The 144,179-nt window shown below is 44.8% G+C and overlaps 5 protein-coding genes across 10 annotated transcripts in view; 3 read left to right on the top strand and 2 right to left on the bottom strand.

Moving 5' to 3' along the window:
* The window catches only part of USP24 (ubiquitin specific peptidase 24), a 101,413-nt gene extending 47,144 nt beyond the window's left edge, over window positions 1-54,269 (top strand). The window contains exons 16-67 of one of the 3 annotated variants that reach the window (XM_075832678.1): window positions 398-505; window positions 3,113-3,262; window positions 5,237-5,368; window positions 7,712-7,823; window positions 8,672-8,748; window positions 9,870-10,010; window positions 10,089-10,142; window positions 12,898-13,013; window positions 15,509-15,575; window positions 16,370-16,480; window positions 18,267-18,365; window positions 18,934-19,101; window positions 19,315-19,400; window positions 19,511-19,604; window positions 19,718-19,864; window positions 21,147-21,244; window positions 21,711-21,806; window positions 21,889-22,117; window positions 22,211-22,373; window positions 23,727-23,882; window positions 27,000-27,070; window positions 27,165-27,325; window positions 29,778-29,839; window positions 30,233-30,424; window positions 30,512-30,629; window positions 34,601-34,745; window positions 35,070-35,189; window positions 36,337-36,462; window positions 37,597-37,695; window positions 38,307-38,389; window positions 38,648-38,789; window positions 40,511-40,630; window positions 40,737-40,954; window positions 41,334-41,458; window positions 41,593-41,734; window positions 42,064-42,211; window positions 42,585-42,680; window positions 42,799-42,902; window positions 43,236-43,349; window positions 45,094-45,190; window positions 45,271-45,387; window positions 46,079-46,171; window positions 46,283-46,385; window positions 49,104-49,219; window positions 49,309-49,422; window positions 49,808-49,873; window positions 49,969-50,032; window positions 50,778-50,856; window positions 51,910-51,985; window positions 52,432-52,518; window positions 52,693-52,803; window positions 53,752-54,269. In XM_075832678.1, the coding sequence (XP_075688793.1) occupies window positions 398-505; window positions 3,113-3,262; window positions 5,237-5,368; window positions 7,712-7,823; window positions 8,672-8,748; window positions 9,870-10,010; window positions 10,089-10,142; window positions 12,898-13,013; window positions 15,509-15,575; window positions 16,370-16,480; window positions 18,267-18,365; window positions 18,934-19,101; window positions 19,315-19,400; window positions 19,511-19,604; window positions 19,718-19,864; window positions 21,147-21,244; window positions 21,711-21,806; window positions 21,889-22,117; window positions 22,211-22,373; window positions 23,727-23,882; window positions 27,000-27,070; window positions 27,165-27,325; window positions 29,778-29,839; window positions 30,233-30,424; window positions 30,512-30,629; window positions 34,601-34,745; window positions 35,070-35,189; window positions 36,337-36,462; window positions 37,597-37,695; window positions 38,307-38,389; window positions 38,648-38,789; window positions 40,511-40,630; window positions 40,737-40,954; window positions 41,334-41,458; window positions 41,593-41,734; window positions 42,064-42,211; window positions 42,585-42,680; window positions 42,799-42,902; window positions 43,236-43,349; window positions 45,094-45,190; window positions 45,271-45,387; window positions 46,079-46,171; window positions 46,283-46,385; window positions 49,104-49,219; window positions 49,309-49,422; window positions 49,808-49,873; window positions 49,969-50,032; window positions 50,778-50,856; window positions 51,910-51,985; window positions 52,432-52,518; window positions 52,693-52,803; window positions 53,752-53,814 (5,976 nt within the window). In that variant the 3' untranslated portion in view covers window positions 53,815-54,269. Of the gene's footprint in view, window positions 1-397; window positions 506-3,112; window positions 3,263-5,236; window positions 5,369-7,711; window positions 7,824-8,671; window positions 8,749-9,869; window positions 10,011-10,088; window positions 10,143-12,897; window positions 13,014-15,508; window positions 15,576-16,369; window positions 16,481-18,266; window positions 18,366-18,933; window positions 19,102-19,314; window positions 19,401-19,510; window positions 19,605-19,714; window positions 19,865-21,146; window positions 21,245-21,710; window positions 21,807-21,888; window positions 22,118-22,210; window positions 22,374-23,726; window positions 23,883-26,999; window positions 27,071-27,164; window positions 27,326-29,777; window positions 29,840-30,232; window positions 30,425-30,511; window positions 30,630-34,600; window positions 34,746-35,069; window positions 35,190-36,336; window positions 36,463-37,596; window positions 37,696-38,306; window positions 38,390-38,647; window positions 38,790-40,510; window positions 40,631-40,736; window positions 40,955-41,333; window positions 41,459-41,592; window positions 41,735-42,063; window positions 42,212-42,584; window positions 42,681-42,798; window positions 42,903-43,235; window positions 43,350-45,093; window positions 45,191-45,270; window positions 45,388-46,078; window positions 46,172-46,282; window positions 46,386-49,103; window positions 49,220-49,308; window positions 49,423-49,807; window positions 49,874-49,968; window positions 50,033-50,777; window positions 50,857-51,909; window positions 51,986-52,431; window positions 52,519-52,692; window positions 52,804-53,751 lie in introns of all 3 variants that reach the window. The other 2 variants (XM_075832679.1, XM_075832677.1) reach the window with 2 other exon arrangements.
* Window positions 54,270-59,922: 5,653 nt separating this feature from the next.
* PIF1 (PIF1 5'-to-3' DNA helicase) lies at window positions 59,923-77,121 on the bottom strand. Of its 2 annotated transcripts, none has more exons than XM_075832074.1 (13): window positions 76,941-77,121; window positions 72,738-73,308; window positions 71,810-71,939; window positions 71,426-71,551; window positions 66,474-66,627; window positions 66,286-66,400; window positions 65,875-65,981; window positions 65,453-65,592; window positions 64,922-65,028; window positions 63,801-63,888; window positions 62,954-63,099; window positions 62,690-62,881; window positions 59,923-60,015 (listed from the first exon to the last, which is right to left on the bottom strand). In XM_075832074.1, the coding sequence occupies exons 2-13, from the start codon at window positions 73,302-73,304 to the stop codon at window positions 59,977-59,979; spliced, it is 1,911 nt and encodes a 636-aa protein (XP_075688189.1). In that variant the 5' UTR covers window positions 73,305-73,308; window positions 76,941-77,121; the 3' UTR covers window positions 59,923-59,976. The 2 variants fall into 2 exon arrangements, with proteins under 2 accessions (XP_075688189.1, XP_075688187.1); XM_075832072.1 differs by lacking the exon at window positions 76,941-77,121 and adding an exon at window positions 74,797-74,911.
* Window positions 77,122-77,214: 93 nt separating this feature from the next.
* Window positions 77,215-79,513, top strand: CFAP144 (cilia and flagella associated protein 144). Of its 2 annotated transcripts, none has more exons than XM_075832675.1 (4): window positions 77,215-77,455; window positions 77,929-77,988; window positions 79,072-79,175; window positions 79,252-79,513. In XM_075832675.1, the coding sequence occupies exons 1-4, from the start codon at window positions 77,317-77,319 to the stop codon at window positions 79,363-79,365; spliced, it is 417 nt and encodes a 138-aa protein (XP_075688790.1). In that variant the 5' UTR covers window positions 77,215-77,316; the 3' UTR covers window positions 79,366-79,513. The 2 variants fall into 2 exon arrangements, with proteins under 2 accessions (XP_075688790.1, XP_075688791.1); XM_075832676.1 differs by having other exon boundaries at window positions 77,215-77,495; window positions 79,252-79,345.
* Window positions 79,514-81,353: 1,840 nt separating this feature from the next.
* EBNA1BP2 (EBNA1 binding protein 2) lies at window positions 81,354-96,344 on the bottom strand. Of its 2 annotated transcripts, none has more exons than XM_075832673.1 (10): window positions 96,237-96,344; window positions 95,568-95,655; window positions 94,886-94,969; window positions 92,532-92,686; window positions 89,724-89,847; window positions 85,142-85,231; window positions 84,955-85,030; window positions 84,465-84,549; window positions 84,019-84,190; window positions 81,354-81,597 (listed from the first exon to the last, which is right to left on the bottom strand). In XM_075832673.1, exons 2-10 carry the CDS (start codon window positions 95,640-95,642, stop codon window positions 81,547-81,549), a joined length of 912 nt encoding a protein of 303 aa, XP_075688788.1. In that variant the 5' UTR covers window positions 95,643-95,655; window positions 96,237-96,344; the 3' UTR covers window positions 81,354-81,546. The 2 variants fall into 2 exon arrangements, with proteins under 2 accessions (XP_075688788.1, XP_075688789.1); XM_075832674.1 differs by having other exon boundaries at window positions 96,214-96,318.
* A 2-nt stretch (window positions 96,345-96,346) lies between these two features.
* CFAP57 (cilia and flagella associated protein 57) lies at window positions 96,347-125,992 on the top strand. The gene is made up of 23 exons (XM_075832672.1): window positions 96,347-96,480; window positions 98,414-98,594; window positions 99,397-99,713; window positions 102,848-103,140; window positions 103,369-103,528; window positions 103,645-103,797; window positions 105,094-105,233; window positions 107,142-107,307; window positions 108,634-108,747; window positions 109,005-109,217; window positions 109,899-110,069; window positions 110,778-110,939; window positions 112,948-113,103; window positions 115,575-115,668; window positions 116,455-116,645; window positions 117,355-117,528; window positions 119,055-119,213; window positions 119,565-119,708; window positions 120,504-120,620; window positions 121,738-121,872; window positions 123,207-123,350; window positions 124,512-124,647; window positions 125,757-125,992. Exons 2-23 carry the CDS (start codon window positions 98,438-98,440, stop codon window positions 125,939-125,941), a joined length of 3,681 nt encoding a protein of 1,226 aa, XP_075688787.1. The 5' UTR covers window positions 96,347-96,480; window positions 98,414-98,437; the 3' UTR covers window positions 125,942-125,992.
* The last annotated feature ends 18,187 nt before the right edge of the window (window positions 125,993-144,179 follow it).

Genomic DNA, 144,179 nt, shown 5'->3' with positions numbered 1-144,179 from the left:
TTTCCAACCTCTCATGCATGTGACCTCACTGACTATATAAGATGACTGTTTTACGGCGCTGCACACCTGGCCTGATGAAGACGCTGGTTCAGGGTTGAAACGCGTCGTCTTTTACAATAAATTATGTATTTTTGTATTTCAAAACACTGGAACTGCTTCTACCTTTTATTACCAGCTGCGCCGTTTATGGTCCACCAATTTTTTTTCTTCCTGCAAATAAATTTAAAATTGATATCAGCCGATTTCTGACAACCGCCTACATCTGTTACACCATAGGTGGAATATAGGCCGCCGAAAGCAGCCGTATGTACTTTGGCAATAGTGGGAATTCTCTATTGCTGTATTCTAAACTGGACAATCCCTTTAAACATTTACATTTTTCTATTTTCTGATACAGTCATCTCAGCACAATAACCCGCAGGTGGTGTGGGTGGTGCCCGCCTTACGTCAGCTCCACGAGATCACTCGATCATTTAACAAGCAAACCTATCAAAAGCAAGACAAGGTAAAGCCTTTATCCGACCTTTAGTTATGATACAAATATTATCTTCTGTTCCAAAACTGATGGTTGTCAAGTTCTTCTCATTTTTACATAGTTGATAAGGTTGAAATAACACACAAGTCCATCAAAGTCCAATCTATAATCCTACCTGTTAATCCAGAGGAAGTAAAAAAAAAATAATATATGACGTTGGAAGCCACTTACACCATATGAAGCGACTCCAAATCTGGCAATCAGGATAAATCCCTGGATCACATCCCGTCTCCAGAATACCCATAACTTGCAATATTATATTTTTCATCAAAGGCATCAAGGCCCTTCAATTTGCTCAAAGAATCAACCATCACAACATCCTGTGGCAGAGCGTTTCATAGTCTCACTGCTCTCACAGTAAAGAATCCCGTCTGATGATGGTGAAATACCCTCCTTGTTACAGGCCTAGGTGTAAAAAGATCATTGGAAAGATCTCTACTGTCCAGTTATATATTTGTACATTGTGATTAGATCGCCCCTAAGGAGTCTTTTCCAAACTGATTAGCCCCAAGTTTGAAAGCCGGTCTTGGTACTGCAAACCGCCTATTCCCTTAATTACCTTGGTTGCCCTATTCTGCACCCTCCCAAAATTTTACACCGCATTCCCTGTGTGGTCTGACTAGTGATTTGTACAGAGATAAAACTATGTTCTTGTCATGAGCATCTAGGCCTCTTTTATTGCATCCCATAAATTTATTTGCCTTGTAAGCAGCTGCTTGACACTGTTTGCTAAAGTTAAAGGGGTCTTCCGGAACCAATTAACTAACTTCTATTTCACTGCACATATAAAAATAATGTAATTTGTAATATACTTACGTTTTGATTTAGTCTTCTAACACCCGATTCCAGCGCCGGTCACGTGATACTCTCCAGTAGAAAAATCCCTAGCCCGTCCATGATCTCGGAGTTCCGTTTTCCAGCTGGCTCAATGTACGGGAACGTCATTCCTGGCGTCACTGTACTCGGAGGGAAGTGGTGGACCGGAGATATATGGACAGTGATGTTAGGGGGTTCCCCAGAGCATTGCGCTACTATCACGCTGACTGGGACTCAAGCTCTGCTCCTGACATCACGGACATAATTTCTTCTGATCGTTTCCGGTCCGCTGCTAGGGGAAAGAAAAAGACGTGCAGCACTGGGCATGCATGGTTTCTACACTAGCAGTGTTTACCACGCATGCCCCATCCTGCGCTATCATAGCGCCTGCGCATCGTTTTCTCTCCCCCTATCAGCGTACCGGAAACTATCAGAAGAAATTATGTCAGTAGCAGAGCTGGAGTCCCAGTCAGCGTGCTAGTAGCGCTCTGCTCAGGGGCTCAGGAGAACCCCCTGACATCACTGTCCATATATGGACAGTAATGTCAGGGGATTCCACAGAGTCCCGGAGGAGAGCCTATACTAGCGCCCTGCTCTGGGACTCGGGCATTGGGGAAATATACATTTTTGGGGTCAATTGAAGTATTATTTGCCATTTATGTAAGAGAGTGGCGTTTGGTACAGCCCTGATATGTTGCACGTTTATCTTTAGCTCTCACTGATCTAATGAGAGCAGTAAAATGGCAACGGAGATTAGAATATGTTTATAGCTGGGTGTAGTAGGCGTGATGAGTCCTTGCTGCCGGCGCATTGCATGCTGGGACAAAAGCGATGCATGCTGGGAACCGTATGACCGGAAAAGCAAGACGGCGAACACACAGAGGCAAAGAAAATGAAAAAATTAGGTAACGATATTCAGGGGGCAATAATAGATAAATTGGGAGGTGTTGAAATTATTTTAAAAAAAAATAAAGTATTGGAAAACCCCTTTAAGTTTACTCTCCACCGCTATCCCCTTTCAGGGGCCGTTTTACCCGGTGTTTTACCATTTAATACATAATTGTAGAATCCGTTTCCTCGGCCCAAGTGCGTAACCTTAGAATTATCCACACTTAACATTATTTGCCATTTCTACGCTCGCGCCTCCCCAAATCTTTCTGCAGCGTTACATTATCCTCTGCGCAGATTACAGAGCTTATTATCCTCTGCAAATGCTGCAATAATGTGCTGTAAGCCCCTACAAAATCATTAATAAAGATATTAAAAAGAAGAGGGCCAAATACCGACCCCTGTGGCCCCCCACTGGTAACACTGGTTCTCTTCAGTACTGACCCCTGTGGCCCCCCACTGGTAACACTGGTTCTCTTCAGTACTGACCCCTGTTGCCCCCCACTGGTAACACTGGTTCTCTTCAGTACTGACCCCTGTAGCCCCCCACTGGTAACACTGGTTCTCTTCAGTACTGACCCCTGTTGCCCCCCACTGGTAACACTGGTTCTCTTCAGTACTGACCCCTGTAGCCCCCCACTGGTAACACTGGTTCTCTTCAGTACAGACCCCTGTGGCCCCCCACTGGTAACACTGGTTCTCTTCAGTACTGACCCCTGTGGCCCCCCACTGGTAACACTGGTTCTCTTCAGTACTGACCCCTGTGGCCCCCCACTGGTAACACTGGTTCTCTTCAGTACTGACCCCTGTGGCCCCCCACTGGTAACACTGGTTCTCTTCAGTACTGACCCCTGTGGCTTTTCTGGTTTCTAGAGCATCATTCAGGACCTGAAGAAGAATTTTGAAATAGTCAAGTTGGTGACGGCGAGTTTGGTGGCGTGTCATCGACTGGCGGTGTCGACTGTTGGTCCCGGTGGGCTGGCTGGATCTTCGTTGGTTGACGGCAGATACACTTACCGGGAGGTATCTAAAATTTAACATCTTGCTGTAGGGAAAATGTATTGTTTAGAGACCTCTCCCCTGGGAGACCCTTTTATCCCATCGTCTTCTGTGTTTACGTTCAGACGTAGATTCAGACTTGTATCTTTTTTTCCAATGCTGGATGACCAGCACCGGCCCCCTCAGGGGATGTGACACTGCTTTTCTAGGGTCCTGGATTGCACAGCTGCCTAGAAGTCCGTCTGTATCAGAGCAGGGAAGCGTGTCACTGTGTAAGGCCCCATGCACACGACTGTGCCCGTAATCACGGTCCGTGATTGCGGGCACTGACGGCCATCCGCATGTCCTATTTTTTTTCCTGAATCTTCTACGGCACGGACTCTTTACTGTAAATCTACGGGAAGGTGTCCGTGTGCCATAGAAATGAATGGGTCAATACAAAGCCGCCGTATCTCAAAAAGTAAAATTTTTTTTTTAGAAAAACTAATTATAAAGTTGCACCAAACACACCTGACATTATTATTATAATTATTATTATTTAAAAAAAAATTGCTATGGAAGGTGTACATGGCCTTTAAAGAGTCTCTGTCACCACATTATAAGTGTCCTACATAAGGAGATCGGCGCTATAATGTAGGTGACCGCAGTGCTTTTTCTTTAGAAAAACGATCTATTTTTACCACGTTATGAGCGATTTTAGATTTGTTAATGAGTTTCTTGATGCCCAACTGGGCGTGTTTTTACTTTAGACCAGGTGGGCGTTGTAAAGAGAAGTGTATGACGCTGACCAATCAGCGTCCTACTCTTCTCTCCATTCATTTAGTCAGCGCATAGTGACACTGCGTTGTTCGGTATGTGCTGTCTTATACTGACACATTAACGTTACTGAAGTTTTTAGACAGTGAATAGACATTCCTTCCAGCCAGGACAGGATGTCTATTCACAATCCCGACACTTAGTTAATGTTTGTGTGGGACTTATAGCAGAGCAAGCGTAATCTCGCGACATCACGCTGTAAATGACAGGTTACAGGGAGATTATGCTTTCTCTGCTGTAAGTACCACAGAAACATTACCGAAGTGTCGGGATTGTGAATAGACATCCCGTCCTGGCTGGAGGTGATGTCTATTCACTGTCAAGACACTTCAGTAACGTTAATGTGTCAGTATAAGACAACACATAGTGATCTAGCAGGATCACTATGTGCTGAGTAAATGAATGGAGAGGAGTGCATGATGCTGATTGGTCAGCGTCATACACTTCTCTCCACAACGCCCACTTGGTCTAAAGTAAAAACACGCCCAGTTGGGCATTAAGAAACTAATTAGCATAAAGTTAAAATCGCTCATAACGTGGTGAAAATAGATCGTTTTTCTAAATAAAAAGCACTGCTGTCACCTTCATTACAGCGCCGATCTCCTTATATAGGAGACAGGGCACTTATAATGTGGTGACAGAGGCTCTTTAAAGTCGTGCTCTAGCCCAGGGCCAAATCTGACCATAATGACGGCCATTCAGCTTTCCCAGACACAGATAAAATATGTAAAGTGATGAATAAAATGTCTAAAGCTTGAAACATGAGGCTCTCTAGGCCCAGATAGTTATTTCCATTGCCAAATGACCTGGCCATGTCCAAATGATTATATCTTCAACTTAGGAACTATTTATGGATCATTCTTATTTTTGGAAATATTACAAATCCCTTGCTGCCCATCTATCTATAGTAGTAGTTTAGGCTCTGTTCACATTTGTGTTGTGGCTTCTGTTTGTAATAGCAGCGCCGGACATTGTCACACAACGAATATCACCAGCGCCCAACCGATACCATTGACTTATAATGCGGCATGACCGTGGTAATAGCGTTGCATGCAGCAAAAAATATTCCCATCAAATCTGATAGAATTTGCACCAGCCTCCAATGCGTGTGTGAACTGAGCCTTTACTCATTGATTTTGCATAGTCAGAAATAAATAATACCCTGACTGTTCATTATTTCAGTATTTGGAGGCACATCTGAAATTCCTGGCGTTTTTCCTTCAAGAAGCCACCCTGTACCTCGGCTGGAGTCGTGCCAAAGAGATCTGGGAATGTTTGGTGACCGGACACGACATCTGCGAACTGGACCGGGAAGTAAGTTATAAGGGCAGAGCGACCCCATATTGTATTCACACTACTTCTCATTGACGCCATGTTTCTGCTAGGGAGGGATCGGTATTATTTCACTTTAAAGGGCAACTGAACGTTTAACAAAATTCTGACATGTCAGACGTTTTTATTGGTGGGGGTCCGAGCACTGAGACCCCCACCAATCGCTAAGTCGAAGTGCTCAGCCGCTTCGTGTCTGTTCTGCTTTTTCCGTAAAGCAATGTATCGGAGTACGAGCTCAATAGAAAGTCTGAGTCCGTACTCCGATACGTCGGCTTTCCAGAAAAAGCCGATACAGACACGAAGCGGCTGAGCGCTCACACGAGTGCTTCAGCTGCTTAGTTTTAGCGATTGGTGGGGGTCTCGGTGCTCAGTCCCCCACCAATCAAAACTTCTGACATGTCACTATGACATGTCAGAAGTTTATCAAGCGTTTAGTTACCCTCTAAACCCTTCCCGACATTTGACGTAGCCATACGCCAAAGTCGGGTAGGGGATGTATGGTACGGGCTCACGGAGTGAATCCGCTCCATACGATGCCGGTGTCGGCTGTATGTTACAGCCGACACTTCAGAGTAACGAGCGGCATCACGCTCGAGCGCGATACCGCTCGTTTAACTCGTGTAATGCAGCAATCGATAGCGATCGCAGCATTTAAATCGTTAGAGGGGGTCGACCCCCTCTAACAGCTCATCGTGCTCCCCGCAACGCAATCGCGCGGGGGGGGGGGTGATGGCTGCCTGGGGGCCTAATGAAGGCCCGCAGGTCCGCCATCTTTGTGCAGCTATTAAGCCCTGCCTCCGGCCTGTCAGAATCACAATATACTGCAATAAATTAGTATTGCAGTATATCATGCAAGCGATCTAACGATCGCTGGTTGAAGTCCCCTAGGGGGACTAATAAAAAAAGTAAAAATGAGTTAAATAAAGTTGTTTTTTATGTAAAAAAAAAATAATTTAAGTTAAAAGTTAAAAAAACAACAAAACAACATTTTCCCCCTAGAGCATAGTAAAAATATATATATATATATAATTGGTATCGCCGCGTCCGTAAAAGTCTGAACTATTACAATATATCATTATTTAACCGACAGAATTTCTATGTTTTGGTCACCTCATCTCCCACAAAAAAATGAAATAAAAAGTGATCAAAACATGGCATGTACACCAAAATTGTATCATTTAAAAACGACAGCTTATGCTGCAAAAAATAAGCCCTCACACCACTTAATCAACGGAAAAATAAAAAACTTATGGCTCTTGGAATTTGGCGGAAACGAAATACATTTTATTTTTTACACTTAGGTTTTTATCTGTAAAAGAAGTAAAATCTAGAAAAATAATATATATTTGGTATCGCCGTAATCGTATTGACCCGCAGAAGAAAGTTAACATGTTGTTTTAATTGCACAGTGAATTCCGTAAAAACGACGTGCAAAAAACAATGGAGGAATCGCTGTTTTTTTTTCCATTTTCTACCCCACAAATAATTTTTTGCCAGTTTCCTAGTACATTATATGGCAAAATAAATGGTTCTACAAAAAACTACAACTCGTCCCGCAAAAATCAAGCCCTCATAGGACTATCGCCACGGAAAAATAAAGACGTTATGGCTTTTGGAATGAGGAAAAAATGAAAAGCTGAAAAAGGGCTGCGGCGGGAAGGGGTTAATCCTAGACAGGAATGATGCAAGTAAACACTCCTACAGTGATTGTCAGTCTGCAGGATTTTATACATTCTCCTGAAACAATGGGTGTGTCTTAGCAATCCTTGTGTCCTACTGCAGACAGGGCTGAGGGTGGAGGCTCCTTCTGCAGCCAGTTGTCTTAACAGCCAGACACAGGACAGTGAGCAGGGGGGGGGGGAGGGGGAATGGCTGATCTACTGGGGGACCAAGAATAATTATTTATATGCTAAAATACAAAGCAAATTCACCATGTGTGACTCCACCCTTAATGAGACACCCAGACACACTGCTTAGTCCGAACAATACACCCTCGTGCACTCTAAATACACTAACCCATAATGATTGTCAACGGCAAATTGCCTACTACTTGATGGTTCCCAGGTAACCGCAGATAAATATATTACATAGAGGCCAGACTTTACATTTGAGAAAGGTCTAAATTTATATTTTCCATCAGTCTGTCAGCGTGCATTGACCTGGAGCCCCCAATAAAGGCCTGTCATAGACCCTTCTACATCCGCCGTGACTGAACCCCTGTACACACCGGTATAGGGGGCCCCGCTCCTGTCATAGTTTTTTTTCTAGAATATATGTGGCCATTGTATTGTGCTATTTATTAATGCAGATGATACATTATTCCAGATCTGTTTTGAGTGGTTTACTAAAGGGCAGCACGACCTCGAGAGCGACGTCCAGCAGCAGCTTTTTAAGGAGAAGATTCTGAAGTTGGAGTCTTACGAAATCACAATGAATGGTATGAGAAATCAGAGGGTCACCAACCAGAACCAGTTGGCGGGTGGGGGGGGGGGGGTGATTCTAAGTGACCTGCCAGTCTTCGATACCTGACATGAGCCATTTTCTACTGGATTTACAGGAAAGAAAATGCCTGGAATTGGAGGATTGATTTTTTTTTTTTCTTTATCAGTTTTTGTCAATATTCTAGTGAAATTTCTTAATTCCGGCATCCAATAATCCAGAGATTTTTATAACCTTGAATTTCAGCAAGTCGACCAGAATTATAAGATTGAGTAGAGAGAACCAATAACAAGGAAAAATACAGCTTATTGCATTAGTATTTCATTTTGGGTTTGTTAAATTTTATATACTTTTCTAGAACCGTCCAGTAATACAGAATACCTAATAATCCGAACCCATTAATGCTGGATGGATGGAATTTTACTGTTAAGAGGTCGCCGCTCTGAACAAGGTCTACTTGTTAGAAGGGTCCCTTGACCGTAAGCTGATCACAAAGTGTCCAGCGATCAGCTGTGATCTGTGGGGAAACCTGGCAGAAAGTGTTTAATTTCCCTGCAGCACCACCACAGGAGAAATGAAGTATTACATAGTGTCCATTCATATCAATGTGTTGTCTGTGTAATACAGGACGGGTCCTCCAGAGAGAGAGACGTTCTATGTAACCGCTCTCCACTCTGACCAAGAGATGAGGACCCTGAACAGAGTCTCGCAATTCACTAACAGGGGGTCTGAAAATGTTTTTTCTAAGCTGAACACCCCCTTTAATATAAATAGAGATGCATTTTGCCTTTAACATCTAAAAGAATAATCTTCTAACCCACATCTTTCTCGGTTTGTGACTTGCAGGTTTCAATCTGTTTAAGACGTTCTTTGAGAATGTCAATCTTTGCGATCATCGGTTGAAGCGACAAGGCACGCAGCTGGTGAGCGCCCGTCAGATCTCCAGGAATATTCCACGTTGTATTCCACGTCACGTCTCTGCAGATTTCCTGTTTGCAACCGCTCACTGTTTATTTCAGCCACGACGATGACAGCCCTCACTACTGACTCACATACACATATTCAAGTCCGTGTTTTTTTAAGAGAGGAGAAAGATGAGTGGCTGTCAGGAACATCTGATGCCGCTTATCTCGTAGGAGACCAAAGGCACTGATACATTGAAATCCCAACCTGTGGCACCTTTGCTGTCCTTATGTGAAACGCTATGTCAAAATAGATATTTGATTGTTGGAAGGTCCCAATGAATTGACGGTATCAACTGGGGGGGGGGGTAAAGCAGAAGATTCTCTGACGCTCTTCGTAGCTGATTTGACAGTGTCAGAGCGCTGTCACGCCCCCCCCCCCCCTACCCTTTCTATGTCCAGGACCGCTCGACTGGCAGTACAGGGGTTAATTAACATATCAGGTGTTAATAATAACGGCACCGATATCTCCAGAACGGTGGAGGCTGGACAGGTAATTCATAGTGCCCCAGGGACTGTGCAGCGGCGCCTATAACATGGGTCTCTCCGCTTCTCAGGTCTGGGGCTGGGGTAGTGATAGGTTTTCTTTAACCCATTAGTGACAGCCAATACGTCTTTTCACGGCACTGCATCAGAATAAAGCTGTAGCTGAGAACTTGGGGCAGCGCTGCCCGAGCGGGCGGATCGAAATCCGCCTGTTTAACCCCTTAGATGCGCCGCTCAATAGCGAGCGCCACATGTAAGTGGTTTTGGAGGGAGCTCCCCCTCTCACCCCTCTGGCACATGCGATCGCAGGTTGCCGGCAGCTTCTATAGCAGCCGGGGGCCTAACAAAGGCCCCCAGGTTTGTCTGTAGTGGATGCATAGAGTGTCCATTCATATCAATGTGTTGTCTGTGTAATACAGGACGGGTCCTCCAGAGACCCTCTATCTAACCGTTTTCCACTCTGACCAAGAGATGAGGATCCTGAACAGCGGACCCCCCCTCTATTAACTCACAATTCACTAATAGGGGGTATGGAAAGGGGTTTTCTAAACTGGACAATCCCTTTAAACTCTGTCCTTTTCATGTTCTTTTGGCAGCACGTTGAGAAACTGGAATTGATCGGCATGGATTTTATCTGGAAAGTTGCGGTGGAATCTCCGGATGAAGAAATCGCCAATGAAGCGATACAGCTAATCATCAACTACAGCTACATGAATCTCAACCCCAGGCTGAAGAAAGTGCGTGTTGCTGGTGTGTGAGTGACTACAGTTGTATGTGGAACCCGTACGGTAACGCATTGTCGTTTTATTTTGCAGGATTCTGTTTCTTTGCACAAGAAATTCATAGCCGACTGCTACACACGATTAGAGGTAAGAATTATTTTTGTATTGATCGTATTTTGAAGTGAGTAGGTGAAAGGCTTTTGGACGGGCAGTGTCAATGGAGACGAGTGGAAGTTCACAGACTAAGAGTTACATAGTGGATGGAGCATAGTCAATCAGAAGCACAGAGTATTTCAGGAGGGCATTGTGGATATTGGAAGGGCAGTGACCTGTCCACGCGATTTTAGTGAGGACAGGGCTGTATGTGTGGAGGGGAATGGAGATAAGTGGAAGGGAGGTTACATAGTAGCAGGAGCCGGGTCCCCAGCAGCACAGAGTAGCTCAAGGAGAGAAGTGTGCTATTAACCCGTTAGTGACCGGCCCATCGTGTTTCTACGTCGGTCACTAACAGGCCTTATTCCGATGCCATAGACTTTTTACGTCGCGGCATCGGAATAAAGAGGCTCTGTCACCAGATTTTGCAACCCCTATCTGCTATTGCATGTGATAGGCGCTGCAATGTAGATTACAGTAACATTTTTATTTTTAAAAAACGAGCATTTTTGGCCAAGTTATGACCATTTTCGTATTTATGCAAATGAGGCTTGCAAAAGTACAACTGGGCGTGTTTAAAGTAAAAGTACAACTGGGCGTGTATTATGTGCGTACATCGGGGCGTTTTTACTACTATTACTAGCTGGGCGTTGTGTATAGAAGTATCATCCACTTCTCTTCACAACGCCCAGCTTCTGGCAGTGCAGCACTGTGACGTCACTCACAGGTCCTGCATCGTGTCAGACGAGCGAGGACACATCGGCACCAGAGGCTACAGATGATTCTGCAGCAGCATCGGCGTTTGCAGGTAAGTCGATGTAGCTACTTACCTGCAAATGCGGATGCTGCTGCAGAATCAACTGTAGCCTCTGGTGCCGACACGATGCAGGACCTGTGAGTGACGTCACAGCGTGATCTCTGGAGAACACGGCTGTGTCTGCACTGCCAGAAGCTGGGCGTTGTGAAGAGAAGTGGATGATACTTCTCATCAGAACGCCCAGCTAGTAAAAGTAGTAAACACGCCCCGATGTACGCACATAATACACGCCCACTTGGACTTTTACTTTAAACACGCCCAGTTGTACTTTTGCAAGCCTCATTTGCATAAATACGAAAATGGTCATAACTTGGCCAAAAATGCTCGTTTTTTAAAAATAAAAACGTTACTGTAATCTACATTGCAGCGCCGATCACATGCAATAGCAGATAGGGGTTGCACAATCTGGTGACAGAGCCTCTTAAGTTTACAGAGCAGGGAGCTGTCAGATCTCCCTGCTCTCAGCTGCTAGAGGCAGCTGAGGGCTGGGGGCGTCCCTGCTCTGCCGTGTGAGATCGATATTCGTATCGATCTCACACGTTTAACCCCTCAGATGCGGTGCTCAATAGCGAGCACCGCATCTGAGTGGTTTTGGAGAGAGGGAGGGAGCTCCCTCTCTCCCCCACCGACACCCGGCGATACGATCGCCGAGTGTCTGTGTGTCTAATGGCAGCCGGGGGTCTAATAAAGGCCCCCAGGTCTGCCTGGAGTGAATGCCTGCTAGATCATGCCGGAGGGATGACCTAGCAGATGCCGGTCCGTGTTAAACGGACAGGCAGTAATACACTGCAATACAAAAGTATTGCAGTGTATTATAAATGCGATCGCAGAATCGCATATTATAGTCCCCTAATGGGACTAGTAAAAAAGTGAAAAAAAAGTTTAATAAAGTTAATTTAAAAAAAAAATGAAAAACCCAGCTTTTCCCCTTACAAAATGCTTTACTATTAAAAAAACAAAATAAAGTTAAAAAGTTACATATATTTGGTATCGCCGCGTCCGTAACGACCCCGACTATAAATCTATTACATTATTTAACCCGCACGGTGAACGGCGTAAAAAATGTATTAAAAAAATTGCTGTTTTCTTTGAATACTGACTTTAAAAAAATGTGATAAAACGTGATCAAAAAGTTGCATCTACTCCAAAATGGTACCAATAAAAACTACAAGTCGCCCCGCAAAAAAAAATTACGTTACGGCTCTTCAAATACGGAGACACAAAAACAAATAATTTTGAAAAAAATGCGTTTTTACTGTAAAAGTAGTAAAACATACAAAAACGATACAAATTTGGTATCGCTGCAATCGTAACAACCCGCTGAATAAACTTATTGTGTTATTTCTACCACACAGTAAACGGCGTAGATTTAGGACGCAAAAAAGAGTGGTGACATTTCTGATTTTTTTTCTATTCCCCCCCCCCCCCAAAAAAAAAAGTTAAGAAAAGTTAATGAATAAATAATATGTACCTCAAAATGATGCAATTAAAAAACACAACTTGTCCCGCAAAAAACAAGACCTTACACAGCGATGTCGACGCAAAAATAAAAGTTATAGCTCTTGGAATGAGACGATGGAAAAACGTAAAAAATAGCTTGGTCATTAACGTCTAAAATAGGCTGGTCATTAAGGGGTTAAGGACAGTGCCCAGTCCACTGGAGATGAGTGAGGAGGGGAATGTTGGTAAAATAAGGCAAAAGTCACAGGTTTCTTGTTAGAGTCCAGATTATCAGACCGTTTTGTTCCGGGACAAGGGTCAATACTTTACATTTACTGGCGGATTTCATCAGAAGCGTGTTGGTTGTCATTGTGTCGCCTACCAGTAAATAAATTAAAGTGGCCGCCGGACGCGAATCTGTGATAGATTTTGTTTTTCCAGCGCGAGTTCAGCCGTATTGCCTAATAACTAAAAAATGTCTCTTGTCTTCAGGCAGCAAGTTCTGCGCTCGGGGGTCCCACACTAACCCATGCAGTCACCAGAGCTACAAAAATGCTGACGGCCACCGCTATGCCATCAGTGGCCACCTCTGTGCAGTCCCCATACAGGCGAGTGTCTGCAGATCAAGCGCAATCGTTTTGTTTTATTGTTATTTTAGCTCATGTAAATTTTAGGTAACTTTTTTTTTGTGTACTGTATGTACTTCTACTTTACATCAGAGTGAGCAATCCGTAACCTCTCCAGACCTCTTTAGATAACTTTCTGTTAAGTTTCCTTTAGGCTTTATTTACACGACCGAGTCCGGGTGTCGGCCGTCTGATTTCATTTGTCAATTTTTTTGGGTCCCAACTCACTGAAAACACCCACAGGAAAGTCACATGCTCGCCCGGTCACCATTTTCTTTTGCTTTCAGAATATACAGGGTGGGCCATTTATATGGATACACCTAAATAAAATGGGAATGGTTGGTGATATTAACTTCCTGTTTGTGGCACATTAGTATATGGGAGGGGGGAAACTTTTCAAGCTGGGAGTTGACCATGGCGGCCATTTTGAAGTCGGACATTTTGTATCCAACTTTAGTTTTTTCAATGGGAAGAGGGTCATGTGACACATCAAACTTATCGAGAATTTCACAAGAAAAACAATGGTGTGCTCGGTTTTAACGTTACTTTATTCTTTCATGAGTTATTTACAAGTTTCTGACCACTTATAAAATGTGTTCAAAGTGCTGCCCATTGTGTTGGATTGTCAATGCAACCCTCTTCTCCCACTCTTCACACACTGATAGCAACACCGCAGAAGAATTGCTAGCACAGGCTTCCAGTATCCGTAGTTTCAGTTGCTGCACATCTCGTATCTTCACAGCATAGACAATTGCCTTCAGATGACCCCAAAGATAAAAGTCTAAGGGGGTCAGATTGGGAGGCATTTCTTCTGCGGTGTTGCTATCAGTGTGTGAAGAGTGGGAGAAGAGGGTTGCATTGACAATCCAACACAATGGGCAACACTTTGAACACATTTCATAAGTGGTCAGAAACTTGTAAATAACTCATGAAAGAATAAAGTAACGTTAAAACCGAGCACACCATTGTTTTTCTTGTGAAATTCTCGATAAGTTTGATGTGTCACATGACCCTCTTCCCATTGAAAAAACTAAAGTTGGATACAAAATGTCTGACTTCAAAATGGCCGCCATGGTCAACACCCAGATTGAAAACTTTCCCCCCTCCCATATACTAATGTGCCACAAACAGTTAATATCACCAACCACTCCCATTTTATTTAGGTGTATCCATATAAATGGCCCACCCTGTAGAGCTTGGTCTGATCCCTCAGCGTCTTTGCATTGGTTTCTGGCTATTTCTAAAAAATTTTACTTGCTACCATGTTTTCAGAACCATTGAATCGTGTACTGCGGCTTTGGCTGATTTCTTGGCATTTGGGACCGCAATTGCAGCTGTTGATGCCCCCTGTAGATAGTGCCGCACAGCCCCCTTGTAGGAGTGGAATCCTTCTGGCTGGGAATTACACTTCAGGAGGTGTCCCTGATGTCTATGTCTATATATGGGTAGTGATGTCAGGGGCTCCCTCTAGAAGCGGGTTCCCCGGCCAGAAGGATTGTGCTCCTACAAGGAGCTACACTGGTGCTATTTAAAGCGGGGGGTGCTATCTAGAAGGGGGCTGTGACACTACCTACAGCAAAGAAATGTCCTCCTCACATGCACTTTGCACTAAGAGGAGGAGAGAATGAGCGGCAGAAAGCACGGCCGTCACTCGGATCACATCCAAGTGGCGGCCGTGTTTTACATGGCCCCATAGACTTCTATGGGGGCCCAAAATAGGGTGTGTTCCATTTTTTGTCAAAAAAAATTGTCCGTATGAATAGCCCCATTTGTGGTCTATTGTTTTTACTGCGGCCGTCTGACGGCTGTTAAATAAACGACCGTCACACGGCCGACTATCCCTGCCGTGTTTATAGGCCTTACTATGTATGGTCAGTGTGACAGCAGCTTATCTTGGCTCAGACAGTAGAATAGACTGTTAATTAACCCTATATCTGAAAGAGATAATGAGGTGATAACTATTTCACTGTAGGCTTCTGTATTGCTGATTACTCTTCATCTCTCTTCATGTCTGGATTCAAACTACAATCCAAAGGTTTAGAAACAAAAAATAAATACATTAATTTTTGTATTTTTCTCAAAACTTTCATTCATTCCTTCCTTCCTGATTCAGAAAGGAAGGGGCTTGGGCTGCTTTATCTCTAGCTGGGAGGTAGTAAAATAGTCATCGTCGTCCTGCTGTTGATGCCAAGCAGAACATAGCCACACCTCTTTGGTGAAGCCACACCCCCTTCTAATACTCTATCTAAAACATGGAGTAAACCGAGGTTCTGAGTGCTCGGGCGTCTGTCAGATTCCCACCAGACCGTGTGTTCCAGGAGCTCGCAGACGTCTCTGCAGACTTATAGATATGCAACGGTTTATTTTCTGTTGTTCGTTTTCTTTATTCATTTTAGGTTTGTGTCCCTTAAAATGCACTTTCTGTACCTTCTCCGGTCTTCACATTGTTAAAGACGTTATACATTTTTTCCTGGCAGGTCAACCAAATTGGTCATAATCGAAAGACTTCTTTTACTGGCGGAGCGCTACGTGATCACTATAGAGGTAATTATGTGTGTACTGTGTATACAAGACCCCCCGCCGTACGGGTTAGATGATGTTTATGGCTTCCCCAGTTTGAGAGCTTGGGCATTCATCACCGCGGGACGCTTAGTTAAAAGCGAATTGTCAACGGCACACCCGCCCCACCTATTTTACTCTTGTTAAAGGGGCTCCATGACCCCAACATTAAGTGTTCACTTTACCAAGCACTCGGCTGAATTTTTAAGAAAGGTCAATGACAAATTTGCTAAGATCTTACGTGCCGTATTAAAAGTGTGCATAATGCTTTACCGATCTCGCCCATAGAGCGGACTGCAACCCTGGTTAGGTAAAGATTTCATGTAACACAGAAAAATGTTGCCCATATATCCCATTCTAATTCCATCTCTGCTCACATGTGACCCAGGGATGGCACAACACACAGCAACCTGGGCTGGGAATCCCGACCGAGGATGTAGTAGGTTCAGCATCTCACCAGGAAGACTTCTTTTAAAGGGGTATTCCCATGTCGAACATTTAAGCCCAGGTTATGGCTCACCCCATTCACATGGGAGTTATGGAAACGGTGGTAAATTACCGCAGTATGTCCATATTAAGCTACTGTGAAAGGGATGTTATAAACCAGGCGTGTTTAACATTTAATACCATTATGTGATTTTTCTTGGGGGAGGAAAGGCTGCGTTTTCTTGCCGTCCTTGCTGCGTTATTCTGTGGTTTTGGTGCAGCTGCGTCTGGATTTAGTATAATGGCTGAATTGTCTGATCCTTAGTAGTGACTCGGTTTGTATTTTGCTGCAGGATGTCTACTCTGTTCCCAGAACAATTCTACCTCACGGCGCTTCTTTTCATGGACATCTCTTAACGCTGAACCTTACTTATGAATCTACCAAAGATACATTCACCATAGAGGTAAGTCGTTACCTGCAGGATAGCTTCAATTCTATGGAAGAGCTAAAAAATCACCTGTATACATTCTGTTTCTTGCACCCAACATTTTTTTTTTTCATATTCAAATTTTATTGATTTTCAATACACACAGATATAGAACACATTGGAGGGAAGACCTCCATACACTAAGGCTGGGTTCACACAAGCACATTAACGTCCGTAATGGACGGACGTATTTCGGCCGGAAGTCCCGGACCGAACACAGTGCAGGGAGCCGGGCTCCTAGCATCATAGTTATGTACGACGCTAGGAGTCCCTGCCTCGCTGCAGGACAATTGTCCCGTACTGTAATCATGTTTTCAGTAAGAGACAGTAGTTCCACGGAGAGGCAGGGACTCCTAGCGTCGTACATAACTATGATGCTAGGAGCCCGGCTCACTGCACTGTGTTCTGTCCGGGACTTGCGGCCGAAATACGTTCCTTCCTTTACGGACCGAACATGCTCGTGTGAACCCAGCCTAAAGGAAAACGACAAATAAGGGCAGAGCCCAAACAAAAAAGTGTGCATCACGTCCCAGTACAAAGGACATTATATATCAGCAGCATTAATGTACATAAAAAAAGAGGAGCACTGCATAAGGATGAAAGAGAAAAATAACAGCTCAGACTCAGATACAACATAAGGTACAACAAGGACCGATAAATGCAATCAGAGGAAGCGAGGCACATTCCCCTAGACAGGGGAAGAGAAAGAATAGAAAAAGTACAGAGAAGGGGAAAGGTAAGGTAAGGGGAGGAAGAAGACATGGGGAGCCCTGGATTCCAGTTCCGGATTATCACGAGTGAAAACAGAGCAAGAGCAGCAATACACACAGTAGGGGCATAGTCGGACTAGCAAAATCCCAGGAAACTGCAAGGAACCTCTCCTCATAATAAGCCACGTAGGTGAAAGGGGGGGGGGGGTTACTTCAGTAAAATAGATGGAAGAAGAAAGTAACGCAGTCCAGTGAGACCGTGTAGACGTGTATCTTATAGAAGCAGCCAGGGAATGGGCCACCAGGTGTTCCGCTCTCTGTCTCAAGGCAACCTCCTGAAACCACTCGTCTAACATTGGGGGAGCTGCCGTTTTCCTGCACCCAAGATTTTAAGCGAAATTGCAACGCTATCTGCTGCAATAGCGGCACAGAAAATCCATTTGGAGCCCTGGCCTTAACGCGGATGTCCAGTCCTAAGAAATTGATGGCTTATCCTCAGGATAGGTCATCAATATCTGATCGGTGAAGGTCCGACTCTAGGCACAAAGATGAGCTGTTTTGAAGGGGCCGCTGCTTCCCCTTCATTACTTATCTGCTCGTACTGTGAATCGCTGACACACTTGTGGTGAAGGGGAGAAGGCTGTGATACTGTGAACTGCGGCTACAAGTGTGTCGGCAATTCACAGTACGAGCAGATAAGGAATCAATGGAAAGCAGCGCTAATACAAGTGCGGGGGTGCCGAGAGTTAGACCCTCATCGAAATTATATTGATGCCCGATATATCCAATTTCCTATGGCTGGACAACCGTTTTAAAGGTGAAGTCCTATTTGTCCAAACCGCTGACGTATATGATTACAAGGGGGTATTGTAAACTATGGGTCATCCATATTGTTATAGAACAATTGATGCATATACAAACCTATGATGTATAGTAATACAAAGTATGTTATAGCTTCCCACCACCTAATGTATCACGTGTGACCGGATGTTTCTGCTTGATCTTGTGCCGCTGTGTGGACGGACAGATATGACTTGTCATTTATGTACTAGGCCCACAGCAATGAGACGATTGGAAGCATCCGCTGGAAGATAGCCAGACATCTGAATTGTCCTGTAGAAAATATGCAAATATTTGCTAACGAGTGTTTGGTGAGTAACGCGTCAGTATGTGCACAGAATAACGGGTCACTCTGCTAGCAAACGTATCATTATACACCAATGACATGTGTAAAGATGTTCCTTGACTTTACTTTTCAAAGCGTGCAGTAAACCTCTGTTAATCAGGCACCCGATGGTTTGGAAATCCCGATAATCCAGCATGTGACCAAGATATTTCACTGTCTGCTTAACAGAAAGTTACGTGACCGTCCGGCGCTTGAGATCATCCATTGGGATCTTCATTATGTTTGTGCAATGGTTCAGAATTACTAACTTGTGGGTCCCAATGATGGATTAATGAATTTTTACTGTATCTCATAACTTTTAACGTTTTGTTTTTTTGCCGTGTCCTGTACAATTCTGTCCTACGCTCCTTAGCGACAGACTACGAACTGCCACTTTTTAAATAAGTCTGTCGCTAAGGAGCGACTCATAAAATTTTAAATGACTCGCACCTAATCCTTTAACCAGACTCGCCATGTACTAAACTACATGTATCACCTAAAGGACGGTACTTGCCTTTTATGTCTTCAGTAACTTAGCGTCTGCTCTGCTGTAGTTGACAGTGAATAAAGACCAGAAGCTGCTCCATCAGTTGGGATTTTCAGAGGACCAGTCGCTCACCGTGAAGACGACGGGAAGTGGTACCCCATCCGGAAGCTCCGCAGAGACCTCCTCCGCCTCCAGCAGCAGTGCCGGCTTCAGCTCCTCATATGTGATGGAACAGGTAGATATGACACAAACCCGCATCCCATTAGAGTCCTGCAGTCTCAGGGAGGATAGTGCTTGTGGTGTTACTTGCTGATCGTCCATACGGGCCGCTCTAAGTATGAAAGACCCTCGTTGCTCTCTACAAAAATATCCGACATATACATAGAGCAACTTGTTAGAATCCCTTTAAAAAGGACATACGGTTTTAATGTCCATTTCTCCTTTTCAGGAAAAGTCCCTTCCGGGAGTGGTGATGGCATTAGTCTGCAATGTGTTTGACATGCTCTATCAACTAGCCAACCTGGAAGAGCCGAGGTAATTGTTTTGTATACGTCTGTCTTCCAGTAATACGCAAAGTACGGTCGTACAGTATATCGGGTTAGTACTTTTATTCTGGTCGCACTGACCAGCGTTTGTCTCTACAGAATTACCCTGAGGGTACGGAAGCTTCTTCTGTTGATTCCTACAGACCCAGCAGTGCAGGAAGCATTGGATCAGCTCGACTCTCTGGGCAGGAAGGTAAATTAATGATGTGTTCTCTTATGGTTATTGTGGACATTAACCCAACCCCCTCCCTTTCTGCATTTTTTATTTTTTTTCCCCATAATGATTGTAGTTTTTCCACTCAGAAGACGCTTCTGGCAGAATCGCAGCCCTCAAAATCTCCATCTCTGTCCTCTAAACACCACCATCAACCCAGCGCCAGCTCCATCCTGGAAAGTCTGTTCAGATCGTCTGCCCCTGGCATGTCCACCTTTCGTGTTCTATACAATCTAGAGGTAAACACATAAATCACAGATACACAGAAGCGTATAAGCAATATGTAGATATAGTCTACATAAAAAGTTAAATCCGTTTCTAAATGCATCACGTTACTTGTCCTGTACTGATCCTGAGTTACATCCTGTATTATACTCCAGAGCTGCACTCACTATTCTGCTGGTGGAGTCACTGTGTACATACATTACATTACTTATCCTGTACTGATCCTGAGTTACATCCTGTATTATACTCCAGAGCTGCACTCACTACTCTGCTGGTGGAGTCACTGTGTACATACATGACATTACTTATCCTGTACTGATCCTGAGTTACATCCTGTATTATACTCCAGAGCTGCACTCAATATTCTGCTGGTGGAGTCACTGTGTACATACATTACATTACTTATCCTGTACTGATCCTGAGTTACATCCTGTATTATACTCCAGAGCTGCACTCACTATTCTGCTGGTGGAGTCACTGTGTACATACATTACATTACTTATCCTGTACTGATCCTGAGTTACATCCTGTATTATACTCCAGAGCTGCACTCACTATTCTGCTGGTGGAGTCACTGTGTACATACATGACATTACTTATCCTGTACTGATCCTGAGTTACATCCTGTATTATACTCCAGAGCTGTACTCACTATTCTGCTGGTGAAGTCTCTGTACATACATACATTACTTATCCTGTACTGATCCTGAGTTACATCCTGTATTATATTCCAGAGCTGCACTCACTATTCTGCTGGTGGAGTCACTGTGTACATACATTACTTATCCTGTACTGATCCGGAGTTACATCCTGTATTATACTCCAGAGCTGCACTCACTATTCTGCTGGTGGAGTCACTGTGTCCATACATTACATTACTTATCCTGTACTGATCCTGAGTTATATCCTATATTATACTCCAGAGCTGCACTCACTATTCTGCTGGTGGAGACACTGTACATACATTACATTACTTATCCTGTACTGATCCTGAGTTACATCCTGTATTATACTCCAGAGCTGCACTCACTATTCTGCTGGTGGAGTCACTGTGTACATACATTACATTACTTATCCTGTACTGATCCTGAGTTACAGCCTGTATTATACTCCAGAGCTGCACTCACTATTCTGCTGGCGGTGTCACTATAAAATATTTATTAAGGAACAATCATGGAGAACTCCTAGCTGACTATGAACATATATATTCTTATAGCTCCATCTATGGAATAATGTAAGAAATTCATTTCTATATTTCTCACCAATCTTGTGACCACTTTTTTTCTATTACTATAGGTACTTAGTTCCAAATTGATGCCAACTGCCGATGATGAGATGGCAAGAAACTGCGCCAAGTCATTCTGTGAGAACTTCCTTAAAGCTGGAGGCCTGAGGTCGGTCATTGTTTCGTTCTCTGCAGTTCAGGATGATGACCGTATAAATTGTCTTTTGTCTAATATTTTTCAAAATGATGGGGGTTTTCTGTAAACAAAGTTTAATAATTGTATAAATAAAAACTTATTTAACTTTCGAATAGACCGCGTTTTAAATGACTATTTTCATGATCTATCCTTGCTGTCAGTGAATGGGGTTTTTCTCATTTACATCCAGAGGCTTAAAACCTGTACAGACCTAATACTACTTTTAGCTGAGTGTTTGCTATACTTGTATCCGGTCTGAATAATGTAAACCGCCCGCGCTCCAGGCTGATACGTTTTCTCCTCACTTTATAAGAAGATGTCAGAACTGGAGAGACATTTGTGCTGCTGATGTTTAGTTTTTACAAAAGGAAATAAACGCAGGTCATATAATATGTAGTTAATCGATTCCGTCACATTGTCCTGTTTTGCTTCCTTGCAGTCTGGTAGTAAATGTTATGCAGAGAGATTCCATCCCCTCTGAGGTGGACTATGAGACGCGACAAGGCGTCTACTCCATCTGTCTGCAGCTCGCCAGGTCCGTATATAACCAGCGCTCCGTAATGTAACCAATGAGACCAAACCCTCCTAAATTGTGACGTGAATTGTTTCTCTATTAGGTTTTTGCTGGTGGGACAGACCATGCCAGCCGCATTTGACGATGACGTGACCAAGGACGGAGTAGAGGGTCTGTCATCGAGGCCCTTCCGGAACGCAAGCCGACAGTCCGGTCGACAGATGTCCCTTTGCGGGACTCCAGAAAAATCCTCCTATCGACAGCTGTCCGTCTCAGATCGCTCGTCTATCAGGGTGGAGGAGATTATTCCCGCTGCTCGAGTCGCCATTCAGGTGATGTCTGATTTTCAGGATGTGTCCTCTGTTTCAGGGGTTTGTGTCATTACTTACTAAATAAATGTTTTCTTCCCCTTTGTATCTCCGCAGACCATGGAGGTCAATGATTTCACTCTCACTGTGGCCTGCTTCATGCGGCTATCCTGGGCTGCGGCGGCCGGGAGGTTGGACTTGGTTGGCAGCAACCAACCCATCAAAGAAAGTAACAATACTCTGCTTCCCGCCGGGCTCCGCGGCCGGCTAAGTAGCTCAGGTGAGAGGCAGCAATTTATTACATTGCCACTTACAATAAATCATTAACGTCCACATTAACCCCTACACGCACTAGGACGTCCCGTTGCAGGGGGAGAAGTATGGAGCGCTTACAGCTCTTCAATCTCCTCCCCCCGCAACGCGATCGGGGGCGCCGATGGTTGTCATGGCAGCCCAGGGGCCTAATGAGGACCCCCAGGTCTGCCTTCACGCTGTCTCTGTTAAGCCATGTCTGTGGCCGGGCTGAACAGAAGCCTGTAAAAATGACTATACAATACATTAGTATTGCAGTGTATTGTACCAGCGATCGCTGGTAAAAGTCCCCTAGGGGGACTAATAGGTTGTGTGTAAAAAAATAAAAAAAGTGAAAGTTTTTACTATTGGAAAAAAAAAAAAAAGTTACAAAAACCCCTTTATCCCATTATTTTTCTCTAAAATAAGGTAAACCAAATTGGTATCGCTGCGTCTGTAAAAGTTTCAACTATTACAATATAGACTTATTAAACGTGCGCAGTGAACGCCGTAAAAAATGAAACATTTAAAACACCGTTTTTTGGTTAAATTAGCTCTAAATAATTTTTTTAGCAAAAAATGGTACCGATAAAAACTACGGGTCGTCCCGCAAAAAATAAGCCCCCACACCGCTCAATCCACGGCAAAATGAAGTTCTGGCTTTCAGAATGTGGTGAAACAAAATAACTTTTTTTTTTTTTTTCGTAACAAAAAGTTGTTATTTAAAAAGTAGTAAAATATTTAAAAAAAACTATATAAATTTGGTATCACCGGAATTGTATTGTGCCACAGAATAAAGTTAAGTTGTCGTTTTTAACACACGGTGAATGCCGTAGAAACGACACAAAAACAATGGAGGAATCACCGTTTTTCTCAATTTCAGCCCGCAACAATTTCAGTTTCCCGGTACATTATATGGTACTTTAAATGCTACCAATAGAAACTACAACTCCTCCCGCAAAAGATGAGCCCTCACACCGCTCTGTTGACGGAAAAATAAGAGTTATGGCTCTTGGAAGGCGGGGAGTGAAAATACGAAAATTAAAAATCCAAAAATGGCCGTGTCATTAAAGGGTTAAAAAGTATTTAATAGATTTGTTAGAACAGGAGCCCAACATAGCAACATTAACACACAATCTGATGCTGTCACTTTGTCTCTTGGACTCGGAGGGACCTCCTCGTTGGGTCTCTCGCCTTATCATGGTCCTGTGAAATCTGCATTTCTGTGCTGCAAAAAAACAGGGACAAATTATCCGATTTTCTGGAAAAATGTTGAGGTAAATAACTGCTGTACTTCTGGGGTCTCCACATATTTACTGTAATGTAATGGTTGACTTTTCAGGAAGTAATTGCAGCTCCGGAAGTGAGGGAGAAGCCACGTCACTGCAGGCCTGGATCTGCGTCCGCCAACAGTTTGTGTCCACCAAAGATGCCATTATAGCTGGAGAGGCCTTATCTCTGCTGGTCACGTGTCTTCAGCTCCGCAGCCAGCTGCTGGGTACGTAGGAGCCGCCATTACATTCCTCATCGCTACAGAAACTTTAAAGGGTAACTAAACGGTTGACAAACTTCTGACGTGTCATAGTGATGTGTCAGAAGTTTGGATTGGTGGGGGTCCGAGCACTGAGACCCCCACCAATCGCTAAAACGAAGTGCTCATGTGAGCGCTCAGCCCCTTCGTGTCTGTTCGGCTTTTTCCGGAAATCAATGTATCAGAGTACGGGTTCATTGGTGGGGGTCTCACTATTCAAAACTTCTGACGTCACTATGACATGTCAGAAGTTTGTCAAACGTTTAGTTACCCTTTAAGGGGGAGTTCACACTGAGTTTTTTGACTCGGAAAACGCGGCCGAAAACCCCTCCCATTGATTTCAATGGGAGGCGGAGAAACGGCATGCCCTATCTTCGGACATTTACGCGTCTGACCTCCCATTGACATCAATGGAAGGCAGAGAAAGCGTTTTCTCGTGGCGTTTTTTGCCCGCGATGCTCAAGGGCCGCGGCCGAAAAACACCGCAAACGGCGCGCAGGCAGGTCAAAATCTGCCTCAAAATTCAAGACAGAATTTTGAGGCAGATTTTGATCTGCCTGAAAAAAAAACTCCATGTGAACAGGGCCTAGAGGGGAACTATTACTGCTTGGAAAACCTCATGAACTGATAGGTTTTATATTTTGGTCTCCTTTCTTAAATCTGTATCACGAGGTTAATTTCACCCTCTAATTTAGTGATAAAAGCTCTGGTCCTTAAAGAGCGGAGAACGTAAAGAAAACCTTTCACCTGCCCATGCACGTGCAGCATGTAATAGTCAGGGCTGCACAAACCCTGGGGCACTTTAAAGAAAAATCCTATCTTCCTCCGTTAATTACATATCGGTGCCATTATATATTTGGCGCCCGATATGTAAATTAGCCCCTGAATGGACAGTTTCAGGGCGGCATGTGCTGTGTTCCCTCCCGCGGGAATACACACAGACTGGTCGTTCTGCAGAGCGCGCGCTCTCTGTCTGTCTGTAGCTGATTGGACCGTGTCAGAGCGAAGACCTCATGCCCCCTTGCCATTTAGTTAGATAAAAACGCCCCATTGACCGTTCAGGGGCTTATTTACATATCGGGCGCCAAATATAACGGCACAGATACGTAAATAGCGGAGGAAGTTAGAAAATTATTTCAAGTGAGACAGTGTTTGTGAAGCCCTGACTATTACACGCTGCACATGTATGGGCAGGTGAAAGGTTCTCTTTAAGGGTATGTGCACACGTAGTGTTTTCAGGCGTATTTCAGGGTGTTTACGCCTTGAAAAACGCCTGTAAAAACGGAAGCGGTACACCGACAAACATCTGCCCATTGATTTCAATGGGAAAAACGGCGTTCTGTTCCGATGGGGCGTTTTTGAAGAACGGGCACGTAAAAAAAATTTCCCCCGAAAAAGAAGTGCCTGTCACTGCTTGAGCCGTTTTTCATTGACTCTATAGAAAAACACCTCCAAAAACGACCGTAAAAACCGCGAGTGGCTTAAACCCGTCTGAAAATCAGGAGCTGTTTCCCTTGTAAACAGCTCCGTATTTTCAGACGTTTTTGAGTTTGCGTGTGAACATAGCCTTACACTCCACATTCAGCAGAGATCAGACCAAGCCTGACTGCTCTGAGAGAGTCCACTGTGTGCGGAGAGTGTGCAGCTCTGTACACCGTGAAGATCGCTGCCGCTGCTGTCCTACTTCAAGCTGTAAGATCAGTCTTCTGTGTATTATGGAGGAGGAGAGGCTGCTGGGTAATCTGAAGAGTTTAACTATAAGGCTGGGTTCGCACACATTATTTACGGACGTAATTCGGGCGTTTTAGCCTAGATTTACGTCCGAAAATACGGCTTTAAAGCGTCGGCACACATCTGCCCATTCATTTGAATGGGTTTTACGATGTTCTGTGCCGACGGTAATTTTTTTTTTTACGTGCCGCTGTCAAAAGACGCCCGCGTCAAAGAAGTACCTGTCACGTCTTGAGACGTAATTGGAGCCGTTTTCCATTGACTCCATGGAAAAACTGCTCCAGTTACGTCCGTAATGGACGCTGCGTAAAACGCCTGCACATGCCATTACGTCTGAAATTCCGGAGCTGTTTTCTCCAGGAAGGTAAATCCTGTCACGGTTTCCTTCTCAGTGTGTGACTGCTGCTGGTTCTGTGTGAACGTAGTAAGAGATGAACCCTTTCCAAGCAGCTGTCTCCCCCCTCCCCTCTGGCAAATTAACCGTTTAGGTCTTGTTCACACAGTGCAGATTTTGCATGCATTTTTTTTACGCCAAAACCAGAATTGGATCCTGGAGATCAGACCAATAAAGTCTTCCTTTATATATTCTGTTTAGGCTCCGCTCCTGATTTTGGCTTAAAAAATACATGCCTAATCTGCACTGTGTGAACAAGGCTTTACAAGCAGCTGTTTTCCTTCTTTCCTTCTTTCCTTCTTTCTTTCTTTCTTTCTTTCTTTCTTTCATACACATTGAAATCTTAACAGATGGATTGTTTTAAATAATATCACAATATTCTGTCTGACGTAAAGTTCAGGCTATTGGCTGGAGTTGAGCCACTATTTCATCTGATTTGCCGCCTTTTAGGATGATAGGGGTATTGATTCTCCCATGGTAGGTATTTTATGGCGCAGTAAGACAGGTCAACTGATTCGCTCACCTCTAATCCTGACCAGATCTCCGCACAAGGCTCCACTTTGCTATTTAAGGCTTCCGTCCGTCCCCCCCACGCGCAGTTGATTCCCACCGCAGAGAAGAAGAGAATCCGATTTGGACCCCCACTACTCAAATGAAAGTAGAAACTGTGTCCTGCAATACTGAGGGCAAGTCACTGTTGAGGGGTTTCCACCTGTTGAGTAGACCGTTCTGTGATAAGTGGGGGTCCAACCATCCAAACCTCCATTCTCAGCAGAGAGTTTGCTGAACATCTGCAATTACTTTCCATAGAAATGAATGTAAAAGATGACATCATGTAACTGAGAGGTAAACTGATCCTGGAGGGCTTTTTCTATAAGGCTGACATCCCCAGTCCCTCCTTGTACACGGCACCCTGCAGAACGCACATCGTCACTTCTTTCTTCTCTTATTTGTTGCAGGATCTTTCTACAATCTGCCTTCAGTTACTGACTTCACTATCGATATTCTCCTGGGATCTCCCAGTGCGGAGGTAAATGACAGCAGGAATCAGACATTGTCTTTTTTTTTTTCTTTTTTTTTACATCGGAACCTGTCACAATCACGCGTTTCCCACGTCTCCACAGATCAGACGCGTTGCCTGTGACCAGCTGTACACTCTGACTCAGACAGACACCTCCACGTACCCCGATGTCCAGAAACCCAACCTCTTCCTACTGAACGTCATCCTGTCAGCGCAGCTGCCGCTGTGGTCACCAACCAGCATAATGAGAGGCATCAACCAGAGGTAGGCCGTGTGGCTGTGTGCGCTCCGTACCTGAAGTAGCAGGATGATCGCATGGAGCGTTCTCAGGATTTACAGTCATTTTTATTGCTTTGTAATGATTTCAACCAAGTTCAGGTAAAATATTACTATGTTAATCTTAAAACCCCGAGCAAAGTGACTTGGAGTGCAGCTGCTTTATTTGCTGATGCTTCATTGGTGTTTGAAGGAGCAAACATACACTGTCTGTCCGAAAGTATGTGGCCCCACGACTGTTACACTTACATGAGGTGACCAAGGCAGGTCTAGTAGATAATAATAATTACAAGTGTTCAGGGCAGATCTAGCAGATAATACCACTTACAGGTGACCGGGGCTGATCCAGCCGATAATAACACTTACAGGTGACTGGGGCAGATCTAGGAGATGATGATAATTACAGGTGATCAGGGCACATCTAGCAGATAATAACACTTACAGGTGAGTGGTGCAGATCTAGCAGATAATAATAACACTTACAGGTGACCGGGGCCAATCTAGCAGATAAGAACACGTGATCAGGGCAGATCTAGCAGATAATAACACTTACAGGTGACCGGGACAGATCTAGCAGATAATTAGAACACTTATAGGTGACCGGGGCAGATCTAGCAGATAATAATAACACTTACAGGTGACCGGGGCCAATCTAGCAGATAAGAACACGTGATCAGGGCAGATCTAGCAGATAATAACACTTACAGGTGACCGGGACAGATCTAGCAGATAATTAGAACACTTATAGGTGACCGGGGCAGATCTAGCAGATAGTTACAGGTGATCCGGGCACTGACTTGTGATAAAGGTGTCATCCTATGACGTTGCCGCATGTAAAGTCACTGAGCTCTTCAGTATCATCCACTAGCTTTTATACCCGGCGTTGCTCGGGAGGTTGACTTATGGTATAGATAGAGTAAAAGCTCACTATTTGAATACCCAATTATGTGTTGTAAGGCCCCATGCAAACGACCGTAGAATTTGTCCGTAATTACGGACCCATTCACTTCTATTGCCCATGGACACCTTCCTGTATATTTACAGGAAGGTGTCCGTGCCGTAGAAAGGCTCCGCAAAAGATTGGACATGTCCTGTTTTTGCTTTTTACGGACCGTGCTCCCATACTTTATATGGGAGCACGACCCGCATAATAATGAGTATTAAAAGTTAACGTACCTGCTTCTTCCTCCAGTCCGGCCTCCCGGAATGACGTTTCATCCCATGTGTCTGCTGCAGCCAATCACAGGCTGCAGCGGTCACATGGACTTCAGCGTCATCCAGAGAGGTCGGACTGGATGTCAAGAGGGACGCGTCACCAAAACAACGGTACGTATGAACTTCTTTTACTTACTCATTGCTTCTCCATGCATTTTAGTCCCTCAATTATACGTGACAGGACAACTGTCCCGCTTCTGTGTAAACCCGCTGTGGCCAACATCGCAGTTCTGCTGTGTTAGGCAATTCAGAGAGGAATAATGTACGTTGCAGCCAATTATGGGCTGCCACGTCATCAATAGGGGGCGGAGCTTATTCCCTGATTTTAAACCAATGAAAAATCGGGCTTCAAACAAACTTTCGATAATATATATGATTACTTCTACCAATGTTTTTATATATGGAGATTACTTGGCTGTGTGCTTGATTGTATGCATTTTTTTTGCAATGGCTGCGGCTGAACTCCACTATTGCTATAAGGGTCCACATACTTTTGGCCATACGGTGTAGCTGCTACAGACGACTTAATCTATGATCTTCCGCTCTTGTTTTGATCTTTATATTCACACGCAGCAGATCATAAACTGAACAGGGCACTCAAGAGAGCTGTTAGTTCTTGTGAACTGTCGGGAATTCATCATGATTGCGAAAGCTGCTCTGGCTGTGACTGGAGTATAAGATTCAAGATAAATAAACAATGTATATGCAGTTACTCAATATTATATTTAAAGAGACACTACAGAGAATTTGTCTATTGTCGCCCCAGTTTGTAAAGTACACCCAGTAACAGGTAGGGCAGGTCATCCTCTTACCAGATGCTTCTTTGCAGAATTATCCCAGCCGCAATTATGTCACGTGACCGTCCGATTCTTGCAGCATCAGCTGTGTGGACCGGAAGTCACTTTCACTATGCGTTCCTATGAGACTCACATTGAGCGTTCGTAATAGGCCGATCACGCGACATAATTGCGGCCGGGATATTTCTGCAACAGATCACCCGGTAAGAGGATAACTGGGTGTATTACAAACGTGGGCCCCTTTAAAAAAGTGGCTCTTTAAAATAGAATAATGTACAAGCGTTGTGCGGTGCGGCTTTATGGGCCTTGTGGTGCCTCTTTGTTATAATAAATCTCTTAATATTTACTAAGTGACTGTTTCTGCATCGGACAATTATTGTCAATTAATGGAAATTAATGCAAATCTCGTCCTTTCTCCTCTGTTTCAGGTTATTGGCCCAATGCACTGAATATTTTGATTTAAGATGTCAGCTCCTCGATGACTTAACAAGTAGGTGGAATAGATTTGTTTCCCTTATTTCATTGGAGGAAATAACCATGGGTCTAGGCTCAGGGGACAGACACTATAGCTGAAAACAATCAGCCCTGACCCCAAAATAAAGGGTTTGATTGAGATTAGAAAAACATGGCCGCTTTCTTTCAGAAACAGCGCCACTTTTGTCCATAGGCTGTGTCTGGTATCGCTGCTCAACCTCTACTCATTTGAATGGGGATGAACTGCAATACCAGACACGTGCAATACATGAGCAAGAGTGGCGCTATTTCTGGGAAAGAAAAATTGCTCTAATCCTAGACAAAATCTGAAATACTACTACACTGGTGATGTCTGTGGCCATATCTGACGAGGCATTAGCCATTCTGAACATGGTTTTATTTGCCTCAGCTTCTGAAATGGAGCAGTTAAGCATCACTCCAGCGACCATGTTGGAAGATGAGATAATGTGGCTGGATAACTTCGAACCAAACCGAACAGCAGAGAGTGAAACGAGTGAGGTGGACAACGTGTGGCTGGCCGGTCATCTCCGGCTCATCAAGACTCTTCTCTCACTGTGTGGTGGCGAAAAGGAAATGCTCGGTGAGTGTCTACATATAGTTGCAATCACTTCGGAAACCACAGCCCTCAGTGCCGCACCCTTCTGAATCATGTGTATGTGTTATGCAGGTCCGAATCTTATTAAACAGCTGCTGGATGATTTCCTGTTCCGTGCCTCAAGAATAATTTTAAACAGCAACTCCCCAGCTGGTAGTGGAGCATTGAGCCAGCAAGACTTCCACCCCAAGTAAGATTTCTGCTGTATTCATGAGAACAAAGTGCAGCTTCACCTTTGAACAACATTTTATCATTTGTATATGGGATTAGTAATTTTGTAAATACGTTGAATTCTCCTTATATGCTACAGTAATATTGCCTATAATATACAAGAGTATAACTACTATAATACTGCCCCCTATATACAAGAATATAACTACTATAATACTGCTCCTATATACAAGAATATAACTACTATAATACTGCCCCCTATATACAAGAATATAACCACTATAATACTGCCCCCTATATACAAGAATATAACTACTATAATACTGCTCCTATATACAAGAATATAACTACTATAATACTGCCCCCTATATACAAGAATATAACCACTATAATACTGCCCCCTATATACAAGAATATAACTACTATAATACTGCTCCTATATACAAGAATATAACCACTATAATACTGCCCCCTATATACAAGAATATAACTACTATAATACTGCCCCATATACAAGAATATAACTACTATAATACTGCTCCTATATACAAGAATATAACTACTATAATACTGCTCCTATATACAAGAATATAACTACTATAATACTGCCTCAATATACAAGAATATAACTACTATAATACTGCCTCAATATACAAGAATATAACTACTATAATACTGCCCCCTATGTACAGGAATATAACTACTAGAATACTGTCCCTATATACAATAATATAACTACTATAATACTGCCCCCTATATACAATAATAACTACTATAATACTGCCCCCTATATACAAGAATATAACTACTATAATACTGCCCCTATATACAAGAATATAACTACTATAATACTGCCGCTATATACAAGAATATAACTACTATAATACTGCCCCCTATATAGAAGAGTATAACTACTATACTGCTCCTATATACAAGAATATAACTACTATAATACTGCCCCCTATATACGAGAATATAACTACTATAATACTGCTCCTATATACAAGAATATAACTACTATAATACTGCTCCTATATACAAGAATATAACTACTATAATACTGCCCCCTATATACAAGAATATAACCACTATAATACTGCCCCCTATATACAAGAATATAACTACTATAATACTGCCTCAATATACAAGAATATAACTACTATAATACTGCCCCCTATGTACAGGAATATAACTACTATAATACTGTCCCTATATACAATAATATAACTACTATAATACTACCCCTATATACAATAATATAACTACTATAATACTACCCCCTATATACAAGAATATAACTACTATAATACTGCCCCCTATGTACAGGAATATAACTACTAGAATACTGTCCCTATATACAATAATATAACTACTATAATACTACCCCTATATACAATAATATAACTACTATAATACTGCCCCCTATATACAAGAATATAACTACTATAATGCTCCTATATACAAGAATATAACTACTATAATACTGCTCTGTATATACAAGAATATAACTACTATAATACTGCCCCCTATATACAAGAATATAACTACTATAATACTGCCCCCTATATACAAGAATATAACTACTATAATACTGCTCCTATATACAAGAATATAACTACTATAATACTGCTCCTATATACAAGAATATAACTACTATAATACTGCTCCTATATACAAGAATATAACTACTATAATACTGCTCCTATATACAAGAATATAACTACTATAATACTGCTCCTATATACAAGAATATAACTACTATAATACTGCCTCCTATATACAAGAATATAACTACTATAATACTGCTCCTATATACAAGAATATAACTACTATAATACTGCCACTATATACAAGAATATAACTACTATAATACTGCTCCTATATACAAGAATATAACTACTATATTACTGCCCCTATATACAAGAATATAACTACTATAATACTGCCTCCTATATACAAGAATATAACTACTATAATACTGCTCCCTATATACAAGAATATAACTACTATACTACTGCCCCCTATGCAGAATAATCTAACTACTATAATACTGCCCCTATATACAAGAATATAACTACTATAATACTGCCCCTATATACAAGAATATAACTACTATAATACTGCCCCTATATACAAGAATATAACTACTATAATACTGCTCCCTATATACAAGAATATAACTACTATACTACTGCCCCCTATGCAGAATAATATAACTACTATAATACTGCCCCTATATACAAGAATATAACTACTATAATACTGCCTCTATATACAAGAATATAACTACTATAATACTGCCCCCTATATACAAGAATATAACTACTATAATACTGCCCCTATATACAAGAATATAACTACTATAATACTGCCCCCTATATACAAGAATATACCTACTATAATACTGCCCCCTATGTACAAGAATATAACTACTATAATACTGCCCCTATATACAAGAATATAACTACTATAATACTGCTCCTATATACAAGAATATAACTACTATAATACTGCCCCCTATATACAAGAATATAACTACTATAATACTGCCCCTATATACAAGAATATAACTACTATAATACTGCCCCTATATACAAGAATATAACTACTATAATACTGCCCCCTATATACAAGAATATAACTACTATAATACTGCCCCTATATACAAGAATATAACTACTATAATACTGCCCCTATATACAAGAATATAACTACTATGATACTGCCCCCTATATACAAGAATATAACTACTATAATACTGCCTCCTATATACAAGAATATAACTACTATGATACTGCCCCCTATATACAAGAATATAACTACTATAATACTGCCCCCTATGTACAAGAATATAACTACTATAATACTGCCCCCTATGTACAAGAATATAACTACTATAATACTGCCTCCTATATACAAGAATATAACTACTATAATACTGCTCCTATATACAAGAATATAACTACTATAATACTGCCCCTATATACAAGAATATAACTACTATAATACTGCCCCCTATATACAAGAATATAACTACTATAATACTGCCCCCTATATACAAGAATATAACTACTATATTACTGCCCCTATATACAAGAATATAACTACTATAATACTGCCCCTATATACAAGAATATAACTACTATAATACTGCCCCTATATACACACGAATATAACTACTATAATACTGCCCCTATATACAAGAATATAACTACTATAATACTGCCCCTATATACAAGAATATAACTACTATAATACTGCCCCTATATACAAGAATATAACTACTATAATACTGCCCCCTATATACAAGAATATAACTACTATAATACTGCCCCCTATATACAAGAATATAACTACTATAATACTGCCCCTATATACAAGAATATAACTACTATAATACTGCTCCTATATACAAGAATATAACTACTATAATACTGCCCCTATATACAAGAATATAACTACTATAATACTGCCCCCTATATACAAGAATATAACTACTATAATACTGCCCCCTATATACAAGAATATAACTACTATATTACTGCCCCTATATACAAGAATATAACTACTATAATACTGCCCCTATATACAAGAATATAACTACTATAATACTGCCCCTATATACACGAATATAACTACTATAATACTGCCCCTATATACAAGAATATAACTACTATAATACTGCCCCTATATACAAGAATATAACTACTATAATACTGCCCCTATATACAAGAATATAACTACTATAATACTGCCCCCTATATACAAGAATATAACTACTATAATACTGCCCCCTATATACAAGAATATAACTACTATAATACTGCCCCCTATATACAAGAATATAACTACTATAATACTGCCCCTATATCTATTAATATATCTTCTTAGTTTAATATTTGCAGCATTACTTTAGTTTGTTCTGCACCTCTTGATATTTGATCATTGCTTGTGTTGTATATTCTATATCCTCGTGTGGTTTCTCTTCAGGTGCAGCTCGGTGAGCAGTCGGCTGGCAGCGTATGAGGTGCTGGTGATGCTTGCAGAGAGTTCTCTCGCCAATCTACAACTGATCACCGAGGAGCTGCTGTCGATGCACCATCAGCCTGATCCTGCGCTCTCCAAGGAGTTTGATGTGAGTAGAGGTGGAGCTGAGCGGTCATGCTTCATATAAGAGGGATCGTCTCATATATCCATATACAAGCCTTTTAGGTCGCATGGACATCTATGAGGGCGTCCTCCCTATAAGCCAGAGCAGAGAACCGCTCTGTAAGAGCTTCCTGCAGCAAAATGCTCCGTTTTTTGGGGGGGGGGGGTGCATGGAATGTGACAGGCGGCGATCATCTGATCACCGCTGCAGCTTCTTTCCTGAAGGGGTTGTCTCTGGTGAGATAACCCGTTTAATGGAGCCTGTCGGTAATACTCATTTATATTATGTAACTTTCTTTCTATGTTCCAGTTTCTGCCACCGGTCGACAGTAGGTCCAATTCTGGGTTTGTTGGTCTTAAGAATGGAGGAGCCACCTGCTACATGAACGCCGTCTTTCAGCAGCTGTATATGCAGCCAGGTCTTCCTGAGGTCCGGTAATCGCTAAAAATCTATATTATATTGTGTTATGCTTCTGAATTACAAAATCACATTATTGACATTCGTTTATGGTCCCCTCCTCCCACTCCCTGCATAGGTCACCAAGCATGCCCACAACACTCTCCCATAGGAGTCATTTTCTGACTGAGGTTTTCTCTGTACATGTGACTGCTGTAAAGCAAATCTCTGAACTGCTGTTCACTCAGAGTAGCAGTTCAGGCAAGATGGCCGCACTCATGATCATGTACAGAAAATAGAATACAAAAATCTATAATGTGTCACTATACGGTTTTAATTGGGAAAAAGATATAGGTGATATTTCGCTGTTTTGAAGCGGGGAGAGGCCAGTATAACTGAATAAATCATGCTGCTGTAAAGTGTGTACAGCCCCTTCTCGATCGTGTGGGTCTCAGTGCCTGGACCTCCACCAATACGTGAGACCCGTTAGAAGATGGTAGTTAATACATGACGGTGCGTACTTATTTTCTGGTCTGTTTCACACATGGACATACGGTGCGGCACCGCTACTGCAAGTACAGACCTGTATAGGGGTTCAGGTTTTGCCATTCTCAGATGATTTTTTCCCAGGTCCTACAACTACTCCTATGAAAATCCATTTTGCCACCGCTATCTCCGATACTTCCAGCTTCCCATTATCTGCAGTAGTTCACTAATGTGTATGGCATATACTCATATCCGACCTCCTGGCACTTAAAGGGGTTGTCCAGGCATAGGCGGTTTTTCATACTGATGACCTATCCAAAGGATAGATGATCAGTATATGATTGTGAAGGTCTGACACCCGGACCCCGCATCAATGAGCTGTTGCTGCAGTCTCGGGGTGCTGGAAGCTATGCAGGGGTCGGTGCCAGAAGCCGATGGCTCTGGTCACAGTATAGCGGCCGTGCTGCAGTATTCAAGTGAATAGGAGCAGAGCTGCAGTAACCCAGCACGGCCGCTATACAGTGTACGTAGCCTCCTGCTTCTGGCACCGACCCCCTCCATAGGTTCCAGCGCAAAAGGACAATGGTCACATGTAGGACTGGCAATGCATTCATTCATCTGTTATGTCACGTCTCCCGTATGATCCTGAATTGCTGCATTATTTGGCCTCATGGGTCCTCGTTCTGTTATACAGGCATTGCTCTGCATGGAGGATGAAACGGACAATACGGACGACAGCGTCTTCTACCAGGTCCAGTCTTTGTTTGGCCATTTGATGGAAAGCAAACTGCAGTACTACGTCCCGGAGAACTTCTGGAAGGTGGGAAGCTGTACATTTATGATTGATGCCGGTTGTTCTTATGAAGAGAGACGAGGTCGTCCTTTACGTTTTCAGCCCGTCCTTTTCTTGTGTAATTGATGATTCCGATTTTAGAGCAGACGCATGTTGCCGCTTTATTTATAATATAATTTCGCTTTCCACATCATTACATAGCGTACGTCTATTTAACAAGTTGAGTGACTTTGCATAAAGTTTGCTTTACGTTTTATTGTATCAGTTTTGAGTGCCTTCAAGTTATTTGCTCCATTCACATCCAGAGCTGGTTGCCCTTGGAAACAGACAGCAGTTTAGCTCCACCCTGCTGTCAGATATGTGACCTCACCGCTTATCTTCTATGTAAATGCCGGCTGATCTCACACGATACACAACGCTCTGGAAAACAGCAGAATTCTGGGTTTATCTTTACAAATGAATGAAGGAGAAAAACTCAATTAATGCAAAATAAGTACAAAACCGTAAGGGAAAGTATTTGTGGCGCAGATTTTATCTAGGTCGTTTTTGTTTGTGGCATTTATCATACATCACCGTCATTTTATAAACTCTTGTGTCATTCTGATGCAAGTTCTCCTGTTATATAACATGGCATTATCGCATGGCCGTGCCTCAATATCCAGGACGTGACAGTTCAAGGGGATTTTCTGCGACATTTATGGCACTTCATGACAGATCTGATATATCAATAGATGGGACTACTTTGATAACGATAATGGTATGCCTGATCTCCGTGATCGTGTGTGGGAGATGCAGAAACAGCTGAGCATGCTCAATTGGCTGCTTCCAGATCTCCCATAGACTATAAAGGACAATGCATGCGCAGCCACCAATCCACCGGGGACTGGGCACCCCCCATTCTCCCGATTAGAGGAGTCTTAGCTGTCAGACCCCCCCCAGTGATCAGACTTGTATGGGATATCCAATCAGTAGGTTATGAATGCCTATAATGGGGAGGGGGGAGCTGCTGTGCCTTCTGCCGGGCTCTATTCACATAACAGTAAAATCAAAATAATCCAGATACAGGAGCTGATTGGTTGGGAATCAATAATGTTGTTCCGCCCGTTTTATATTGTGGAGGTTTTTTATGTATTATTCTAATCTGCTGATCACAATCTTTAGATCTTCAAGATGTGGAATAAAGAGTTGTATGTCCGAGAGCAGCAGGATGCCTACGAATTCTTCACAAGCCTCATAGATCAGATGGATGAATATCTAAAGGTACAGAAAGTGTTCCTAAAAACTCAACACAACAACAACATTGCCATTTTTTCCCCCGTGAAATATGATCTTGTTCTCTCGATTACCATCGGGTCGGCCACCAACGGACTGATACTTTACAAAACTGACCCTAATGATGAAGGGATTCTAGAGAAGGAGTTTCCAGTCTGAAGTCCGATATATTTGCAGTTCTATGAACTTTCCATTTCTCTTAGAAAATTAAAGGGTCATTCAGTAAGCACCCTGGTCGAGAAAGGGTCTGAGTTCGGGGGATGTCTTAGTGCCGATAATCTTATCTTACTGTGTATGGCCAGCGTAAACATTGGACATATGATATCTATATCCCCCCATTAGGGCATACAGACATCATAGGGACTCCCTCAAGCCACCTCTTTCTATATGCCAGAGCGAAAAGCTGCTGCAAATAGCCTCTCTAACCCTGGAGGATTCTGGGCATTCGTGGTCACCCATTGTATATGTGCACCAGCAGCTTCCCGTAGAGATAAGGAGTCACCATTTGGAGAGCTGCTTTGGGAAAGGGGCAATCCCCATGTGACAACCCTGTCGAGATTATATTAAATTAAGTCTTATGTTTTGTCCTCCATCCACAGAAAATGGGGCGAGATCAGCTCTTCAAGAACACCTTCCAAGGGATCTACTCTGACCAAAAGATCTGTAAGGATTGTCCCCACAGGTGAGTGCTGGGACCAGACATTACATACCGGTTATAGAGTACGATTGTGTCGTCCCTTCAGAGATAACTTTATTTTATTGTACAATGTAATTTGATTGAGTGGCTCGTACAGAACACACAGGTTTTACTATAGAAACAGATTTGACATGTTCTCTGCTTACAACCACCAACATCCTGCCATGTGAGAATTTCACCCTCTGTAATGTTATGGGTTTCCTGCTTTAACTTTGTGTTCTAATCTAGAAATGTATTTTCCAGATATGAGCGAGAGGAAGCATTTATGGCTCTGAATTTAGGGGTGACCTCCTGCCAGAGCCTTGAAATTTCCCTCGATCAGTTTGTGAGGGGAGAGGTGCTGGAGGGGAGCAATGCATATTACTGTGAAAAGTGCAAGGAAAAGGTGAGTGTGGGGGACGCTACAGTAATACATTTATTTGTATTGAATGAGGTCTGCATAAAAAGATGAGCAACTCTATTTATTTATTAATTAATTACATTACTTATCCTGTACTGATCCTGAGTTACATCCTGTATTATACTCCAGAGCTGCACTCACTATTCTGCTGGTGGAGTCACTGTGTACATACATTACTTATCCTGTACTGATCCGGAGTTACATACTGTATTATATTCCAGAGCTGCACTCACTATTCTGCTGGTGGAGTCACTGTGTACACACATTACATTACTTATCCTGTACTGATCCTGAGTTATATCCTGTATTATACTCCAGAGCTGCACTCACTATTCTGCTGGTGGTGTCACTGTGTACATACATTACTTATCCTGTACTGATCCTGAGATACATCCTGTATTATACTCCAGAGCTGCACTCACTATTCTGCTGGTGGAGTCACTGTGCACATACATTACATTACTTATCCTGTACTGATCCTGAGTTACATCCTGTATTATACTCCAGAGCTGCACTCACTATTCTGCTGGTGGAGTCACTGTGTACATACATTACTTATCCTGTACTGATCCGGAGTTACATACTGTATTATATTCCAGAGCTGCACTCACTATTCTGCTGGTGGAGTCACTGTGTACACACATTACATTACTTATCCTGTACTGATCCTGAGTTATATCCTGTATTATACTCCAGAGCTGCACTCACTATTCTGCTGGTGGTGTCACTGTGTACATACATTACTTATCCTGTACTGATCCTGAGATACATCCTGTATTATACTCCAGAGCTGCACTCACTATTCTGCTGGTGGAGTCACTGTGTACATACATTGCATTACTTATCCTGTACTGATCCTGAGTTACATCCTGTATTATACTCCAGAGCTGCACTCACTATTCTGCTGGTGGAGTCACTGTGTACATACATTGCATTACTTATCCTGTACTTATCCTGAGTTACATCCTGTATTATACTCCAGAGCTGCACTCACTATTCTGCTGGTGGAGTCACTGGGTACATTACTTATCCTGTACTGACCCAGAGTTACATCCTGTATTATACTCCAGAGCTGCACTCACTATTCTGCTGGTGGAGTCACTGTGTACATACATTACATTACTTATCCTGTACTGATCCTGAGTTACATCCTGTATTATACTCCAGAGCTGCACTCACTATTCTGCTGGTGGAGTCACTGTGTACATACATTACATTACATATCCTGTACTGATCCTGAGTTACATCCTGTATTGTACTCCAGAGCTGCACTCACTATTCTGCTGGTGGAGTCACTGTGTACATACATTACATTACTGATCCTGAGTTACATCCAGTATTATACTCCAGAGCTGCATTAAAAATCCTGCTGGCTTCAGCACTGACATTTTCATCATCCTCTGCTTATTCAGTGTCTGCACAGAAATTGCTCTAGTGATTTGCATTCTGGGAAACCTTCCTTATACCCCAGGCACTGTACATTCATCTGATGTAAGCAAATTGAACTGACCATTGCATTATAGGAGCTCAGCTAAGCTAATAGGGGGTGTTCACTGCTTGCTGACCGTTTCCAACATCCGCCAACAGAATCGTAGCTGCTCATGCGTTAATGGTCATTTGTGTTTTTGACTTTAAGTGTAAAGTCAATTAAATGTAATTTTTACTTTTTCCGCCATCTGGAGCTTTAACATTTTCTTTTCCTTCAGAGGACGACCGTAAAGAGGACGTGCATCAAGTCTTTGCCCAGTGTCCTGGTCATCCATTTGATGAGGTTTGGATTTGACTGGGAAAGTGGACGTTCCATTAAATATGATGAGCAGATCAAGGTAAAGATATTGGGGGGTCCTGACTGTTGGACTAATGAATATAGCTAAAGTTGAAGGATTGCGTTGACTGTACACGTCTTTCTCTTGCTTCCTCTACTTTTCCTAGTTCCCTTGGATGCTGAATATGGAGCCGTACACAGTATCTGGCATGGCTCGTCAGGACTCCTCCTCGGAGGTGGGAGACAACGGGAGACATTCAGACCCCAGCGGAGGATCCCCAAGAAAGAAAGTGGCTCCAACAGAAAACTACGAGCTGGTTGGTGTGATTGTGCACAGCGGTCAGGCTCACGCCGGGCACTATTACTCCTTCATTAAAGATCGCAGGTAATTCAGCACAAGACCATTAAAGGGGTTTTCCAGCCAATAAAAATGTATGGCCTATTCTCAGGATAGGCCATCAATAGCTGATGGGTCACTTCTACGGGAGAGAAGGCTGCAATACCTGTGACTCGCTGATAAATGCATGTCGAAGATTCGCAGTGAGCAAGAAAAAAATTAAGGGTCAGCAGCGCTCGTGTGAGGGCTGCTGCTCCTTCAAAACCGCTGACCCGCCGGGTTCCGTTAGTAGGACCTGACCCATCCGCTATTGGGATAGGCCATCAATTTTTATTGGCTAGAAAACCCCTTTAACTGGTACAGGAATTACACGACCCCCCCCCCCCCCCCCCATCAGCGTCTCATCACTACTTGTGTTCTGGTGCAGGAGCTGTGGGAAAAGCAAATGGTTTAAGTTCAATGACACCGTGGTGGAAGAGTTTGACCTCAATGATGAGACCATCGAGTACGAATGCTTCGGCGGCGAGTACAGACCGAAAGTCTACGATCAATGTGAGTGATCTCCCCATTCCCACCTGCAGCACCACTGAAAACTAGTAGCGTTACCCATCCCTCTTGCATATTTTTCTAGGTTGGTAATATGGCAGGCACGTATATTTACTGACTCAGGCCTTTCTTCTGCACAGCCAACCCATACCCGGATGTGCGTCGGCGGTACTGGAACGCCTACATGCTCTTCTACCAACGCGTGTCTGACCAGAACTCTCCGGTTTTACCAAAGAAGAGCAGAGTCAGCGTTGTGCGCCAGGAGGCCGAGGATCTCACTCTGTGAGTGTTTCACATCATGCAGTTTGTGCCTTTGTGCTGGTGTAAATTCCGGGCAGCTCCGTAGTCTTGCAGCGCTGAGGTCCTGAGTTCAAATCCAACCAGAGGCAACACCTGCATGGAGTTTGAATGTTTTCATTATGTGTACAATATAGAGTGTAAGCTCCTGGGGACGGGGACTGATGTGAATACAACGTTGTTGATCTCTGCTCCGTCTTCCGCTTCGGGTCTTTGGGAATTCCACATTGTATTGCAGTTCTAGAACGGATTATAGGAATTTTTTTATTTTATAAAGTAGTGAAATTCTTATCATCTGATGTCCTGCTCTCTAGATCTGCGCCGTCCTCTCCAGACGTCTCGCCCCAATCCTCTCCTCGGCCTCATCGAACCAATGACCGACTCTCTATATTAACTAAGCTGGTGAGAAAGGGGGAGAAGAAAGGTCTGTTTGTGGAGAAGATGCCGCTCAGGATATACCAGGTACAGCGCTGTGAAACTTCTGGGGTGTCTGACGTTTTATGTGGGTATCCTGGACTTGTGCTAAAACCCAAATTAAAGAGCAGAAATGCCATGTGACACAGTGACCGGTTAAAGCACCATCAAATAAAAAATAATGCTGATAATATGGGGGAGGGGCGGCCGGCGTTGCTTGGTGAAGCACCCTGAACCCTCTTGACACTGGCGGAGGATTCCTGTGGGGCTGCGGGACCTCACATGCACCTCACATGCACCTGATATTAGCAGTTACCTGCAGCGCATGTCGTCTTAGAAGTCTATTATTCATCGAAACTTTCTAGTTCTTGCATTCAATTTATTATTTGTAAAGCTCTGAACTTTTCCTCTTCATTTTCAGATGGTAAGAGATGAAAATTTGAAGTTTATGAAGAACCGGGACGTTTACAACAGCGACTATTTCAGCTTTGTGCTCTCTCTGGCGTCGGTGAACGCAGTAAGTAGTTCATGATGTGAGAAGGAGAGAACAAGACTGATGACGTCTTGTACTTACACAGATTTGCCAGCAGGGGGCGTGGTTCATGATTGATTCTCTATTTCATGTATCCCTATAGACTAAACTCAAGCATCCAAACTACTCATCCATGGCCAAAGTTAGTGTACAGCTGGCCATCCAGTTCCTCTTTCACACCTACCTGCGGACAAAGCGGAAACTCAGGTAAGGAATCGGACCCCACCTCCCTCTAGTAATGGAATCACTGAATGTAAAACAGAATGTTTCCCTTCACTGACAGCAAGCAGAAATCGTATTGGAAAGTTGCAGAACTTCTTATTTTACAACGATTCAGCTTTATTTACAGAAAATAAAAAATAAAAAATCTAACTTGGTTTATCAGGACAATGAAAATGTTCAGTCCCCAATCTGTATTGACCAATAGGAGAAATTTTCATCAGTCAGAAACAATCCACATAACATTAAGCATTCAGTTCTACTTACCTGTATGGCCACCTATCTTTAGTATCATACAGCATCCGGTGTGTTTTGTTGCAGGGTTGACACTGAGGAATGGATCGCGACCATCGAGGCTTTGCTTTCTAAGAGCTGTGAAGCCTGCCAGTGGCTTGTGGAATACTTTGTCGGATCAGAAGGCAGGGAACTGGTCAAGTAAGCTTAAAGTCAACCTCCACCTTTTATCGTTATATTGTTTTTAGATCCAAAATTATGTGCCAGTTAATTTAAAATTGCAGAGCTCTGATACAGAGCGCCAAATCTGCTGCCTAGACATGAATTTCAAAGATCACATTCTTGATGTCATTAGCCGCCACTAGGGGGAGCTCACTGCACATTGTGTTTAACCCCTTAGTGACCAGCCCATTTTAGGCCCTAATGACCAAGCTATTTTATTCGTTTTTCTATAGTCGCATTCAAAGAGCTATAACGTTTTTATTTTTTCGTCTACATAGCTGTATGAGGACTTGTTTTTTGCGGGATTAGTTGTGCTTTTTAATAGCACCATTTTTGGGTACATATAATTTTTATATTAACTTTTATTAACCTTTTTGGGGGGGGATTATAAAAAAAACTGAAATTCCGCCATTGTTCTATGCGTTTTTAAATTGACGCCGTTCACTATGCGACGTAAATAACATGTTACCTTTATTCTATGGGTCGGTACGATTACGGCGATACCACATATGTAGAGGTTTTTTTATGTTTTACGACTTTTGCACAATAAAAACACTTTTGAACTAAAATTATTTGTTTTTGCCTCGTCGCTTTCCAAGAGCCGTCATTTTTTTATTTTTCCATCAATGTAGTGATTTTTTGGGCTTGTTTTCTGCGGGACAAGACGTAGTTTTGAATGGTACTGTTTTGGGGTGCATGGGACTTATTGATTCATTTTTATTATGACTTTTTTGGGGGGCAATGGAAAAAAATTGCAATTTCGCCATGGTTTTTTGCGTTTTTTTTTACGATGTTCACTTTGCGGTTTAAATGACATATTAACTTTATTAATGGAGTCATTACGGTCGCGGCGATACCACATATGTGTACTTTTTTTTTTTTTTTTACACTTTTACTAAATAAAACCACTTTTTATGGAAAAAAATGGTTTTATTTATTTTTTTACTGTACTTTTTATTAATAATCTTTATTTCACTTTGATGACTGATTTTATTAGTCCCACTAGGGGACTTTACTGTGCGATCTTCCGATCGCTGCTATAATGCTCTGGTATACTTCGTATACCAGAGCATTATTGCCTGTCAGTGTAAATCTGACAGGCAATCTGTTAGGACGTGCCTCCGGCGCGTCCTAACAGGAATATGTCCAGGGCAGACCTGGGGGCTTTTATCAAGCCCCCGGCTGCCATGACACCCCATCGGAGACCCGCGATTTAATTCGCGGGCCGCCGATGGGTGACAGAGGGAGCTCACTCCCTCTGTAAACAAAGTTAAATGCCGCGGTCGCTATTGACGGCGGCATTTAACGGGTTAAACGGCCGCGATCGAAGTAAACTTCGATCGCGGGCGTTGGAGCAGGAGCTCAGCTGTCATCAGACAGCAGAGCCCCGGCTCCTGCCTGCACGGGAGACCCATGCAGGACTTAGACTAGGCTGACGTGAAAAGGCGTCAGCCTAGCCTAAAGCCCATTAGTGACCGACGTAAAAAGGCGTATTAGTGGTCACTAAGGGGTTAATATTGAATTCAATGTATACAGCACCCCCTAGTGGTGACCGCAGACAGACAGCGTGTTACGTAGGTGTGTGTATAATATGTGCGTGTATATGCGTTATGTATGTGTGTATATATATAATATATACACACACACATATGTGTAGGGTTGTATGAATTTTGTGCAATGAATATAATATTCGCTCCTGATATTCATGTTTTATTCCTGACAGGGTCTTTCTTCTGGAGTGCTGTGTCCGAGAGGTCAGATGTGCCGTGGCCACTATTCTAGAAAAGACACTAGATGGCGCCTTACTTCACAGAGACAAGGTAACGAGTTGCATTATATGCACTGTGGGGGGCGCTATAGCCCCTAAACTCCTCCCTAATGTCTGTATGTGATGCCCCAGGTTAATAGAGTCCACCTGCTGATAGAGATGCTGCTCAGTCTGCTGGAAAAGGATGTTCCAGACAACTGCAAGAACTGCGCTCAGTACTTCTTCCTCTTCAACAACTTCGTGCAAAAGGTAAATTGTAAAAGCCGGGGGGCTCTCCGCATGTTAGCACCACTGGACTACAAGTACGTGCACGCTACAGCCCAGATCACACCATAAGCAGTCAACGTATAGGGTTCTATACAGGATCCAATACCTAAAGAGGTTCCATTTGAAAATGCCCCATTTTGAGGTAATTGGGGGAAGGGGGTCATCTCTAGAGAAGCCTCTTCCTCCCATTAACCCTTTGTCGGCATGCAGTATGTTTTTTGACAGGTATCATTAAGGGACTGTCTGACAGCTTGGCTCCCAAAGTAACAGTCATGATTGGACAAACTCATCTCGGCTGTCTAAACTTTTAATTGCAGTGGTCAGTTGTAACCGATGCATAATCAAAGGGGTCCCCCAAGCCCCCTTGATCCGTTGCTGCGATCAATAACTGAGAAACCGGCATACTGTCAGCCCTGAGGACCTAGGAGTGTTACACATAGCCTGATAGGAAACATGATGAACAATAAAAGACAATGTATTCGCATACAGAAGTATAGTATATTAGAAGTCTAAAACTAATGGGCCAAACAGGCGTGGTCATTGAGGGGTTAAAGACCGTGGCTAGCCTGCTGGTTCCGGGGGTTGCCGGACATCTCATGAGACTCCCCCTTTAAATCTGTACATTTGAATGTAATTGTTGTAAGAGTCTAATCTATAATTCTCCCACCTTCAGCAGGGAGTGCGAGCTGTCGAGCTTCTATTAAAGTATTCAGCTCTGCGACATTTCATCAACTTCCTGCTCGGCCCAAATCGCAAGAGCAACCAGGTAACCAAATGCTGTTATATTTCTTCATACAGTGGCTGCATACCTTATCCATTATTCCACGTAGTATAATGAACGATTTCCTCCTGATATATTGATTACGTGTATTCCCAGAATCGCCGGTGGAACTCTGCACAAGCTCGGGAGTTTGGATTCCTGCACAATACAATAGCCCTGCTGGTTCTATATTCTGACATTTCTCCCCATCGGATCATAGGTAACAAATGTTCACATTCAGAGCACAATTTTAAAGCTTATATATCCATATAATCTCCAGAATAAATTGTGTGTCAATGTTCGTACATTACATTACTTATCCTGCAGTGATCCTGAGTTACATCCTGTATTATACTCCAGAGCTGCAATCACTATTCTGCTGGTGGAGTCACTGTGTACATACATTACTTATCCTGTACTGATCCTGAGTTACATCCTGTATTATACTCCAGAGCTGCACTCACTATTCTGCTGGTGGAGTCACTGTGTACATACATTACATTACTTATCCTGTACTGATCCTGCGTTACATCCTGTATTATACTCCGGAGCTGTACTCACTATTCTGCTGGTGGAGTCACTGTGTACATACATGACATTATTATCTTGTATTGATCCCGAGTTACATCTTGTATTATACTCCAGAGCTGCACTCACTATTCTGCTGGTTGGGTCACTGTGCACATACATTACATTACTTATCCTGTACTGATCCGGAGTTATATCCTGTATTATACTCCAGAGCTGCACTCACTATTCTGCTGGTGGAGTCACTGTGTACATACATTACATTACTTATCCTGTACTGATCCTGAGTTACATCCAGTATTATACTCCAGAGCGGCACTCACTATTCTGCTGGTGGAGTCACTGTGTACATACATTACATTACTTATCCTGTACTGATCCTGAGTTACATCCAGTATTATACTCCAGAGCTGCACTCACTATTCTGCTGGTGGAGTCACTGTGTACACACATTACATTACTTATCCTGTACTGATCCTGAGTTACATCCTGTATTATACTCCAGAGCTGCACTCACTATTCTGCTGGTGGAGTCACTGTGTACATACATTACTTATCCTGTACTGATCCTGAGTTATATCCTGTATTATACTCCAGAGCTGCACTCACTATTCTGCTGCTGTAGTCACTGTGTACATACATTACATTATTTATCCTGTACTGAACCTGAGTTACATCCTGTATTATACTCCAGAGCTGCACTCACTATTCTGCTGGTGGAGTCACTGTGTACATACATTACTTATCCTGCACTGATCCTGAGTTACATCCTGTATTATACTCCAGAGCTGCACTCACTGTTCTGCTGGTGGAGTCACTGTGTACATACATTACATTACTTATCCTGCACTGATCCTGAGTTACATCCTGTATTACACTCCAGAGCTGCACTCACTATTCTGCTGGTGGAGTCACTGTGTACATACATTACATTACTTATCCTGTACTGATCCTGAGTTACATCCTGTATTATACTCCAGAACTGCACTCACTATTCTGCTGGTGGAGTCACTGTGTACATACATTACATTACTTATCCTGTACTGATCCTGCGTTACATCCTGTATTATACTCCGGAGCTGTACTCACTATTCTGCTGGTGGAGTCACTGTGTACATACATGACATTATTATCTTGTATTGATCCCGAGTTACATCTTGTATTATACTCCAGAGCTGCACTCACTATTCTGCTGGTTGGGTCACTGTGCACATACATTACATTACTTATCCTGTACTGATCCGGAGTTATATCCTGTATTATACTCCAGAGCTGCACTCACTATTCTGCTGGTGGAGTCACTGTGTACATACATTACATTACTTATCCTGTACTGATCCTGAGTTACATCCAGTATTATACTCCAGAGCGGCACTCACTATTCTGCTGGTGGAGTCACTGTGTACATACATTACATTACTTATCCTGTACTGATCCTGAGTTACATCCAGTATTATACTCCAGAGCTGCACTCACTATTCTGCTGGTGGAGTCACTGTGTACACACATTACATTACTTATCCTGTACTGATCCTGAGTTACATCCTGTATTATACTCCAGAGCTGCACTCACTATTCTGCTGGTGGAGTCACTGTGTACATACATTACTTATCCTGTACTGATCCTGAGTTATATCCTGTATTATACTCCAGAGCTGCACTCACTATTCTGCTGCTGTAGTCACTGTGTACATACATTACATTATTTATCCTGTACTGAACCTGAGTTACATCCTGTATTATACTCCAGAGCTGCACTCACTATTCTGCTGGTGGAGTCACTGTGTACATACATTACTTATCCTGCACTGATCCTGAGTTACATCCTGTATTATACTCCAGAGCTGCACTCACTGTTCTGCTGGTGGAGTCACTGTGTACATACATTACATTACTTATCCTGCACTGATCCTGAGTTACATCCTGTATTACACTCCAGAGCTGCACTCACTATTCTGCTGGTGGAGTCACTGTGTACATACATTACATTACTTATCCTGCACTGATCCTGAGTTACATCCTGTATTACACTCCAGAGCTGTACTCATTATTCTGCTGGTGGAATAGTGAGTGCAGCTCTGGAGTATAATATAGGATGTAACTCAGGATCAGTACAGGATAAGTAATGTAATGTATGTACACAGTGACTCCACCAGCAGAATAGTGAGTGCAGCTCTGGAGTATAATACAGGATGTAACTCAGGATCAGTACAGGATAAGTAATGTAATGTATGTACACAGTGACTCCACCAGCAGAATAGTGAGTGCAGCTCTGGAGTATAATACAGGATATAACTTCGGATCAGTACAGGATAAGTAATGTATTTTTTATTCATATATTTTTGGTAGTTACGTTACCTGCTCTATAACCACAACATGATTGATAAAAATGATCTTCCATTTGCTTTAGCCCCTGGGATGTTTAAGCTTCAGTCTTCCGTCACCACACACGGTCCTCTGCTGCCGCTCCATTCAGAGGTGGAAACGTTGATGTTTATGCAGGAAGGAAAGGCTTACATGCTGGAGGTGGGCGGATGAGTATATGGCGGTTGTTTTTTCTTTTGTGTGTTGTCTTTTGTTTTTTGGTTCTCATCAGTGCCTGCGTCGTTTTGTAGGTGATGTTTGCAATGCGGGAGCTGCCCGGGGCCCTCGGTGTTCTCATCGAGATGATGGTTTATTGCTGCTTCTGTAATGAGCGATTCTCTCTCACCGCTCTGAACTTCATTAAGGTGAGTGCCGCAGCCATAAGAACCAATGAACCAAAGTCTTGTAATCCCCTTCAATGCCGAACATGTGCCAACTCATGGGGCGCACTGCTTGTTAACAGGGATTTCCGGGATAACATTCATTGAGGCTGTGTGTGTCGCAGGTGTCCGCAACCTTCGGCTGTTAAACTACAATTCCCAGCATTCCCTGACAGACAGGCTGCAATAATAAAGCCTTTGGCTGTCAGGGTATGCTGGGAGTTGTAGTTTCACAACCGCTGGCGTGCCGAAGGTTGCTGACCCCTCTATGGAGATACATCTAGATGACTCGTACAATCCACCAACGCCTCTGACTTTACATATGATCTAGTGAAATTAATATTTGTATGTCAAACCCGTTTTCCTACAGAATCAGCTGGACTCCGCTCCCCCCCACGAGCTGAAGAACATGTTTACTCTCCTGCATGAGATACTGGTACGTAGCCGCCGGGGGCCGCAGCCTCCACGAGGGATTCTCCGTCTTCCTGTCCTTTGTGGATCACTGACTTTTTCCTGGTTTATTCCCTAAAGGTGATTGAAGATCCCATCCAGCTGCAGAGGCTGAAGTTTGCATTCGAGTCTGACGGGTTGCTGGGTGAGTCACCGTTTTTTATAATTGTGGGGTAGTGAACGGATCAGCCCCCCATCATGTTTGTAGCTGAGGAGCTGCAGTGTTTATAGAAGCGTACACTGTGATCCCAAATGTCAATGTCCTTTCCTGTAACATAACTGTACATAGTCTGGACGGGGCTTGGAGAGGGGGTTGATTCTTTTAATTAGGGGACCCACATTCCCATTAATAGGGTTGCTCTATAATTAATGTAGCTTTAATATGGGTTGTCTCATGAAAAAAATAAAACCCTTTTAAATAGAAGCCAGCGATCGGCTGATCTCCACAGATCGGCTTCTCTAACCCTCCTATGAAGCTGCCTCTGGCCAGACAAATGGCCAACCATGTAATACATAGACGCACCAGAGCAGGAGCCACTAGAAGGCCGAATTCACACATCGCATTTTTGATGCAGAATTTCGCTAGCGGAATCCACATCGAAATTCTGCAACAAAGTATAGCGCAATGTAAGCGCGTGAGGTCTTCACAAATTACAATGTAACAACTCTGCAGCGCATTCTAGACTTGCTGCCCGATCTGTGTGCAGAAATGCAGCAGATTTCCTGTATTGCAGTCCCGTAGGTCCCTGTTCATCCTGATACTGTTTTATTCTCATGCCGGATTGTAGGATCATAAAGTTGTGGATCACAAGGACGTCTGGGGTTGTAAGACTGATCTACAGCTCATCTCCCAGTGTGACGCCACTTCTCTGTCTCTTCTCTTTCCTCAGCATTAATGCATCACAGCAACCACATAGACAGCAGCCGCTGCTACCAGTGCGTGAAGTTCCTCGTCACTCTGGCCCAGAAGTAAGTCTGAAGTGTTTGTATAGATTGTAAGCTCTTTGGGCGAGTCGTCATTTTCCTCAAGTTCCAATTGTTTTATTTAAATGGACATTGACGTAAACGTCTCCATGGCGGCCCTATTACAGCTCCATACAAAACGGCCTGCAATGTCGCTGTGTGCATGAGCCCTTCCATATTACGGCTCTGTTTTGTACTCGGCAGTAATACGGCTTCCATAGAGATCTATGACCCCTGTACCTCCTGTATGTCTCTGATTACATATGGAGACATACGGAGGTTATTTCTGTCTGGTTCCATATGTACGGAGGTATACGAGGGCTTTGCTTCTAGGCAAGAAAATATCTCTGTACACATTGAGTCCGACTGAGCCTGTACAGCAGCACACAGAGGTTGTACAGCGACCAACTAAATGACTGGTGCGCCGGCCCCACAGGCTCTGGGCGCCGGCCCCACAGGCTCTGGGCGCCGGCCCCACAGGCTCTGGGCGCCGGCCCCACAGGCTCTGGGCGCCGGCCCCACAGGCTCTGGGCGCCGGCCCCACAGGCTCTGGGCGCCGGCCCCACAGGCTCTGGGCGCCGGCCCCACAGGCTCTGGGCGCCGGCCCCACAGGCTCTGGGCGCCGGCCCCACAGGCTCTGGGCGCCGGCCCCACAGGCTCTGGGCGCCGGCCCCACAGGCTCTGGGCGCCGGCCCCACAGGCTCTGGGCGCCGGCCCCACAGGCTCTGGGCGCCGGCCCCACACCAGTTTTAGGTGATCAGGGTTCCGGTGATCGCAGGGACCTGCTACTGGGACCTCCTGGCGATCATATGTAAGGGGAACTGAAGTGCTTTCATGTTGCCCATTGGAATCAATAGACCCTTCGTGTGTGCTGCACAGGAGCATCGGGATCCCCAGACCAAGAAGCCCATCTTTACAGCATCTTTCTGCACCAATAACAGGAGTCCGAACAGTGACCCCCTCCTCTCTTATACCTTGATAAGCCCTAACCGCATATGGAAATGTGTTGTGTAATAAGGAGAAGCCCCTCAATTAGTCCCTGTCTGTTTTTGGTGACAGGTGCGCTGCTGCTAAGGAATATTTCAAGGATAATTCTCAGCACTGGAGCTGGGCCGTGCAATGGTTACAGAAGAAGGTGAGTAATCTGATCCTCATCCATAATGTACAGCCGCTATATATAGTCTGACCATGAGATCCTCCCTGCCAAGCTGGCGAGAGACATTACAGATATGTATTCTAGACTATGGAGCGCCGCTGATACATTGTAACAAACTATCAGCAGATTTGTGCTGCTGTGTAAAGCTTAGAGAGGATCGTCTAGACTGGATACAAGTGTAGCAAACCCATCTGCTGTGTGAGCAGGACAGTTTTTCAATGTAATTAGAACGCTTCCATTCACTGACAGCAAGCAGAGAATGTTGAGACATTAAAACAAGAAGTATATTCGAAAGCTGCAGAACTTTTTATCATGGTATCAAAACCATTTTGAGCACACAGCTGATACTTGTATGAGACCCTGTAAGCGGCGCTGCTGCTGCGGTGATTTCCCCCGATAAGCTCTGCTGTGTTTTCTCCCGTCAGATGTCGGAGCACTGCTGGGCGCCGCAGAGCAACGTGTCCAATGAGACGTCAACAGCCAAAACCTTTCAGCGGACGATCTCTGCACAGGTAGCGGACGGGCAGCTCGGGGCACATCCGCATACAGATGGGGGATAGACCAATCACATGTTCTCTTGTGTGCGGCGCCCTCTTCTGGATGATGATTGGCTCTGTGTGTTATATAGATCGCAGTCAGTGACAGTATTGTATATGGTTCACATACTAACGGCCGTCTCTCTGCAGGACACCTTGGCCTACGCCACCGCCCTGCTGAACGAGAAGGATCAGTCCGGCAGCAGCAATGGCTCCGAGAGCAGCCCAGCCAATGAGAACGGAGACAGGAGTATGCAACAGGTGCGGAGCTCGTATCCTGCTCTATGCTGATTGGTCAGTCAATTGCATGATGGGACGAGGTTTATCGGGGCAATCATGCCAGCTTTATGATGGAATTGCAGTAAAAAATAACCGCGCCATGTTTATTAAGGCGGCACAATTACCGGTTAACCCGTTGTTGGCCATGATGACCCTGTCAACATATCACGTGACCCCATGACCACAGGACATCAACCAAAGCTCCGACTGTGGCATCCCCAGAGCTGCTTCTATAGAAATGGCATCACCCTACGGCATCGAAAGCAGCGAGCCCGCCCTGGCGGTTTTCATTACTGATCCGCTCGTCCACATTGAAGTCAATGGATGAAAAATGCAACATTGCAGCAACTAAAACCTCAAGGGGGCGCTGCAGAAACCACCACCACCAATATCTCACTCGCCTCTATATTAGAGCTAGAAAAAAAACAACTCAAAATAGCCGCCACATTTGACGGTTGTTATAATGGCGCATTTTAGTGTCTGTATTACGGCCTTACACCGGGACCTCACGCGGTTCAACTGAGACGAACTTAGATCCACATAGAACCCTATAAACTCCGGTTCCTCTGGACCACAGGAGGTCTCGCTGTTGCTACCATAAGGCCGGATTCGCAAGACCGTATGCGTTTTGCGTGCGCAAAAGGCACTTAGCTGCGTGTGTCATCACCATATGATGCGCGGCTAGTGGCCTTACCCCATAGTAAATGTGGGCCATTGCATCATAAATTGTAAGACGGAACTTGACGTATTTTAATAAATGTGCCTATACGATGTCTCGTTGGAGACCACACCCACATTTTTTCGGTACTTTTCAGATTGCCGCTAATTTGCTGATATTGTGGTTTCCAACATTTTTTGGGGAAGCTTACGCTAATGTTTTGGGTGTATTTTTTTAAATTTTAATTTTTTAAATTTTATTTTTTTCTTAAGGGCCCGGATTCTCCAATGATCCTCGGAGACACAAAAAGTGACCTTGAAGACGTCGATCCCTGAATCCAGGTACAAGAGACGAGAAATTCTCACCACGCTGTGAAACGAACGCACTTTGAGGACCCCAAGAGTCTCATCACGACATTTCCTCCGGAGTCCGCGGCTTCGCGTGTTCAGGAGACTCGTCCGCCCCCGGTGACCTGTAGGACTTTCACCACAGCAAAAACCCCCATCGCCGCCAATTCTGGAGCGGTCGCAACAAGGAAATCTTTAATCGTATTGCTGCAAAAAGGAAAAAAAAAAACAACGGATACAAAGTATTTTTCTCCGAATTTTATTGAAACAAAAGAAAAATGAAACAAAACCGGCAAGTGGCTGATATTTTTTTCCTTTTTTTTTTTTTTTAAAGTTCGTGAGCATTAAAGGAGTGAATGTAAAATTGTTGCTTTTTCTGTAATGCTGCGGAGATTTCCCTTTTTTTGGTTTTATACAAAGTGTAACAAAAACCTTTACTGCGTTCAGCGACTTTTTAATCTTTCGATATTAGGAATATTAAAATGATGTATAAATACGTGTAAGAGACTTAACCTTGTACAAATTTAGTTTGGAATCGATCTTTTAAAGAGAAGAAGAAAACGACACTTTGTATTTAATGTCTCCCATAATTTATACAGTGCCATAGGAATCCATGCACCGCCGATCGTCTCACGTGTTACGGGCCTGACGTGTCATTTAAAGTTATTCACAGTGGAGGTAACCAATCAGAAGCCTGGGCTGCACTTGTGGGAGGAGTCATGTAAACTCACGGCCTATTCATTTAGTTGCACATTTAACAGCCCCTGCAATAGTGTAAGGCGGGAAAAATCGGATTTAAAGGGGTAATTCAGCCAAACGTGAACTTCTCATATGTTATAGATAAATATTAAGGAATCACATTAAGAAAGTCCAAGAGTTTGTATCATGACGGATTTCTAGAACATATGGTTGTGTTCAGATGGCACTGGTTTCTTTGGGTGCTCGAGGTAGGGTCCCAACCCGGGTATAGGTTAAGAATTTGTACTCGGCACACCTTGCTTGTGTTACAAAAATATATTTTTATTTTTATTATGGATGCCAGAGGCTGTATGTGCGACGTCGACGTTTCGGTCAGACAGACCTTCGTCGGGCACTGAGCCGTGCTGGGGACTGGATCGGTACAAAATGATGCGTGTATAGCGCTGCTGTGGTCAGTAACCGGCGGCTTACCGCTCTGTGTTGGCGCCAACACAGAGCGGTAAGCCGCCGGTTACTGACCACAGCAGCGCTATACACGCATCATTTTGTACCGATCCAGTCCCCAGCACGGCTCAGTGCCCGACGAAGGTCTGTCTGACCGAAACGTCGACGTCGCACATACAGCCTCTGGCATCCATAATAAAAATAAAAATATATTTTTGTAACACAAGCAAGGATTTCTAGAACAAAGGGGCTGCAGCGGTCTATAGAGCCCCCAAATCGCATTTGCGGGTAGCATCGTTCAGAGATCTCGGCCATAATATCGCCTCTAGTTTTGCAAATGGGTCAAAGTTTGGACTCATGGACTCAAGTAATGTGATCTTCTCGAGAGATCACTTTTGGGGGAATTGCCCCTTTAAATGTGGATTGGTACGCTGCATGACGCGATCACCTGCTGCCACTGGGGGGGCATTAATGATGGCAGCTCAGCCTGGGCTATAGCGGACTGATGTGATTCTGTAGCCCCAGCCCAATGTTTAATATTCCAGTTGATGAGGCATGGGGTATGTTGTGCCTCATCTCAATCACAATGTTTGCGGCATCAAAAAAAACCTCCATTATGTTTAGGCCTAGAAGCACTTTAAAAAAAAAGTAACAACAAATGTGGCATTTGGGTAAAATGCGTTCTCTCTAAGAGCCGTGAAATTCTGTAACTTTCACACGTTCGTTGTATAAAACCGCCAAATGTTTTAATTTTTATTTTTTTTTTTTTCTTTGGAAATTTTTTTACGTTTTGCTTTGATCATGGGAGCGTGGCGGTTGGCGGGCATTGTGCTTTGTATCCTATTATCCACCTCTATGTCGTGAGTCCACCAGGACTTGATGATGAATTTTGCAGGTACCAGATGTAAATGGACTGCGGTTCCCCTGGACGCGAGGTTCGCCTCCTTCCCGCGCTCCACGTTGGCTCCTCGGCACCAGTCCTCATTTCTAAGTTCAGCTTTTCTTCTTACTTTGTCCTGAAAATAAAGAATTTACAAAAAAAATCGAAAATGTCAAAGAAACTGTTCCCTTATGTGTCCCCAGAAGATCTTCACTTCATGGTCTGTGCGTCCCCCTCCTCAGAGCCGGTCACCTGCCCCTTTACATTTTATTTGAGCGTCTAACGCCATTTATTTTATTTTTTTCCCACATTGATACAAAGTCAATGCAGCAACTTGATTATCCGCAGCCACACGACCAGCAACGGTTGCCATATTGATTTCCAAAAACATAACTCCTCATCTAGGCCCGCCGGTCCCCCCTGCAGATCTGTATATCTGTGTCGTAGGTTATGCGGTAATGGTTGTCGCCTGTGCGCCATTCTAACGTGTGTACGTTCACTGCTCTCAAGCTGTGAGGCCTGATGAGGTGGCGCAGAGGCGATGAAACATACCGTGCACTAAACGTGTCTGCACAGAGACCTAGGCGAGGGTTGCTCAGTGACCGTTTCCGTTTTATCACATGACAAGACTGAAACGACGCAACTATTAACCGCAACAAAGTTCTACTTGCCTGCAACATTGTTGCAACTCACTCGCCCTGGCACTGGTTTCAATGGTTCTAATCTCATACAAGTGTAACTCCACTTTCCAAAAGAAAAATACCCAGGAAATTGCTCAAGTAGTCATTCCCTAATGCAATGTATTCTATGGAATGTCTGCGGGGTGGAGTCGATTCCCTGACACTTCCCTTAAAAACAGTCAGCATGTTGTAGACTGTTTATATCCAGGGGCTACAGACCGGAAAACCACGGGGTGTTATAAACCCCCCCCAGTATAGATTTAAAGGGGTTGTCTAGGTAAGAAAACCCATTATTATACCCCCTATTAGGGAATGGTGAGTAAATAGTGGGGGGTCCTCTGACCAAGAGATGAGGATCCTGAACAAAGGGGAGAGCAGTTACATAGAGCGTCGCTGGAGGACCTGTCCTGTATTACACCGAATGGACCCTTTGTAATACTTCATTTCTCCTGTGGTGGCGCTGCAGGGAAACTAAGCACTTACTGCCAGGTTTCCCCACAGATCACAGCTGATCGCTGGGGGCGGAACACTAACAAATCAGGATCATTCAAAGCCGAGAAAACCTTTGTCTCCTGCACTAACCATTTTTCCCCTAATAAGAGTCTATATCTACAGGAATTCTTATGTAAGCGGTCACTTAATATATCCCAGCATCCTCCTAGTATGGGGGGGGGGGGTCATCTGAGCAATTTTATAATAAGTTCCAGCAATTTGGAAATACAACGGCCCGACCATAAAGAATTACAGAATAACCATCCCCCACAGATGGAGCTGGCCCTTTAAGTTGCTGCATTGACATTATCACTGTATGATATATTTCTCTGATTCAGCCCAATTACCCCCCACCATGCAGTTTCTAGGCCACGGTTTATATGAATTAAATCTGTAACACAGAACGATATTAAGATTTCTGTCTTTTTAATTCTCGGACATAACTGGAATTTGCCTGAAAACCCGATAATATAATTGTGCAAAGGGAACTCCGGGTTTAGAGGCCTCTGCTGTGACGGGCCGGACAGGGGCATTTTATGTTTTGTGTCAATTGATTTTATTCATTGTGATGTATATTTTATTTTTTATTTGTTGCACTGATTAATTTTTAGGACTTTGCCCAATAAACGCACCATATTCTACCCGGCTCCCTTCCTCGCCCGAAGCTGGTGATTCTCTTTTTACGCCGCCTGGTCCTTGATTGTAAATGTTCTATAGTAATCGATGTATCCCACAGAATCTGCCCCTGATCCAACCATCAATGTGAGATTTCCCCTATAGGGATGAGATTTCTTTATAGGGCCAGACCCCGAGAAATATCTGCAATGTCTGGTGGGGGTTTACCCTGTAGTGAAACGCTCCAGTCTTTTTGTTCTGCTGCACCTGTAATTTCTCATGAGGGGGTGGGGGGAGTAAAGATTTGGGTTCTAATACATCAATTAATGCAAGTCCCATATTCATCAGTTTTATTATAGATTTACCTCAAATTCTCAGTTCGTGATGACATGTCCGGTTATGATGACTTTAGTTGGAGTAAAACTGCAGAATAGTGAACCACACAGGAGCGCTGACAGCTCCCCTCATACTACAGCGCACAGGAGAGCCAACAGCTCCTCTATACTACACCACACCGGAGAGCCGACGGATCCTCTATACCACACCGGAGAGCTGACGGATCCTCTATACCACACCGGAGAGCTGACGGATCCTCTATACCACACCGGAGAGCTGACGGATCCTCTATACCACACCGGAGAGCTGACGGATCCTCTATACCACACCGGAGAGCTGACGGATCCTCTATACCACACCGGAGAGCTGACGGATCCTCTATACCACACCGGAGAGCTGACGGATCCTCTATACCACACCGGAGAGCTGACGGATCCTCTATACCACACCGGAGAGCTGACGGATCCTCTATACCACACCGGAGAGCTGACGGATCCTCTATACCACACCGGAGAGCTGACGGATCCTCTATACCACACCGGAGAGCTGACGGATCCTCTATACTACACCACACAGGAGAGCTGACAGCTCCTCTATACCACACCGGAGAGCTGACAGCTCCTCTATACTACACCACACAGGAGAGCGGACAGCTCCCCTCATACTACAGCACACCGGAGAGCTGACGGATCCTCTATACCACACCGGAGAGCTGATGGATCCTCTATACTACACCACACAGGAGAGCTGACGGATCCCCTATACTACACCACACAGGAGAGCCGACAACTCCTTTATACTACACCACACAGGAGAGCTGACAGCTCCTCTGTACTACACACCGACGATCTGACAGCTCCCCTCATACTACACCACACCGGAGAGCTGACGGATCCTCTATACCACACCGGAGAGCCGACAGCTCCTCTATACTACACCACACAGGAGAGCCGACAGATCCTCTATACTACACCACACAGGAGAGCCGACAGATCCTCTATACTACACCACACCGGAGAGCCGACAGATCCTCTATACTACACCACACAGGAGAGCTGACAGCTCCTCTATACTACACCACACAGGAGAGCTGACAGCTCCTCTATACTACACCACACAGGAGAGCTGACAGCTCCTCTATACTACACCACACAGGAGAGCTCACAGCCATCAGTCCAGAGTAGCAACTTACCTCACTTAGGTAGGAGGCACCAAAAAAAAAAAAATCTCCGTATACCATTTGGCCGCTCATCTCCCTGCTGCTTTTTCTATTCTAAAGTGTCTGTATCCACCACTATGTGTAGTGGGGTGTAAATATCATCTTTGGTCCTTGAATATTGTTATACACCGAAATATTACAGATCTGATCTTTTAGTTACATCAGGTGTATGCCTTAGGCCCTGTTCACACAATTTTTTGCTGTGGGGTGGGGGGGGCTGAAATTGATTTCAATAGGGAGGTGGAGGGGTTTTTCCCCCTGCGAGCGGGGGAGAAAAAAAAAATACATTTTTAAAAAAAAATGCCCTATCTTGGTGTTTTCCACCTCAAAACACCCATTGAAATCAATGGGAGACAGAAAAACAGCCACGGTTTCTTCCTTAGCCTGTTGAAGGAGGTTAAAAAAAAAGTTCACACAAAAGGGGGAGGGGCTAACACCTGTAGTGTAAATCCACCTTAAAAAAAAAAAAAAAAAAAAGCTGAATTTTCCAGGCCTTACAGTACCAAAGCGGCTGCTACATACCATAGAGTACTAAACAGCTGCGTTACTTCATACACTGGGAAAACACACAGGACGTCGGAGAGCGAGAGCCCTAGTCCTATATATATATATATATATATATATATATATATATATATATATATATATGTCCGAACAGTAACAATCCAGTCACATTAACCCCAAGAAAATACTTAATAAGCTTTATTATAAAAAAAATGCCAATTTCTTCTGTACATTAATAATTTACACAATAAATAGGTAAAAAAAATAAGACGATCACAACATCAATTCTCCTTGTCAACCAGATAAGGGTCCAGACAGGTCTGAAAAGGAGGGAGGAAAAATAAAGAATTATATATAGTTAGATTTTTGGAATATGTGAATTCCTGTATTATAGAAAAGTAAAAAAATAACTACTATAATACTGCTCCCTATATACAAGAATATAACTACTATAATACTGCTCCCTATATACAAGAATATAACTACTATAATACTGCTCCCTATATACAAGAATATAACTACTATAATACTGCTCCCTATATACAAGAATATAACTACTATAATACTGCTCCTATATACAAGAATATAACTACTAGAATACTGCCCCCTATATACAAGAATATAACTACTATAATACTGCCCCCTATATACAAGAATATAACTACTATAATACTGCCCCCTATATACAAGAATATAACTACTATAATACTGCCCCCTATATACAAGAATATAACTACTATAATACTGCCCCCTATATACAAGAATATAACTACTATAATACTGCTCCTATATACAAGATTATAACTACTATAATACTGCTCATATATACAAGAATATAACTACTATAATACTGCCCCTATATACAAGAATATAACTACTATAATACTGCTCCTATATACAAGAATATAACTACTATAATACTGCCTCCTATATACAAGAATATAATTACTATAATACTGCCCCTATATACAAGAATATAACTACTATAATACTGCCCCTATATACAAGAATATAACTACTATAATACTGCCCCTATATACAAGAACATAACTACTATAATACTGCTCCTATATACAAGAATATAACTACTATAATACTGACTCTATATACAAGAATATAACTACTATAATACTGCCCCTATATACAAGAATATAACTACTATAATACTGCTCCTATATACAAGAATATAACTACTATAATACTGCTCCTATATACAAGAATATAACTACTATAATACTGCCCCTATATACAAGAATATAACTACTATAATACTGCTCCTATATACAAGAATATAACTACTATAATACTGCTCCTATATACAAGAATATAACTACTATAATACTGCCCTTATATACAAGAATATAACTACTATAAGGGCAAAGCCCCACGTGGCGGAATTGCTCTTAAATTCCGCTGCGGACACTCCGCAGCGTTAATCCGCAGCGGAGCCGTTTCTCCATTGCCTTTCACTTCTTTTTAGTAGGCTTCGTTTAGACGATGCCTAACATTCCGCTGCGGAGCATAGGCTGCGGAGCGGAATTTGGTGTCCGCAGCATGCTCTGTCTGTTGCGGAGCAGTGGCGGACTGGTTGCGGACTCATTGCGGAAGTTCTCCATTGACTTCAATGGAGATTCTAAATTCCGCAATGAAGTCCGCAGCTGTCATGCACATGTTATGTGTGCTGCGGATGCGTCTTGCTTTTTTGACATGACATTTCTTCATTCTGGCTGGACCTATGTATTTCTAGGTCTACAGCCAGACTGAGGAAGTCAATGGGGCTCCCGTAATCACGGGAGCATTGCTAGGCGACGTCAGTAAATAGTCACTGTCCAGGGTGCTGAAAGAGTTAAGCGATCGGCAGTAACTGTTTCTGCACCCTGGACAGTGACTACCGATCCCAATATACAGCAACCTGTAAAAAAATATAAGTTCATACTTACCGAGAACTCCCTGCTTCTGTCTCCAGTCCGGCTTCCCAGGATGACGTTTCAGTCTAAGTGACGGCTGCAGCCAATCACAGGCTGCAGCGGTCACATGGACTGCCACGTCATCCAGGGAGGTCGGGCTGGATGCTGAAAGAGGGACGCGTCACCAAGACAACGGCCGGTAAGTATGAAATTCGTTTACTTTCACTAGGGAAAGTGCTGTCCCTTCTCTCTATCCTGCACTGATACAGAGAAGGGAAGTACTTTTACCGCAGTCCGCAGCAGCTAGTCCGCATCAATTTACTGCACAATTTGGGCAGATCCGCCGCAGAATCTGCAACGCAGATTCTGTGCGGCATTGATGCGGACAGTTGCGGAGGAAATCCACCACGTGTGGGCATGCCCTTATACAAGAACATAACTACTATAATACTGTCCCCTATATACAAGAATATAACTACTATAATACTGCTCCTATATACAAGAATATAACTACTATAATACTGCTCCTATATACAAGAATATAACTACTATAATATATACAAGAATATAACTACTATAATACTGTCCCTATATACAAGAATATAACTACTATAATACTGCCCCCTATATACAAGAATATAACTACTATAATACTGCTCCTATATACAAGAATATAACTACTATAATATATACAAGAATATAACTACTATAATACTGCCCCCTATATACAAGAATATAACTACTATACTACTGCTCCTATATACAAGAATATAACTACTATAATACTGCCCCTATATACAAGAATATAACTACTATAATACTGCTCCTATATACAAGAATATAACTACTATAATACTGCCCACTATATACAAGAATATAACTACTATAATACTGCCCACTATATACAAGAATATAACTACTATAATACTGCCCCCTATATACAAGAATATAACTACTATAATACTGCCCCTATATACAAGAATATAACTACTATAATACTGCCCCCTATATACAAGAATATAACTACTATAATACTGCCCCCTATATACAAGAATATAACTACTATAATACTGTATTGTCCTCTCACCTGGTGCAGCGCTCGCTCCTTCTTGAGTCTGGCGTAGAATTGCAGCACATAAGGATTTGCGTTTACTGCCTTAGGATCAAAATCCATCACTCGGAGCCCCTCTAAGCTGCGAGCCCTGGAGAGCGCTACGTACGCTTGGCCGCTCTCAAACACCCGTGACAGGGAGATCTCCACGCAGTCCAGCGTCATCCCCTGCAGCACAGGAAGAAGCGGTCAGACTCTGGACATTTTCTATGCGACGCCTCTAGATGGAGGGTGAAGTACCTGACTCTTGTGTATGGATATGGCCCACGCGAGCTTCAGGGGTAACTGCTGCCGGCTCAGGAAGACGCCACCGTGAGCTTTAATGACCCAGCGTTCCGGCCTCATGACCTCCGTGACCCCGCATAGGAAACGCACTTTAGGAAAAGCTGAGAAGATACAAAAAGTTACAATGTGTGAGCAGTTACTATAGTAACCAGAAAGTCAACACAAGGGGCAAGTACAGTGAATCATAGGGCGACAAGGGGCGCAGGTTTTGGGGGCTGTGGTGGCGGAGTGTTTATTAATGAGCCGCAGCCACGTAACTCCGGTGTGTATCAGATGGGCACATTGACCGCTGTACATATGTTGTATCGCTTTAAAAGGTTTTTTTGGGGGCTTTCTGATAGGGATGGCCAAACCTTAGGACAGGCCATCAATATCAGATCAATGGAGGGGGGGGGGGTCCAACTCCCACTCTTCCCCTCAGCAGTGGACTTAAGGGGTGCGGCGCTCCAGTCAGTGCTGCGTCCTCTTCATATAGCGCCGTACATTTGGTAGTGGCTGGGCCAGGTATTACAGCGCAGTTCTATTTGCATGAAGGAGACTGAGCTGCAGTACCAGGCACAGCCACAACCAAATGTATGGCGCTATATAAAGGATAAAAGCATCAATAAAAAAAAAAAAAGTCCTTGAAAATCCCTTCAAACGCCATCAGTGCCTTCCCTACTGTAGTCAGGATCCCCAAAATCCATACTTGGGGGTGGAGCAGGTCTTTCTTACAGAACGTTACAGGACTGGGGCATTTAGCGCTCTGTTATCTTAGATGGATCCTTGTCCTGAATCATTCTCTTGATAATTGAATACTCACGTCTTCCTGTTCCTTCAAACCCAACGACGACACCGCGCGCTCCGTTGACTAAACCCCGGGTGACATCGAGATTCTTTGCCAGTATCACCTGCAATGTTATCAGTGGAGAATTATAGGAGCTGCTGTCAAGCGTCTTGTCGTATTCCTGGTCCTACACGTCACTGCAGAATTCTTCACTCCCTAATGTCGGGTGAATCTGCAGATACAGTGCCCATCATTCACTGATCTGCAGTACAGTCAGGTCTTATACTCCAGTCACAGCCAGAGCTGCACTCAAAATTGTACAGATTTTCTATTAACTGTCAGGCTGCAGCTCATTCCCTTCACCTTAGTGGTGCTCCCTACTGGTTTATCATGTTTTGCTGCAATGCATTGTGGGAACTATAGAATTTACAGTGCAGTAATCTGTAGGAAAAAATAAAATAAAAAATAAACCTCCAAGGGGCAGCCAGCAGAATTGTGATTGCAGCTCTGGATGTGAATGGAGCAAAGTTGTATGTAGATTTAAAGCGACCCTCCAGTCCCCACAAAATAAAAAATTAAAAATAAACCACCAACAATAGAAGAATGATTTTCAACGTACCTGGTGTCCATCCCGTTGGTTCTTCTCTCTCCGTTGCCTCGGTCCCCGTTGACTTCCATCCAAGATGGCCGCCGCTGTCTCAGACTTGCATAGGGACCGTAGTCTCCTCCTTTACTGCCCTCTGATGGGTCAGCGCTGGTCCATCGCTACTGACACTTCAGAGGAGGGGGGGGGGCAGACTACGCTCCCTATGGAAGTCTGAGACAGAGTCAGCCATCTTGGATGGAAGACATCAGGGACCGAGAACGAGGCAACGGAGAGAGAAGAACCAACGGGATGGACACTGGACGAGTTAAAAATCATTCTACTATCCGTTTATTTTTGTGTGCGGACTGGATTGTCGCTTTAAGGATTAAACCGTAGAATGAAGCTCAGCTCTGCCTGTAGCTCCTCCGTGTATCCGAGCGAGTACCCGGCCCACAACCCGGAGCCAAGTCAAGACCCAAGAGCAGATTCACGTCTCCACCCTACAGGTCTCCAGCAGCGATGCCGTCAGTACTGGCCCAGATGTGCCCTCAGTCCAGGATCGTCCTCTCACCTGAGCGCCCTTCTTCAGCTGGATCTGCTCCCCGACAGGACACTGCACATTTATAGTCTTCACCAGCATCGGGTCACTGTCCAGGGCGTCAAACTTATGCATGTCCCCTGCAGAACAGAACATCTCCTCGTATCATCACAGCCGAACAACAAGAGCAGTAAATAGAACGTGGCCCCCAACGTAGATACTAGGAAAAAGGGGACCCCTCCGCTCCCCATAGGATGTGCATCCTCCTACAACCTTGGTCATAGCTCCAATACATCGAAAATAAAAAGTTAAGCAACTCTGCAGACAGTCTGGATACAAAAATCTACCGTTTAGCATCTACAGCTCCTATGCAGATCTATGTCTCCATGGTTACAGACTACAAACAAAACCGGTGTAGTCTGATCCTGCTGTGCATTAGCAATGAGAGGTCCTGCAGGGGGGGGGGGGGGGCGGACCAGCATACGTGCCATGGTACCGCTCAGTCAGCATTGTGGGGGTCATCGGCCCCTTTAGAGGGGGGGGGTTGACCGCTCCCGTCCCTACCAGGTAGTTGCTGTAATCGTCGCTCGTTCGTCAGGTCCACGTCGTCCTTGTGGGTGCACAGCCGCGTCGCCAGGATCCCGTCCTGCTCGATTTTGTTGTTGCCGGTCAGTAGCAGCTGCCTCGTCACCTCTTCAGGACATCTGGGGGGGGGGGGGATATCACAACAATGACATTGTGTCCAGTGCAGTGAACCCCAGGTGTCCAGGACATAGACAGGTGGACCCCATAAACTGGAGCTACAGTGACCAGTGCAGGACACCCCCTTAAAATCCATTTTTTCTTCCAGCGTGCTATGAATAGTCAGGGCACGATGGGAGTTGTAGTTTCACAAAAGTTAAAGCTCAAGATTGGAACTTTCCATCTAATTACCCCACTTTCCTAATATACACAGTAACGACCCCCCCTGATATTCTCAGTCTAACCTGCCCAGACGAATCGCCTGCAGCAGAGAGATGAACTTCTTGTCAGTCTGTCTCCGCACTTCCGTCAGCTCCATGGTCAGATGAATGCATCGCCTCCAGCTTTTTGCCTGTGTGGAGAATAAACCACCATCATGATCATCATCATCATCGTGGGTCATAGCGCCGGGAGGGTGCGTGGCCTCTGGAAAGATGAGCTTTGTAGTAACAATGTAGCAGCCGCACACGAGACGCTGCCACTTCTGGGTCTTTCCACCTCAATACTTCTTCCCATTGAGCACCACAACTCATATTTATTAACCCTTAATAGCCGAGATTCTGGACCACAATGCATCACTTCAGACATCACCATCATGTCGGATCTCCTGTTGTGTAACATCGTGATCGATCTGCGGACGTTAATGTGATTCCCACCTGGAAGCAGAACTTCGTCTGACTTGAGGCTTGAGTCACTGGGGGAAGCTGCAGAAAATCTCCACAAACGATGAGCTGGATCCCACCGAAGGGCTCATCCCGCCCGCGAACCGCCCTGCGAGAGGTCACAATAAAACGTCAATATTCAGCTTCACCGCCGCAGAGCAGCAAATCATGAACGTCTATACCTGGCGGCAGCCTCCAGCTTGTCAAAGAACTCCCCCTCCACCATGGAGATCTCATCTATGATCAGGTGCCGACAACTTATCCAGTGCTGGCGGACCCCCGGTCTCTTGGCCAACTCTATACACTGCTCCAGCGGAGCCTTCCCAGATCCGATACCTGAAACCAAGGCGGCTGTGAGTAACATCGTGGAGCGGTCACATCCCTGTACCGAAGCCAAACATGACAAGGAACGGTCCGACCATCATCATTGTAGGACTACAATACCATTAAATTAAAATGATAAAAACCACCACTAGGGGGTGCTCAGAGACAGACTACTCCCATTGAAATTTAATAATAAATTAGTATGTAGTGAGCTCCCCCTAGTGGAGGCTGCTGGCAGAAAAAAAAACAAAAAAAAAACAAAACACGTAGATGTATTCTTAAAGGGGTTGTCCGAGATAAATTTTTATTTAAAAGTTAAACACACAATACACACATTAACTATTCCCTAATATACTTACCTGTGCAATCTTGCTTCTGTTCTCCGTTCTGGCAGCTCTTTTCTTCCGATCACCTGTCTTCTGACGTCACGTTTTCTTCCTCCTCCACTGTCGTGTCGTGTCCCGATCACATGGTCTCGCCCCAGCGAGACCTCGGATGGGACACGACACGTCACTGGAGACGTGTCGTTTCTGCGGGTGCCCGCCCAGCCTATGCAGCTTTTTTTCACTGTGAGCGCGCCTATGCGTGTTCACAGTGAAAAAAGTGAAGAGGGACGGCACCTGCGGGAATGTCGGGTCTCCGGCTGTCAGTGACTGCCGGGGACCCGGAGAAGAAGATAGAAGCAGCTTTCGCTGCTTCTGTCTTCTCCGATGTCTTTTTACACAGCGTTCAATGAATAGGAATAGAGACAGCAGCAGCGGCGCTGTCTCGATTCCTCCCGGTGATCATGTGACTGGTCACATGATCACCGGGTACCGTTAGTGGCAGACTGCTGCTGGGTCTAATCAGACCCAGCACAGCCCTATTAGTGACAATCGTCACTATGAGAGGGCTGATTTCCCTGCTGTGCAGCTCCAGTTACAGGGGAAAAGATGGTGTAAAAAAAAAGAAAAAAAATATATAAAGTTCCCCAAAGGTCTTCTTTGACCTTTGAGGGACAGACCATAGTAACAAAAAAATAATAAAGTAAAGTGCAAAAAAAAAAGAAATAATAAATACACATAAAATACCCACCCCAAAAAATACCGTTCCCCCCGCCAATCATTGTTGTAACGCTAGCGCTGACCCAATTACCCTAATATAGACATGTAATATATAAACATTTACGGTAGACAATGACGATTACAAATAAAAGGTCTATTTTAGGGTAAAACTATGTTATTACCAAAAAAAATAGCTGAAACGTAAAAAGCTTATTTTTTTACTATTATTTTCAAACTTTATGAATGAAAATTCTAAAATGGCAAAAAAGGCGTGTATAAAAACGATAAAAAAATAAACCTGCATTGTCTACGGAAAAAACGCAGCAAAAATAACGTCGTAGCCCAACAAATAAAAAAGTTATAGCCATTTAACTAACACGTGCTAAAAATGGCTAAACGGTGCCCCGTCCTGAACTAGATAAGATCTTCTGGGGTCCTGTATCTAAGCCTACATTGTTAGGCTTAGATACAGGGTCTAACAAACAGTGTCACACATGGAGCCTGTATCTAAGCCTAACACAATGTAGGCTTAGATACAGGACCCCAGATGACATTCTTTTTATTCCTGTATAAGGGTATGTTCACACGGCCTATTTACGGACGTAATTCGGGCGTATTAACCCCCGAATTACGTCCGAAATTACAGCTTGAAATCGTTGGCAAACATCTGCCCATTGAAAACAATGGGCTGACGTTTGTCTGTTCACACGAGGCGTATATTTACGCGTTGCTGTCAAAAGACGACGCGTAAATAGACGCCCGCGCCAAAGAAGTGTCATGTCACTTCTTCAGACGTAATTGGAGCCGTTTTCCATGGACTACATGGAAAACTAGCTCCAGTTACGTCCGTAATGGACGCGGCGTTCAAGCGCCTGCACATGCCGTTACGGCTGAAACGACAGGGCTGTTTCTCCTGAAAACAGCCCCGTAATTTCGGCCGTTATGGACGCTGCCGTGTGAACATACCCTAAGATTAGTGTTTTGGGGCCCTGTATCTAAGCCTAACATGTGGTATTCTTAGATACATGGCCCATGTGTGACACAGTCTGCTTGGGTAATGTATCTAAGGCTACCTTGTGGTAGGCTTAGATACATGGTCTAACAGTATCACACATGAGCAGTGTATCTAAGCATCCCTCTTTTTTTTTTTTTCTTAGTTATTAGGTGTTTTTTACAGGTTGGGTCCTTGGTACTACATCAAGTTCAAGGACTACTTCAATGACACCTTTTTTATTTGTAATAAAATCGTTAACCAGTGTTATGTGTGTTATTTTATTACAATATTTTTTCTATGTCCTTCTCATTTATTTAAAAATTTATTAGTTCATTATTAATGGCCACTGTCTAACAGCGTCCATTAGTAAGGCTTCATGCACACTAGCGTGTGTATTTTCCGCGCGTGAAAAACTTGCGTCAATCCCATCCGTGTGTTTGCGTTAGGGCGGATTAACACGAACGTGCTATACGTCCGTGCAACCCGCGTGGTATTCACGCGGGTCGCACAGACCTATGCAAGTCTATGGGGCCGTGCAGACAGTCCGTGAGTTTTACGCAGCGTGAGTCCGCTGCGTAAACTCGCGACATGTTCTATATTTCTGTGTTTTTCGAGCATCACGCACCCATTGAAGTCAATAGGTGCGTGAAAATCAGGCGCATCCCATGGAAGCACTTCCGTGGGACGAGCGTGATTCGCGCAACAGCAGTAAAATAATGAATGTAAACAGAAAAGCACCACGTGCTACAAACATCCAGAGTGTCATAACGATGGCGGCTGCGCGAAAACCGCAGCCGCGCATCCGTATGAACATGACACGTGCATTTTGCGCACGCAAAACGCCACCGTATTTGTGTGCGCAAAACGCACACGCTCGTTTAAATCCGCCCTTATGCATCAGTGTGCTTTTCGATTGTCATGTGTTATTCACGCACTCACAAAGCCAGCACATTTTTTTCTTCTTTTTTACAACAAATTGCTGTGTAAATCACGCACCAAACACGTGTGTGCTGTTTGTGGTTCACGCATGCATTGACTTCAATGTGAGTGTAGGTGCAGGATAACGCACCAATAGAGGACATGCAGTATGTTTCACGCAGCGGACTCTCGCTGCGTGAAAAGTCACACATGTGTCAACGGCCCCATTGAAATAAATGGGTTGCGTGTGTTGTGCGTTTTTTCAAAGCACAGCACACAGACTTGATTCACGCTAGTGTAAATCGCGCATAAGGCCCCATTCACACCACGTCGAAACCACGCACAGCACACGCGACCCATTTATTTCAATGGGGCCGTTTTCACGCAGTGAGAGTCCGCTGCGTGAAACATACTGCATGTCCTCTATTGGTGCGTTATCATGCACCTACACTCAAGTAGATGCATGCGTACAAGCGTGTTTGGTGCTTTATGCTGCAATTTGTTGTAACAAGCATTAAAATCGAGCATTAAAACTGCCTTGCGGGAAAAAGAAGCGACATGCTCCATCTTCGGGCGTTTACGCCTCTGACCTCCCATTGACTTCAATGGGAGGCAGAGAAAGGCGTATTTCGTGTTGTTTTATGCCCGCGGCGCTCAATTGCCGCGGGCGAAAAACGCCACGGAAAACGACGCAAAAACCGCAGCAAAAAAAGCAACAAACAGACGCAAAAAAAAAAACGCCGAAAAGGCTACGATAAATGCCGCGAAAAACATTACAAATAAAGCCGCGAACAAAGAGGCAAAGAACTCCACGAAAAACGACAGGGAAAAACGACACGAAAGACGCAATGAAAAACGCAGAAAAAAAAAACGCAAAAAAAGACGCGAAAAACGACGCAAAAAAGGCTACGATAAACGCCACGGAAAAAGCTGCGAAAAACATCGCGGAAAAAGACGCGAAAAAAGCCGCAAACAGAGGCAAAGAACGCAGCGAAAATCAACTGGGAAAACACCACGAAAGACGCAATGAAAAACGCAGCAAAAATAGGCGCAAACAACGACGCAAAAAAAGAAATGATAAACGACGTGAAAAAGGCTACAATAAACACAATGGAAAACCACAGCAAAAAACATCGCAAAAAAAGACTCAAACAAACAAGCGAAAAACGCCCCGAACAAAGTGGCAAACAGCGCACAAAAAACTCCGGGAAAAACTACGCAAAAATCAACGTGCAGGGAGAGGTAAATCTGCCGCAAACTTCAAGACGGAATTTTGAGGCAGATATTCCTCTTGCAAAAAAACTCTGTGTGAACATGGCCTTAGTGGAGAGAGACATGAGATAGGTGAGGGTGGACGAGGGTGAGGGTGGACGAGGGTGAGGGTGGACGAGGGTGAGGGGAGACACGAAGAGGTTTATAGACCTGAAAAGAGAAAGAAAACATAAATGTGAAAAACATAATGGGGGGGGAGAACATTTGCTCATCATCCTTCAAGAATGTCAGCAAGGAGACAAGTGCAGTGAAGGAGGTCAGTGGGAGGAGCAAGGACAGCTCACATGAACTCTTGGAAGGTACGTGCACGCTCATTGCAGCCTGCAATGAGCGTGCACGTGAAAAAAGTTTAATCACAAGGAAAGATCAACAAACCAGAGCTGAACTGCATGTAAACAAACTGCTGAATTCAAAGAAGAAATGTGCTAAGTAGAATTTTTTTAAAAAATAATTCTTTATTTAGGTTGTCTGTATAAGGGGTAATGTATGACACAGTTTTTGAAAAAATGTTGGTATCTCGGACAACCCCTTTAAATTATTAATTATTATTGCTACTCTGACCGCTCATCTGGTTATTTCTGACCTGCAAAGGCATGAAGTGTGGTACCACCAATATGACAGGCTGCCACCCCCGTACTCGCTGTGGCATAAGTGCTTTTAGGAGGCAGAGCCCCAATAATCCTCTTCAGGAGATAGGACTTCCCAGTGCCTGGAAAGAAGGAAACCGGTGACGGGACTTTACAAGCTGGAGTCGGTAGTTCTACAGAGAACGTTAAAACAGCAAAAACCTTTAGAAAATAAAACCATTTATCAGGAAACAAGAAATATCACTTTGTATTAATGATAACCTCCATTCTTTACACTGCAGGCTGTATCAAGAGAACTGAAAAATTATGAAAAATTGAAACAAGGTTGATACAAGTGATTTATAATTATTTCTAAAGTTCAGGAAGTCGTCTCCACCAACCTGCACTTCCTGTGAAGAAAACATTCTTGCCGCTGAGGATGGTGCCGAGAACCGTGGACTGCTCGGTGGAAAGCTGCAGCTGCCGGGGCATGGTCAGAGTCTGCTTTTTGCTGGGACGGAGCTCAGAAATCTAGACATCAAATAAATTAGGTTATGGAACATGTAAACTACTCCTAGCCAGCTCTGAGTTCTCCTACATGTATATATATTTAAAAAAAATTACATTACTTATCCTGTACTGATCCTGAGTTATATCCTGTATTATACTCCAGAGCTGCACTCACTATTCTGCTGGTGGAGTCACTGTGTACATACATTACATTACTTATCCTGTACTGATCCGGAGTTATATCCTGTATTATACTCCAGAGCTGCACTCACTATTCTGCTGGTGGAGTCACTGTGTACATACATTACATTACTTATCCTGTACCGATCCTGAGTTACATCCTATATTATACTCCAGAGCTGCACTCACTATTCTGCTGGTGGAGTCACTGTGTACATACATTACATTACTTATCCTGTACTGATCGAGAGTGTATTATACGCCAGAGCTGCACTCACTATTCTGCTGGTGGAGTCACTGTGTACATACATTACATTACTTATCCTGTACTGATCCTGAGTTACATCCTGTATTATACTCCAGAGCTGCACTCACTATACTGCTGGTGGAGTCACTGTGTACATACATTACATTACTTATCCTGTACTGATCCTGTGTTACATCCTGTATTATACTCCAGAGCTGCACTCACGCTTCTGCTGATTACTATTATAAGCTAAGCAAGACTGTTGACAGAGACCTCTCCCCTGAACAGATTAGCTTCTATAAAGCAGGGGGGCAGGGAATGCTGGGAGATTTCAGCTCTGTAGCATTGTGAAGGCTGTAGTTCAGGATCAGTACATCAATAACGTTCGTTACCAGACTGTTCTCGGATGACGCCGTCCTCGGTCGTTTCTGCGGACATCGGTTTGCTGCATTAACTCCTCGGTTACTAAGCCCCTTCCCTTTCACGGGCGTCTGAGTGTTGACTTTGGCTCGCATTTCATTGACCTGCTCCACGTCCTTCTTCTGTACTGGACTGATGGTCTCAAACATACGGGGAAGCCCTGACAACAGGCGCATGCGCTCATTCACCGGCTTCTCTCCCTTCCCCGCCTCGTGCTTAATCATCAGGGTTTTCATGAAGTGCCGCAGCTTGTCCGAGGGGCAGTTGGAGATCAGCAGCTGGACATTGTTCGGTTGGAGCACGATGGAGCTTTTGCCATCTTGGATGAAGCGGGTGAAGACCTGGATCTGCTTCAGGATGAAGTTCTGGGGTAACTTCCCATCACTGACCTTCAGCACCAGCTCCCGAAACTCGTTGCGTCCCAGCGTTGTGAAGGCGTTACGGATGACTTTACGTTTCAGTGCCTGCCCAGATGCATTCAGATATTCAATGGTGACGCTGCTCTGGATCTCCGGGGACAAGTGGTCGGCCAAGTTCATCTTCCTGAAAAGAGAAAATCATGACTGGGGTCATCGTACAGTTTGCCATTGGCGGACGCCATGGTCCTCGTCTTAGAACAGTCCAACCAACAATGGAGGAAACGGGCCAGTCCCTGCAGCCAAAATATATCCTCCGCTCAGGGCTTTCTAGGTTCCTCCTAATTTTTTAGGTTTCGGTCACGAGCCAATAATACAGTAAAAATCCCGTAATCCAGCAAGGCGGCTCGAGACCACACCGAAGTAACGGAAGTGTCGACATCAGGACTGACACCCGGGCACCAAGATCCCCACGCTGAGGCCTAAACTGCTGCCATCGTAGACCCCAGTGCAGGACCATCGGGAAATGTTCAACTAATTAAGAATGGGGTTATTTTATTTTTTTTTAGGGGTTTTCTGGAGCATCAGGCGCCGCTTTTAAGGAATTTCATTGTACTAAAAGGTTTAAGTGAGGGGGGAGGGTGCGATCTTAAATAAACGTGAGGTTGTCACAGCTCCGCCCATTTCATATAGCCATCAATAACACTACAGCTCTAACTTGCAACATTGTATCTACATCACTTTTAGAAGTAATATAGATACAATATTGTAGTTGGAGGGTGGGGAGTTGCTGCGCTTCTCTTTCTCGGTTGTCATGGAATCCAACGTACGGTTCTGTAGATTGATTTCCATGACACCAGAGAGAAGCGCAGCAACTCCCCACGTCACCCGGCTGCGGGTGCTCATCTTCTGGGGCATCATGTAGCTCCCTCTAAAGCACATCAGACTACTCGCCTCCGCTGGTCACTAACAGAATATTTTGCTAATAGTCTAAGAAGTGGGATAACCCCCAACATCAAGCGATTTGCTCCACTACCAACATCTGATGGGGTTCATCCCCTGTAAATCACACAGAATCCATTGTGGCTGGAGCTCATGACTAGAGACAAGGGATCCGCTACTGAGCCAATGACGAAGCCGGAACATGTGTCCTACACCAGTGCTGTGACACCTCCGGCTGTCAGGACACGATGGGGGTTGTAGTTTCCCAACAGCTGAACTTCACCAATCAGGATCATGCGGGAACAGCTAAAGTCACCGCCGTCCCTTACAGACCAATGTATTATGAGAACACCATATAGGAACATAGGATGTGCAATGTATACAGGAGCGACCCCTATAACACAGGACACCCTGATATACCCCCTATATACAGGCTCGGATACATATACACCATAGACTACATGACAATCTCAGGGATATATTATAGTGGATATACAATGTGTCTCATCCTATATTCTACAACAGCCAATAATAACCTCACTGATACTCAAGGGATCTATAAGGACGGGATCAGATCGTTTATATTACATTATAAACTGATGGATACAGTAACTACACACAATATCATCCTCATCATCTCACAGGACACATTGTTTCAGCGAGAGATAAGATACATTGTATACTACCGTAGTTATTTACATCCAGAGATCTCCGGTAATAGCAGCGGATTTACCTCGTTGTAGGTAACGGATCCTACTATCTCCTCCGACTCTGATCCCCTCAGCAGTCCCGGTTTCTGCGCTCTCCCCCCGGCTCTGATCCCCCGCAGCAGCCCTGGTTCCTGTGCTCTCCCCCGGCTCTGATCCGCGCAGCAGCCCCGGCTCTGATCCCCCGCAGCAGCCCCGGTTCCTGCGCTCTCCCCCGGCTCTGATACCCCGCAGCAGCCCCGGTTCCTGCGCTCTCCCCCGTCTCTGATTCCCGCAGCAGCCCCGGATCCTGCGCTCTCCCCCGGACCCCGGATCAAACGCTTGAAACAAGTTTAAATTTGCCGGCACAGAAAACCAGCCAATCAGAAAACGGACATTTAAAGAATCATCCAATCGCATCCGAGTGACGTCACGGCTCCACGACCGTTAAGACCCTGGTTGTTTTGTCACGTGATTCCTCCCAGTAGACGCTACCGCCATCTTTGTTTAGGGAAAGTCGCGATTGCCTTTGTATTCAACTCCTGGCAAAACTAATCGTGCCAATTCTATAGGGATATAAGAAAAATCCTGAGGACAAAAGAATGGAGATGTGGTCAGAAGTGACCAATCAGATCGCTTCTGTCAGTTTTTGCCTGCAGTGAAAATGAAATTAATTTGATTGGTTGCTACAGATCGCTTCCGCCACTTTTTATTAGCAGTTCTCGACCCCCCTCTGACACTCAGATATTATTTGAATTTTATCACATTCACCTTCTTTATTATATGCAGATTAGACAATGAAATCCCAAAAATAAAGCTGCTGCTAGAAATATCTGTTTATGGCCTTGTCCACCCAACCGTCTGTATTTCAGCGCATGTTATAGTGCGCCCATTGAAATTTATTAGTGCCCTATTTGACATCTATCAGGTGCGGTTTGGTAAAGAGGCGTTCACTTCACACGTGGTCCAATTCTGTGGCCAAAAACGTCTGCAGATTCTATAAGGACATGATACAATTCTGACTTCCTGCAGCCACCACCAAGGGGAGCTCAGGAGTTGACTGCATACATTTATACACTGACCTCAATAATAACACAGAATGCAGGGAGCTCCCCCTAGTGGTGGCTGCAGGAATTCAGAATCTTATTTAAAGGGGTTTCCCATAATCATTATCACCTGTCCACAGGATAGGTGATAAATATCTGATCGGAGGAAGTCTGACTGCTGGGACCCGCACCGATGACGCACGCTCAGCCACCACTCCGTTCATTTCTATGGGGCTGCCAGGTGCTATTTTCGGCAGTCCCATAGAAATGAATGGAGCAGTGACTGAGCATGCGCACTACCGCTCCAGACCCCCACCGATCAGGTATATATCTCCTATACGGTGGATACGTGATAAATAATGAGTATGGCAAAACCCTTTAAGGCTCTGTTCACACCTGCGTTGTTTTCTGTTGATCTTCTCCATTATAGGAGCAGGACAACGAAAAGCCAGAACCGCTGGATCCGTCACATGTTGAACCCCAATGATGCCCAACGGAACCCCTTCACTTTAATGGGTTCTGTCAGGTTTCCATCATGGTGTTCATCGGTTTGCGGGACAAAATAACGCAGCATGTTCCGGCACAACTGAAGGATCTATTTTCGCAAATGTGAACAAGTCCTAACTCTATGGCGATATTTCAGCCAATTTCTAAATGAATGCGGTATTCCAGTTGCAGAGAGTTGAATCCGACTTTCCCCTATCCTCTGATAGGTCGGTGGGGGTCCCGTTTTCCCCGTTTGAATGGAACGGCAGTCGAGCACGCGCGCTGCTGCTCCATTAACTTTTTATGGGACTGACGGCGCCTCCTCTGATAAATCTGTCCCTACAAACATCACAACTTGCACACGGTCTCAAATCACGCCACTCATTCTACCCCAGGGTCTGCGATACCGCGTGGAGAAGAGACGCAACTTTTTTCTTCAGCAGATTAGACATGGACTTAAAAATGGCGCAAATCCATTGATGAACGTGGGTCTAGGTCTCTGCAGGGAATTTGGAGCTCCGTATAAGAGAAATGGAGCTCAGACTGTTATAACGACACGGTACAAAATGAATCAGCGCAGAATATTAAACTTAAAGACGAAACGATGATAAAAGGCGAAGATTTAAGATCTTTTGTTTTACTGCAATACGTTGTATTACTTTTAGTAGTAAGACGTTTAGTTTTTCTTGAGTTTTTGTTATGAAGTCACGTGACTTGTGCTGAACTCCAGCCACGGGCAGCCTCCTCTGTTTTCATTCATCACATCAGGCGCTCACAATGGGGAAGCCCGCAGGGTCCTGATTGGTTCCTGCACAATATGGCCGGAGAATAGCATCATGCAGTCGCCATAGAAACCACTTCTGACCCTTCTCGGCTACCATATAACTTTATCCACAAGTTCAGGCACATCTAAGGGCAGACTGCGGGGTCCTTGGTTGCTGTGGTAACCGCAAATAACAGCTCGGGCACAGCCTATCAGGGCCTAATCCGTTTCCCTGGAAACAGGACGCGGAATTACAACAACGCTCGCGGGAGATGATGGCGGCGGCGGGACAGCGGGAGAAAGCTCCGCGGGACGAGGTGTCTCTCAATGCCATCCACCGGGAGACGATCCGCAAGGAGAACCGCAGCCAGAGACTGGTCACCGAGTTCAGCATCAACCCCCATCATAGGAGTAACGTATCGCGCCGGCCATACTGTTCTATGATGATAATGTACAGTGATATAATAACGTGCAATGATCGATTATAAGACCCCATGTTCCTACAAGCTCCGCCCACTACGACTTACACATCCAGATCCAGGAAATGCCATAAGAGTCTGATCTGTGATCGGCGACAGCTGCGATCCCCTCCCCCCTGAGAATGGGGGCGCTCGCTGGATGTTGGTGATAAAGTGGCCGCATACGTGCCGCGACTCTGCATTATAGCCTATGGTAGTATTTCATATAAGCGCCACCTGTGCGCAGCCGCCTCTCTGCCAGGAACCTCCCAGCGGTTGGACGCCCACCGACCAGACCTCTATGGCGAGTTACGTTAAATGTATTATGTAGTGTTCACCATCATGATAAAAATGGCGCAAACGACAAATTAAATGACTTCCTCTCCCTTTGTAAGGCAACGTTCTCACCCACCTCTTATCTTACAGTGCACGCCGTAACGGGGAAGCCAATGGCGCGGCACGACAACCAGAACGAGACGGCGGACGGTACGAAGATTTATTTATTTTCTTTTTCTTGGCGTCAGGAAAAGCGCAACCCCTAGGACAAGCTTTAAAAACGCAGCCCGCCCTATAGTTCCGCCGTTCCTAATACAATGTAACGCGCTGCTGTGATAAATTAACGTACAATACGCCATCGTATATTTACATACAGAGAAAGGCGTCCGTCCATCCTGGTTCTTTACTACAATGAGGGAAACTGCAGTGTGTTTGACCGGCGCCGGAGTCGTCACCCAGAACCAGAACATCAGATTCATCTTTAGAATTCCCTCCCTGCTCTGTCTGTGAAGTCATGAACCAGGAGGCTCAGGATGAACAGCTCTTTAGGTTTTACCTCCTGCAGTTCATGGAGCTGTGAGAAGATAGACGTGAATAGAACCGATCAGAAGAATATAGGATCTGCAATAAAGGGTTAACCCCGCACCCAGGATGTTTAACTCCCAGATTATCTAGAGACATTGCGGATCCCGCACTGAAAATCTGCGACAATTTACAGCACAATACCGTATCGCGTTAAAAAAAAAAAAAAAAAGCACAAAGCTCAGGGCGCGCTGCCGACGTCCAAATCCACAAAATTAGACTCAAGTCTGAGGGAACCGGGAAAACGGGTGCAAATCGGATGTAAAAAAACGGCAGGTTTTCACTCGTTCATCTGAAATCGGGGCCGAAAGGGGTTTTCACCTATCCACAGTATAGGTGATCATTTTTTGATCGCTGGGAGCCCCACTGATCGCGGCAAGGGGTCCACCTCACTGCTCGATTTTAAATGGACCGGCCGTTGATCATGTGCTTACCGCTACATTCAAAGTCTTTGGGAATAACGGAAAGAGCTGAGTACAGCGCTCGGCTGTTTCCGTCAGCCCCATTGAAGTTGAATGGAGCGTCAGAACACATCTCGCCACCCCATTCAGGTTCCTCCGCAGTAAAGATAGGGGGGTTCAGGACCCACATTCTCTCGATCGGTGGGGGACTCAGCGATCAGACAATCACCAATCCTTGTTGATCCTGGGAGTACCCCTTTAAGTCTTATCTACATGAAACTACATATAATTTTTCTTTCTACATTCCCAGAAAACTTCCTGACTATAATCCATCACGCAGCTTTAGAACCGACCAAGAAATACACCGAGCCGCAAACCACGAGCCAGGAGATCGGCTGGATCACACAGCCCCTGGTGAGTACGCAGCCCCGCCGCCAAAAAGAGGGGGAGGGGGAGAGTCTGGACATTCACCATCTCTCTTCCCCCGCAGATCAGCGGTGACCGGACAGACAGGCGGCTGCATCACCTGCGCCAGAAGACGGAGATCACCGCGTACATGGAGACGGCGTGGAAGCTTAAAGAACAAAGCGTCAATCTACAGTGACGGCAGAATATCCGGAGATGCCGGTCCGGTGGGGACTCTCCTTCTCAGGATATGGACACAGAAGGACCGTCTGAGACTTGTAGTCCCACAGCATTTATATACATCTCCAAACGGAGAGAAGACAAGCGGCAGAACCTCACCCGAGAAAGCTCCGCATCGCGTCACATCCCCACCTATTAAAGCGTTATACATTGGAGGAGTCTTTTTTTTTCTACCAATCAGCCGTGAGTCCCCACACAACGCAGCGCAACCGTGTGATAGGCGCTGTTCACACTGCACGGAGCAGCCCCCGCTCTGGCGAACACGGCACAGCCCTGTATGAGGCGCTGTTCACACTGAGCGTTTGGCGTAATCACAAGGACAGGTTTCCAGCGTACACTCACCAAATAGGTTAATAGACTTCTACGGTTTTTTGACAGTTAAACTCAATGCGCAATGTTTGCGCCGTACATTCCTTGTATACGTTTTCCAGCTTATATGCGGAATTGGAAACGTAGTGTGAACAGAGCCTGATATGGTCATGTGTTACACCGTATTTCCACGACAGTGGCTGCCTCTTACATGGATCCCAAATACATCACCTTGAATTTTAATGGGGCAATAGTGGTGGGGAAGGGGGGGGGGGGGGGGGTCTGCCCAAACTTGTCTACCCTCACACCACTGGATAGGTGCGCTTAAACTGGTCTCCCCTACGTCAACGTTCATGCTGAAAGCAACGCTATGGAATTACGTTCTCATCCTCAAATGCCAAATGTGAAGTGACCGGCCTTACGGCCGCACCAATACCGAATATGTGTATATATTTTATCTTAATGTTTATTGTAAAAAATGTGAATGTGTATTTTTTTTTTTATTGAACATTACTTTGTTTTCAAACTTTAATGTACTGACATATCTATATACGGATAGTACGCAGGCATATATCTATATACGGATAGCACGCAGGCAGTTGTCAGGCCATACCTAAGTATGCCCTAACAGGAAATATGGTAAGACAGCGCTGGGGTCCCTCAATAGACCCTGGGTTGTCTGCCCATATATGGTATGTCCCCCCAATCGATCCAGGGGCATCTCTTTGTCTTATTTACCTCTGGATCCTGCAGTCCACTTTGATGGCAGCATTCAGGAGAACAGCGGCGGAGATGAGCGGTTTCTCTGATCTCCGCCGTTATAGAGCGGGGCTGCGGCTGTGTAATAGTCATTGCCCCGCTCCTGACAGTAATTGCGCGCGCGGTCAACATGAGGCGACGTGGCCGGCGCTGCACTAATGAGCGGTGGCGCAGGCACTGATGACACAACATGTGGTTGTCTTGCAGCGCGCCCGCCATGTTGTCTTCATTGCCGGCAATTATTAGTGCAGCGCCGGCAGCAATGCCTCATCCTGACCGCACGCACTTGTTGTTAGGACTCCGGAGCGGGGCGATGGCTGCATTACACATGTATTACACAGCCGCAGCCCCCGCTCTCATACATTCATGTGTTACAATGCTAAGCTGTGCGGCCAAACAGCTTAGTATCGAAATACATGAAATAGCGGTATTGAAGTTTCGATGCATCGTGCGTCCCTAGTTACGCTAGAACTTGTCTCGTCATGACAATCCCTTTAAATGTCTTATATCGCACCTTATTACAGTTCAGTATCCACACACCACCATTATCACAACATCTCAGATTAAGGGGCACCTCCAGTAATAAATATGGGCACCCCAGACCAGGGTCAGACTGGTACAACAGAGAATCTAGTGTGGTGAGCCTGGGTTCTAACTGGATGAGGCAAAGCTGCAGTATAAAGCATGGGGTAAGGAAGAGAAGAGGCTCATCTGAAGCGGTTACAGAGCAGATCACTTGCTGCAGGGCGTCTGCTGATTTTTTTGCAGCAATTCTCTGTAGACCTGCACCTGCTCTAACACTGGGATTGGCCCTCAGTCACTTGGGGCCCTTGGTGTTGTAGCCTGAAGCCCGTCCTCACACTAAAGAGCTAAAGCCGCTGCAGTTCCACTTGTGTAATTTAATAGAACCATAAAAGTCATTCCATATAAAAACAACATGACAGGGGCGGGCCGGGCGCGGTGACTGGCGCCACGAGAAACGCGACATTCATAGAGTCTGACGATATACAGTCCATCCAGAGGAGGTCCCTCGGCTTATATCAATGTCCCAGCAGATCCGTCCGAGCGTCTCTTATCGTCCTTTATTCTTCATCTTCTGCCGCACATTCTTACCCGGTCTCTTCTGGATAAAGACAAAATAAAAAAAAGAGATTAAAGTGAAGACGTGGAAAATAAAGGGTTAAATTCCAGGAGATGCATGAAGAGCAGTGTAAGGTGACGGAGGAAACAATTCCCACATTGAACCTGCAGGACACAGGGCAAAACCAAACTCTGCTGCAAAACAAGGTAGCAGTTTATGGCAGCCGGTGCGGTCTGCGAAGAGATTCCACCATGATATGAGGATGTATGTTATTCCCTAAATAGAGGCCGCCAAAAACCGCACATGTAACGAAGCCATGGGGAATCTAAAGTGCACTCCCAGCAGCCAATATTATACTCCAGAGCTGCATTCACAATTCTGCAGGCTTCACAGCCAAAATCTTCCAAAACCCCTGCATGTTCGGCATCTAAGAACTTGCTCAGATTTGCATTCTGTCCTCTTTACACCAGGAGCTGCTGCACCGTTATCTGATGTAGGAAAGACCAACTGCCCTCACATTACATGAGCTCAACTGAGCAGTTAGGTGGGGCGGGGGGGGGGGGGGGGGGGGGGGTGTTTGTCAACAAACTGGCTGACTGTTTCCAATAACAATCAGCAGAATGAGTGCCGCTCTTTCACTGGGTGGATACCAATGGGAATTTACTAGATACAACGTAACCTTCAATATGAGATTTGTTTCACTCCCTAGCAATTTATGATAGTGATGCAGGTGTATGTATATAGATAATTCACCAGCGCGTGCGCACTTCACATTGACACGGTTCGGATAGGGCGAGGATGCGCTATAATCTTTTAATGGTTAATCCCATCACTCTCTAATATTTTTATTGCGTTTTATGTATTTTTACTCTCGTATTTTAATTATTTTAAATTTTTATGATATTTTAGTATTATAATCTCCAAGTTGGGAGTATAATACGCGATGTAACTCAGGATCAGTACAGGATAAGTAATGTAATGTATGTACACAGTGACCCCACCAGCAGAATAGTGAGTGCAGCTCTGGAGTATAATACAGGATATAACTCAGGATCAATACAGGATAAGTAATGTAATGTATGTACACAGTGACCCATCCAGCAGAATAGTGAGTGCAGCTCTGAAGTATAATACAATATGTAACTCAGGATCAGTACAGGATAAGTAATGTAATGCATGTACACAGTGACTCCACCAGCAGAATAGTGAGTGCAGCTCTGGAGTATAATACAGGATATAACTCAGGATAAGTACAGGGTAAGTAATGTTATGTATGTACACAGTGACTCCACCAGCAGAATAGTGAGTGCAGCTCTGGAGTATAATACAGGATGTAACTCAGGATCAGTACAGGATAAGTAATGTAATGTATGTACACAGTGACACCGCCAGCAGAATAGTGAGTGCAGCTCTGGAGTATAATACAGGATGTAACTCAGGATCAGTACAGGATAAGTAATGTTATGTATGTACACAGTGACTCCACCAGCAGAATAGTGAGTGCAGCTCTGGAGTATAATACAGGATGTAACTCCGGATCAGTACAGGATAAGTAATGTAATGTATGTACACAGTGACACCGCCAGCAGAATAGTGAGTGCAGCTCTGGAGTATAATACAGGATGTAACTCAGGATCAGTACAGGATAAGTAATGCAATGTATGTACACAGTGACTCCACCAGCAGAATAGTGAGTGCAGCTCTGGAGTATAATACAGGATGTAACTCAGGATCAGTACAGGAGAAGTAATGTAATGTATGTATACAGTGACTCCACCAGCAGAATAGTGAGTGCAGCTCTGGAGTATAATACAGGATATAACTCAGGATCAGTACAGGATAAGTAATGTAATGTATGTACACAGTGACTCCACCAGCAGAATAGTGAGTGCAGCTCTGGAGTTTAATACGGGATATAACTCAGGATCAGTACAGGATAAGTAATGTAATGTATGTACACAGTGACTCCACCAGCAGAATAGTGAGTGCAGCTCTGGAGTATAATACAGTATGTAACTCAGGATCAGTACAGGATAAGTAATGTAATGTATGTATACAGTGACTCCACCAGCAGAATAGTGAGTGCAGCTCTGGAGTATAATACAGGATATAACTCAGGATCAGTACAGGATAAGTAATGTAATGTATGTACACAGTGACTCCACCAGCAGAATAGTGAGTGCAGCTCTGGAGTATAATACAGGATGTAACTCAGGATCAGTACAGGATAAGTAATGTAATGTATGCACACAGTGACTGCACCAGCAGAATAGTGAGTGCAGCTCTGGAGTTTAATACGGGATATAACTCAGGATCAGTACAGGATAAGTAATGTATGTACACAGTGACTCCACCAGCAGAATAGTGAGTGCAGCTCTGGAGTATAATACAGGATGTAACTCAGGATAAGTAATGTATGTACACTGACTAGTGGAACACTCCATTATTATTTTATATACTTACATTTGCATTTTTGCCTCCTTTCTTGCCGGGCCTGTGGGGACCTCTGCCATGTGCCTTACTTGCTCGAAAACCAGACACATCATTAAAACTTTCCTTTGTATTCATCTTTGAACCTTTCTTCCTTCCCCCGAATCCAAATTTCTCATCTTTATATTTTCTCTTGGAGTTCGGTCTATACATAGAGAGATAAATTTGTGTTGACAATCATTTACTCCATGCCCTAAAAATCTACAAGTGACAAGATGACATCTACAATAGAAATATCTAAGGTCTTGCAATCTGTGGCTCCACTAGAGGTTGTGAACATACAACTCCCAGCACGCACTGACATATCGTGAGTTATAGTTTCAGAAGAGCCGGAGCACCACGGGCTGCAAACCACTGAAGTACGGCATCCACGGGAATTGCTAGAACCTGGAGACATTTGTCCCGTCATGGACACTTACCCCCCTTTCTTAGACTTCATCTTTGCTCCACCAGCTTTCTGTTGAGGCTGATCTCCCTCTAGAAAATCCAGCTTATCCGAAAGACCTTAAAAATGATAAAAAAATGTCAAGGAGCTCCAGTGTAAATGTATATAAATTTATTTTTAGCATAAACATTCTGTGCAGATTAACGTCTTAATATATCTTAAGAGCAGTCAGAGTTAAATTTTTTTGGACCAAATCCTATAAATAGATGAATTTAAAGATAAAATGACTTTCTGTAGTCACCACTAGGGGGAGCTCAGGAGCATATCGAAAACGGTTTTAATATGGAGTTCAATGGATAAGATGTATGCAGATGTCTCCTGTGCTCCCTCTAGTGGTGGCCGCAGGCAGACAGAATTTTATCATGTAACTATGTCTATGCAGGGGTTTGAAGCTCAGAAAAACAGAGCTCCAACACAATAAAATAGCGGCGCTGCGTATTTTTCGTGTACCCGCGGATCTTTACCTTTCTGATATTTTTTTATCTGATTCATCATGTTGGATTTATCTTTCTGCCTCTTCTGTAAAACTTCAATTTGCACCTAAAAATAAAAGCAACAAACAAGCGTCGTGTGAGCTGCAGGACTCAATACAAGTGGACACTGACACGAAAGCCTCAGTCACGGTAAGACACCCAAAGCGGAGCCCCTCACCTTCTTCCCGTACTTCCTCAAAGCTCGCAGCTGTTTGGCTTTCTCTGATTTCTCCATTGAGATCTGTTTTGATTGAAGTTTCCTTCGAACCTAGAAAACCAAATAAGAAAATCCTAAGAACAAAATGCAGAGATCCCAAAACGTAGAAAACATCTTAAAGGGACAGCACACCTAAAGAGTGCAGCTTATAATAGTGCTGGAGTGATATAAGAGGAGCGGCTGATATCAGTCACACATATGATGTAATGTCTGGAGGATATAATAGTACTGGAGTGATATAAGAGGAGCGGCTGATATCAGTCACATATGATGTAATGTCTCTGGAGGATATAATAGTGCTGGAGTGATATAAGAGGAGCGGCTGATATCAGTCACACATATGATGTAGTGTCTCTGGGGGATATAATAGTGCTGGAGTGATATAAGAGGAGCGGCTGATATCAGTCACACATATGATGTAATGTCTCTGGAGGATATAATAGTGCTGGAGTGTTATAAGAGGAGCGGCTGATATCAGTCACACATATGATGTAATGTCTCTGGAGGATATAATAGTGCTGGAGTGATAGAAGAGTAGCGGCTGATATCAGTCACACATATGATGTAATGTCTCTGGAGGATATAATAGTACTGGAGTGTTATAAGTGGAGCGGCTGATATCAGTCACATATGATGTAATGTCTCTGGAGGATATAATAGTACTGGAGTGATATAAGAGGAGCGGCTGATATCAGTCACATATATGATGTAATGTCTCTGGAGGATATAATAGTACTGGAGTGATATAAGAGGAGCTGCTGATATCAGTCACATATATGATGTAATGTCTCTGGAGGATATAATAGTACTGGAGTCATATAAGAGGAGCGGCTGATATCAGTCACATATATGATGTAATGTCTCTGGAGGATATAATAGTACTGGAGTGATATAAGAGGAGCTGCTGATATCAGTCACATATGATATAATGTCTCTGGAGGATATAATAGTACTGGAGTGATATAAGAGGAGCGGCTGATATCAGTCACATATATGATGTAATGTCTCTGGAGGATATAATAGTACTGGAGTGATATAAGAGGAGCGGCTGATATCAGTCACACATATGATGTAATGTCTCTGGAGGATATAATAGTACTGGAGTGATATAAGAGGAGCGGCTGATATCAGTCACATATATGATGTAATGTCTCTGGAGGATATAATAGTACTGGAGTGATATAAGAGGTGCGGCTGATATCAGTCACATATGATGTAATGTCTCTGGAGGATATAATAGTACTGGAGTGTTATAAGAGGAGCGGCTGATATCAGTCACACATATGATGTAATGTCTCTGGAGGATATAATAGTACTGGAGTGATATAAGAGGAGCGGCTGATATCAGTCACATATGATGTAATGTCTCTGGAGGATATAATAGTACTGGAGTGATATAAGAGGAGCGGCTGATATCAGTCACACATATGATGTAATGTCTGGAGGATATAATAGTACTGGAGTGATATAAGAGGAGCGGCTGATATCAGTCACACAGATGATGTAATGTCTGGAGGATATAATAGTGCTGGAGTGTTATAAGAGGAGCGGCTGATATCAGTCACATATGATGTAATGTCTGGTGGATATAATGGTACTGGAGTGATAAGAGGAGCGGCTGATATCAGTCACATATGATGTAATGTCTGGTGGATATAATGGTACTGGAGTGTTATAAGAGGAGTGGCTGATATCAGTCACATATGATGTAATGTCTCTGGAGGATATAATAGTGCTGGAGTGATATAAGAGGAGCGGCTGATATCAGTCACACATATGATGTAATGTCTCTGGAGGATATAATTGTACTGGAGTTTTCTAAGAGGAGCGGCTGATATCAGTCACACATATGATGTAATGTCTCTGGAGGATATAATAGTGCTGGAGTGATATAAGAGGAGCGGCTGATATCAGTCACATATGATGTAATGTCTGGTGGATATAATGGTACTGGAGTGTTATAAGAGGAGTGGCTGATATCAGTCACATATGATGTAATGTCTCTGGAGGATATAATAGTGCTGGAGTGATATAAGAGGAGCGGCTGATATCAGTCACACATATGATGTAATGTCTCTGGAGGATATAATAGTACTGGAGTGATATAAGAGGAGTGGCTGATATCAGTCACATATGATGTAATGTCTCTGGAGGATATAATAGTACTGGAGTGATATAAGAGGAGCGGCTGATATCAGTCACATATGATGTAATGTCTCTGGAGGATATAATAGTGCTGGAGTGTTATAAGAGGAGCGGCTGATATCAGTCACACATATGATGTAATGTCTCTGGAGGATATAATAGTGCTGGAGTGATATAAGAGGAGCGGCTGATATCAGTCACATATGATGTAATGTCTCTGGAGGATATAATAGTACTGGAGTGATATAAGAGGAGCGGCTGATATCAGTCACACATATGATGTAATGTATCTGGAGGATATAATAGTACTGGAGTGATATAAGAGGAGCGGCTGATATCAGTCACATATATGATGTAATGTCTCTGGAGGATATAATAGTACTGGAGTGATATTAGAGGAGCGGCTGATATCAGTCACATATATGATGTAATGTCTCTGGAGGATATAATAGTACTGGAGTGATATAAGAGGAGCGGCTGATATCAGTCACACATATGATGTAATGTCTCTGGAGGATATAATAGTACTGGAGTGATAAGAGGAGCGGCTGATATCAGTCACACATATGATGTAATGTCTGGAGGATATAATAGTACTGGAGTTTTATAAGAGGAGCGGCTGATATCAGTCACACATGATGTAATGTCTCTGGAGGATATAATAGTACTGGAGTGTTATAAGAGGAGCGGCTGATATCAGTCACACATATGATGTAATGTATCTGGAGGATATAATAGTACTGGAGTGATATAAGAGGAGCGGCTGATATCAGTCACACATATGATGTAATGTCTCTGGAGGATATAATAGTGCTGGAGTGATATAAGAGGAGCGGCTGATATCAGTCACACATATGATGTAATGTCTCTGGAGGATATAATAGTACTGGAGTGTTATAAGAGGAGCGGCTGATATCAGTCACACATATGATGTAATGTCTGGTGGATATAATGGTACTGGAGTGTTATAAGAGGAGTGGCTGATATCAGTCACATATGATGTAATGTCTCTGGAGGATATAATAGTGCTGGAGTGATATAAGAGGAGCGGCTGATATCAGTCACACATATGATGTAATGTCTCTGGAGGATATAATAGTACTGGAGTGTTATAAGAGGAGCGGCTGATATCAGTCACACATATGATGTAATGTCTCTGGAGGATATAATAGTACTGGAGTGATATAAGAGGAGCGGCTGATATCAGTCACATATGATGTAATATCTCTGGAGGATATAATAGTACTGGAGTGATATAAGAGGAGCGGCTGATATCAGTCACATATATGACGTAATGTCTCTGGAGGATATAATAGTACTGGAGTGATATAAGAGGAGCGGCTGATATCAGTCACATATATGACGTAATGTCTCTGGAGGATATAATAGTGCTGGAGTGTTATAAGAGGAGCGGCTGATATCAGTCACACATATGATGTAATGTCTCTGGAGGATATAATAGTGCTGGAGTGATATAAGAGGAGCGGCTGATATCAGTCACATATGATGTAATATCTCTGGAGGATATAATAGTACTGGAGTGATATAAGAGGAGCGGCTGATATCAGTCACATATGATGTAATGTCTCTGGAGGATATAATAGTACTAGAGTGATATAAGAGGAGCGGCTGATATCAGTCACATATGATGTAATGTCTCTGGAGGATATAATAGTGCTGGAGTGATATAAGAGGAGCGGCTGATATCAGTCACACATATGATGTAATGTCTCTGCAGCACTGAATATATGTGACTAAGTAGTGAACGTGGGGGAGGGGAGGTTTCTGCATTTCCCGGTATGTCAGCGTCTTCCTGGCCAGAAATGGCAGATAACAGAGAGCAATGTCCTACAGTTCGCCTCTGTCCACCCTGAAATAGCCGCAGATCACAAAAGGTGAAGTTTGTGTTTTCAGGCCTCCACTGCTTTCCAGAATTAAAAAGTTCTCAGGAATCGATGACGTACGAGATCATTACACAAACACGTCACCTCTTATGAACTTTCAGTTCAAGTTTCAGCAAATAAGGCTCAGTTGTTGTAGTGAAGAGATCTGCACTCAAATGCCTCACCATCTCAGGAACACTGGTTGCTATCAGTGAATGGGAACCTTCCAAAATATCTGTCCTGATCACAGGTGCACGGCTTGTTACAAGAGAGAGCTCTGATAACTACTGTAACGAGCCCTGCACCTGTGTGGTCATCACATGAGGGAGATCCATTCTCTTATTCCGGTACTAAATATTTCACTGACAGCAAGCAGAGATACTGAAAATGTTGAAGAACTTTTCATTTTAAAATGATTAACCTTTATCTACATAAAACCAGAAAGCCCCCGAAACCAGAAGAGGAATCTGCTTACAGCCAGGGGTGGGGGGGGGGGGTTCGGGGGCTCCACTAACCTTCTGCATGTGTTGGTCAGTTTTGGCCATCTCTGCAAAATAATCATCAGGACGCTTTGTAAAGACTTTAAGCATTTTAAACCGCGGCAGAGCAAGGATCACTGCAGCTTGTGCTTGGCGGTAACTGAGGAAGAACGGAGGATATATGGAAAAATTACCAACGGATGTCCAACTATAGGATGCGCCATGCCGATCCCCCAAATATCCACACAGCATTTTACATACAGAATAAATCTACATAAAAAGCGGAGTACAAACATTACTGATCCTGTATTATACTCCAGAGCTGCACTCACTATTCTGCTGGTGGAGTCACTGTGTACATACATTACATTACTTGTCCTGTACTGATCCTGAGTTACATCCTGTATTATACTTCAGAGCTGCACTCACTATTCTGCTGGTGGAGTCACTGTGTACATACATTACATTACTTATCCTGTACTGATCCTGAGTTATATCCTGTATTATACTCCAGAGCTGCACTCACTATTCTGCTGGTGGAGTCACTGTGTACATACATTACATTACTTATCCTGTACTGATCCTGAGTTATATCCTGTATTATACTCCAGAGCTGCACTCACTATTCTGCTGGTGGAGTCACTGTGTACATACATTACACTACTTATCCTATACTGATCCTGAGTTACATCCTGTATTATACTCCAGAGCTGCACTCACTATTCTGCTGGTGGAGTCACTGTGCACATACATTACATTACTTATCCTGTACTGATACTGACTTACATCCTGTATTATACTCCAGAGCTGCACTCACTATTCTGCTGGTGGAGTCACTGTGTACATACATTACATTACTTATCCTGTACTGATCCTGAGTTATATCCTGTATTATACTCCAGAGCTGCACTCACTATTCTGCTGGTGGAGTCACTGTGCACTTACATTACATTACTTATCCTGTACTGATCCTGAGTTATATCCTGTATTATACTCCAGAGCTGCACTCACTATTCTGCTGGTGGAATCACTGTGTACATACATTACATTACTTATCCTGTACTGATCCTGAGTTACATGCTGTATTATACTCCAGAGCTGCACTCACTATTCTGCTGGTGGAGTCACTGTGTACATACATTACATTACTTATCCTGTACTGATCCTGAGTTATATCCTGTATTATACTCCAGAGCTGCACTCACTATTCTGCTGGTGGAGTCACTGTGTACATACATTACATTACTTATCCTGTACTGATCCTGAGTTATATCCTGTATTATACTCCAGAGCTGCACTCACTATTCTGCAGGTGGAGTCACTGTGTATATACATTACATTACTTATCCTGTACTGATCCTGAGTTACATCCTGTATTCTACTCCAGAGCTGCACTCACTATTTTGCTGATGGAGTCACTGTGTACATACATTACATTACTTATCTGTACTGATCATGAGTTATATCCTGTATTATACTCCAGAGCTGCACTCACTATTCTGCTGGTGGAGTCACTGAGCACATACATTACATTACTTATCCTGTACTGATCCAGAGTTATATCATGTATTATACTCCAGAGCTGCACTCACTATTCTGCTGGTGGAATCACTGTGTACATACATAACATTACTTATCCTGTACTGATCCTGAGTTACACCCTGTATTATACTCCAGAGCTGCACTCACTATTCTGCTGGTGGAGTCACTGTGTGCATACATTACATTACTTATCCTGTACTGATCCTGAGATACATCCTGTATTATACTCCAGAGCTGCACTCACTATTCTGCTGGTGGAGACATGTAATCTATATATTTGTCTTTACTAATTAGAGTCAGATAGTTAATTATTTTTTTTCTAATTTGTTTTTATTTTCTGATCGTAGACCATGTAGACTATTTTCTGTACATGATTGAGGGGTGGCCGTCTTGCCTCAGCAGCAGCTCTGTTATCAGCATTATCAGTTCCATGTGACTGCTGTGAAGTTTATGATCCTGTAGTCTGGAGAGGATTCACAGGGGGCAGATTTCCTATTTTAAATCTGCCATAATTCTGACAAGTCTTCATGCTGTGCGCCACATTTTCGACACGCTCGACAAGCTGGTCTGGCCTAGGGGGGGGGAGGGGGGGGGGGAAAGTCCTGTCATAATGGAACGTGGTTTAATATGGGCAAAGAACCTGGTGTTAAATAGGCCAAATAATATGTGGTATAAGGATGAGAGACGGGTCCAGCTTGATGCACCAAATGTATCATGCACCACCAAATTTGGCGCATTATCCGACTGCCTGATCTAAGTTCTTGCTGTCTAAAACGAGGACAGTTAGTAAATCTGCCGCTTTAACTTCTACGGGAGAGGGGAGCTGTGTACATCACCTATTGTCAATGATTGATCCTGTGTTATCTATATATAGGTGTTACCTGTCAGTGTAATCCTGCCTGAGATGATAATGAGATGATGCGGAGAAGTGATCTCTACAGGACAGGAAGGATCGATCTATTATGAATGGTGGATCCTGTGTTCTCTCTCTCCATCTATATATAGGTGTTACCTGTCAGTGTAATCCTGCCTGTGATAATGACTGATCCTTCCTGTCCTGTGGAGATCACTTCTCACAGCAGTCTATTATGAATGGTGGATCCTGTGTTATCTATATATAGGTGTTACCTGTCTGTGTAATCCGGTCTGATGATAATTAGATGACTGCTGAAAAGTGATCTCCACAGAACAGGAAGGGTCAGGCTCAAAAAATTATTTAAAAAGGTGTTTAACATAAAAACTTGATTTAAACAATAGTTCATATTCTGATAACACATTAAGTTGCCATCACGGATCACTTACAAGCGCATCTCCCTTCTGAAATCATTCTCCGCTTCCTCATCAGCGTCATCCACTTTCTGCTCTGTCGGGTCTGGTGGGGGAGCAGCAGTCACATCCAGACGCTCCACCCAGGACATGTCTTTTTTCAGATCCTTTAGACTTTGCTTCAATCCGTTCTAAATCAGAAACACGTGTTACTGCTTGACAGTTTTCAGAATAAACAAACATTCTCTGTCAAAGTCTCTGGAAGATTCCGGATCTATATACAAACTGAAAGATTATATCCACCTCTGAACATTACTTTACATATAGAAATAATCTGTTTAAAAAGTTATAGTAAAACACTACAGGCTTTAGAGCGGAGATCTCACTGCTTGTTCAGTGTCTGCATAGAAGTTGCTCTGGTGATTTGCATTCTCGTATATGTTCCCCTTACACCCGTCACTGTACAGTCATTAAATATAGGCGAAAACAACAACTCCCTGCAGTATGAGAACTTAGCTATGTCAAAGATCTGTCTGTCTGTCTACAAGCTTGGTGACTGTTTCCACTCAAAACCAGCAGAATAGTGAGTGCAGCTCTGGAGTATAATACATGATGTAACTCAGGATCAGTACAGGATAAGTAATGTAATGTATGTACACAGTGACTCCACCAGCAGAATAGTGAGTGCAGCTCTGGAGTATAATACAGGATGTAACTCAGGATCAGTACAGGATAAGTAATGTAATGTATGTACACAGTGACTCCACCAGCAGAATAGTGAGAGCAGCTCTGGAGTATAATACAGGATGTAACTCAGGATCAGTACAGGATAAGTAATGTAATGTACACAGTAACTCCACCAGCAGAATAGTGAGTGCAGCTCTGGAGTATAATACAGGATGTAACTCAGGATCAGTACAGGATAAGTAATGTCATGTATGTACACAGTGACTCCACCAGCAGAATAGTGAGTGCAGCTCTGGAGTATAATACAGGATGTAACTCAGGATCAGTACAGGATAAGTAATGTATGTACACAGTGACTCCACCAGCAGAATAGTGAGTGCAGCTCTGGAGTATAATACAGGATGTAACTCAGGATCAGTACAGGATATGTAATGTATGTACACAGTGACCCCACCAGCAGAATAGTCAGTGCAGCTCTGGAGTATAATACAGGATGTAACTCAGGATCAGTACAGGATAAGTAATGTATGTACACAGTGACTCCACCAGCAGAATAGTGAGTGCAGCTCTGGAGTATAATACAGGATGTAACTCAGGATCAGTACAGGATAGGTAATGTATGTACACAGTGACCCCACCAGCAGAATAGTCAGTGCAGCTCTGGAGTATAATACAGGATGTAACTCAGGATCAGTACAGGATAAGTAATGTATGTACACAGTGACTCCACCAGCAGAATAGTGAGTGCAGCTCTGGAGTATAATACAGGATGTAACTCAGGATCAGTACAGGATAGGTAATGTAATGTATGTACACAGCGACTCCACCAGCAGAATAGTGAGTGCAGCTCTGGAGTATAATACAGGATGTAAGTCAGGATCAGTACAGGATAAGTAATGTAATGTATGTACACAGTGACTCCACCAGCAGAATAGTGAGTGCAGCTCTGGAGTATAATACAGCATGTAACTCAGGATCAGTACAGGATAAGTAATGTAATGTATGTACATAGTGACTCCACCAGCAGAATAGTGAGTGCAGCTCTGGAGTATAATACAGGATGTAGCTCAGGATCAGTACAGGATAAGTAATGTATGTACATAGTGACTCCACCAGCAGAATAGTGAGTGCAGCTCTGGAGTATAATATAGAATATAACTCAGGATCAGTACAGGATAAGTAATGTAATGTATGTACACAGTGACCCCCACCAGCAGAATAGTGAGTGCAGCTCTGGAGTATAATACAGGATATAACTCGGGATCAGTACAGGATAAGTAATGTAATGTATGTACACAGTGACTCCACCAGCAGAATAGTGAGTGCAGCTCTGGAGTATAATACAGGATGTAACTCAGGATCAGTACAGGATAGGTAATGTAATGTATGTACACAGCGACTCCACCAGCAGAATAGTGAGTACAGCTCTGGAGTATAATACAGGATGTAACTCAGGATCAGTACAGGATAAGTAATGTCATGTATGTACACAGTGACATCACTTTTCACGTAGGTCATACGTATATATCTCATATAAAATAGGGTTTTAAAGCGGCTTCAAGCTGCAACGCAAGGAAACTATCAGAGCAAAAGATTGGGAGAGCAGATGTCACATACATTTGGTTACTATAGTCAATCATCTTCCTAAGACATCTTGATCGGAATGGAGTAACCGTTCTGCACACGTCTGTACCCGCACTCACCACATCATTAGGCACCCTCTTCTTTTCTTCTAGTACCACATTCAGTCCAGGTTTCAGCTTTCCCTGAGAAAACGCTTCTTGCAACTATAATAGAAACAGAGTGCAGTTACTATACACTAATCAGCTATAACAATACACCCGCCTGCCTATTATCGTGTAGTCGCCCTCGTGCCACCCACACAGCTCTGACCCGTCATGGACCCCACAAGACCAGGGCGACCCCACAAGAATGGCCTTTTTGGACACGCCTAATATATCACCCCCTTAGTCAAACAACACTGTAAACAGATAATCAGTGTTATTCACTTCACCTGGCAGAGGTTTTGTTACGGCTGAACGATGTATATGCAGCACACATTATATATATATATATATATATATATATATCCTCCATACATGACAGAGTACAATCCAACAATACACGTCCAGGCCAAAACACAAAGACCACCCCAGTATGAAACGACCGTCTTCTTCCCAGAGATCGTGTGTTCCGTTTCTGTCTCGGTGTGGACACATTATATATTTACTGTAACTTGTAATATCAGTGCGTCACTGGAGGAATATAAATCACGGCCGCCATGGAGGCGGGGGAGGGGACGCTACTTGTATTCCTTATATTCAGTTTCAAGCAAACGTATTAAACATGAAGTCTCCCCTAGACCCTCGATCTGCCGCCTCTCACCTCTTTATCTGTCAGTTCTGAAGGATCAAAGTCCGAGTCTGATTCCGAGGCGCTGTCCTCTCCATGGTCCAACATGACGGATCCGATCCTGAGAACCAACAGAATACGTCAAAAACGTAAGAGCGAAACTTATAGCAACGGAAATCTGACATATTAACGTAAGTGACCCCCGACCAACCAGAGCAAAATTACATCCCTGACCCCTGTATATGGAAAAACAAAGAAAAACCCCCATCAGAACCGCAAACCCCCATCATCAGAACCGCAAACCCCCATCATCAGAACCGCAAACAATTCCAGTTGACATTTACCCCAACAAAATCCTTTACCGATTCCACCAACTTCTACAAACATATCGTATCAGCTACGAACACGGCCAGGCTACAACAATATGGTCACCAGCGCAAAATTATCCTCATTATAAAAGTCATCACGAAAAGCAAGACAGACGTGTACGATTAACATTGACCTCCATGTTGGATGCAACGTTTGGCGACATACTTGGTTTCAGCACTTTCGGGACTACATTAGTCCCCACTTTCTGCAGCAACAACCGTCACCCTTGTACATAACCCCTAGAGCAAGCAATAAATGAGCCCCCAAAACCCCAGCCCCCTCTACCACAGATTCCTAACGTCTCCATTACCCAGAAGAGCTCCGTGCACAAACCTCGCCCCCTCTTCACACACAGGGAACCGCACTACACCTAGCAAAGCGCACGTGTGACCTGCCGGAAGTCTTCTATCGTCTCACTTCCGCTGACATCATCAAGCCTGCGACTGGAACTACAGGCGCCATAGAGACCGCTCTGCCGGGACTCCATGTCCCATCATCCCTTGCGGCTCCCCAGCGTTCTGTGCGGCGGAGCGTCCTGTCTCTATGGTAACTGAGGGTACACAGTGAGGAGAGGCAGGTAAGCGCAATGTCATGTCACGGGATCATCCTGCCTGTATATTATAACTTCTGTGTATTATAACTTCTGTGTATTATAACTTCTGTGTATTATAACTTCTGTATATTATAACTTCTGTGTATTATAACTTCTGTGTATTATAACTTCTGTGTATTATAACTTCTGTATATTATAACTTCTGTGTATTATAACTCCTGTGTATTATAACTTCTGTGTATTATAACTTCTGTATATTATAACTTCTGTATATTATAACGTCTGTGTATTATAACTTCTGTATATTATAACTTCTGTGTATTATAACTTCTGTATATTATAACTTCTGTATATTATAACTTCTGTATATTATAACTTCTGTATATTATAACTTCTGTGTATTATAACTTCTGTGTATTATAACTTCTGTGTATTATAACTTCTGTGTATTATAACTTCTGTATATTATAACTTCTGTATATTATAATGTCTGTATATTATAACTTCTGTGTATTATAACATCTGTATATTATAACTTCTGTATATTATAACTTCTGTGTATTATAACTTCTGTGTATTATAACTTCTGTGTATTATAACTTCTGTGTATTATAACTTCTGTATATTATAACTTCTGTGTATTATAACTTCTGTGTATTATAACTTCTGTATATTATAACTTCTGTGTATTATAACTTCTGTGTATTATAACTTCTGTGTATTATAACTTCTGTATATTATAACTTCTGTGTATTATAACGTCTGTATATTATAACTTCTGTATATTATAACGTCTGTGTATTATAACTTCTGTATATTATAACGTCTGTATATTATAACGTCTGTATATTATAACGTCTGTGTATTATAACTTCTGTATATGATAACTTCTGTATATTATAACTTCTGTGTATTATAACATCTGTATATTATAACGTCTGTATATTATAACGTCTGTGTATTATAACTTCTGTGTATTATAACTTCTGTATATTATAACTTCTGTGTATTATAACTTCTGTGTATTATAACTTCTGTGTATTATAACGTCTGTATATTATAACGTCTGTATATTATAACTTCTGTATATTATAACTTCTGTATATTATAACGTCTGTGTATTATAACTTCTGTGTATTATAACTTCTGTGTATTATAACTTCTGTATATTATAACTTCTGTATATTATAACTTCTGTGTATTATAACTTCTGTATATTATAACTTCTGTATATTATAACTTCTGTGTATTATAACTTCTGTATATTATAACTTCTGTATATTATAACTTCTGTGTATTATAACGTCTGTGTATTATAACGTCTGTGTATTATAACTTCTGTATATTATAACTGCCCAATCTATATATTTCTATACTTCTCTCTACTTTTCATGGATATAAGCGTCGGCTCTGCGATAACTCCATGTTGTTCAGCAACCAATAGCAAAATATTAACCTCACATGCGCGTGCGCCATTATTTTTGCTTATGGTGACAGGTCAGGATAGTCGTATTTGTCACTATAGCCCAGTTTTAATAGAACTGGCGCCAGTTTTGTGACTGATTTTTCGTCTTCATTTGCTCGCACATCGCGGCGTGTATATTTATGCATTCAGCCCTCATTTCTAGATATTTATTTACATTTGGGGGTTTTACGGGATTGTTTTGTGCATTTAGTAGTTTTTGTAACTTACTCGGATAATGTTATTAAAAAATCAGCGCCATTCCTATCAAAATAATGCGGCTGCGTGTGACGTGTCGTCTAGTGTGAGGTCATGTGACCACGTCATTCAGAGCAGCCACTGAGTTTATATTGCCGGCCTGGACTATCAGACTTTCTAGATTATTGGATGCCGGACTGAAGGACTTTCACTTTATTATAACGATGATGTGATTATTTTTTAGTCTTTCGTAGTTTTTCCGTATTCTAACCGCTCGTGCTCGTTTATTTCCTGCAGGTGGACCGGAGGCGTTCATCCAACATGTCGGTGATTGTGGCTCAGTCTCATTATATCTTTGGTCTCCAACCGAAAGTTGCCAATAACATCTGTTACTTTGATGAACAAACACTGATATTCCCGTCCGGCAACAACTGTATAAAGTATAACGTGGATCAGAAATGGCAGAAGTTTATTCCAGGTAGGAGCCTCTGAGGTGCCAGCAGAGTCTGTCTGCGGAAGACTGAACTATTAGTAAAGGGGGTCTCCGACAAAACGAAAGTTGGCATGACGTGACTGCTGCCGGGCTGCTGACAGCACAGGGACCATCTGCCTGTGAGCTGAGCTCAGTCTGACAGTCTGGTTGCTAGGGATACATTGTAACAACCAGTCTTTTCAATGGTTTTGTCAGGTAGCTTGTCCTTAGTAACCAGTCTGTCTCAGATTTACCAGGCCTTTCCCCTGAGGGCAGGGAAGACTTGGCAGAACTTACTGAGGACATACACATGAGGTAGTGCCCGACTCATAAATAAGGTGAGAAAATAATAAGGAGCTGCCAGACTCCACTTATCTCCTGTGGGAACAAAGTATCGGACATGTAAAAATCTGATTCTTCTTTTCCCCGTCTGCGGTCATAAGGTAGTTGGGAGGCGTCATGCACGTTAGATAGTCGGTGGATTCAGCCAAGTTTTATCGAATGTGTCCGGCCATCTTTAAACCTTACCTTTCTCTGTCTCCGGCTGCCACATTAAGCATTTTAAAAAGAAATAAAAAATAATTCCCTTTAAATTATCCCTTTAAATTATCCCTTTAAATAGTCCCTTTAAATAGTCCCTTTAAATAATCCCTTTAAATAGTCTCTTTAAATAATTATTGTCTTGTCACGACAGGGAGAGCAGAACTTAATGCTTATTCACCCACCTTCCAACCCTACTCCCTCAGCTTCAGATGTGTCTTTCTATCGTTGCTCCTTTAATATAAGATTCTTGTCTATTTGTCTTCAGGCTCAGAGAAGAGTCAGGGCATGCAGGCGTTAGCGATCAGCCCCAACCGCCGCTACCTTGCCATGTCCGAGAAAAGTTCTGACAAGGCTACGATCACCATCTATGATTTGGCATCCATGCCGTTCAAGAAGCGTAAAGTCTTGAGTGCTCCCGACTTCACGGCGCACCAGTTTGTCAGTATCGCCTTCTCACCAGACTCCAAGTACCTGGTGGCGCTATCCGGCTCTCCTGAGTGGCAGATCATCTTCTGGATGTGGGAGAAGCAGAAAGTGATGGCGACTGTGAGGGCGGACAGTACGAATAGCCCCATTTACCAGGTAAACTCCACAATTATTGGATTGGCCAGTATCTATTTTCATTTCCCCTCAGCTTGGTGGAGCTCCATACATTTTCTCCGGTATAAGACTCCACACCGTATTAGGTTCACAGGACCTTGAATGGCATTGGAGAGGAAGTTGTAAAATGCAGTGATCATGTTGGATATATATATATATATAGATATGTTACATCTGCAAGAAGCATTCATGATTGATCCAGTGTGTGCAATTCCCTTCACTAAACAGCCTCGCAATGTGCCGGACAGGGGCTGGAAAACGGTTTGTCCCATATGCCCCTCCCCTCTGCCAGCCCTCTCTAACAATGCCCCTCCCCTCTGCCATCTCCCTCAGACAATGCCCCTCCCCTCTGCCAGCCTTCTCCAACAATGCCTCTGCCATCTCCCTCAGACAATGCCCCTCCCCTCTGCCAGCCCTCTTTAACAATGCCCCTCCCCTCTGCCATCTCCCTCAGACAATGCCCCTCCCCTCTGCCAGCCCTCTCCAACAATGCCCCTCCCCTCTGCCATCTCCCTCAGACAATGCCCCTCCCCTCTGCCAGCCTTCTCTAACAATGCCCCTCCCCTCTGCCATCTCTCTCAGACAATGCCCCTCCCCTCTGCCATCTCTCTCAGACAATGCCCCTCCCCTCTGCCAGCCCTTTCCAACAATGCCCCTCCCCTCTGCCAACCATCTCCAACAATGCCACTCTGCCAGCCCTCTCTGACAATGCCACTCCCCTCTGCCAATCCTCTCATACAATGCCCCTCCCCTCTGCTAGCCCTCTCAGTATATGCCCCTTCCGTCTGCCAGCCCTCTGTCAATGCCACTCTCCTCTGCCTGCCCTCTGTAAATGCCACTCTCCCCTGCCAGCCCTCTTAGTCAATGCCCCTTCCCTTTGACAGCCCTCTCAGTCAATGCCCCTTCCCTCTGCCAGCCCTCTCAGTCAATGCCCCTTCCCTCTGACAGCCCTCTCAGACAATGCCCCTTCCCTCTGACAGCCCTCTCAGACAATGCCCCTTCCCTCTGATAGCCCCGAGACAATGCCCCTTCCCTCTGACAGCCCTCTCAGACAATGCCCCTTCCCTCTGACAGCCCCCTCAGACAATGCCCCTTCCCTCTGACAGCCCCCTCAGACAATGCCCCTTCCCTCTGACAGCCCTCTCAGACAATGCCCCTTCCCTCTGACAGCCCTCTCAGACAATGCCCCTTCCCTCTGACAGCCCCCTCAGACAATGCCCCTTCCCTCTGACAGCCCCCTCAGACAATGCCCCTTCCCTCTGACAGCCCTCTCAGACAATGCCCCTTCCCTCTGACAGCCCTCTCAGACAATGCCCCTTCCCTCTGACAGCCCCCTCAGACAATGCCCCTTCCCTCTGACAGCCCTCTCAGACAATGCCCCTTCCCTCTGATAGCCCCCTCAGACAATGCCCCTTCCCTCTGACAGCCCACTCAGACAATGCCCCTTCCCTCTGACAGCCCTCTCAGACAATGCCCCTTCCCTCTGACAGCCCCCTCAGACAATGCCCCTTCCCTCTGACAGCCCCCTCAGACAATGCCCCTTCCCTCTGACAGCCCTCTCAGACAATGCCCCTTCCCTCTGATAGCCCCCTCAGACAATGCCCCTTCCCTCTGACAGCCCACTCAGACAATGCCCCTTCCCTCTGACAGCCCTCTCAGACAATGCCCCTTCCCTCTGACAGCCCCCTCAGACAATGCCCCTTCCCTCTGACAGCCCCCTCAGACAATGCCCCTTCCCTCTGACAGCCCTCTCAGACAATGCCCATTCCCTCTGACAGCCCCCTCAGACAATGCCCCTTCCCTCTGACAGCCCTCTCAGACAATGCCCCTTCCCTCTGACAGCCCCCTCAGACAATGCCCCTTCCCTCTGACAGCCCCCTCAGACAATGCCCCTTCCCTCTGACAGCCCCCTCAGACAATGCCCCTTCCCTCTGACAGCCCCCTCAGACAATGCCCCTTCCCTCTGACAGCCCCCTCAGACAATGCCCCTTCCCTCTGACAGCCCCCTCAGACAATGCCCCTTCCCTCTGACAGCCCCCTCAGACAATGCCCCTTCCCTCTGACAGCCCTCTCAGACAATGCCCATTCCCTCTGACAGCCCCCTCAGACAATGCCCCTTCCCTCTGACAGCCCTCTCAGACAATGCCCCTTCCCTCTGACAGCCCCCTCAGACAATGCCCCTTCCCTCTGACAGCCCCCTCAGACAATGCCCCTTCCCTCTGACAGCCCCCTCAGACAATGCCCCTTCCCTCTGACAGCCCCCTCAGACAATGCCCCTTCCCTCTGACAGCCCCCTCAGACAATGCCCCTTCCCTCTGACAGCCCCCTCAGACAATGCCCCTTCCCTCTGACAGCCCCCTCAGACAATGCCCCTTCCCTCTGACAGCCCTCTCAGACAATGCCCCTTCCCTCTGACAGCCCCCTCAGACAATGCCCCTTCCCTCTGACAGCCCTCTCAGACAATGCCCCTTCCCTCTGACAGCCCCCTCAGACAATGCCCCTTCCCTCTGACAGCCCCCTCAGACAATGCCCCTTCCCTCTGACAGCCCTCTCAGACAATGCCCATTCCCTCTGACAGCCCCCTCAGACAATGCCCATTCCCTCTGACAGCCCCCTCAGACAATGCCCCTTCCCTCTGACAGCCCCCTCAGACAATGCCCCTTCCCTCTGACAGCCCTCTCAGACAATGCCCCTTCCCTCTGACAGCCCCCTCAGACAATGCCCCTTCCCTCTGACAGCCCCCTCAGACAATGCCCCTTCCCTCTGACAGCCCCCTCAGACAATGCCCCTTCCCTCTGACAGCCCCCTCAGACAATGCCCCTTCCCTCTGACAGCCCCCTCAGACAATGCCCCTTCCCTCTGACAGCCCCCTCAGACAATGCCCCTTCCCTCTGACAGCCCCCTCAGACAATGCCCCTTCCCTCTGACAGCCCTCTCAGACAATGCCCCTTCCTTCTGACAGCCCCCTCAGACAATGCCCCTTCCCTCTGACAGCCCTCTCAGACAATGCCCCTTCCCTCTGACAGCCCCCTCAGACAATGCCCCTGGTGTCTTCTGATGTTCCTGGCTCAGCAGTCGGTTCCTGGATAGCTGATTTCTGTCTCTTAACATTGCAGGTGAGCTTCAACCCCCACGATAATGCCCAGATCTGCGTCACAGGACACGGGGTGTTCAAAATCTTTCGCTACATAGATGGGAATTTGAAACAGACAAACTTTCAAAAAGTAGAAGCACAAAACTTCCTGAGCCACGCGTGGCTGTCCGAAGACCGAGTCATCTGTGGAACCGACACCGGGAGACTCTGTCTGTGGGAGTCCGGAGATCTGCGCTGGGAACAGAACATTGGGGGAAGAAACAACCTACAACATCATCAGTCCGAAAAACGGCGGGCGTCCTCTGAAGATGGGCGGTAAGTGACCAAGTGTATTAGAACAGTCCTATTACTGGGGCCTCTAACCCTAAAGGGTTGTCCAGCTGCCCTCGGATGTCATGGCATATAATGCTAGGCCCGCATGGTCCATGACCTTAGGTTCTGATCTTTTTATATTATTATATATTCTATATAATCCGTGATAATTCATAACTGGGTTTATATTTTTATGTGACCTTTAAAAGACAACTTTCCGTTATTCCACAGCGGCCTCTCGGCGTCGGGCAGCGCAGCGTCATCCCACTTGCGCATCAATTTCATTTTGGCTTATTCCAAAGGATTCCTGTGTTCCGGCGGGCCCGGCGCTGTCTGCACGTTTGAAAAAGTGGAAGATCGAGAACTTTACAAGAGAGGACACAACATTAGGGTAAGCCGGGAGAAGCAGGTCGCTGGCGTGCTGTCATGTGACCAATATGGCGGCCGGTGTGCCACATATACGGTACATGTTGCCTGTGTCATTTCCATTCTGTCTTTCTCTGGCAGATCCCGCAAGATAAGAACACCAATGACTCGGGTCTGTCCGAGCAGCAGGAGGTTCTGTGCATGTGTCTGAGCCCCTCCGAGGAGACTGTTGTGGTCAGCACTGATAAGAGCCAGCTCTATAGCATCGGTTTATCCTCGGCAGAGATGACTAAGGTAAGAGGAACCCGTGTAGAATTATTACTCCCCAGTAAATATAAGTCCCCCGAGTCGTCCTCTTCTGTCAAGATTTGAAAGGGGTATCCCCATTGCAGACGTTTATGGTATATCCAAAGGACCCATTTGGAGAACGCTGACCTTGGTCCTACCTGGTGGAGGTGGCCACACAACTTTCTCCATTTACTTCTAGGGGAAGAAACAGCCCAGCACGCTCTCCAGATATCAGTGGGTTAACCGAACCTATCTCCAGAACAGGGGTCACTATGTTGCTCGACTGTTTCCTTTATCCCATTGAACAGAATGGGGAGAGTCTCGCACATGCGTGTCCATCTCTCCATTCACTCTCTGCCTGGATGCAGCGGGCCGGAGGTTGGGGGGTCGACGACCACTGTTCTGGGGATAGGTTTAAGTCCTAGTCCTGAGACCTGCATCTATCAAACATTTACGGCATGTCCCGTGAAAATGGCATAAATGTTGGGAATACCCCATACATGTCAACCGTCCCGGATTCAGTGGAACAGTCCCGGATTCCCGGGTGGCATGTCCCGCTGTCAACTGTATCTGCGTACTCAGGACGCAGATACAGTGGAACCCAATTCTGCAGCAGGGAACCATCAGCTCCCTGCTTCAGAATTAGTTCAGAGCGGAGGAGCAGAGGGAGCTCCTCCGCTCGCCGAGGACTCCCCAGGCACAGAGCTACTTTAAGCGTTGTGCTCGGGGAAGCCCTTGACGTCACTGTCCATATATGGACAATGACGTTAGTGGCTACTGTTTGAGCGGAATCCCCGTTCTGTGTGGAAGGCACTGTGCGAGCATGATACTGTGTGGGCTGAACCGGGTGTGTATGGGCGGGGATTGAGCAGGATTAGAGGTGTGGCTTCAAAGAAAAATAAAGTTGTCACTCTTTGTGATACTTGAAAGTTGGGAGGTATGGGTACCCATTTAAAAAACAGAATTCTAAATGTGATTTTTGTTTTTGGATCTGAGGTCTAATTGCTTGTTATAGGCCGAATATTAAGAGATTTTTTAATGACCACGTGCAGGTGCAGTGTTGCCATGGGGACCTTGTGTAGATCCAAATCAACATCCATATCAATGTCCACACATAATACCAGTCAGGTCGGTTGTGGATATTGATGTAGATGGTGATTTCAGTCCAGATAAGATTTCCATGATAATATTTCTGTAATGATCTGAATGTTCCTGTCTAGGATTCTGTCACAGCCGAGTAATTCTTCGCTGTCTCTTTATCTGACCCATGAATTACCGTCTTACTATGTATTTGCCTTGTAGGGGGACGACATTCACTTTGAGTTCCTGACTGAGCCTTGGCATTCGTCCGCCATCACAGGACTGAGTGTCTGTATCCGCAAACCTCTGATCGCCACCTGTTCACTGGACCACTCTGTTCGCATCTGGAACTACGAGAACAAGTACTGACATTGTATAACTAGTATATATCCATTCTGTGTATAAGATGAAAGTGTATGTTCACCTTTCAACATTACAGTTTATATAGCTGAGTAACTTTATAATACATTACATCACTTATCTTCTACTGTTTCTAAACTCCAGCCTGCATTATACTTCAGAGCTGCACTCACCGTTCTGCAAGTTTTTACTGGAAACTGTCAGGAAGTTGGTCGTCAGTCATACCCCTAAAACCTTAGCTGAACTCCTATAATGTAAGTTTCAGTTCGTTATTCATACATTAGATGACGGTATAGTGCTTGATGTAAAGATGACACTTCCCTGAATGCAAATCACCCTGAGCAGGCTATGTACAGACACTGAACAAGCAGGGAATACTGTGAGATTTTAGTTCTAATGAATGCAGCTCTGAAATATTATACAAGATAAGTAATGTAATGTATGTATACAGTGACTCCACCAGCAGAATAGTGAGCGCAGCTCTGGAGTATAATACAGGATGTAACTCAGGGTCAGTACAGGATAAGTAATGTATGTACACAGTGACTCCACCAGCAGAATAGTGAGTGCAGCTCTGGAGTATAATACAGGATGTAACTCAGGATCAGTACAGGATAAGTAATGTAATGTATGTATACAGTGACTCCACCAGTAGAATAGTGAGCGCAGCTCTGGAGTATAATACAGGATGTAACTCAGGATCAGTACAGGATAAGTAATGTAATGTATGTACACAGTGACTCCACCAGCAGAATAGTGAGCGCAGCTCTGGAGTATAATACAGGATGTAACTCAGGATCAGTACAGGATAAGTAATGTAACGTATGTACACAGTGACTCGACCAGCAGAATAGCGAGCGCAGCTCTGGAGTATAATACAGGATGTAACTCAGGATCAGTACAGGATAAGTAATGTATGTACACAGTGACTCCACCGGCAGAATAGTGAGTGCAGCTCTGGAGTATAATACAGGATGTAACTCAGGATCAGTACAGGATAAGTAATGTAATGTATGTACACAGTGACTCCACCAGCAGAATAGTGAGCGCAGCTCTGGAGTATAATACAGGATGTAACTCAGGATCAGTACAGGATAAGTAATGTAACGTATGTACACAGTGACTCCACCAGCAGAATAGTGAGTGCAGCTCTAGAGTATAATACAGGATGTAACTCAGGATCAGTACAGGGTAAGTAATGTAATGTATGTACACAGTGACTCCACCAGCAGAATAGTGAGTGCAGCTCTGGAGTATAATACAGGATGTAACTCAGGATCAGTACAGGATAAGTAATGTATGTACACAGTGACTCCACCAGCAGAATAGTGAGTGCAGCTCTGGAGTATAATACAGGATATAACTCAGGATCAGAACAGGATAAGTAATGTAATGTATGTACACACTGACTCCACCAGCAGAATAGTGAGTGCAGCTCTGGAGTATAATACAGGATGTAACTCAGGATCAGTACAGGAGAAGTAATGTATGTACACAGTGACCGCACCAGCAGAATAGTGAGTTCAGCTCCAGAGTATAATACAGGATGTAACTCAGGATGAGTACAGGATAAGTAATGTAATGTATGTACACAGTGACTCCACCAGCAGAATAGTGAGTGCAGCTCTGGAGTATAATACAGGATGTAACTCAGGATCAGTACAGGATAAGTAATGTATTTACAAACAAACATATTTTTATGTAGATTCATGTTTTATGTAAAATAATGTTTAAAGTGTGACATAAACTTTAAGGCTGGAGCTGTATCACAGGTTAGTAGGTTCTCCTCCTGATTGTGTATCACGTCATGTTAGGTTGGCATACAGTACATGGCACAGATCATGCAGCCCCTGGTTGAGGTGGAGTCTTGGAGATGGTTTGTTTGATGATTCTTTCCTGTTGATCGGCAGCTCTCTGGATCTGTACAAGGATTTCCAGGAGGAAGCATTCAGCATCTCGCTGCACCCGTCCGGATTATACGTTCTGGTGGGATTTTCTGACAAGTTACGGCTAATGAACCTGCTGATTGACGATATCCGGCCGTTCAAAGAATTCACAGTCCGTGGATGTAAAGAGGTGACGCATATTCTGGATATAGTGATTTCCCATCATTTACTAGTAAATCACAAGTCAGCGCAGCTCGTTAATGATGTCTCTTTACGTAAACAGATATTGGCTAATTTGTATTACAATGTGGCGGCCATTCCTGCAAAAGTGACAACTGGTCCCTCTGCCATATTGGTTGTCACTTTTGCAGTAGCTCCTCAGCAGCTGATGACCGACTGACACTTTCTCGTTCTGTACAAAAATTTAGATCAATGCGGCGGCGGATCCGGTTATCACTTTTGTAAAAGATGGAAAAATGTAATTCGCGCCGACTGCTTATATTATGTCATTTTTTTAAGGCTTCATTAAAATAAAGCTCAATAATTGGATAATGAAAAGTTCTGCAGCTTTCCCATATGCTTTGTGGTTCAATTCCTCACCATTTTAAAGATCTCTGCCTACTGTCAGTGAATTCCAGTTTACATTCAAATGCTAAAAAACCTATGTCCTTCTTCTGACCTAATCCTATCCACACCACTGAAGGGTTTGCTACAATGTATCTGTGTCAGCGATCCAGGCACCTCTGGCAATCAGCGGCATGAAGGGGGTGCGGCCCTTGCTTGTTCCGTATTTCTTTCATTGTTTACTCAGGCACAGCGCCATACATTTGGTTGTGGTTGTGCCTGGTACTGCAGCTCACAGCTTCTCAGGACCATCCACAGCCCAAATTACAGAACTGTCTCAGAATAAATAAAAGAGGGCACACGGCACTCGCTGGAACACCACGGCCCCCTTCTTGCAGCTGATTAAAGGGGATGCCAGGAGTGTAACCCCCCAGCCCAGATCAGATATCCTAAGGAAAATCCCTTTAAATATTTCCTGTTGCTGGTAATGAATTGTCTCTTACTGTACTGATATGTTGCAACAAGGCCTCAGCTGTGTGAGCACGTCTACGACTGCACAGGTTTTCAAACACTTTTTCCATTCACTGACAGTAAACAGAGATCTAGAAAGTGGTAAGGAACTGAAACACAGTATATTAGAAAATGAAGCTTTATGTACTGGACGAGATCTTTGCGTTTTAGTTGGAAATGCTCCTAATACATTTGGTTGCTCATTCACGTGAGACCCTGAGTGTTACAACTGTGGTCTGTTGGGCTTCAGCTCTTATGATCCTTTTCTCGTGTCCTTTTATTGTCCTTCCAGTTCTTGCCGGGTCGATACTCCGCTTTTATGGTCCAGTTAACTTGCATTTCATTTTGTAACTCGGGAGATTACAGTAAATAACTGTGATACCAGTCCCGGCGACATTATCCCTACGTGGTCCCCTCTGATCACCGTTCTCTCTCGTTGCAGTGCGTTTTTAGTCACGGGGGACACCTTTTCGCTGCTGTCAATGGCAACGTCATCCATATTTACTCCACCACAACCTTCGAGAATATAATAAATCTGAAAGGCCACAACGGAAAGGTACGTCCTCCCCCATTGTCTGATTCTGTCTGCAATCATTAGGGATTCCCGGTCTGGGATAAGACGTCACTCGTGTCTCTCAATGTAAAGAGAAAACTTCCATTCAATGGCGGCCGTGGATTTCAGTGAACGGCAGCGGAGCAGATTGGAGAACCGCAGAGTTTATCAGGGAATTTGTCTGTGCCACACCTTATTACATCCTACGCCATTCCTAATATCAGTAGGATCGTGACTTGTATTATGTCTTGTGGGCTCAGGTGCGCTCCGTGGCCTGGAGCGTGGATGACAGTAAGCTGGTGTCCTGCGGTCTGGACGGAGCCGTCTACGAGTGGAGCTCACTGACCGGTAAGAGGGAATCCGAGTGTGTACTGAAATCCTGCAACTACAGCTGCGTGGCCCTGTCCCCCGACTCCAAAACCATCTTCGCTGTTGGGTCTGATCAGACGCTGAAGGAGATTAGTGATTCACAGGTAAAGGTTTCTTATGTATTCATGGCTGTATACTACTATTTTTTATTCATGACATCGCAGTATATACATTTACCGAGGACTGAGGATATTAATGAGGCACCGGCGGCTCGATGACATCATCAGGTTCCAAGGACTGAGACCCCAGACTCTGAGTGATGCCCCCAAACCTGTAAAACTAGATCTAAGCCCTCGAGTTGTCACCTGGTGTCAAATTGTGTTCCAAAATGTTAATTCGGCCATTTATTAATTACCGCATATCTATTTCTGGAAAAGTTAGACGACAATCATTATGGCTGCCATCTTTCCTAGAGCCCTGAATGGCGAATCTATCTAGTTGTGGAGGGAGGGGGATGAATCACTGCATAGCTGTATTTCCTCTCAGGTGTCTGGGAAAGCTGGGTGTTTCACTGTAATGTCCAGCGTGTCAATGTTATATAAAACGCTGTCAAATTTAAGAGAGAAGATGATGGAGCCTCACACTGCATTATTGTCAATGGCTTCCTTATGCACACTCGTCCTGGTCGTGTACGGCGACTATTACCCAGACACCAGGACACTTGGACGGACACTCAGATTAAGTGTCCTGCGTTCCCGGTCAAGCATCACCAATTAATGGGAAGCAAATGTGTGTATTAATAGAGATGCAGAGTTATTATAACCTCCACCTTGTATCCATGTCAGATACGGGAAGCGCCATTCTTTGATGTGACGTATACGACCGTTGCCATCTCTCATTCTGGACGCATGGTTTTCACCGGCACATCTACCGGGACTGTGCGCTCCATGAAATATCCACTACCCCTTCACCGGGAATACAATGAGTACCAGGCCCACGCCGGACCAGTCACCAGGGTAAGAGCAGGGACTTCGGTCCATGTATATTCAGCTCTGGTATTCCACCCCTTACAGCTTCTGTCTCCATACATTTCCAGTATCGTCTCTTACGCACTATATAACCCAAAGTATGTGCACCCCCCTCCTAATTATCAAGTTCAGGTATTTCAGTCACATCCATTACAAACAGGAGCATAAAATCAAGCACACAGCCATGTCATCTCCGAAGACAAACAAAGACATTTTACACAACTGTGGCTTCCAACTTTGTGGTAACAGTTTGGGGTTCGTCCCTTTCCTGTTCCAGCATGACTGCGCCCCAGTGCACACAGCGAGCTCCATAAAGACATGGGGTGAGGAGATTGGGGTGGAGGAACTCAGATGGCTACACAGATCCCGAACCTCAGCCACGGCCAACACCATTGGGATGAATTGGACCGGCCATTGCGAGCCCGACCTTCTCCCCAACAACAGGGCCTGACCCCACAAATGGGCACAAATTCCCACAGACACCCCAAAATCTTGTCAAATCCCTCCCAGAAAAGCGGGGGCTGTTATACCGCAAAAGGGGCCCAACTCCATGGATTTGGAATGAGATGTCCAACAAGCTCATACGGTATGATGGTCAGGGGTCCACATACTTTTGACCACATAGCGAGTATCGGTGCTTGGATTTACCATTAATAATATATTGCCTCCCGATCCACTTATGTGACTTTCTTTCAGCTGGCGGTGACATACGATGACCAGAATCTCCTGTCCATTTCTGAAGACGGATGCCTTATAGTGTGGAAAATCTCTGACAAAGAGGGCCGCGGCCTGAAGCGGGATAAAGAACTGACATATGCAGAGGAAGTCCTTATTACCAAGTCAGACCTGGAGGAGAAGGTGAGGATCAACATCAGACCACCTCAATGCTGTCAACTGAGGCTCTAACCTATATATATAGATCTATATGAATGATGGAACCCCTACATGTCAGGGGCCAGACACACAAGCATGAATCTCGTCCGTGACGGCCATCACACCGACACATGTCCTATTTTCCTGCGTGTTACGCGTCCCTCCATAGGTTGTAGTCTGTGGGGGATCCGTGACAACGCGTTCCCGCACAGGTCGACCTCGGACGTGGAAAAAGGCAGTTTTTCACGTCCGAGTTGGGCTACGTTCGTGTGAATGTAGCCTAAGGAAAACATTTATTCCATTTAAGCCATATACAAAGTGTCTTACATTGACAAGTAATGGTGGGGGGGGGGGGGCCGTCGGGGGGGGGGGGGGCGTTTGGGGGGGGCCGTTTCGGGGGGGCCGTCGGGGGAGGGGGGGTGTCGGGTGGGGGGGTGTCGGGTGGGGGGGCCCATCGGGGGTCACGAGAGCGGGGGTCTGTGAGGTAGAGAGTGGGACATGCAGAGACACACATCTTACCTGCAGTGCAGCTGGTCTTCAAGATGGCGCCTGCTCTCTCCCTGCAAACAGCTGCTCTGCTCTGTCTGACTCTGACCTGCGTCTGCGCAGGACAGAGCCATAGTGCAAAGTCAATGGGACGGGTCCCGTTCATTGACTCCTATGGACTGAGCTGCCGTATTCCATGTCTGTATGTGTCGTTAATCGACACATACAGAAATGGAAAAAAAAATGGCAGCCCCCATAGGGAAGAAAAAGTGTAAAAATAAAAAAAAGTAACACACAAACACACAAATTAATACAAACGTTTTTAATAAAACACTAACATCAAACTGATATAAAAATTTTTTTTTGGGTGACACTGTTCCTTTAAAGGCGAACTCCACTCAATAGCTGAAACCACAATATGGGGTCAAGAGGACCCCAGGAAGGATCATTAGCCAGGGCACCTAGGGGCACCACCCAGTGGTGGAATTCACCTTTAAAGTCTATGTAAGCCTTTGAATGGCAATTTTTTTCTTTTTTTTAATAAAAATGTCAGTCAGTGTGATTGGTGCTACTTTATAAATAGTTTTTGTTAGAAAATTATTTTAACTTTTTGGGATACAGCTGCTTTGTATTCTCTATACAGAGCAGCTGTATCTTTCGCTATGGCCTGAATCCGTCGGTCCTGCGTGGAACTTAGATGAGATAGATTATAGGTGGATCCTGCGTGTCATAGACATGCAGGACCCTCTGACACTGAACCCGTTAGTCCCGCGGACCTGAGGGATTCAGGTCATAGCTCACGATACGTCTGCTCCGTATAGAGAATACAGAGCAGCTATATCTCAAAAAGTAAAAATTACTTTTAATTAAAACTGTTTATAGAGTTGCACTAATCACACAGACTGACCTTTTTATAAAAAAAAAAATGGCATTCAAAGGTTTACATAGGTTCAAGAGTACCTATCATAATAGAAAACTTCTGACATGTCATATTGTGCTGAAACCCCCACCGATCTCTGAAACGAAGAGACAAAAACAGAGCTGAGCGCTGCGGCCATTATTGGGCTCATAGAAAGTCTAAAGGCCCGAACACCACTAACCCCACAAATCTGAGGGCCAGCAAAGCAGAGACGATCAGAACCGCAGGGGCACAGCACTCAGCGGAGTATTTCCGCCCCTTCGTTTCAGCGATCAGTGGGGTCTCTGAACCTGGACCCCCACCAATCAAAACTTTCTGACATGTCCTTATGATGTATCTGACGTTTTCGGAGAGGATAGAGACACTTTAAGGATAGAAGGTTTAGTTGAGGGCATTTTCACTGTGCATACTACAATGTGATCCTACAAACTATAAAGGCCACATTAGTTATTAGAAGTTACCCAGAGACTCAGCAGGACTGGAGAATAATCTACCATTGTCGTAAGTATGTGCCCCTGCAATTGGTTGTCTCCTTGCATTATTGAGCAGTGTGACCAGTGAGTAAAATATTTTTGGGGTTTACAACAGAACCAGGTAATGCTAGAACTGAAGACACGTGTTGAGGAACTGAAAATGGAGAGTGAGTATCAGCTCCGACTGAAAGACATGAACTACAACGAGAAATTAAAAGAGCTAACGGAGAAATTTATCCAAGAAATGGAGGTTCTGAAAACAACAAATCAGGTATGAGATGTGTGACCCACGGGTATGAGATATGTGTGACCCCCGGGTATGATATGTGTGACCCCCAGGTATGATATGAGTGACCCACGGGTATGAGATGTGTGACCCCCAGGTATGATATGTGTGACCCCCAGGTATGATATGTGTGACCCACGGGTATGATATGTGTGACCCCCAGGTATGATATGTGTGACCCACAGGTATGATATGTGTGACCCACAGGTATGAGATGTGTGACCCCCAGGTATGATATGTGTGACCCCCAGGTATGATATGTGTGACCCACAGGTATGATATGAGTGACCCACGGGTATGATATGTGTGACCCCCAGGTATGATATGTGTGACCCCCGGGTATGATATGTGTGACCCCCAGGTATGATATGTGTGACCCACAGGTATGATATGTGTGACCCACAGGTATGAGATGTGTGACCCACAGGTATGATATGTGTGACCCCCAGGTATGATATGTGTGACCCACAGGTATGATATGTGTGACCCACAGGTATGAGATATGTGACTCACAGGTATGAGATATGTGACCCACAAGTATGAGATATGTGACCCACAGGTATGAGATATGTGACCCCCAGGTATGAGATATGTGACCCCCAGGTATGAGATATGTGACCCACAGGTATGAGATATGTGACCCACAGGTATGAGATATGTGACCCACAGGTATGAGATATATGACCCACAGGTATGAGTTGTGTGACCCACGGGTATGAGATATGTGACCCACAGGTATGAGATATGTGACCCACAGGTATGAGATATGTGACCCACAGGTATGAGATATGTGACCCACGGGTATGAGATATGTGACCCACAGGTATGAGATGTGTGACCCACGGGTATGAGATGTATGACCCCCGGGTATGAGATATGTGACCCACGGGTATGAGATATGTGACCCACGGGTATGAGATGTATGACCCCCGGGTATGAGATATGTGACCCACGGGTATGAGATATGTGACCCCCGGGTATGAGATATGTGACCCACAGGTATGATATGTGTGACCCACGGGTATGAGATATGTGACCCACGGGTATGAGATATGTGACCCACGGGTATGATATGTGTGACTCACAGGTATGATATGTGTGACCCCCGGGTATGATATGTGTGACCCCCAGGTATGATATGTGTGACCCACAGGTATGATATGTGTGACCCACAGGTATGAGATGTGTGACCCACGGGTATGATATGTGTGACCCCCGGGTATGAGATATGTGACTCCCGGGTATGAGATGTGTGACCCACAGGTATGAGATATGTGACTCCCGGGTATGAGATGTGTGACCCCCAGGTATGATATGTGTGACCCACAGGTATGAGATATGTGACTCCCGGGTATGAGATATGTGACCCACAGGTATGAGATATGTGACCCACAGGTATGAGATATGTGACCCACGGGTATGATATACGTGACACACAGGTATGAGATGTGTGACCCACGGGTATGATATGTGTGACCCACAGGTATGAGATATGTGTGACCCACAGGTATGAGATATGTGACCCACAGGTATGAGATGTGTGACCCACGGGTATGAGATATGTGACCCACAGGTATGAGATATGTGACCCACAGGTATGATATGTGTGACTCCCGGGTATGATATGTGTGACCCACAGGTATGAGATGTGTGACCCACAGGTATGAGATATGTGACCCACAGGTATGATATGTGTGACCCACGGGTATGAGATGTGTGACCCACAGGTATGAGATATGTGACTCCCGGGTATGAGATGTGTGACCCCCAGGTATGATATGTGTGACCCACAGGTATGAGATATGTGACTCCCGGGTATGAGATGTGTGACCCCCAGGTATGATATGTGTGACCCACAGGTATGAGATGTGTGACCCCCAGGTATGATATGTGTGACCCACAGGTATGAGATATGTGACCCACAGGTATGAGATATGTGACCCACAAGTATGACATATGTGATCCACAGGTATGAGATATGTGACCCACGGGTATGATATGTGTGACCCACGGGTATGAGATGTGTGACCCACGGGTATGATATGTGTGACCCACAGGTATGAGATATGTGTGACCCACAGGTATGAGATATGTGACCCACAGGTATGAGATGTGTGACCCACGGGTATGAGATATGTGACCCACAGGTATGATATGTGTGACCCACGGGTATGAGATGTATGACCCCCGGGTATGAGATATGTGACCCACAGGTATGATATGTGTGACCCACGAGTATGAGATATGTGACCCACGGGTATGAGATATGTGACCCACAGGTATGAGATATGTGACCCACGGGTATGAGATGTGTGACCCACGGGTATGAGATATGTGACCCACGGGTATGAGATGTGTGACCCACGGGTATGAGATATGTGACCCATACCCCATAATCTTCATCCAATATCATCTAAGTAAAGGGACCTCATGTGTCACCTTCCCCCGTCATTCAGGTATTAAAAGTTGAAGCCGAGAAACAGGAGGTGAAACACCAGGATGAGTTGTCACAAGTGATAGAGAAACAGTCCCGGGAGCTGCAGGATCTAGGTACAGGCCATTATCATCAATGTCACCTGTAAATATAAATCCGTGTGTTTTTCATCTTGTCAGGTTGTTTATAATTCCAATCCGGCTTTTAATAGTAAGACCTGGTACTGGGAAAGCTGGGTGACAACCAATATGGCCGCCGTTATAGCCCGGCATCCTGAATGGGAAACGTGCCTAGTTCCTCAGTACAATGTATCAGTCTCGAGTCCACGGAGAATTGTCTAGACTGAATAGAACTGTAGCAAACCCTCAGCTGTGAGAGGTAATATGTCTGCACAGGTTTTTAGCCTCTGGCCGCAAACAAATATGTTTACATTCACTGATAGCAAGCAGAGCTCTTGAAAATAAGGAGGAATTGAAACAAAAAGTATAAGGAAATTTTCATTATAAATTGATTACCTTTTCCTATCCAACACGTGTTTGTCTTTTTTATCACTGGGACGCCCCCGGTCACTACGTGTTTGGTGGGAATACCCCTTTAGCTGGCCGCAGGCATTACATTTTAGCCGATATCGACAGGATCTGTCAACAGTATATTGGACCTGGCCAAGAGTCGCCCAACAAGAGAAAAAAATCGAAACGTTTGAGTTTTTACCTGGCGGATCGCTTGTTTCGCCCGGAGATGAGAGGCTCCCCCATCCCCCACCATTAATAAAACATCTGTTCTCGGCCAAGCCAAACCGAGATATAATGGGAGGTCGGGGCAATCGTTCGGTCAGCACCTGCCTCGTGTCTGTGAATGGCGACCTTGGCCTGCGGATCTTATACCTCGGCTTTTCCCTTCAGAGACAGCAAATAATCAGAAGCTGCTGCTGGAGTATGAGAAGTACCAGGAGCTGCAGGTGAAATCCCAGCGGATGCAGGAGGACGATGAGCGGCAGCTGCATGAACTGGAGGAGAGTAAGAGCCAGGCCTTGGAGGAACTGACCGAACATTACGAGGCGAAACTACACGAGAAGGCGTCCCAGCTGCAGCAGGTGAGAGCTACGGCCCGTACCCGGGGTCTACATAGACATCTGTCTACATTACAGGGGCTTTCCGGGACTGTCATATTAATGGGCTGTCCTTAGCCAGGCACAGCGCCATACATTGGGTTGTGGCTACGCCTGGTATTACAACTCCAATATCTCAAAAGAAGGGAATATTCGGCTTGCGCCACTCATGGACAGGCGCTGTGTCTGGAATGGCACCACAGCCCCATTTAAATAAATTTATAGGTTCAGTGCTTGGTATTGCTTCATGAAAAAGTGGAAAGGGTCGCCCAAAGAAACCAATCACATAATGAAGGTAGACAATAAAAACAAACAGCCGATTGGTGGAAACATTTTTTTTTTCAGTTTTCTTTGTAAATTGAACATGGTAAGGACAGGGTTGTTTTTTTTTTTATAGCCTCTGGATGGTTTCCATTCACTGGCAGCAAGCAGTGATCCTGAAAACGGTGAGGAATTGAAGCACAAAATAGATCAGCGTGTATATGACAGGGCTGGAGAAATCTTAGCAGCCAGGTGACCGGTGAGCCGAGAAATTTGTTTGATAGTCGATAGTAAAAGGTTCAGTAAAAGTCGTCTGGTGTGATGTGAAGTCCGCAGCGCCCATGCCGGGTGTAGAGGGAGACGTGGCACTTCTCACCAGCGGTCCACGGGCCGGGGAATCGTACAATGTGGTAACGGGTGACGTTCTTCTCAGGCTCAGGATGAAGCTCGCCAGCAGCTGAGAGAATTCGAAGAAACAAAGAAGCAAATAGAAGAGGATGGAGACCGAGAGATCCAGGACATCAAGATCAAATATGAGCGGCGCCTGCGCGAGGAGAGGGAGGTGTCGCTGCGACTAAAGGGGGAGAGCGGAATTATGAGGAAAAAGGTAAAATATTTATATATGAACAGTCAAGAATCAGGAACCACCAACGAGTTGTCGCCCTCCATGTATGAGACCCACTCAACAAGGTCATTATTTCTGGTAACTATTTGGAGGGAAACACAACTGTAAGTAACAAGTGATCTGTTCCCCGTGTCCATTACAATAACGTAACAATAAGGGCTCGTCCACACACAACGGAATCGCTGCAGAAAATGTCTGCAGCAATTCCAGCGCAAACAGCAGACATTCCGCTGCGGCAAAAACGCACCGTTTCCTTTACGGCAGAAAATGGTGCGGAAATTGCTGCGTTCTTCCCAATGTTGGGGGATGGTGACGTCTCCTCTGAAAAACCTCAGCAAATCCGTCCACTTTCCGCAGCAGAAATTGACGTGCCGCGGTCTGAGATATACGCACCGCAGGTCAATTTCTGCTCAGAATTTTTCCGCAGCGTGTGGATGGGATTTGTTACATCACACCCACTTTGCTGTATTTTGCTGCGGTTTTTCCATCCTCAACTCCGGACTGAAAAAAACGCAGCAATTCCGCAACGTGTGAATGAGCCCTAAGAATCGGGACCACCCAGGATCCCCCTGCAAAGATGATAACACGTGCAATGCAAAAACCTGCCGAGCACTAACATTAAAACATGCAGCATATAAAAGTGCGGGTCATAATACGAGCTGCTGATATCAGTCACATGATGGACTCCTGTCCCCGCTGTATTGTGTGATACCAGGGAACAATAGATTGTGCTTGGTTGCATGTAGATGAGACAATTGTTCTTCATTTATTGTCATCTACTGTTTTCTTAAAGGGAAACTGCGGCAAAAAACAGTTGTCAAAGGTAGTGGGTGACACGGCCAAATGACCACCAAGCTGCGGAGATCTGGCCATGTCACTTCCACCACTCGGACACAGGACACTGGCAGCACTGAGGGTATGTTCACACAGCCTATTTTCTGCAGTTTTTCGGGCCATAAACGCCAGAAAAAACGGCTGAAAAATCGGAAGCAGAACGTCTCCAAAAAGCTGCCCATTGATTTCAATGGGAAAAACGGCTTTCTGTTCCAATCGGCCGTTTTTTTTACGCGGCCGTTTTGAAAAACGGCCGTGTAAAAAAACAGCCACGAAAAAGAAGTGCAGGACACTTCTTGGGACGTTTTTGGAGCAGTTTTTCATTGACTCTATTGAAAACAGCTAAAAAAATGGCCGTAAAATATGCAGCGAAAAACGCAGCGAAAATCGCGTGTGGCTTAAAAAAGTTCTGAAAATCAGGAGCTGTTTTCCCTTGAAAACTGCTCCGTATTTTCAGACGTTTTTGACTCAGTGTGTGAACATAGCCTTAGGGGAATATGGCTGCCAGTCCGCAGCTCTGGTCTGTGGAGTCCGTGGTAGGTCATTTAGAGGGGCGGCGGGAGACAGGGGGTGTGCGGTAGGACATATTGTAATATTTAGGGCACATCAGTGTTGGGGACCATAGATCTGGTAGGAAATGACTAGTCTAATCCTCTGACACTTCTCCCCTGTAGTTCAGCAGTCTGCAGAAAGACATTGAAGAACGTGCGGCTGACATAGAGAGGATGAAGATGGAGGAGCAGAAGCTGCAGGGTGTCATCAAGTCTCTGGATAAAGACATTCAGGGGCTGAAGAGAGAGATTCAGGAGAGGGATGAGACCATACAGGACAAGGTGAGCCCAGGTCGCAGGTTGGGGAACATTATTAGCAGGTTTGTCCCCTCTGCACTGTCCAATGAGTAGATTTTTATAGAATCAAGATCTCTGCTTGCTGTTAGTGATTGGACACATGTGAAAGACTTGTTACAGTGTATTAGAGCTGTGCCACCTGTGTCAGTTGACCTCTGGAGGTAAACGAGAATGTTCTCATTCACTGACTGCAAACAGAGTTCTTATAAATGACAAGAAATTGAAACAAAGTCTATTAGAAAGTTACAGAACTTTTTCATTTCCAATGATTTAGATTTACATAAACTGTCTTTCCCCTGAGCTCACACCCAGATGTCTCTGTCACTTATCATCCAGGAGAAGAGAATCTACGATCTGAAGAGGAAGAACCAAGAGCTGGAGAAATTCAAATTTGTTCTGGATTATAAAATCAAAGAACTGAAGAAGCAGATTGAGCCCCGAGAAAACGAGATCAAGGAGATGAAGGAGCAGATCCAGGAGGTGACCGCTCCGAGCCAACCACAAGCTATAGATGTTGTTTTAAAGGGGTTCTCTGCTTTGGACAATGTAATTTTGGTAGAAAATGACCCTGAAGATAAGCTGATCATAGGGTGTCCCCCGGCTGCGACCCCTGTGATCATCTGTGATCTGTGGGAAACCTGGCAGCAAATGTTCAATTCTCTGCAGCGCCACCACAGGTGAATTGAAGCATTACACAGTGTCCATTCATATCCATATCAATGGTCATTCCATGCCGGGTCCTCCAGAGAGAGAGAGACGCTCTTTGTACCTGCTCTTCACATTGGCTAATAGATCCAGAAAAGGGGACCCCCCTCTATTTCCTCAAAATGACATCACAAAAGGGTTTTCTAAACCAGACGACCCAATTTAAACCTGGGGTTCCCATGATTTTATTTCTCACCTTGGGGGTCCACATTCAAAGTCATGGAATCTTCCTGCTTTGGGCCAGCCATTTTTTCTTAACCTGTGATTAGAACAGGCACGGCGTAACCGGAGGTGCACATACCGTAGAGGTGGCCCCTGTGGCTGCTACGGGGCCCATAGAGAACTAGGCCACAGCGTATTTTAGCCCCATCCCCGTTTCTTCAGAGACTATGTGAACTTGCTCCTCCACGAGGACTAGCATGTTAGGTAGGGACAAACTGGGCCAACGATCATGTTACCCTTGGAGACCTTCAGATTTCCCATGGCTGTGCGGGGCTGGTGGCTCTATAGGTGACAGATCTCATATATTGTCTTCTGAAATAATAAAATCTGTTCCTGTCGGTATCTCAGATGGAGTCTGAACTGGAGCGTTTCCATAAGCAGAACACACAACTGGATCTGAACATCACAGAAATGAAGCAGAAGCTGAAAGCCACGGAGCGGGAGATGCAGAAGGAAAGACAGAAGGTGAGGACCACGCAGAGCAAGAGCCGGGGGAGGGGGCACCTATAGCTCCGCTCTACAGTTTACATCCTGTTTTATACTCCATTCACATCCAGAGCTGCATACAGAATTTCAGTTTCTGTTAGCTCTCAGGATCTCACATATTATCACTGCTGGTTTCCTGTTGTCAGAGAGCAGTGCATTGTGGGAGTACAGATGACGTACAATTAGAGCGCAGCTTTTAGGTCACATGACTGACAGTGAGGTGGAGCTAAACCTCTGGATTTCAATGGAAACAGCAGAATTTTGAAAGCAGCTCTGGATGGGAAGGCAAAGAATTAAATGAAAGTCAGTACAAAACTGCCTCTGCAAAAGTAAACGATTCTCTATGTGAAATGTTGTTAAAAGTTTACAGTGCGGTAAAATTAAATTATAATCACCTGTAAAATAATCATTATATCCCAGTTCTCCGCCCTGGACAATCTCTACTTGTTAGAAGGGCCTCTTGACAATAAGTTGTTTACAAAGTGCCCCCTACTGGATCACCCAGCGATCAGCTGTGATCTGTGGGGAAACCTGGCAGTAAGTGTTTAATTTCCCTGCAGCGCCACCACAGGAGAAATGAAGCATTACACAGTGTCCATTCATATCAATGTGTAGTTTGTGTAATACAGGACAGGGCAGGTCCTCCATAGAGGGAGACGCTCTTTGTAACCGGTCTCCGCTCTGACCAAGAGATGAGGGTCCTGAACAGCGGAGTCCCCTCTATTAACTCAGAATTCACTAATAGGGTGTAGGATAATGAGTTTTCTAAACTGGACAATCCCTTTAAGGGCTCATTCAGACGAGCGCGATTCTCGTCCTTGTGCTGGGCAGTTTCCATGCAGCATGTGTCCGTTGCGTGAAACTCACGCATGTCCTATATTGGCGCGTTTTCACGCACCTAGCCGCCTATTACAGTCAATGGGTGCGTGAAAACCACGGACGCACATCCATGTGCTCTCTGTGTTTTACGCACCAATTACATTGAAAGAAAAAAAAGAACGTTTTATACGCTGGTAAATCTGTCACGCTCGTGTGAATGTAGCCTAAGATCGCCGGATCTGTCCTACCGACGTGTGATGTGGATTCCGTCCCGCAGGTTCGTGATGTTGAAGCCGTGGTTAAACGCTTTAAGACTGATCTGCACAACTGCGTCGGATTCATCCAGGAGCCTAAAAAGCTGAAGGACAACATCCGGGAACTGTACTCCAAATACGTGCAGGAGAGTGACGCAGTGAGTCCGCACATAGATACATCTTCTGTATGGGGGTCCATATGTACCTCATCTATAGGGTCTGTATATATCTCCTGTATAGGGTCTTGTATATTCCTCATGTCTAGGGTTCTGTATATAATCGTCAGTATGGAGTTCTATATATAATCTACTGTAAAAGGGTCAGTATATATCTCATGTACAGTGGTCTGTATATACCTCATGTACAGGGTCTTGTATATAACTCATGTACAGGGTCTTGTATATACCTCATGTACAGGGTCTTGTATATACCTCATGTACAGGGTCTTGTATATACCTCATGTACAGGGTCTTGTATATATCTCATGTACAGGGTCTTGTATATATCTCATGTACAGGGTCTTGTATATATCTCATGTACAGGGTCTTGTATATATCTCATGTACAGGGTCTTGTATATACCTCATGTACAGGGTCTTGTATATACCTCATGTACAGGGTCTTGTATATATCTCATGTACAGGGTCTTGTATATACCTCATGTACAGGGTCTTGTATATATCTCATGTACAGGGTCTTGTATATATCTCATGTACAGGGTCTTGTATATATCTCATGTACAGGGTCTTGTATATATCTCATGTACAGGGTCTTGTATATACCTCATGTCTAGGGTTCTGTATAGGTCTATATATAATCTACTGTAAAGAAGTCTGTATATATCCCCTCCTTAGTGGTCTGTATATACCTCATATATAGGGCTCTGTATATAATCTCCTGTGTAAGACACTGTATATAATCTGCTGTATAGGGTCTTGGATATACAGGCTGTATTTCATGTATAGGGGTCCGTATACCTCTTCTGTATAGATGTCAGGTTTCACATTCATTGGGAAATATCGTCCTATTCATTGCATTACAGCAAAAATATTCATTAAAGGGATTGTCCAGGATTAGAAAAACATGGCGGCTTTCTTCCAAAAACAGCGCCACCCCTGATCACAGGTTGTGTGTTATATTGCAACTGAGCTGCAATACCAGACATAACCTATGGACAGGTGTGGCGCTGTTTTTGGAAGAAAGCCGCCATGTTTTTGTAATCCTGGACAACCCCTTTAATGGCTGAGCCTCCCTGATATCCTCTATAAAGTGCTGCCAAACTGATGATGTGCAGCTGGGACTGTCCTGGGACTGGATACGAGCCGCGGGCTGCGGGGGAGGGCGATTCTTGGGCCTTTTCTTAAGAATAATAATATTATATTGGTGTCCGCTGCGTACTGTGTCACAGGGGTAACAGCGAGCAGTGGATCTGCGGAGCTCGGCATCTCGTCAGTCGCTTTCCTTGTACGTTTTTTACTTGTCCGTCCTTTCAGGCAGAGATTGTTGGCATAGACGCCGACATCCAGCGGGAATACGCCCGTCAGCGGGAGCACCTGGAGCGCAGCCTTAGCACGTTACAGAAGAAGCTGGTGAAGGACACCGAGATCCATCGCGCTGATAACGTCCGGGTCATGCAGGTAAGGGCGGCGGCATTAATACTATAATACTCCACTCACCAATTGCGTTCTGTTAAAAATTCAGTCCCTTTCACTTTATTTGCACCCCCCCCCCCCCCACTGACTGCAGCTCCGCCCGTACATTGCCCTAAGGCCGGGTTCCCATGGGATGGGTGCGCTGCGTACAACATCACGCAGCATGTCCGCCCTGGAACCCGCAGGAAATTCCGTCTGAACATTGTGGCGCGACTTTTCGGACGGAAATTCCACTGCGGAAGAAAGCCGTTCATACTTACCCCCTCCCTCCTCTGACGTCCGCTCCGGCCCCTCTGGATGACGTTGCAGGCCATGTGACGCTTCAATCTGTGATTGGCTGCAGCGTTCACATGGGATGCAACGTCATCTCAGGAGGCCGGACTGCAGGAAGAAGGAGTGCGTTCTGGGTATGTATGATTTTTTTATTTTCTTCCGGCGTTGCGATTTTTGCAGCGTAACCGCTGCGATTACTCCAAAGTCGCAATTCTTGTCTTTCTGTTGTGGATTTTGCATCCCCATTGAATTCAACGGGGGAAACCCGCAACGGAAAATCAAAAAATTGACATGCTGCGGAATTAAATTCGACACCGCAGGTCAAGTTATTAACATTTACGCTGCGTTTTTTTCCCGCAGCGTGGGCTGGAGATTTTCTAGATCTCACCCACTTTGCCACTACTGTAAACGCTGCAGGATATCCGCACACAATTCCGTTGCGGAATTTCCGCAGCGTTGATGCTACGTGGGAACCCGGCCTAAATGAAGTGGCTCTCCGCGAGAATCCTCCTGCCACTTGTTTCCGCACTTCACGGGTCCCAACGTGACATCAATTGGCGACACAACGTCATGTGAAGTCACGACACAGAAACGGGGCAGGACCGGGACAACAGTAGACGGGTGTCCCACTGTTTACGGTGATACCTACGAGCGTTCAGCACACGGATATTCCACAGTTTGATCTGAGGTTTTATCGTTGCAGACGTGTTTCGCCGCAGACCGCAACATGTGATCACAGCCTAAAAGCCACGGAATTTCCAGAGCCAACCTGTGATTTCATGTTTTTGGTGAATCACGTGAAGGTTCCCTGAGGGGGAGGGGGCCGCAGATACGTCTTCACCGCTCTCAAGTGTCCGCCTTTGTCTTGTGCAGGAAAATGTAACATTGATTAAGGAAATTAATGAGTTACGTCGTGAGCTGAAGGTCGGTCGTACAAAGGTCCATGACCTGGAGGTGGCGCTTGGGGTAGAAAGGAAGAATCGGAGAAGTAGCCTGGCAGACTCCAAAGGTAATTCACTCCTCTGCTGTGGTGCATTGTGGGAGATGTACGACTTCTAGATGTAGGGAAAAATATAGAGTGCAGTGTATTACAGGATCTCAGCCAAACTTGTGTCTGTCAGCAGAATTGTGAATGCAGCTCTTGATGTGTATGCAGTATGAGGGTATGTTCACACGCTGTGTTTTCAGACGTATTTCGGGGCGTAAACACATGGAAATACGCCTGAAGAAAACGATAGCTGAACACCTACAAACATTTTTCATAGTGTCAAAAGAAAAACAGCTCCAAAAACGTCTAAAAAAAACGCCACAAAAAACGTTTTCTGCTTCAAAAATGGCTGAAAATCACAGGCTGTTTTTCCTTGAAAACATCTCCATATTTTACAGCCGTTTTTTGTTTGCCATGTGAACATACCCTTAGACTTAAGGTAACATCAGAACTGTGATTGAAGCTCTGGATGTAAATGTAGTTTAGGACATAATTTAAAAGCAGAACTATGAATGCCGCTCCTGATGTGAAAGGAGTACGGGACATGATTTAAAAGCAGAACTGTGAATGCAGCTTTGGTTGTGACTAAAGTGAGAGACTTCCTGTAACAGCAGAACTGTAAATGCAGCTCTGGATACAGAATGATGTATAGGACATGGTGTAAGAACAGAACTGTGAATGCAGCTTTAGTTGTGATCGAATGAAGAGACATCATGTAACAATTGAACTGTGAATGCAGCTCTTCATGTAAAAAAGGTATGGGACATCATTTAAAAGCAGAACTGTGAATGCAGCTTTGGTTGGGACTGAAGTGTGGGACATAATGTAACCTCAGAACTGTGAATGCAGCTTTGGTTGGGACTGAAGTGTGGGACATAATGTAACCTCAGAACTGTGAATGCAGCTTTGGTTGGGACTGAAGTGTGGGACATAATGTAACCTCAGAACTATGAATGCAGCTCCGGATGTGAATGGAGTATAGGACATGATGTAAAAGCAGAACTATGAATGCAGCTCTGGCTGTCACTGGAGACATGATGCAACTCAGATCAAGATACATATAGGAAAGTATCTGCCCGGTTACTTAATATCATATATAAACGCTAGATTTACTGGCTTCTCTGTAACAGGGTCTTCCATCCGCGACCAGCATTCCCCAGGAGTTTTACGGCTGAACATCGAGGAAGAAACGGCAAGAATCATTGAAATGCAGAAACTGGAGATCAAACGGTCACGTGACATGCTACAATCCCAGGATGTGACCGCGGGGATCAGACCGCCCTCTGTGGGGAGGTTACCGTCACTTACCGCCTGATCACACCGACTCCTGTAATCCCTTATTACCCTAATAAACAATCACGTCTCAGATGTCTCATACAACGAATCATTTCACTGTCAGAGGAGCAGCTGTGACGTCCCGTGCCCCGATGCAATACCTGGGCCGTCCACATGACCGCAGCATCTTGACGTCACTATATCTAATGATGACCTTGCTTAGAATTGATAGACATCATACAATATAATCATTTATATAGTGAGACAGACCCATCTACATGTGGCAGGTAAGACATGACACTATTGCACCATCTTCAGGGGTCCTAAGTTATTGGGGGCCGCCTACCTCTGGCTCACTGACAATCGCACATGGTGGTGGGGCCCTACAGGAGGGACTGTGAAATTCCTCTAATCTGGTATTTGATCGTCTAGAAAGTCTGATCATCTAGCAAATATTTCCAGAGCGGAACTGCGACAGAATGTGGAATTTCACAATACCAGAAGCAGAAGACTGAGCAGACAGAAAATCCAGAATATATCAGATCCCAGTGATGTCAGATTAATGGAATTTTTCTGTATATCCTTCAGATAAGTGAGAAGCTGTAGAGTAAAATGAAAAAACTCTGGCTGCCGTCAACCGCCACTAGGGGGAGCTCAAGGCACTTGGATTTATACAAATGTCCAGGATCCTAAACTCCCCCAAGTGGTGGCAGAATGTTACCATGTAACTCTACGGGAGCAGTATATATCTGTATGTAGTGAGCTCCCCCTAGTGGTGGCTGAGGGCAGACAATGTTATCATGTAACTCTATGGGAGCTGTATATATCTGTATGTAGTGAGCTCCCCCTAGTGGTGGCTGAGGGCAGACAATGTTATCATGTAACTCTATGGGAGCTGTATATATCTGTATGTAGTGAGCTTCCCCTAGTGGTGGCTGTAGGCAGCAGAATCTTATATAACTCTATGGGAGCTGTATATATCTGGAAGTTTTGAGCTCCCCCCCTAGTGGTGGCTGCAAGCAGCAGAATCTTATGTTACTCTATGGGTTCTGTATATATCTATGTAGTGAGCTCCCCCTAGTCGGGGCTGCAGAAGCTTATGTAACTCTATGGGAGCTGTATATATCTATGTAGTGAGCTCCCCCTAGTGGTGGCTGAGGGTAGACAGAATGTTATCATGTAACTCAATAGGAGCTGTATATATCTGTATGTAGTGAGCTCCCCCTAGTGGTGGCTGCAGGCAGCAGAATCTTATGTAACTCTATGGGAGCTGTATATATCTGTATGTAGTGAGCTCCCCCTAGTTGTGGCTACAAGCAGCAGAATCTTATGTAACTCTATGGGAGCTGTATATATATCTTTAATTATTGAGCTCCCCCTAGTGATGGCTGCAGAAGCTTATGTAACTCTATGGGAGCTGTATATATCTATGCAGTGAGCTCCCCCTAGTGGTGGCCGAGGGTAGACAGAATGTTATCATGTAGCTCTCTATGCAGGGGATTCGGAGCTATGTGTCAGAAAAACAGAGCTCCGACCACTTTAAAGATATATTAAGAAATGAATCTGCGCTGAATTTTTGATCTACATATTAATTCATTTTTCTTTTGGAAAATGGCATTTATAAAGGCGGCAGAATATAAAATCGAATGGCGGCAGGAGCGCAGCAATTCTCCAGGACAATGCTCGGATTATATCTGCCTCATCTGTCATTTAGAGGAAATGTTGCACTGAATGCCACTTTGTAGCTGTGAGGAGAACATGAGATTTCTCTGACTTTTCCCCTCAGCCCTTCCCCCACAGATGGGGCGGACGTTCAGCTACTGGTAAATATTTACCCTTCATTAAAGCACAATTTCCATCTCCGACATGGCGTTTCCACAGGGTATGCCATAAATGTCTGATAGGTGCGGGACCCACCTATGGAGAACGGGGGTCCCCTGACCTCTGTCCGCCCACCACGTCCAGGCGGAGAGTGAATGCAGAGGTGGCGACTTTTATCCATTCACTTCCACAGCCGAGCACACTTGCTTTAATAGGGTCTCCAACGCTGAGCTACACACTATAGGGGTTTTCTATCACAGTGATCAGGGCAAGGCCTCATGCACACAACTGTCATTTTTATCCACAATTATGTATCCGTAATTGCGGATAAAAATACGAATCCATTCATTTCTGGATATTAGGAGTACAATAATCCACACGCTACAGATTTTCGATGCGGAACGCACAACATGACATTTTCAGCAATTTCGCCACGTGGCCTAAATCTGTCCTGACCTAGTCCTGCTCACACTGCTGACGGGTAGTTACAATGTATCAATCAAGGCAACCCAGCACAGCAGCCCATTCTGAGTATCCCTCCCATCATATCTCCACATTACTTCAATATTGCAGGATTACCGTGACGTATCGTGAATGGTTCCCTATTGGATTCTTTGCGTCAGTTGCAAGTTTGGGAAACGATGCGGTTGTGCCATAAGAGTTGTGATCCCGCAATTATTCCACAATTTGTGCACGACCAAATGTTTTCATGTAGTCCTCGCCAATCATTCCATTCACAGCAAGAACCTAAGGGTACGGCCACACGGAGCGGCCCTGACACGGTCGCAACGCAGCCAACAACCGGGCTGGCACTATGCAGGAGCGGCAGACAAATACCTTGTTTAGGGCTATTCCGGTTACATGCGCATGCGCACTGCCGCTCCATTCATTCTCTATGGGAGCGCCGGAGATAGCCGAGTGCAGTGTTCGGCTTTTTCCGGCGCTGCCATAGAGAATGAATAGGAGGTAAGTTGTTGTAATTTGCAAAATCGGGCGGCCGTAAAGGGTATATTAATTCATGGGCGCACAATTTTGCAGCTAAAGGGACGGTTTACCCGCTTTGACATGCGGCCAGGAACAGGCTGTTTGACAACCGCACCGAACATGGTGCCGGCACGGTTGTTAGCCACGTTGCAACCGTGTCAGGGCCGCTCCGTGCGGCCTTACCCTTATATGCATTCAAAGTACTAATCATATAACAAACGATCTAATTTGGGGTGGGAAGAAGGTACGGCTCAAGCAAAAATGTCTATGCAGATCACTGAGCGAGGGGGGTATGACAATTCCCTTCTTCTTCGGGTAATTCATAGCATTTAAACCTCTAACTAGATGGTATGATGTTCGCACTCTTAGGGTATGTGCACACACACTAATTACGTCCGTAATTGACGGACGTATTTCGGCCGCAAGTCCCGGACCGAACACAGTGCAGGGAGCCGGGCTCCTAGCATCATACTTATGTACGACGCTAGGAGTCCCTGCCTTGCTGCAGGACAACTGTCCCGTAGTATAATCATGATTTCAGTACGTGACAGTTGTCCTGCAGCGAGGCAGGGACTCCTAGCGTCGTACATAAGTATGATGCTAGGAGCCCGGCTCCCTGCACTGTGTTCGGTCCGGGACTTGCGGCCGAAATACGTCCGTCAATTACGGACGTAATTAGTGTGTGTGCACATACCCTTAGGAGACGAAGATCAAATAAGTAACATATATGAGTTATTGGAATCAGGGCAATTAAGAGCAGGTATTAATGAGGGGCGGCCGATAAATAAACTTTTGATGGAAAGAAATATTGGAGATTAGGGGAGCGACACATTTGACACCAATATGGCACAATAAAAACTTGAAGGAATTGGAAAGCATTGAAGATGTCAGGGGAGGATACAATATGGTATTAAACACATTAAGGATTTGTTTACTAATGGAACACTGATCACTTTTGAGAATCTTAAAATCATTTATTCAATAAAAGAAACTGATAGATATCGCTATGCACAAATACAAGACGCAGTAAGTAAATCTAGAAATAAAGAAATATTTCTTATACAAAGTCACAAGGGAATGGAAGGGCTTCTATATAACACTATAGGTAAAAAGACTGCCTGGTCACTAGATAAAATGATCAACGGGGCACCATCTAGAAGTAGATAACCTCCGAGCCGGGGAAATGGGTCAGGGACTTGGGACCAATCGAGGACGATCAGTGGCTAAACTGTTACAGCAATGTCAAGAATGTATCGGTCTCTATGAATCATAAATGTATACAAAGTAATATTCTGCATAGACTGTATTATCCCCCTGCCCTAATATACAAATTTGATAACAAAAACAGCTCTAACTGCCATAGTTGCCAATACCCGATGGCCGATTTTCTCCACGTAATATAGACATAATCTGCTATAAAAAAAAAGTTGGGATAATATCTTTGAGAAAATTGGAAACCAAACAAAATCCCAGACTCTCGCTATTCTTAATTGCACATCAGAATTGGAGGAAAGCAACTATAGCGGGAGACAAACTATCCTTACCACTAGATTGCTACACTTAGCTAGAGCGCTTAGGGCATGACCACACGTGGCGGATTTCCTCCGCAACTGTCCGCATCAATGCCGCACAGAATCTGCGTTGCAGATTCTGCTGCGGATCTGCACAAAATGTGCAGTAAATTGATGCGGACTAGCTGCTGCGTATTGCGGTAAAAGTACTTCCCTTCTCCCTATCAGTGCAGGATAGAGAGAAGGGACAGCACTTTCCCTTGTGAAAGTCAAAGAAATTCATACTTACCGCCCGTTGTCTTGGTGACGCGTCCCTCCTTCGGCATCCAGCCCGACCTCCCTGGATGACGCGGCAGTCCATGTGACCGCTGCAGCCTGTGATTGGCCTGTGATTGGCTGCAGCCGTCACTTAGACTGAAACGTCATCCTGGGAGGCCGGACTGGAGACAGAAGCAGGGAGTTCTCGGTAAGTATGAACTTCATTTTTTTTTACAGATACATGTATATTGGGATCGGTAGTCACTGTCCCGGGTGCAGAAACAGTTACTGCCGATCGCTTAACTCTTTCAGCACCCTGGACAGTGACTATTTACTGACGTCTCCTAGCAACGCTTCCGTCATTACGGGAGCCCCATTGACTTCCTCAGTCTGGCTGTAGACCTAGAAATACATAGGTCCAGCCAGAATGAAGAAATGTCATGTTAAAAAATCAATACGCTCCGCAGCACACATAAGATCTGCGGACTTCATTGCGGAAATTAGAATCTCCATTGAAGTCAATGGAGAAATTCCGCCATGAGTCCGCCACTGCTCCGCAACAGACAGAGCATGCTGCGGACACCAAATTCCGCTCCGCAGCCTATGCTCCGCAGCGGAATTTTACGCCTCGTCTAAACGAACACTGCTAAATTAAAGTGTAAGTCAATGGACAAACGGCTCCGCTGCGGATTAACGCTGCGGAGTGTCCGCAGCGGAATTTAAGTGAAATTCCGCCACGTGTGAACCCAGCCTTACAGCGAGGGAGTGGGGAGCCCCCCGACCCCCCACAGTGCAGGAGCTGAGAAATCTCAAGAGTAAAATAAAGACATTTGAGAAGATCAAGTTTAGTAAAAATGAGCACATTGGAAGGTGGGAGAAGATCCGGGGATCAGAGTGAGGCCGGATTTACACGAGCGTGTGCGTTTTGCGTGTGCAAAAACCGCTGCGTTTTGCGAGCGCAAAAGGTACTTAACAGCTCCGTGTGTCAACAGCGTATGATGCGTGGCTGGGGGATTTTCGCGCAGCCGCCATCATTATGACACTCTGTTTGGATGTTTGTAGCACGTGGTGCTTTTCTGTTTTCATTCATACTTCTTACTGCTGTTGCGCGAATCACGCGCGTCCCACGTAAGTGACTTCTGTATGAGATTTTTTTTTCTTTTTTCTGAATTGCGTTTTTTTTGCGGCTGGATCGCTGCGAACCCGCCACAAAATAACGCAACAGCTGCTATTAGTTGCGGGTTTTACTTCCTCTTTGAATTCAATGGGGAAAACCTGCAACAAATAAGGAGCGTTTACGCAAATACAACTGACGTGCTGCGGAGTAAAATTCCACACCGCAGGTAGATTTCTGAGCGTTTTTTTCCGCTCAGTATTTACGCAGCATGCGGAGATTTGTTTTATCTCATCCACTTTGCTGCTGCTGTATTTGCTGCAGATTTTCTGCAACGAATTCCGTTGCTGAAAAACCGCAGTATTTACACAACGTGTGAACTGGCCCTAAGAGCGGTAAATCCGTGGAATAGTCACGTCAGGATCCGGTCTCAGCAGGAACAGGTGATGGATTCAATAAATGACAAGAACAGAACAACCCCAACGTCTATGTAAATATCAGGAATTCTCGTTTGTTCGTTGATCGGGTCTGATCGTCACTTGGGGTCACGATGGAAATGTTTTCCTTTTAGGACAGATTGGTTTTTTTTTGTCTTCTTCTGTATGACGTGTATTTTTTTCAACCGTACTGTGAAACTATAATCAGACACGTCATAAAAATAACAGATCCGTCAACAGCAGTTTGCTGATGGTTTGCAGATGACGAAAAAAATAATAATTCTAGTCTAAAAACTAATTAAGAAATAGTGAAAACTGCCCAATAGGTAATGAAGATACATCCAACTATAGAGTCCATGGTCAACCAAGGCGGAGCGTCACTGGAAGCCGTTTGCCAGTGGCGGGTGATACATGGACGGAGATTTTATTGTTTCCGCTCTTATGTAAGATTTATAATAATTGCTGCTTTATATGAGGTTGAGCCAATATCTGACAGATGTTCACAGGTCATAGAGGCCGTGCTCATCGCCGGCTGTTATCAAGGCAAGTGGGACAGTAATAGACAATGCCCTGAATGTGCTCAGCAATGGCCGCGGACAGTGGGATATTGTGTCACCGCCGGCACCAAGAACAATGCTCGGTCTGTAGAGCAGGTACCAGGAGTCCCCGGCAGGACGATTATCAGGCCTTGTCCTTCTTATACAGTGGTGGGGGCCGGGGCAGAGTATTACACAGGGTATGTATCAGATCCAGGGGTGCACAGGTGAGGTGTCCCCTGTCTACAGGCCTAAATAACCTCCACCCATCAATTTACACTGTACATTATATATGAGATAATGCCCCTCCCCCTACTGTAAATTATAAGAACATTAGAAGTCAAGGCCTCACGCTTTTATACAGGTCGCTGAACTCCGAGGCGACTTCTTATATTCTTATTCACAGTTGGTGGCATATTATTCCTTATAATATACAAGTCAGCTGCTGCAGAACCTCATTTTGCTGAAGAAGCAGGTCAAGTACATTGCTGACTAAATAACATGAACTTCTTCTTCAAAACGAGATACTACAGTAAAGGTGTGTCTTACTATACCAATGTGCCCCATACAATGCCAGCCATAGTGTGCCCCCATACAATGCCAGCCATAGTGTGCCCCCATACAATGCCAGCCATAGTGTGCCCCCCATACAATGCCAGCCATAGTGTGCCCCCCATACAATACCAGCCATAGTGTGCCCCCCATATAATGCCAGCCATAGTGTGCCCCCCATACAATGCCAGCCATAGTGTGCCCCCCATACAATGCCAGCCATAGTGTGCCCCCCATATAGTGCCAGCCATAGTGTGCCCCCCATACAATGCCAGCTATAGTGTGCCCCCATACAGTGCCAGCCATAGTGTGCCCCCATATAGTGCCAGCCATAGTGTGCCCCTATACAATGCCAGCCATAGTGTGCCCCCCATACAATGCCAGCCATAGTGTGCCCCCCATACAGTGCCAGCCATAGTGTGCCCCCCATACAGTGCCAGCCATAGTGTGCCCGCATACAATGCCAGCCATAGTGTGCCCCCCATACAATGCCAGCCATAGTGTGCCCCCATACAATGCCAGCCATAGTGTGCCCTCCATACAGTGCCAGCCATATTGTGCCCCCCATATAGTGCCAGCCATAGTGTGCCCCCATATTGTGCCAGCCATAGTGTGCCCCCCATACAGTGCCAGCCATAGTGTGCCCCCATACAATGCCAGCCATAGTGTGCCCCCCATACAGTGCCAGCCATAGTGTGCCCCCCATATAGTGCCAGCCATAGTGTGCCCCCCATACAGTGCCAGCCATAGTGTGCCCCCATACAATGCCAGTCTTAGTGTGCCCCTTATACAGTGCCAGCCATAGTGTGCCCCCCATACAATGCCAGCCATAGTGTGCCACCCATACAATGCCAGCCTTAGTGTGCCCCCCATACAATGCCAGCCATAGTGTGCCCCCATACAATGCCAGCCATAGTGTGCCCCCCATACAATGCCAGCCATAGTGTGCCCCCCATATAGTGCCAGCCATAGTGTGCCCCCCATACAATGCCAGCTATAGTGTGCCCCCATACAGTGCCAGCCATAGTGTGCCCACCATATAGTGCCAGCCATAGTGTGCCCCCATACAATTCCAGCCATAGTGTGCCCCCCATACAATGCCAGCCATAGTGTGTCCCCCATACAGTGCCAGCCATATTGTGCCCTCCATACAGTGCCAGCCATAGTGTGCCCCCATACAATGCCAGCCATAGTGTGCCCCCCATACAATGCCAGCCATAGTGTGCCCCATACAGTGCCAGCCATAGTGTGCCCCCATACAATGCCAGCCATAGTGTGCCCTCCATACAGTGCCAGCCATAGTGTGCCCCCCATATAGTGCCAGCCATAGTGTGCCCCCCATATAGTGCCAGCCATAGTGTGCCCCCATACAGTGCCAGCCATAGTGTGCCCCCCATACAGTGCCAGCCTTAGTGTGCCCCTTATACAGTGCCAGCCATAGTGTGCCCCCATACAATGCCAGCCATAGTGTGCCCCCCATACAGTGCCAGCCATAGTGTGCCCCCCATACAGTGCCAGCCATAGTGTGCCCCCATACAATGCCAGCCTTAGTGTGCCCCTTATACAGTGCCAGCCATAGTGTGCCCCCCATACAATGCCAGCCATAGTGTGCCACCCATACAATGCCAGCCATAGTGTGCCCCCCATACAATGCCAGCTATAGTGTGCCCCCATACAGTGCCAGCCATAGTGTGCCCCCCATATAGTGCCAGCCATAGTGTGCCCCCATACAATGCCAGCCATAGTGTGCCCCCATACAATGCCAGCCATAGTGTGCCCCCCATATAGTGCCAGCTATAGTGTGCCCCCCATATAGTGCCAGCCATAGTGTGCCCCCCATATAGTGCCAGCCATAGTGTGCCCCCCCATACAGTGCCAGCCATAGTGTGCCCCCATACAATGCCAGCCATAGTGTGCCCCCCATACAGTGCCAGCCATAGTGTGCCCCCCATACAGTGCCAGCCATAGTGTGCCCCCCATACAGTGCCAGCCATAGTGTGCCCCCATACAATGCCAGTCTTAGTGTGCCCCTTATACAGTGCCAGCCATAGTGTGCCCCCCATACAATGCCAGCCATAGTGTGCCACCCATACAATGCCAGCCTTAGTGTGCCCCCCATACAATGCCAGCCATAGTGTGCCCCCATACAATGCCAGCCATAGTGTGCCCCCCATACAATGCCAGCCATAGTGTGCCCCCATACAGTGCCAGCCATAGTGTGCCCCCATACAATGCCAGCCATAGTGTGCCCTCCATAGAGTGCCAGCCATAGTGTGCCCCCATACAATGCCAGCCATAGTGTGCCCCCCATACAATGCCAGCCATAGTGTGCCCCCCAAATAGTGCCAGCTATAGTGTGCCCCCCATATAGTGCCAGCCATAGTGTGCCCCCCATATAGTGCCAGCCATAGTGTGCCCCCCATACAGTGCCAGCCATAGTGTGCCCCCATACAATGCCAGCCATAGTGTGCCCCCCATACAGTGCTAGCCATAGTGTGCCCCCCATACAGTGCCAGCCATAGTGTGCCCCCCATACAGTGCCAGACATAGTGTGCCCCCATACAATGCCAGTCTTAGTGTGCCCCTTATACAGTGCCAGCCATAGTGTGCCCCCCATACAATGCCAGCCATAGTGTGCCACCCATACAATGCCAGCCTTAGTGTGCCCCCCATACAATGCCAGCCATAGTGTGCCCCCATACAATGCCAGCCATAGTGTGCCCCCCATACAATGCCAGCCATAGTGTGCCCCCATACAGTGCCAGCCATAGTGTGCCCCCATACAATGCCAGCCATAGTGTGCCCTCCATAGAGTGCCAGCCATAGTGTGCCCCCATACAATGCCAGCCATAGTGTGCCCCCCATACAATGCCAGCCATAGTGTGCCCCCCATATAGTGCCAGCTATAGTGTGCCCCCCATATAGTGCCAGCCATAGTGTGCCCCCCATATAGTGCCAGCCATAGTGTGCCCCCCATACAGTGCCAGCCATAGTGTGCCCCCATACAATGCCAGCCATAGTGTGCCCCCCATACAGTGCCAGCCATAGTGTGCCCCCCATACAGTGCCAGCCATAGTGTGCCCCCCATACAGTGCCAGACATAGTGTGCCCCCATACAATGCCAGTCTTAGTGTGCCCCTTATACAGTGCCAGCCATAGTGTGCCCCCCATACAATGCCAGCCATAGTGTGCCACCCATACAATGCCAGCCATAGTGTGCCCCCATACAATGCCAGCCATAGTGTGCCCCCCATACAATGCCAGCCATAGTGTGCCCCCCATATAGTGCCAGCTATAGTGTGCCCCCCATATAGTGCCAGCCATAGTGTGCCCCCCATATAGTGCCAGCCATAGTGTGCCCCCCATACAGTGCCAGCCATAGTGTGCCCCCATACAATGCCAGCCATAGTGTGCCCCCCATACAGTGCCAGCCATAGTGTGCCCCCCATACAGTGCCAGCCATAGTGTGCCCCCCATACAGTGCCAGACATAGTGTGCCCCCATACAATGCCAGTCTTAGTGTGCCCCTTATACAGTGCCAGCCATAGTGTGCCCCCCATACAATGCCAGCCATAGTGTGCCACCCATACAATGCCAGCCTTAGTGTGCCCCCCATACAATGCCAGCCATAGTGTGCCCCCATACAATGCCAGCCATAGTGTGCCCCCCATACAATGCCAGCCATAGTGTGCCCCCCATATAGTGCCAGCCATAGTGTGCCCCCCATACAATGCCAGCTATAGTGTGCCCCCATACAGTGCCAGCAATAGTGTGCCCACCATATAGTGCCAGCCATAGTGTGCCCCCATACAATGCCAGCCATAGTGTGCCCCCCATTCAGTGCCAGCCATAGTGTGCCCCCATACAATGCCAGCCATAGTGTGCCCCCCATACAATGCCAGCCATAGTGTGCCCCCATACAATGCCAGCCATAGTGTGCCCTCCATACAGTGCCAGCCATAGTGTGCCCCCCATATAGTGCCAGCCATTGTGTGCCCCCCATATAGTGCCAGCCATAGTGTGCCCCCCATACAGTGCCAGCCATAGTGTGCCCCCATACAATGCCAGCCATAGTGTGCCCCCCATACAGTGCCAGCCATAGTGTGCCCCCCATACAGTGCCAGCCATAGTGTGCCCCCATACAATGCCAGCCTTAGTGTGCCCCTTATACAGTGCCAGCCATAGTGTGCCCCCCATACAATGCCAGCCATAGTGTGCCCCCCATACAGTGCCAGCCATAGTGTGCCCCCCATACAGTGCCAGCCATAGTGTGCCCCCATACAATGCCAGCCTTAGTGTGCCCCTTATACAGTGCCAGCCATAGTGTGCCCCCCATACAATGCCAGCCATAGTGTGCCCCCCATACAATGCCAGCCATAGTGTGCCCCCCATACAGTGCCAGCCATAGTGTGCCCCCCATACAGTGCCAGCCATAGTGTGCCCCCATACAATGCCAGCCATAGTGTGCCCCCCATACAATGCCAGCCATAGTGTGCCCCCATACAGTGCCAGCCATAGTGTGCCCCCATACAATGCCAGCCATAGTGTGCCCTCCATACAGTGCCAGCCATAGTGTGCCCCCCATATAGTGCCAGCCATAGTGTGCCCCCCATATAGTGCCAGCCATAGTGTGCCCCCCATACAGTGCCAGCCATAGTGTGCCCCCATACAATGCCAGCCATAGTGTGCCCCCCATACAGTGCCAGCCATAGTGTGCCCCCCATACAGTGCCAGCCATAGTGTGCCCCCATACAATGCCAGCCTTAGTGTGCCCCTATACAATGCCAGCCTTAGTCTAATACCCATACAGTGCCATAGTGTGCCCCCCATATAATGCCAGCCATAGTGGGCCCTCACACAGTGCCAGCCATAGTCTGCCCCCCATATAATGCCAGCCATAGTGTGCCCCCACCCCACACAGTGCCAGCATTAGAGCTCCCCTTAAAGTTTACCAATACCAAGCACTGCCACTCTTCCCTATGTGGGCGCGACATGTTGCAGTTTTCATCCTGAGCCTCCTGGTTTCTGAAAAGAATGCCAGCGATATAGTGAAGACTGACACTGAGGGCAGTAGAGGTCAATGTAGAATTATAAACCACTCAGAGTTTATGGAAAGCTGGGTGACCACCCGCCTGGACACTGCAGCTATTAGGGCATGACCACACATGGCGGAATTCCTCCGCAACTGTCCGCATCAATGCCGCACAGAATCTGCGTTGCAGATTCTGCAGCGGATCTGCACAAAATGTGCAGAAAATTGATGCGGACTGGCCGCTGCGGACTGCAGGAAAAGTGCTTCTCTTCTCCCTATTCAGTGCAGGATAGAGAGAAGGGACAGCACTTTCCCTAGTGAAAGTCAAAGAAATTCATACTTACCGCCCGTTGTCTTGGTGACGCGTCCCTCTTTCGGCATCCGGCCCGACCTCCCTGGATGACGCTCCAGTCCATGTGACCGCTGCAGCCTGTGCTTGGCCTGTGATTGGCTGCAGCCGTCACTTACACTGAAACGTCATCCTGGGAGGCCGGACTGGAGACAGACGCAGGGAGTTCTCGGTAAGTATGAACTTATATTTTTTTTTACAGATACATGTATATTGAGATCGGTAGTCACTGTCCCGGGTGCAGAAACAGTTACTGCCGATCGCTTAACTCTTTCAGCACCCTGGACAGTGACTATTTACAGACGTCTCCTAGCAACGCTCCCGTCATTACGGGAGCCCCATTGACTTCCTCAGTCTGGCTGTAGACCTAGAAATACATAGGTCCAGCCAGAATGAAGAAATGTCATGGTAGTAAAACCAATACGCTCCGCAGCACACATAAGATCTGCGGACTTCATTGCGGAATTTTGACTCTCCATTGAAGTCAATGGAGAAATTCCGCCATGAGTCCGCAACCAGTCCGCCACTGCTCCGCAACAGACAGAGCATGCTGCGGACACCAAATTCCGCTCCGCAGCCTATGCTCCGCAGCGGAATTGTACGCATCGTGTAAACGAACACTGCTAAATTAAAGTGAAAGTCAATGGAGAAACGGCTCCGCTGCGGATTAACGCTGCGGAGTGTCCGCAGCGGAATTTAAGTGAAATTCCGCTATGTGTGAACCCGCCCTTAGTCGTTGTCCCCCAGCATTTTCTGCCTGTGTAGATGGAGGGACAGATACACGGGGGCGACTCTGCGCTTCTTTTTCCAGGCCCTCTTGCCGGTTCTGGTGGAATGTTCTATATTATACTGGTTATTATATCCGGCTTCCGGGCGCTGCAGAAATCTCGTTATCCGGGATCAGTGCAGCTCATTTACATTTCTCGAGGATTCGTCATCCTGCTCTAATTACTGCCCTGTATATTGTAAACCAAGTCGTGCCACCCCTGCCCGCAACCTGCAACTCTACAGCTGGTGTGAAACTACAACTCCCAACATGCCCTGACATCATCAGGAGAACCACAGCTGCAGAACTCAGCCCGCCGGCACGGAGAGGGTTAAATACTTGTGGTTTTTCCAGTTTTATGTAAATGAAGAACCTTGTATAATAAAAAGTTCTACAACTAACTAACATAGTCTCTGGTTAAAGTTGTCACCATTTTCAAGATCTCTGCTTGCGGTCAGTGAATAAGAACCTATGTATTTACATCCAGAGAGCGAAAACATGTATAGAACTAAGACTTCTCTCAGCTGAGTGTTTGTTACTACTGTATCCAGTCTAGGCAATCCAGAGATAAACACATCATCAGCACAAATCTCTCTCCTGTCCTTATAGTTTGCTACAATGTATCAGTGCAGGTGAAATGTATCTGACTGGTGTCCAGATTGTTCAGTACAGAGGATTATCTAGACTGGATACAATTGTAGCAAACCCCCAGCTGGGAGAAGTAATAGGTCTGCGCAGGTTTTCAGACTCTGGATGTAAAGAAGAATGTTTTTATTCACTGACTGCAAGCAGAGATCTTGTAAATGGTGAGGAATTGAAACACAAAGTCTGTTAGAAAGTTGCAGAACTGCTCATTATACAATGATTAGGATCACAGATCTCCATTGGGAAATGAATAAATCCCCGATCCTTGTGTCGTCTTCTGTCTATCTGATGGGGGGGGGCTACCCAGCTTTTCCAGAATCCTGAATGACAATTCCGCCTATTTTTGCAGTGATACATCATCCCTGCTCGTGCCGCTGACTTACAATTGCCATTCAGGAATCTAAGAAAGCTGAGTGACATTCCTTGGGGGGTGGTAAAGGCGGCCATATTGGTTGTCATCCAACTTTCCCAAAAACAGATATAACTAAAAAACAGCTGAAGAGAAGTCGACGGAAGACGACGACGGGAAGATTTCTATCTAATAAGCTTTTGGGGGAACAGAAGAAACAAGAAGAAATGGAGGAAGTGTAAAGATAAAATGTACAGTATGAGCAGACTTGGCCTGGGTCCAGATGAGCAGGTGGAGCAGACTGATCACCTGGAATGTCCCTGCCCTTCCCGTCACTGCGGCCGCAGCCAATCCCGGCCCAGGACTCTGCCAGGAGGAAGAGATAGAATTTCCACCTGTGAATAATAAACAAGAATCCTGTAAGACGGAGAAGGCGGAGGAGGGGGCCGCACTGTCCTCCCCCGAACATGACCTGAGACCAACTACCTGAGGGCAGCGTGGACGGCCATGTGGGTGAGTGCCACGTATGTTACCCGTATGCCGGTCCGTGCAGCAAATGGCAGAGGTTTAACCCTTTCAGGGCATTGCCCTGGACGGGCACATTGACATATCGCAATGAAGGATATATAAGGGTTATAATCCCCCCTGGGCCCCGCACCTGTCATGTTCTCGGGCACACCTGCGATATAAGGGAATGGCGGTGTGATACGTGGGCAGTGCCAAGGTGTAATGACCGTAGAGCCATTCCAAGAGAAAATAGAGGGTACAGGGGTCGCAGCCGGGAGTGAGGGGGCACCAAGGCTACAATGCAATGATAAAGGACCGCCATGAAATGACAGATAGTGTATCTATATCTGCTCCTGGGAAAGCTGGGTGACAACCAATATGGGAAGAAAGTCTATCACTGGATTCTACAATCAGGAGGGTGGGAAGTAATGGAGACAATGTCCTTCCAGCAGCATCAGAATTATAACTTTACTGTGCAGATCAATCCCGGGGAAAACCGTCCGAAAATGCGTCACTGGGTAATAAAGAGAAGCCGTCAGAGTCCAGATCACAGCAATATATATATATCACTGCGCCCATTGTACCCGGAGACCGAGGATCTGATCTTATCTGCAAATCAGACGCCATCCACGCAAACAGCGAGCTGCACCCTGCCAGCGGAATACAGAACTCCCAGCAATATGGGAGACTATAACCTGCACATGATGATGAGAGTATTCCCTGCAGCGTGAACCAGGGGGCAGTATAAGGGCACGGCCAGACGTGGCAGAGTTTTTCCGCTGCAAATGTTGGTGCAGATTTGGGGCATTTACACAATGAATCTGCACCAACATTTGCATATTTCACAGGTTATTCAGACGTTGCAGAAAACACAGCGGACTTGCCACAGATTTCAGTTTTTGCATTGGAAAGGCTGAAATCCGCATTGAAATTCCGCTTCTTCTCCGCAACAGACAGTGCATGCTGGGAGGGAAAATTCTGCACCGCAGCCTATGGTCCGCAGAGGAGTTTTCCGCAACGTCTGAACTAACTTGACTAAAAATGTATAGAAACAAATGTAAAAAACGGCCGCAGGAGAATTCCACTGTAATTCCGCCACGTGTGAATGTGTCCTTATAGTAGTTATATTCCTGTATATAGGAGCAGTATTATAGTAGTTATATTCTTGTATATAGGGGCAGTATTATAGTAGGTATATTCTTGTATATAGGGAGCAGTATTATAGTAATTATATTCTTGTATATAGGGAGCAGTATTATAGTAGTTATATTCTTGTATATAGGTGGCAGTATTATAGTAGTTATATTCTTGTATATAGGGAGCAGTATTATAGTAATTATATTCTTGTATATAGGGAGCAGTATTATAGTAGTTATATTCTTGTATATAGGAGCAGTATTATAGTAGTTATATTCTTGTATATAGGAGCAGTATTATAGTAGTTATATTCTTGTATATAGGTGGCAGTATTATAGTAGTTATATTCTTGTATATAGGAGCAGTATTATAGTAATTATATTCTTGTATATAGGGGGCAGTATTATAGTAGTTATATTCTTGTATATAGGAGCAGTATTATAGTAGTTATATTCTTGTACATAGGGGGCAGTATTATAGTAGTTATATTCTTGTATATAGGGAGCAGTATTATAGTAATTATATTCTTGTATATAGGGAGCAGTATTATAGTAGTTATATTCTTGTATATAGGTGGCAGTATTATAGTAGTTATATTCTTGTATATAGGAGCAGTATTATAGTAGTTATATTCTTGTATATAGGGGCAGTATTATAGTAGTTATATTCTTGTATATAGGGGCAGTATTATAGTAGTTATATTCTTGTATATAGGGGGCAGTATTATAGTAGTTATATTCTTGTTTATAGGGGGCAGTATTATAGTAGTTATATTCTTGTATATAGGGGGCAGTATTATAGTAGTTATATTCTTGTATATAGGAGCACTATTATAGTAGTTATATTCTTGTATATAGGAGCAGTATTATAGTAGTTATATTCTTGTATATAGGAGCAGTATTATAGTAGTTATATACTTGTATATAGGATTAGTGTTATAGTAGTTATATTCTTGTATATAGGAGCAGTATTATAGTAGTTATATTCTTGTATATAGGGGGCAGTATTATAGTAGTTATATTATTGTATATAGGGGGCAGTATTATAGTAGTTATATTCCTGTATATAGGAGCAGTATTATAGTAGTTATATTCTTGTATATAGGAGCAGTATTATAGTAGTTATATTCTTGTATATAGGGGACAGTATTATATTAGTTATATTATTGTATATAGTGGGCAGTATTATAGTAGTTCTATTCTTGTATATAGGGGCAGTATTATAGTAGTTATATTCTTGTATATAGGGGGCAGTATTATACTAGTTATATTCTTGTATATAGGAGTAGTATTATAGTAGTTATATTCTTGTATATAGGAGCAGTATTATAGTAGTTATATTCTTGTATATAGGGGCAGTATTATAGTAGTTATATTCTTGTATATAGGGGCAGTATTATAGTAGTTATATTCTTGTATATAGGAGCAGTATTATAAGAGTTATATTCTTGTATATATGGGGCAGCATTATAGTAGTTATATTCTTGTATATAGGAGCAGTATTATAGTAGTTATATTCTTGTATATAGGAGCAGTATTATAGTAGTTATATTCTTGTATATAGGAGCAGTATTATAGTAGTTATATTCTTGTATATAGGGGCAGTATTATAGTAGTTACATTCTTGTATATAGAGGGCAGTATTATAGTAGTTATATTCTTGTATATAGGGGGCAGTATTATAGTAGTTATATTTTTGTATATAGGGGGCAGTATTATAGTAGTTATATTCTTGTATATAGGAGCAGTATTATAGTAGTTATATTCTTGTATATAAGGGGTAGTATTATAGTAGTTATATTCTTGTATATAAGGGGTAGTATTATAGTAGTTATATTCTTGTATATAGGGGCAGTATTATAGTAGTTATATTCTTGTATATAGGAGCAGTATTATAGTAGTTATATTCTTGTATATAGGGGCAGTATTATAGTAGTTATATTCTTGTATATAGGGGGCAGTATTATAGTAGTTATATTCTTGTATATAGGGACAGTATTATAGTAGTTATATTCTTGTATATAGGAGGCAGTATTATAGTAGTTATATTCTTGTATATAGGAGCAGTATTATAGTAGTTATATTCTTGTATATAGGGAGCAGTATTATAGTAGTTATATTCTTGTATATAGGGGGCAGTATTATAGTAGTTATATTCTTGTATATAGGAGGCAGTATTATAGTAGTTATATTCTTGTATATAGGGAGCAGTATTATAGTAGTTATATTCTTGTATATAGGGGGCAGTATTATAGTAGTTATATTCTTGTATATAGGGGGC

Source organism: Rhinoderma darwinii, chromosome 7 (genome assembly GCF_050947455.1).
Source record: "Rhinoderma darwinii isolate aRhiDar2 chromosome 7, aRhiDar2.hap1, whole genome shotgun sequence".
NCBI classification, from domain to species: domain Eukaryota; kingdom Metazoa; phylum Chordata; class Amphibia; order Anura; family Rhinodermatidae; genus Rhinoderma; species Rhinoderma darwinii.
Note: the sequence above shows the minus strand (reverse complement) of the source record. Positions and strands in the feature narration are given on the sequence as shown.

Coding starts and splice junctions, on each gene's coding strand:
- PIF1 (XM_075832074.1), bottom strand. CDS start 73,304: ATGAACTTGGCCGACCACTTGTCCCCGGAGATCCAGAGCAGCGTCACC. Junction 71,940..72,737: donor CGTCATCCGAGAACAGTCTG/GTAACGAACGTT, acceptor TTTGATGTCTAG/ATTTCTGAGCTCCGTCCCAG. Junction 63,100..63,800: donor GTTTGAAGGAACAGGAAGAC/GTGAGTATTCAA, acceptor GTATCTTCTCAG/CTTTTCCTAAAGTGCGTTTC.
- CFAP144 (XM_075832675.1), top strand. CDS start 77,317: ATGATGGCGGCGGCGGGACAGCGGGAGAAAGCTCCGCGGGACGAGGTG. Junction 77,456..77,928: donor CATCAACCCCCATCATAGGA/GTAACGTATCGC, acceptor CTTATCTTACAG/TGCACGCCGTAACGGGGAAG. Junction 79,176..79,251: donor GCTGGATCACACAGCCCCTG/GTGAGTACGCAG, acceptor CTTCCCCCGCAG/ATCAGCGGTGACCGGACAGA.
- EBNA1BP2 (XM_075832673.1), bottom strand. CDS start 95,642: ATGTTGGACCATGGAGAGGACAGCGCCTCGGAATCAGACTCGGACTTT. Junction 94,970..95,567: donor CAGAACTGACAGATAAAGAG/GTGAGAGGCGGC, acceptor TTTCTATTATAG/TTGCAAGAAGCGTTTTCTCA. Junction 89,848..92,531: donor TTCAGAAGGGAGATGCGCTT/GTAAGTGATCCG, acceptor GTTCTTCCTCAG/TTACCGCCAAGCACAAGCTG.
- CFAP57 (XM_075832672.1), top strand. CDS start 98,438: ATGTCGGTGATTGTGGCTCAGTCTCATTATATCTTTGGTCTCCAACCG. Junction 103,141..103,368: donor GCGTCCTCTGAAGATGGGCG/GTAAGTGACCAA, acceptor GTTATTCCACAG/CGGCCTCTCGGCGTCGGGCA. Junction 120,621..121,737: donor TGCAGAAGGAAAGACAGAAG/GTGAGGACCACG, acceptor TCCGTCCCGCAG/GTTCGTGATGTTGAAGCCGT.